Here is a 121,896-nt window from a genome sequence, read left to right as displayed (position 1 = left end):
TACAACGGTATATAGTTCATATCTCCAGGGCAAATAGTCTCTGAGCTAAAGTAATTTCAAGGTACCGCTGCATTTTGAAGCTTGAATCAGTGGCGTGCCGACCATTCCTTTTGGGATGTACAACTCAAGTTACATTGGTCATATGATGATAATGCAAATACTTTTGTGTTCCTTACATGTCGGCGATCATTTTCATGTGCATGTCGACACTGTCATGTACTTTTTTCGAGGGGGCGGGAGGGGGGCGAAACATCATTTTTTTAAAAGTATTTTCAGGGGATTTCTCCCCTTTCCCCCTCCATATATACACCGAATTTGCATAAATTCCATATAGTCTGAATCTCTGGTTCATTCCGCGTACAACGGTATATCACTCATTTCTCTAGGGCAATTAGTCTCCGATCTACACTCATTTAATTGAAACTGCATTTTGCTCAAAATCGGCTCGGGACCGTGAGGCTTACTTGTGAAAATGACCTTGGGACTCAAAAGGTTAAAGCAAGAAAATTAAATTACAAAGCCTTTTCTTGTCTTTTGCAGATTATTTCTATTGCTTATTTTAATATAATAATAAATGGCCATTTCATGAACATTTTGTGTGTGCATTGGCTCAGCTTTAGAGGTAAACCTAAAAGATTTGGTTGCAAATCATTCTGTGGGTGCTCATTCATTTTGACACCTATAAAGGCAAGAGTAGAACAAGATTCCACTGACATTGAAAGCAAATTTAGAAAAGCTGCAGCCCCTGTTATCCATATGATACATGAATTCAAGCAAAAATTCTCCCAGCCAGAATTTAAATGGGAAATCACTCTATACTAGATGACATTTTTCGTGTTCCACGTAAGGGAGCTTGGTCACCCATTACAAGAGACAGACAGGTTTTGAAAGACATCAGGTAAGCTGGTGGTCCACCAGTAGTGTTCACCTTGGACATTTCAAATATGGTGTTGGACTTCACATGTCCATGACAAGTGAATGTTCAGGAGTGATAAAGATGTGAATATAGAGTAATCATAATGCACTAAATAGTTACCTGAGCATGTTTAGCTCGGAGGATGGGATTAATGTACTATATGTGCAGATAGTAAATGCTATGGTGGCGTTGCAAGCAAAACTTAAATATGGAACATTTCAAGGTCAAATGTGTGAACACACCATTCCCACCTAAAGTTTTTTGAAACCGCTATTCTCTTTTCTGGGAGTTGCATCCCAATAATGTATTCCATAAGGATCTGCATGCAATCCAAAAACTTATATAAATACATAATCGGCTACCAGTAGAAGCTGTAGGTGAGTGGTTAGTATTGCAGCTTCACGCTCTGGAGGATGAGGTTTTTTTCTGTGCCAATTAGGCTCAAACATCTGCATGTTCAAATCTGCATTGACACTTTTTTTTTTAAAACTGTGTAACCACAGATTCTTGAATACATGGGATGTGGGAAAGTGCATACCACATGCATTTTTAATCCATTATTTTACCTGCTGATTTCAAAAAGCACCTTAGATTTTTACACTTGCGGACCAAACAGTTGTCAGATCATACCTACTTACACTGTGACTAGTTAAAAATATAGAGGCATGTAATTTATAAAGACTAGAGTTTGTTGACAAGTTTGCATTGCCAGATACAAATATCTTTAATTTAATCTGTATCTAAAGAGAGATTGTTCTGGAATCCTAGAATATGGATGGGATGAGTCAAGATGTTTATACTTTTACACAGCATATGGATACTACAAATGTAAATACTGATTGGCCAAAAAAAAAAAAACAATATGCTAAAGGATTTTTTTTAACTATTCTTATATATAGCTACAGATTTTGCAACAATTATAATCCTAAGATCTGGACTACTTCAGTCGACTTAATATAATATGTTCATTGCTACTATATTTTCTCCATAATTAAAATTTAATCAATCAATTAATGGAGCAGAGAAGAAACTTTTCATCAGAACACTTTCATTCCTTTAAAACACCATGCAACCAAAAGTGACTAAAATTGTAATAAGCCATTTGCTTACACTACAATCTTTACCTTATACAATCAGTTTTTTTTGTTTTTTCACCCAGGGGACATACCAGATGTTCATTACAATACAAGAAAAGAGAGAACGAAATACTATTAAATCCAAATCTTGTTTAATTTCAAATTACATTTTTAGCAAATCTTATCTGGTCATACAAAGCCAATTTCAGTTTCAGGTACTCTTCTACATTTTTGTACTCTACAACTTCCTCCATGCTTATGCAAGGCAAGAGCTTGAGTTTATTCAAAGCAGATGCATCTGCATCATCTTTCATGATCGACCTCACAAGAGCCAGAGTTAAAACAAAGGACTCTTCGGCCGTTTGGCACACTGGAAACAATCTAGCGGACCATAACGAGTGAGTGCTAGAACTGAACATGTCTGTTAAGGACTTGACAGAATAGGTTGACTTTAGCTCTTCCAGAGGCTTTCCACAGTATGCTATTGAATCTTGCGATTTTCCAGCAGTTTTCTTCAAATCGTCCTTAATCCCAAATGCTACAGTGACAAATCCACCTTGAGCATTGTACTTAATAGGTATGCTATGATACAGAGTTTGCCCCGGAACTGAAACGGTCCCAGCCCTCCTATCCATTAAAACACAGTGACTTATAATTGTTTCATTCTCCAAGATTATTGGGTTTGTAATGCAGCAGTTTTCAACGACGCATCTGTCAGGTATAACGGAATCACTGTGAATAACACAATTAACACAGACGCCTGCAATAGCAGGATTGGCATTTTCTTCATTATCGTTATTACTTGGAATGCCTTCAAGTTTGCAGAAAGCCATTTTTGAAAGAGCCAAGTGATCTTCAAATTCCACATTCGAACAGAACATTTCTAGGTACTCGCTCATTGTGCCAAGGTGATAGAATTTTGATTCGTTTAAAACTAGAACCTTGAATGGTACATCACAAACACTGTCAAAGATGCTCTTTTTCAGAGCTGAACACCCGCCGTCACCTTCTGCCAACAATTTCTTCAGTTCATCACTGTAATGTTTGCTTGAACTCTTTCCCAAACAGTGCAAAAAATCTGAAAATATGCATGTCTCATACTTTATAGGCTTCTGACTTTGGTAAAAGTCAATCAGTTTCTTAGTGACTGGTGAAGAAAACCAGAAGGCACTGTCAGTGTACACTTTATCTGTTGAACCTTGAAAAAAAAAAAAAAAAAAAAAAGCACAAATCAATACTATGTGAATTTATAAATTCAATACTGTAAATATTCAATATATTTTAATTAATATTTACTTTATTGGGGTGCTTTAATATAACATGAAATTAATAGAACCTTTAAATGTAAGTCTCTCAGAGAGAGTTAGTAATTTGTTTATGTTATTTATTATAAAAACTACATCTTTTATTTCCCAAACATGAAAGAATGGTTCATTAGCCTCCTTAAGTAATATATGATAGACATATTAGTACCACTATATTAGATTTTTAAAAATTTCAAAAACATATATGGCTAAAAAGTTGCACTAGATGATGAAACTTGCATTTTAAATCAGTTATCATAACTTTTTTTACTCCTTTCAATCATAACTAAAAAAAAGTTTCATATTTTTAGGTTTACTGTACTGAACAATGAACAAAAAATTGAAGGATAGCACAATTTGTCTGTTGGTCATGAATAGTGAGATGGTGCCAAACAATGATAGTGGAGTATTTGGGAAGATGATACTATATATTGGTTGAAGTTGACATTATTCTGAGGTAGCCACTTCCCATAGCTGTCCTGTTATGATCATGACATCAAGTTTTTATACACTTTAAACTATTTTATCCATGTTTAAACCATTTCAGATCTAATTTTTCTCCCATTCCTGAAGAACAGGAGCCACAGTGGTCCAATACGTAGCGCATCTGACTGCCACGTGGAATACCGAGGTTCAATTCCAAGGATATATGATCTAAGATTGGAATTTTTCCCAGTGGCATGTACTCTCGGTGATCTAGGTAATCGGAGATGACCTAGCTATAATTTTTAAAAAAATAGTTTTGCATTTGTTCACAATATGCTTTCCAACCAACCTTTCATTCATACATTTCTTTCCTTCCAGTCCCTAATTTCATATCACTTGTCGTGATTAGCCAAAAGTGGCAGAAAAGTGATGAAAAATAACAATTTAATCAATCGATCAATGAAGTAATTAAACTATTTACAGTATATGCTTACTTTTTTTTATTTTTATATTTTAAAATGCATGATTACTTTCTCTTTGTAACCTTCAAAACCAGTGAGAGTACTTCTTTCAGGGAAATGAATAATATTTGAAAGGGAAAGCTACCAGAAAAATATATATATATTACTTAATTTACGTGGCTTTTCTCCCCTCTTTAGATTAATAGTTATCATAAAGATGAAAGATGTATGAATATAAAATATATAAAGAAAAAATGATTCCAACTTGGAGAACCTCTCGAACCTCTCTCAGGGAATTTAAAGCTGGGAAAGGGGAATTTTCAGCATCCATAGGGAATTTCATTCTGAGAACAGAACACTGACGCGAGGAATTGAATGCATGTGGAAGGTGGCTTTGTGTTCGAAAATGTATTATTTGTTTAGGTGTTAGTGGTTTAGCACTCGTGCTAGTGCTGTGTTTACTGAAGTTAAAGGCAATGGATATAATTGAGCATTTGCGTGTGAAAATATTTGGAACGAGATCTTTTCCGCAGAATTTGCAAATCGTTAATGCAGGTAGGCCAGTATAGCATCTCTTGTACCACAGCCACAGGTCTTGAACTTATACTTCCGTGTATACAAATCAAAATCGGGAATGCACAAATAACTGGGTACTGGGGTAACTTGAATTTTACACTTAAATTAATATTGAGGGTTTTTTATTTCACTAGCACATTCCTTTCGTGTTGTATGTTACAGGTTGTTTTTTATTAGGTTTATTATACTTTCTTGTTTTATTACTTGAAATTCTAAATGTAGATTAAGTGCAATCAGAACAATTAATTGATAGTAGTCGCAACAATAAGGTAAAATTTTCCACACACATATTCCTACATTCTGTATGGATGCTGAGGTAAATTTGCAGGGAAACTTCAGGAGTGGGTGGATGAATCAAGGGTCGGAGATTACCTACTCGTTAAAACCAGCATACGCCACTGATTTTCCCCCAATTTGTCCCTGCAAAAAGCAGCTCAGGGGTTCACCTGGCCTAAAATAAATGGGTACCTAGTTCAATCCAGGAGGGCTGCCAGAGGATAATGCTGATCACTAGGGCCCAGATAGTTATGCATTTTGCATATGCAAATGCATATTTTAAACATTTTTCGATAAATGCATAATTTAATTGTTTTTTGATAAATGCATATTGCATGTGCAAATGCAGATATGAATCATATGTTTAAACTTCTTGCATATTTTAGAGCCAACATCCTAGATTAAAATTGTATTTTATGTCTTAATAAAATAACTTCCTATTTCCTTTCATCACTGCTGTTCATTCTCCACTTTATCTTGCAAAACAAGGAGATAGGGCTCCTTTCACCGTTCTCGCAAGAACACTCACTCTTTTTGAGAAAGAGAAACAACAATTCAATGGACAGTCTATTGATGATCTTGAATTTGACGTGTCGGATACTGTTGCATTAAAATATTGTCCAATTTTATCCTGTGAAGTAGTGCGAGTTTTTTTCTCAGTATAAAAAATATTCTTGCCAAAAAAAGCAGTTTCAAGGTTGAAAATTTGAGATGTTGTACTTAAGAGCAATCAAGATCAGTAAGGAATATAAATTTTCTTTCATTTATAAAACAGCAGTGTAAAGTAAACAACAGTGTGTGGAAGAATTCAGAACTGCAACTTTTACATTTATTACATGCTATGTTGTATGAGCTGTAAAATTACAAACATCTGCTTACATGTAGGGTTGTTGCAGTAACTGAAAAGGGTAAGGTGTTTTCTGAACGTGTATATTTATTTGTTTATTTTGCACCTTTTAATGCATATTTTAGGTATTTTAAGTGCATAACAAGAAAGAAGTGGAGGAAGCTCTAAAGAGAATGAAGAGAGGTAGAGCACCTGGAGTAGATGAAGTGCCAGTGGAAATGATACTAGGAGCAGGAGTGATTGTTGTGCAGTGGCTGTACAGTATGTTGAAAACAGTGTGGCAAGAGAGAGAAGTGCCAAGAGATTGGACAAAGGAACTAATAGTTCCCATATTCAAGAAGTGTGACAAAAAGGAATGTAAAAACTATTGAGGAATAACACTTAATTTGCCACTTAGCAAAGGTGTATAAGAAAATATTAGAGAAAAGAATAAGGGAAGTAACAGAGCTGAACATGAGAAAAGACACTACGAGTATGGTTATGATTTGATTATGGCATTCCTAGATGTAGGAAAGGCATACGATAGCATGGACAGAAAAATATTTCGAAGGCTCTAACAGAGAGAGAGAAAGAGTCGAGGAAGAGACAGTGTGTAAAGTGCAGAGCACATACATAAAAAGCAACCAGAGCTGTGTGAAGACACCAGTGGGAAGAACAGAGTGGTTCAGTTTAAGTAATGGACTAAAGCAGGGAAGTGCTCTATCCCTACTGCTCTTCATAATTACAATGGAACGAAGAGGTGGGGAAGAAGATAGGAAAGGAAGAGATGAAGGCCCTGTTGTTCGCTGATGACCTAGTAATATGGGGAAACAATGAAGAAGTAGTACAGAGACAGCTTGATAGTTGGAATGAGGAAATCAGAAGAGCAGGAATGAAATTCAGTGCAGAAAAGAGCGAGGTGCTAATAACAAGAAACAGAGCCAGAAATAACCAAGAATAAGGATGGACACGGAAGAGTTGAGGGTAGTGGAGAGATTGAAATATCTAGGAAGCATAATTGAGAGAAGTGGAAGAATAGACGAGGAGGTAAACAGAAGGGAACAAATGGGTGGTAGACTATATCAAAGTGTCCAAAGATTAATATGGAACCTATGAAATGCAAGAAGGTAATATACAACACATACTATGTGCCAATAATTACATATGGAGCAGAGACTTGGACAAAAGAAAGATGCAGGCAGTGGAGATGAAATTTTAAGGAGTGTATTGGAGAAGACTAGAAGGGATAGAATAAGGAATAAGGAGATCCGAGAGACAAGAATAAGGCCAAGGGGGAGACCAAGATGTCGGTGGAAAGAGCAGATAGTGGGAAAAGATTGGAACACCGTGGAAAGAGAGAAGTGGTAAAAATGGAGAGGCAGGAAACGGCAAAGGATGAACTATCTGGGCTCTACTGATCACATTACATGCAAAAACAGCAGAGATTGAGAATGTGTGGGGCTGTAGCTCCCCCCCCCCCCCCGCTTCTTCATGGCATAGTGCAATTCACATACGAAATTTACCTTTTTTTACCATCCCCGAAAAAGATCAAGACCAGTCTCAAAATTCGGACAACAAAACAAGGTAAGTGTCGTGATTTTACTGCAGTTTTTAACATGTTGATGACACAAAGCATGAAATACCACCTGTTTTTATAATGACCTTTTCTGCTTCTCAAAGTTCATCATCATCCACGCGATTAAACAAAGTGGCAAAAATGCAATGTAAAAATAGGCATACAAAAAAACCAACATAATTCAAATTTCGTATTTTAAAAGTTAATAAAAGATAATTTACAATTCTTGGCTGATTTAATTACACTTTGCAAGTATTTGTATTTTAGATTTGTGTTAATATGAAATTTTACTGACATCAATATAAAATCTAGCTATCAATTAATATAACAGGGTATGTAATTAGTGCAGAACCTAATATATTCATGTCCTTGATAACTGCATGTAATCAGATTTCTTGAATGTTTTTGAAGTAACTTATTCAAAAAAAAAAATCATATTAGTGTGAATGTTGCTTTATATCCCATAAGAAAAAATAAAAGCACACTTTTATCGATATACCAGATTGGTACATTTATCAGGAATGTTACCAATTTGCTAATAATCACTTACATCTTTAATAAATGTATGTAACAGATGTCTTTGTAAGATTATCACTAAAAATAATGGTAAATTCAATTTTTGAAACTACTTGTTACATTTATTTTCTTATTTTTTAAATTTTGTGAAACTTACGCTATATCATTATGTCTAATGTAATCTAATCATGATTTTTTATGTAGTTATCCTTAAAACTAGGCAAAGAACTAGTACTGGCATTGATGTGATTACAAAAAAATCATGAATTCTTGGGTTGCTGTAATATTCTCTTCAGAATTTTACATCGAAATCTTTGCATAAAATTAAGATCCGCGCTTACCTACAAGTGCACCTCTCTCCTTCATAACTTTTTCTGTAGGTTTTTGTAATACTTCAATGCATGGTGACAGGATTACATTTTTTGTTGATTCCAACGTCTCTTTGGGAAGAACATAAACACCGTGAGTAGTTCCTGCAAAAAAATATACAACAATTGTCACAATATAAATACAGAAGTTCATATTTCCTTAAATTGCACAAAGTAAGCTCTTTAAGAAACTAGTGAATTATTAATTGCATCTAAAATTTTTTCTAAGTTTCTAAAACAAACCTATTAAAAATAAACTAATTAATTTTTAAATGGAAAACATTCAAACTGTTCTAATTATCAGGTCTTAAGAGCATGACTTTGTATGAATGTTCTACAATTGACTATAAATTAATACAAACTTAATTATTTAAGGGGAGCACACAAATGTTCAAATCAGAAAATTGATTTTTTTCCAACATTTTAAAATAATTCTTCATTAAGACTAATTTTAAACCCTCCATTCATTTGGTAAAAATTCCAGGCAATATGCAATTGTGTAGTTTTGGAGCAAAATGTTACAGTGCGGAGCAAGATTCACATTTTACACATGAATTATAATGAACACCTAAATGCATCATACATTATATTATTAAAAACTCTACTGTTATTTTTCTCTGTTTCGAATAAAATAAAATTTTGTGATATTTCCATCACTACTTTCAGTCTGTTTCTCCCTGTTTTATAAAGTTCAAAAAGTTTGTTTACCTCACTCTTAATGTTTTCTGCTTGTGTGTCTAACTTTCAGACTGAGCTATACACTGCATCTGCTCAACCTTGAAAAACCTCCAGAAAGTCAAAAGCTTAAACTTTATGCATATTACTTACCAATAAAAACATCTGAAGGATGTGCTAGGGCTGTAAAACCTTCATGGTCCCCCATGTATACAGCATCTACAAAATAAAATTACCCTTTCCAATATTACAAGAACATCTAAGAATAATGCAAATTACAAGGGTTGGATAAAAAGTAATGGCAACACTGCTGTCCCGTGAAAGGGGTGAGTCACAGCGCCACAACCGTTTCGTGGCTGATAAAGGAATGTCAGACGAGGAAGTATAGTGAGTGGGAGCGATTGTATGTTATTCAGTCAAAAACAGCAGTGCTCTGAAGCAGAGGACGAGAGTGCAAGCGCCCTAACAATATGTTTAGGCAAGAAGAACAACGTCTCTCAGGCAGACGGTCCACGCAGCCTACTTCTGCACCTTCTTGCAACACCACCTTCGTCTCGCATTAAGAAGGGAGCGACGGCACGGTGTCCCATCATCCTGCTTGACAATGCAAGGTGTCACACTGCGAACAATGTGACGGCGCTCCTGCATAACTGGTAGTGGGAGGTACTGGAACATCCACCGTATTCACCGGTATGAGACCGTGTGATTATGACTGTTTTGTCAAAATGAAGGAACCACTGGGCAGGAAGCACTACAACACGTGCGAAGCCATCATACGTGCTATAGGGCGGTCACTGCGGGACATCGACAGAGATGGACGCGCTGAAGGTGTACGACGCCTTCCATACGTGTGACAGAAGGTCGTAGAGATGAGGGGCGATTACTTTGAAGGAATGTAACACGTGCTCCTCTGCCAATACAGTCAAGTACCAATTATACCAGTGTTGCCATTACTTTTTATCCAACCCTTGTATTACATATATGGATAAATATTTCACTTTGATTTCTGGAAAAATTTTACCTATCTAGTGTAAATGACAAGCTGTCACCAAATCCGAAGTAGAATGGTTGACAATGAACAACTAAAACTGATAAGCAGAAAAAAATGTTTTCACAAAACAAAGTGAGTGAGCCTCTGTTGCAGAACATTTTTTAAAACTACTGACTTGATATCAATTTTCAGTAAACGTTTATCACTGGGATTATTATTTCACTACGTTACAGTTTGCGAGGAAGATACACACAAAGTATGTGGAAGACAGAATAATTCATTTCTATTTGTGTTATTTAGCATAAACTTCGGCCAACCACAAAAATTATTTTACTCTGCTTCAAATGAAATTCTACTTCAGTGCACCTTTCTCAAGCTATCCTATGTATGAAACACATTTTGATTTAAAAATATCATCTGATTTTTATTTATTACTCTTCTCTAATACATTTAACACAAAACACAACAGAATAATCCACTTTTGCAAAGAGATACAATTAAGTGAAACAGCACTAGTAAAACCATTTACCTATGCCATCTAAATTGTACACCTCAATATCATCTGAAGCAGTAACAAAAACTCCTCCACCATTCATCAGCTTGAGAAACGGCTGGTACAGGGCCAGCTTCACCTCCAGCAATTCATACATCTCGCCCTGGACAGGAACTGGGGAAAATATTTTCCCAATGCACGAATAACTTGGCAAACGCTTGCTACAACCACCTACAAGAAATGATGTATATTTTAGAGATTTTACAATATACAATACAATGATATAAAATGTTTACAAACACCAATAGCATTTAGATATAACATTTGTATAAACTTTTATTTGGAGATAGCTCAACAGCGGTTATGCAAATATATAAAAATCATCGCAGTACTATTATACACAAATATGTTTTTATAAATATCAGTGCATATATTTTTAAATTTTTCTTCAGCTAGCCTTTTCCTCTGTACATGTGAAATGTACAAACAGACCCAGATATCTGAATCTAACTGAAATTGGTATTCACTATGTGTGTATTTTATGTACTAATGGAACTGTCTTCTAAGTAAAAGTTGTTGCAAAGACAGATGGGGGACTCTAGTGTTGTCTCACGGATAAATGAAAACTGATGCCTGAGACTTTCTGTTGCCCTCCTCAACATGAAAATAGATAATTCTGTAGAAAATTTTGTTTGTTATATTCACTTTTTTTGTTTTATGGCTCATGCAGAATATGTTGTAGTGAAGCAGTATGAGTGTGTGTGTGATTGAATAGTTTGGTTTATTTTACTTCGCCACTTCTGGCTAATCACGAAGATAAGGATGAATTGTGACAAGATGAAATTGACTAAGGGACAATCACAAGCACATGCGGGGTGCGCTGAAAAGTTCATAGCCCAACCCAGAAGGAGTGCACGTGGAATGATGAAACTTTACAGTTTTAAAGAACATATCTTGGTATGTACACATGCAAATTTTCATATTAATAACGGAATTGTTATTGTGCTTTTCAGGCCCCTGAAGTGATCATGTGCGCCTAGCCAGCAAATTTCACAAACATCGAGATCAGAACTGTCATCAAATTTTTGTTCCACCAAGGAAAGTCGCTAAAGCAAATTCATGAGGAAATCAATGGAACATTACGGGACTCTCCTCCATCATATGCAGTGGTGAAGAAGTGGGTGGCACAGTTTAAGCGTGGCGATTTTTCAACAGATGCTCCATGTGCAGGAAGACCAAAAACAGTGACTGTCCCCAAAATCGTGGATGAAATTAATTACCTTATTCTTGAAAATCGCAGAATATCAGCAAAACGTGTGGCAGAGATTATGGGCATTTCTCGGGAACGTGTTGCTACCATAATTCATAATGACTTGGACATGTGCAAGCTCTCGGCAAAATGGGTTCCCAAAAATCTGTCAGCAGATCAAAAGCGTGAAAGAGTGAGGACATCAAGGGAAGTCATTGCCCATTTTGAACGCAATGCCGACCAATTTCTGTCACGAATATTAACCATGGATGAAACATGGTTGTACCACTACGATCCTGAAACGAAACAACAGTCAATGGCGTGGCGGCACTCAGGTTCCCCTCGCCCCAAGAAGTTCAAGAGGCAGAAGTTGGCTGGGAAAGTGTTTGCAACATTCTTCTGGGATAAGGATGGAGTCATACTCATAGACTACCTGCCCAAGGGTCAGACATTTGATGCAGAGTATTACTCTGCATTACTCACAAAATTGAAGACAAATTGAAAGTGCAAAGCTGCGGAAAAATGAAAAAAAGGAATTCTGTTCCTGCAGGACTGCAAACACAACGGACATTGCATGATCTAGGGTTTCAATGTCTAGATCATCCCCCTTATTCCCCAGATCTAGCTCCGCCAGACTATTTCCTATTCCCCAAACTCAAACAACACTTGAAAGGATGCCATTTTGGATCTGATAAGGAGGTGATTAGTGCTACGGAACAGTGGTGTGTGGAACAGCCTTCAGAATTATTTTTCACTGGTCTGCAAAAATTGGAGCACCGTGCAAGGAAGTGTATTGAACTTCGGGGGGAGTATGTAGAATAACTGTAAAATTCCACGTGCACTCCTTCTGGGTTGGGCTACGAACTTTTCAGCACCCCCTCGTATGGACAGCACAGAATGCAAGCCTCACAAAGGTTTATTATACTGGCTGTGAATCAAGATGCCAGAGCCTTGCTAGTCTGCTGCGTGCAATCCAGGGTGTACTATGGAAGACAGGTTGACATTTGGGTATCTCCAGAAAGGGTTTGTGTGTGGTAGTATTCTATTCTATATAAGGAAGCAGTGTTTCCAATTTTTGGATTTGGGAACCATAGGCGTGTGCACGGGGTGGGGGGGGAGAAGAATCTTATGACCATTATTAAACAATATTATACTCTTTAAAAAAAAAAAGTATTTAGAACCCGATGAAAGTTCCAAGTAACTACTTAGGAGAAGGAAACTGCATTATTTCGTGTGAAATTGAAATATTTTTTGTTACTGACACTCGCACACACTTTATTCGTTGGTTGTAATTAATCTATATGGTTGCAGAATAAATTGCCCACACAATGGAAATCAGTAGTGGCTATTGGGTGACAAAAGTGGGGAGGGGGCCAAGGTCAGTTTATCTTTATCTTTGTAGACAAGGCTTAGCGTTAAGAGGCCATAGTGCAGGGACAAAAAAGTGCCAAAAATTGGGGGCAACTACCCCCCACTCTCACACTAATCGCCATCATTGTTGGAAATTAATAAAATATGTGTATTTGCTTTTAATCTGCTGTATGAAACCATGTGTATATGTAAATTAAATTTAACTATTTATGTGTATTATGAATTACTGTATTACATATAATGTATTATATGTGTAAAAAGGAGGGGGCAAAGAAAATTGGCACCACAGTAGTTTGATTCTTCTAATTCGGCAAGTTTGGACACACGGTATGTGCTCCCCTGTTCCATACACATCAATACAATAAAACAGTGAGATGAAATTAGGTTTTTCTTTATATGATTGAACTTTCATCAAGGCTTTTGCCCCCCCCCCCCCCCATAATCAGAGGGTATGTGCATGCCTATGTTGGGAACTTATGTATTACAGAGTATTAGTACACTTAAAATGTATTTTTTATATATGTTAGGCATCTTGAGTTCATGATGCGAAAGAATACGAAATTGATGATGAATCAAGTTGAATGTGATTATATTTTACTGTATCTACACAGTATATAGTGCTACTGTATCTTACATTAAGCCAACAGCACTACTTCTTTACAACAGTGTCTGATAATGTTTCTGCTATGGGTGAAGCTGGTTGGTTCCCATTGAACATGTATGTTTTGAGTCGTACAACATTAGAAGTGTAATTGCACAAGTAATTAAACATACATCAAGACATTACAAGAGAAATGAAGTTATGGTGTCAGACTATTGCAAAATATTCAAGATATTGTTTCAACAGAGAACAAACTTTCTGTATATTTTTATGAGCTACAGGTAGAAGGGTAAGTGCTTCAGATCAAGAAATTTGCCTGCCAGTTGTCATATTTCACTCCTGTGACTATGTAGAAAAATCTTACCACTTCAGTTACTTAACCAACATTAAATTAATGACATAATACACAATGAACACTTGTTCGAATCACGTCGCCATGAAAGCTACAATTCCAATGAACACATTATTTACCTGCATGTATTATTAAAATTTTCCAAGAATGGATTTTATCTCCATATTCTTTGTTCAGCTCATTCAGAATGTGCAGAGTGGAATTTCCAGAACCACAGGGGGTACCACCAGGATCTGCAAGTATCTTAAAAGGCACTCCAACAGGCAATTCCTTTTTATCCAATTTCCATTTTATCTGTTCCTCATACCACTTAGCTTGAGCTTCATCTGAAGCTGAAAGTGCAACAAGGTCCCAAAATAACACATCACAGGACTTGGGAGTTTTCCCTAAAAATAAAAATTATATCAATTAAAAGAAAATTGTGTATTTTAAATTTTTAATAGGATTAAACACAATTCAACGTTTATTGCTTCTAAAGTCAATATGTTTTTGTAATTACTATGTGTGACGTCCAGGTAGGTTCTGGCATTTCTGTAATACCCGAAGTTAAAGAGGAAGCAAGTGTGGGGGCCAAAAGATGTTAAGTACACCCAAACCCAACCGGGGAGTCGCAAATTATGAATCTTCCTTGAGTACCAATGAGACCGTAATCGAGCCAAGTTACAAAAGGATACCGAACAATGATTAACTATACAATATTTGATAGGAATTTTATGTGGATCTCTTGCATTTTTGTCATTTTTGCGATTGTCTTTGCAATGGGAGAAAAACTACCGTTTTGACAAATATATCTCGTTTTCATGCACAAACTGAAGTTCCAGAATCAAGTGCGCATGGACATGGTGCCATCTAAAAATGCACTGGTTTTCAACCAGAAAATTGTGTTTCAAAAGCACCTTAATTCTATAACACATGCGCTATCAAAAGTGACGCAAGCACCACACAATGTTTGGCCACTCATGCAAAGAACAAAAGTGGGAGGGGAGCGTTCCTTTTAATTGCGCAGTAAGAGTTTTATCAAGTAAACACTCAATCTAAACTCATGCATATTACTACCACCACAATCTACTAATTGGGAATTTGCCTTTTGTTCAATGATTAACGAATTATTTCAACAATAAGATGCAACGTTTATTTTTAAGCATTCAATATTGGTACAATTGCTCATTCACTACACAACCGTGTGTCAGTTAACAGAACAATCAAAAACATGCCTTTTGGCGATGCAACAACAAGTGCAATAGGTGTTTTCGTAAACAATCTGGCTTATATTTGGTTTTCAACATTCACTTACACACAAATATGCACATATGTGCTTAGCGGACAAAATTTATATACAACGTCTGGAAAGCTTAAATAAGTTATGTTATCTTTGTATCACGTAAGAATTTCTCAATCGACTAGAATTTTCAATTGTCAATGTAACTTCTCATTTACAACAATTTTTATAACCTTAAAGCTATTTAGGCTCGTCTTGAAATATTAGATTTTTGACATATATATATTAATAATTTTGAACAGATACACAAATAGGATGACCCTGTATATACAGAAGTAATGGGCGAGGTTCAACTTAGCAGCCGAAGTAAACAGGCTTAAACAACGAGTGCTAATAAACGAGGATGCTATACAAAGACTGGAAAGCCAATCGAAAAGAAATAACATAAGGGAGAAACGTGAGGAGACATGGGCCAGAACAGAGGACTTGGTAAGGGAGTTTTTATCGAGGGAGATAGGGACTGATGATTTCAATATTGACCAAGCGCATCGTCTCGGTAGACCAAACGCACGAACCAGGCTAATCAATGTGAAATTGGCATTTTATACAAAGAGGGAGGAAATTTTAATGAACAACTATAGAGCTAAGAATATACCAGTCTTTATCCAAGAGGACTTCATGCACCGAATGCGATGGTACGTCTGGAACCGAAACCATACCTTCTAGAAGCAAAGGCTCATGGGTAACATGCTAAATTGCAGTACAAGAAGTTACTCATAAATGGAAAACCATATACTTTAGAAGAACTGAAATCACATAACAATGTCTCATCAAAACCACCTTCAGCAAGTTCCCAAAACAGACATGTAAATTTGGCAACAACATCTTCAAACAAAGGACCCCACTCGTCTCCAGGAAAAAGGAAGTCGTCGACCTCAGCGGAAATAGCCAGACTCCCCCCACCCCTTCACATACTGGACAATCGCCAGCATCTGGAACTAAAGCTGATAGAATGTGGACATCCAAAAACCCCAGAGCATGAGGTTTCTGAAGGTGCATGCAGCTTCTAGGGAAGGATGAAGATGGTGACCAAATCTCGGAAGCAGGTTGGAAATCCCCACCCCCTCTCACACCCCGCCCCCAAGTGACGCAGTGACAGCAACGGAGGAAGAATGTCAGAAGAAATTTATAAAGAATATGGCAGACAGAATTAAGAAAATATGCACAAAAGAAGAGGAAAAAGAAAGCAAAATAAGATAAAGAAACAGGAGAGGGGAAGAGAAGAAAAAATATAGGTGGTTTGGCATAAGGAGTATGGGGAAGGCCACAGAGAGGTTATGCAAAGTACTTACAAAAGCAGGAATAAGAATATACAGAAGGGATACATATTTAAGGATAGCAAACAAAAAGGAAGAGGAAGGGATTATCTATGTGGTTCAGTGCAAATAATGTGATAGTGTGAACATAGGGGAAACAAAAAAGAGACTGAAAGACAGGTTGAAGCAACATAAAGATGACATAAGATTAAAGAGAGAGAAAAATGCGATATTCAAGCACAGGAGAGAAATAGGACACGACATAGAATGGGAGAAGGCTAGGAGGGAGAAGAGAGGACTAGTGAGGAAGTGGAAAGAGGCCAAGGAAATAGAGAAAAAAAGAGAAGACATAATGAACTGGAATGGGGGACTGAAGATTAACAAATATTGGAAAGGAGTGTTAGAAAGAGTGGAAAGGATGAGAGAAAGGAAGGAGGAAAGAAGAAAAATGAAAAGAGGAGGGAAGAAGTCCAGGAGATAAGGACTATGTCCACATCCAGATGTGGAGGAATTTGAGTTGGTGTTTAAGTCCACTTTATGCACATTAAGGCTAATCGTGACTGGACCTAGTTTAAAGTGGGATCTGACCCACTTGTGCCTCTGCCGGGTGTCGAACCCGGGACAGATGTGGAGGAATTGATAAGGCACAGACTCTCATCAGGTACCTGTCAGGTAGAGTGTCAATTACCTGTCAGTAGACTGCACACCAGTGGCTTCCCCAGGATTTTCGAAAGGGAGAGATTATGTACACTTTTTCTAGTAGTCAGCCCTCATTTCGCAGTCTTTTCCTACCTTTGAAGTTCATTTTTAAGGAATACTGGGCCTAAGGGGAGGGTTATTATACCCCCCCCCCTTGGGCATGCCACGGAAACAAGGCATAAGAGTGTTACTCATAAATACATTTTCCACATGTTCACACCTTGTCAGTATTAAGAAATACACCAATTTTCATAGAATTCAGAATTGGTGGGCACCATTCTGAAATTTTGCTTGGTAATTTGATGTGGAATAAGTCTACTGGTTCGCCTAACCTAACCACAAAAGCATTTAGGGACGTTATTTGATTGATTGATTGAGTTGGTGTTTTAAGTCCACTTTATGCACAGTAAGGCTAATCGGGACTTGACCTACAGTTTAAAGTGGGATCCGAACCACTTGTGCCTCCACCGGGTATCGAACCTGGGACCCCTTGATTACAAGGCGACGACGCTACCACTGTGCTATAGGGGAGGCCCTGGGACATTATTTGAATACTAAGAGCTCCAAACCTGACCCTACTAACTTAACTACAAACCCCATTTTGTACCACACACGTTATGTAGGTGGCAGCAGCAGTCCATAACACTACAGTAAATGAATAGCTGGTTGCAAGATAAACATGTAGGAGTAAACAGAAGAGAAAAAACATTCTCAAGAAAATATGCAGTAAGTAATCGGTAAAACGGTAACTGTTCCATATATCGGAAACACATTTAAATCGGATATTTTGTGTATTGCGGAACATAGTTCAAGGTGCCAATATGCTTTTTACACGAAAACAAACACCTTTTCTACTAAAATAAGCCATTTTTGTAAGTGCTACCAAATGCACATAACGGTGCGATATCGCTTGCTTTGCGAATGATATACCTTCTTTTGTAAAAAACTAAATATGCTGACCAAGGCAGAAATTTATTTTATTATAAAACATAAACTAAACGTAACGTTTCAACCTTCTAGCAAGGTCTTCTTCAGACTCTGTACCAAGTACAAATGTAATCAGGTACATAATTTGAGTCAAAAAGAAAGGGAAGGGATGAAGAAAATCAAGACAAGAAGTGATGTGGTGATAGAGCAGGCAGATAAAGGAGGAGGAACTGTGGTGATGGAAAGAGAATGGTACGAGAGGAAGTATGAAGACCTAAAAGAGAACAGATATGAGGAGATTTGTGGAACAGAAGAAGAACAAACTATAAGAGAAAGGATCATACAAGACTGTAGGAGGAGAGGATTCAAGAAATGCATAAAGGAGACAGGAAGACTACCAAGTTTGAAAGGCTTTCCAAAGATACACAAAGAGGAGATAAAGTTGAGACCACTAATGGACTGCAGAAACAATATTTTGGAACCCTTCGAAAAGAAATTACATAAAATTATTGAAGTGTTAGTAACACAGCAAGAAAGCAGAGCAGTTAAGAACAGTGAACAAGTGGTGGACCTCATAAAAGGTCTTAAGTTGAATGAGATGAAGACAACAATGTTTGGCTTAGACGTGAAAAGTATGTTCCCGAGCATCAAGAGGGAACACGTTTTGGACATTATTAAAAAGAAAATGGGAAAAGAAATTATAGGAGAATGGGATAGTGAAGGTGCCGGTAACCATTTGGAATAACGGTTACAGTATGATGGGAGATAAAATAATGTTAATGAGTGAAGGACTGAATATAGGTTCTAGCCTAAGCCCAGTATTGGCTGAATTGGTTATGAATGAATGGGAAAATAAAGTGATAGAAAAAGGAGGTGACAAAATGATTCTGTTTTGCAGATAAGTGGACGATTGTTTTGGCATATGGAAGGGAACAAAGAGGCAGCTCGACATATTTGCCAAAGAAATACAAGATGAAGGAAAAGGGATATTATTGGAACTTGAAATAGAAGAAGAAGACAAGATTAGCTACCTAGATATATTGATGCAAAGGAAGAGAGGAGAAGAAATTGAAACCGCTTGGCATCAGAAAAAGTGTGCAGTTCTGCCACAAAAGAAGTGATGTAAGTGAGGGGACAAAAATACATTTTATAAAGAATATGGAGGACAGAATCAAGAAAATATGCACAAAAGAATGTGAAAAAGAAGGCAAAATAAATAGTCTATGGAAACAGCTGGAAAAGAATGGCTATGAGAAGGAGGATAGACTGGACATAAACAGAAGGAAGAAAAGTGGCAGGGGACAATTGGAAGGGAAAGAAAAAGAGGAAAAGAAAGGAGGTTTGGAATAAGGAGTATGGGGAAGACCACAGAAAAGATATACAAAGTGCTTAGAAAAGCGGGCATTAAAACTTACAGGAAGGGAGGGAGAAGCATCTTAAGAATAGCGAAGAATGCAAACAAGAAAAAGGAAAACAGAGAAGAGGAAGGGATTATCTACGAAGTGAAATGTAAAGAATGTCAGAGTGTGTACATAGGAGAAACTAAAAAGAGGCTGAAAGACAGGTTGAAACAACATAGGGATGATGTACGACTTAAGAGAGAGATAAATGAGATATTTAAATACATTAGAGAAACAGGACATGACATAGAGTGGGATGAGGCTAAGCAGCTAGGAAGGGAAAAGAGAATACTAGTGAGAAAATGGAAGGAGGCCAAGGAAATAGAGAAGAAAGGTGAAGAAGACACAATGAACTGGAATGAAGTTAAACAAAGAATGGAAGAAGGTGTTAGAAAGAGTGGAAAGGACAAGAGAGAAAGAGGAGAGAAGAAGGAAGAAGAATGAAGGAAATAGAGGGTGAGATAAAGAGTCCAGCGACATTCTCTTTCAGCTGAAAGTACAGTTGACAAGGGAAAGCCACCTGCCAGATTGTTCCAGAACTACTTTCTAATAGTCTGGAAGGGAGTATTTTTGTGTATATATATTTCCTCCTGTTGTGTACCTTGTTACATTTGTACTTGGTACAGAGTCTGAAGAAGACCTTGCTAGAAGGTTGAAACGTTACGTTTAGTTTATGCTTTATAATAAAATAAATTTCTGCCTTGGTCAGCATATTTAGTTTTTATATCATGGAATCAAGACTTAATGGTGTTATAACCTTCTTTTGTTTCCGAAACTCTATTATGCAAAAAAAATACCTACTATCGTGTTCGTCACATGTGGAAATTGTACATTATGCATAGGTAGCTGACTCATAGCCCCACGAACCATTCACGGATAGCTCCATGAACCATTTCTGATAAGGTTAGGTTAGGTTTGGTTACGTTAGGCAAGCATAGTTAAAGAAAAAAGGGTTGGAAACACTGACAAGGGGTTGCATCATTGAACGTATGTAGCATCCGGTTCACATAGTGAAAGCAATGGCATTTGTGCGTCAGTGAGATATTTCTCTTGAAAAATACATGATTTCCCGGTCAAATAGATTCCACAATGAAAGAAAACGGAACTACTTATGATGACCGGACCCTTCTCAGATTTTCTTCATATTTGGCATACTCACTAATTGAGGCCTCCTAATAACGAATCTGAAGTTAAAAGTTGACGGAAACATCTAGAAATTGCAAAATAAGCGAAAATAAGGCGTTAGTTTTCGGAACGCAAACTGTAGATTTTCGCGATTTTTTTTTTTTCACAAGGAAATATATATATTCCTGATACTACGACGACACCAAATTTTAACTATGTTTACCTAACCTAACCACACATCAATGGTTCGTGGGGCTGGCATCAATGGTTCTCAATTATTTTGCAATTTCTAGACTTTTCCGACAAATTTTAACTTCAGATTCGGGCTAGACTCTACTTTACATCCTTATTGCCATTTGGTGGTAACCGATGGGAGTTAACAACACTGCAGGCTTGTCTTTGTGTCCGCGTTGTGAATGCGTGTGCTTTGCCCGTGCGTTCTGTGTGGTGATTGCTTCTTTGCGTTCGCGGTGCGTTGTGCGTGTGTATGATCACAGATCACAATGGCGTATGTCTGGTTGGATTTTTTCTGAAACAGGAAACGCTTGGAAATTACTATCGGGACTAGAGACAAGTGTTTGACATGGTGCGAGGAAAATGGATTGTTGAAGAAGGAAAAGATTTGTAGGATACATAGGTGCGAGATGATTCTGGAAGTAAATTATGGAGTTGTAGGAAGGTTTCGATGTCAAAAATCAGGCCATGGTACGGGATATGTTATCAAAAGATGTGGCGGAACTTGGTTCGAAAGGACTCATTTGGATTTGCCAACTATTTTCAGTCTAATGTACAGCTTCGCATACGATGAAACATACAACAATGCTGCTAGGGAAGCTTCCGATTTCAATGGTTGCGGACCGGCGATACAAAGAATATGTGTTTTGTAGGGAAACAATAGTAATTCATTACGTGGAACATGAGAAGACAAGAGGAAAGATAGGAGGGCCCGGTAAAATCGTACAGATTGATGAATCAAAATTTAAAAAAAGAAAATATTACCGAGGGTGGCATATTGAAGGACATTGGGTAATTGGAATGTTAGAGAATGATTCTACCGACTTACGACTTGAGGTGTGTTCCGAAAATGTACGTAGCGTTGGCGTACTTTTGAATTTAATTCAACATCATGTGGCACCTGGTACAGAAATACACACAGACATATGGAAGGCTTATCTTGGATTGTCTTCCCTTGGATATATTCACAAGACAGTAAATCAAAGCGTTTCGTTGCACCAGACTCGACACATACACAACGGATTGAATCCATTTGGCGAGTGGCTAAAGTTTTCTTCCAAAACAAAAAAATTCCTTCGGATTCTTTTGCGGACCATTTAGTGGAGTTTCAATGGAAAAGGAGGGTGGATTTGGCAAAGAAGAACAGGTTCCAAAAACTTCTAGATAGTGTAAAATACGTTTATCCCCAGTAATAATTTAGTGCATTGTTCAAAACCTTTTTCTTTTTACACTATCTGTTCATGATAGCCCCACGAACCATTCACGGAGACGATGTATGCCTACGAGGTTAGGTTAGGTTCCATTAGCACTCATTTCACCCCTAAATATATGCTTCATCATCGAAAAATTTCCTCAGTACGTTCAATTACACATATCCGGACAACATCTGTTTTTATCGATTTCCTCTTCCGGGTAAATTTTCCTCGCCTTGGGATTTATGTTGTTGAATTCCTTATACAATAAGCTTTCCAACGAAATATGACACGTAATCCTTGGGAAAAGGACGTAAAGTAGAGTCTTACCCAGATTCGTCATTAGCAGGCCTCAATTAGTAAGTCTGTCAAATATGAAGAAAATCGGAGAGGGGTTCGGTCATGTTAAGTCATACCAAGAAAATACTTCCACGAACGTTGGAAACCTTAGGGAAACTCATTTCCGTAAGTGAAGAAATGTTTTTCCGATATACGGAACTGTTACCGCTAAAACTACGAAGTATGTGTCAATAGACAAATAGAAAACGAGCCATGGAAATTATGCCTCTGTACCATGATGAAATCTGAATTAAACAATCGAAACTTGAGCCCCAACAGACTATTGTAGATCTTTTGACAAAAAAAATGTTCAAACTCGGCGTGTTAGAAAATTATCCTTCCCTTCGTTTGTCTGTAGATTCCCATTCCATATCTATTTATCACGACAGACTGTTAATCAAAATTAACTTTAAAATCTGCCACACCCTCTTTTCAAATTGAACAGATACAATTTGTTCAATCATGAAATTCTTCCTGATTTTTGCATTTCTAATGCGCTGTATTATACTACTAGAAAAGGATTTCGCCTTCCCCACATTAAAGCTGTAGGTAATAAGAAATGTTTTCCTGTCATTGCATTTATCAGGAACCTTCCTTCATTTCATAATATAGCTGATTCTTGTTTTGCACAGACATTTAATTTCTATTAATTTTCTAAATTCTAATTGTAGTCAGATAACATACCTCTGATACTTTCATACTTTCGAAAAACATTAGTTACATACTTTTTGATGGAACCATTCTTATCGCAACTTTTACTATCCATTTTAATATTAGCGCAATATCAAAGTGCACTTTTACTTTTCCACGATTAATGTCGTGGCGCGTACTATGAAACCTTACCCTCGCGAATGTATTATCATACCTATAATTTCAATAGTTGTGACTTTGTTACTTTATTTGGGTTAGGCAAGGTTATTTATTTATTTGTATTAGCATATTTGCAAAGTGCAAACTGCTAAATACTCTTCTGTTTTGTTTGTTTAAGTTTCAGAAACAAACATGGCCTTTGTTTCATAATGAAAAACAAATTATTTTTATACTACTTGTATTATGATTACTTGGCAATTTCCTACGAGCTACGACCATGAAAAGTTAGTTAACGCAACGGTATCAACATTAAATTTAATATGATTGAACTACAAGTTGTTTTTTAAAAATTTGTATAGTGCATAAACATAAACAAAACGTGTTTGAAACTGTGCAAAGCACTGGAATCCCTCAGCAGGCTCACCCGTGTGCCCGGGACCGAGCAGAAGGAAGCGGAAAAGGAAGAAAAATGACATTATCACTGACACTATCATTCCTGATGCTGAAGCGTTTCGTCGAAAATCGTGGGCGCGAGTTAGTTTGCTAAACTTTTAAGTGTTATATGTGTAAATTAGAAGAGTAGCCGTAGGTTGATTCTGGTAACATTTCACAGTATTTAAAATGAGCACCGACAGTATTGAGAAACTTTACAAGAATTTCGGCGTGTTGGCTGACGCGAAAGAGAAAATAAATCAGGTAAGTTCCGTATACCACTCACTCGGTACTGTTTGTACATCACGTTAAATAAGTGTATTGCGTTTTAGATCCTTTTCTAATATTTCGATCCTATTACTCATTAGGAAGTAAGCGTGGTGATGGTTTACGCATATAATTAATGAAAATTAACTTGGCAATCCACTATTAAATGTTCACTAGTACGACCGGAACTACGATGTCGTTTACAATTCCATTACATGAAGTTCCTTTAATTTTTGGGCGTTAAGTTTAAAATATGTACCGGGGTAGCTGTTCCGAATGCTTAATAACTTTTCGCAAGTTTTAGAATTATTAGGAAGTATGGAGAATCTAATTAGTACAGTTAAAACGTTCACCAAGTATTATTTCCCGGAGAAAATATAACTTGGAAAGTAGCTAACTGGAACGCCTCTAGCAACCGTTCTTGGTTTCCGGTCGTCTCGTACTCCGAATTTTTGACGGATTTTCATGCGAAGTTAGAAGAGGGATTCGTACTGAGACCAGATGTTACTTGATCAGGGGAGTTGGAAGTATTTATGGGGTACTTATGCTTTATCGCCCGAACACCTCTCGCTCGTTTATTTCGTTAATTTTAGCATTGATACTGCATTGCGGAAGATTCTTTAAGGTGAAGTTATGCCTTTTTCCATAAAATAGTGTCAACTTTTCATATTACGAATCATTATTTTCTTCCTTGTTCCACTTGGGTAACAGACAATATGGCGTGCACTCGTCATGGATCATCGCGTGTCGTGCTTGTGTTTCACGATAGCCCCCAAAACCATTCTTGATAGCCCCACGGACCATTTCTGGCAAGGTTAGGTTAGGTAAGCATAGTTAAAAAAAAATTCTCGTAAAAGAAAAGGCGAGACTACGTGGCTTTCGACGCTCACGCCATTTGCAGGTACATAATGGAAACAACGGCATTATGTTGTCGCTTTACAGAAAATGCAATTTCCTTACATAGAAAGTGATTATTTCTTGTTCTGCAGCATTCTGTGGTGAAGTTTTCAGTTTCCGCGAAAGAAAATACCTTGGTAGAGCTTCTACAATGCTACAGAGGTAAACATTTACTATCCTTTGGACACCTCTAATTTTTTCGTTTCGTCAATTTTTGTCATTCGTACTTACGTATCTGCTTCGCGGAACATTCCTGAAGGTGTATCAACGTTTTTTTGATGAAATTAATTGCAATTTTTCACATTACCAGTACGTCTTTTCGCTTGCCTGAGACACAATATGGCGAGTACACCTTCCTACATAATCGCGCGTCGTGTTTGTCTTTAGTCAAATTTTTGACATTCATACTTATGTATGTGCTTTGCGGAACATTCCTGAAGGTGTATTGACGTTGTTTTGATGAAAGTAAGAGCAATTTTTTCACATTCAGTAATTCTTTCTCCTAGCCTTTCCGCTTGCCTCACACACAATATGGCGCGTACACCTTCCTACATAATGACGCGTCGGTCTTGTCTTTTTTCGATTTTCAATTGTTATGCAGTGTTTCAACATTCGGTACCCAAGAAATGCCTGTGAACAAAGTTCATCAGATCTATTTCTTTTTCATTTTTTTTCGCGTTGTTTTACGAAGAAAATTGTAATCTTTTGTGGCGCTATTCGTGAATGGTTTTTGGGGCTATCCGTCGTGGAATAAGTGGGAAACATCTAGAAATTGCAAAATAAGCTAAACTAAGACGTTAGTTTTCGGAATGGAAACTGTTGATTTTCGCGATTTTTTTGTTTCACAACCAAATATATATATTCCTGATATTACCACGACACCAAATTTTAACTGTTTGCCTAACCTAACTGAACTAACCTAACCACGTGCCAATGGTTCGTGGGGCTAGCGTCAATGGTTCGCAATTATTTCCAATTTCTAGATCCTGATACAGTAAAAATTTACTATCCTTCGGACACCTCTATTTTTTCGTTTTGTCAATTTTTGACATTCGTACTTACGTATCTGCTTCGCGGAACATTCCTGAAGGTGTATCAATGTTGTTTTGATGAAATTAATTGCAATTTTTCACATTACCAGTATGTCTTTCTGATAGGCCTTTTTGCTTGCCTGAGATGAACTAACCTAACCACGTGCCAATGGTTCGTGGGGCTAGCGCCAATGGTTCGCAATTATTTCCAATTTCTAGATCCTGATACTAACACGACACCAAATTTTAACTATGTTTCCTAACCTAACAGAACTAACCTATCCACGTGCCAATGGTTCGTGGGGCTAGCTATTCTCCGTCGGAGAATTAATTTTCAACGAACAACATGAATTTCAGCTATGAAACATTCCCACATCACACAAAACACCTACCCGATGTTCGACAATGCTACAGGAACTTATTACGGTAAGTAGTTTCTTCTGTAAAAATAAATAAATGTGTCCAAAGGATAGTAAACAAGTACCCCTGATACACTATGACACCAAATTTTAACTATGTTTGCCTAACCTAACCGAACTAACCTATCCACGTGCCAATGGTTCGTGGGGCTAGTGACACGCCATCCTTCTAACTCTCGTTGCAAAAGCAGACAGTTTGAAACACTGGATACCCAATGAACATGAACAAAACATAATCACGACGCATCATGTTGCAGTCACGACATGTGATGGTGTACGAAGGTGTACGCACCAAACGCGATTCTCCGTCGGAGAGTTCATTTTCAACGAACAACATGAATTTCAGCTATGAAACATTCCCACATCACACAAAACACCTTCCCGATGTTCAACAATGCTACAGGAACTTATTACGGTAAGTAGTTTCTTGTGTAAAAATAAATAAATGTATCCGAAGGATAGTAAACTAGTAACAAATTTTTTTCACAAGGAAATATTTATATATTCCTGATAGTACGACGACACCAAATTTTAACTATGTTTGCCTAACCTAACCGAAACTCACCTAACCACACGTCAATGGTTCGTAAGGCTAGCATCAATGGTTCGCAATTATTTTGCAATTTCTAGATCCTGATACTACCATGTCACGAACTTTTAACTATGTTTGCCTAACCTAACCACACGTCGATTGTTCGTGGGGCTAGCGCCAATGGTTCGCAATTATTTTGCAATTTCTAGACATTTCCGACAAATTTTAACTTCAGATTCATCATTAGCAGGCCTCAATTAGTAAGTATGCCAAATATGAAAAAAAAATCGGAGAGGGGTCCGGTCATCTTCAGTCATGCCCACGGGTGAAAATGTTGTTACGTGGCTGGACGGGTTGTGCTTGTCAGGCACCAAAAATTTTAATTAAATTAAAAACTTGGTAAAACTGTCAAAGCCATGAATCGGATTTCCTCAAATTTACAGGAGAAATTAACTGCGGAATTGAGTTTCTGTGTAATTTGGGAAGGTCGTAGAAGTGTTTTCTCGCATTTTTCAATGTATTTGGCCGCTAATTCATGTATTTTTCTGTAATAATGTACGTCCGATGCACGAAATCTGTTTTACTTGAACAACTGATAACGTAATCCCCGGTAGAGGAGAAGAAAGAAAGAGGGGAGGAATAGAGAGGGTGAGAAAAGTGTTTCCAAACACACTGTTTTTTCACTATATTGCCCAACCTAAAGCAACCTAACCTTATCGTGATGGTGCGTGGGGCTATCGTGGATGGTTTTTGGGGCTATGCGGGAATGGATTTTGGAGCTATTCGTGGATGGTCATACTATCCCGAATGGTTTTTGAGGCTATGCATGAATGGTTTTTGGGGCTATGCGGGAATGGTTTTCAGAGCTATGCGGGAATTTTTCTGTTAAGAAGGTTGAAACACTGCTTTTACCATTTGAAACACAATGCTAGTCAAGATTTGCCTGCCATTTTGAGTGTTCAGGAAGCGAGAAAAGAACTAACAATAATTACTCGATATGTCGACAATAGATAACAATTTTGTTAAAAAAAAGCGAAATCCCTTGTTAAACATTCTTTCGCAATGCAGAATAAGCAAGTACGAATGTCAACAATTACAGAATAAACGAGTTACAGCTGATTCCCGGCTTTGACAGTTTTACCAAAATCTTTTGTAAATAAAATAGCTATTTGTTTGAACAAATACGTGTATTATTAATTGATACATAATTATGGAAAATCATGATTTTTAAGTTCTTTGTTGATGTATATAAAATATGCTTGTTTTACCTAATGAATAATGCATACTACCATATTTTGCATCATAAAACTATGACTTTTAAGAAATAACATGATTATGCACAAGACATATTATGTCAAAACACCTATAACTTATATATTTCATCCTTTTTAACAGTGCTACTTACTTATTGCGGAACATTGTATAAGGTGTAATTATGAATTTCTTACGAAAATAATTCCATTTTTTCATATTACGAGTAATTATTGTTGTTCCTTTTTTTCGCTTGCGTGTCACTCAATATGGCTCGAGCGTTGTGGATCATCGTGCGTCGTGCTTGTGTTTTGTCGATTTGGAGGGCTCGACATTCTGAGGTTATCTGGGTCTTCCTCCAGTCACTCCCGATGGACCGTGGGGTGATACATTTGATGAACGCCGCTTACCACTTTCTAGGGCTTTCCTGCATTCTGTCATAAGGTCCAGATAAATGACGTTAATCAATTCGATCAGCTTAGGTTTTTGTAGCCTTGTTTAAAACTTTGTAAACAGTGATATGTTTTTGCGAGTATTGACACAGAATAGTTGATAGTTGTTGGTAGTGTAAACTTGAAAAGTTTCAGTAATTGCTAAATTAAGAGAAAGACTCTCAGTGATAAATCATAAGCAACAAAATCTAAAATTTCTAAAATTTGATACAGGAAAGTTTACTGATGAAAGAATTAAGAAAGATTACCAAATTAAACTGTCAAATAGATTTGATGTTTTGCAGGATTTAAATTATGATGAAAATATAATTGAAACAGACGTAAATAAGAATTGGGAGCACATACGTAATGCAATAGAATCAGCAGCTAAAGAAAGTATAGGATACCATAAACCAAGAAAAAGTAAGCCATGGTTTGATAATGAATGTCATAATCTAATAGAAATAAGAAATCAGGCTAGACTTAGGTGGTTAAATAACTATGATGATACAAATCTAAACAATTATAATAGAATAAAGTGAGAAGTTAACCGCACGTTTAGAAGTAAAAAAAGAGATTACTTGAAAAGCAAAATTAACGAAATTGAAAAAACAGCAAAAATAAAAATATCAGAGATTTATATAAAGGTGTAAATGAGTTTAGAAAGGGGTGGCAACCTAAAGTAAACTTGATAAAAGATAAAGACTGTGATTTTCTAGCTAACCCAAGCAATATTACAAATAGATGGAAGAACTACTTTAATGACCTTTTAAATGTCCATGTAGGAGATAAATCAGAAGTAAATGAAGTCCACACAGCAGAACCTTTAGTTCCAGAACCTAACTTGACTGAAGTTAAAGATGCTATTAAAAGGCTAAAGAATAACAAAGCACCTGGCATTGATTTAATACCAGCTGAGTTAATTAAATATGGTGGAAATTCATTAATATGTCAAATTCATAAATTAATTTCTTTAATATGGAATAAAGAAGAAATCCCTCAACAGTGGAAAGAATCCATAATTGTTCCTGTGTTTAAGAAAGGTGATAAAATGAACTGCAATAATTACCGTGGAATTTCTCTACTCTCAACAACATATAAAATATTATCTAACATTCTACAGATCAAATTTTTCACATCAGACAGACACTTGAAAAAAAGTGGGAATATAATCAAAATGTCCATCAGCTATTCATTGATTTCAAAAAACATATGATTCGGTCAAAAGAGATAAATTATATAATATATTAGTAGAGTTTGGAATACCTAAGAAGCTTGTTAGTATGATAAAAATATGCACCAGTGAAACAGAAAGTAAAATTCGTGTGGGTATTAATATGTCTGACAAATTTACAATTCATGATAAGTTTAAACAAGGAGATGCATTATCTCCATTGCTCTTTAATTTTGCCTTAGAATATGCTGTTAGGAAGGTAAAAGAAACTAAAGAAGGACTAAAATTAAATGGTGTGACTCAGTTGTTAGCATATGCAGATGATGTAGACTTACTGGGGGATGATGTGAATACAATTAAGAATAATGCTAAAATATTTTTCAAAACTGCTAAAGAGATAGGTTTGGAAGTTAACAAAGATAAAACTAAATATATGCTTACAGGCCGAAACCAAGTGTTAGGTAATAATCAAAATCTAATTATTGATAACAACTCGTTTGAACCAGTTTCCAAATTCAAATACTTAGGAGTAATATTAACAAATGAAAATTATATTAAAGAGGAAATAAAAAGTAGGCTTAATTCAGGAAATGCATGTTACTTCTCTCTTCATAAACTTTTGTCTTCTCGTTTAATATCTAAGAAACTAAAAGTTAAAATATACAAAAGAGTAATTTTGCCTGTAGTATTATATGGAGGTGAAACTTGGTCCCTTACATTGAAAGAGGAACATAAATTGAGAGTATTTGAAAATAAGATCCTTAGAAAAATCTTTGGACCTAAAAGGGATGAGGAGACAGGTGAGTGGAGAAGGTTACATAATTTGTATTCATGTCCAGATATTATTAGAATAATTAAATCATGAAGACTTAGGTGGGCAGGCCATGTGGCACGAATGGGAGAGGAAAGAGGAGTTTACAGGATTCTTGTTGGGAATCCTGATGGTAAGAGACCTGTAGGAAGGCAAGTTGAAGATGGAGGGACAACGTTGAGATGGATTTAAAGGAAATCGGTAGGGATGTAAAAGAATATATAGATCTTGCTCAAGATAGGGACAGATGGAAGGCCTGTGTTGCTGCAGCCATGAACCTTCGGGTTTAAGAAGGCTAGGGAGTTAGTTAATTAGTCAGCTATTAAATTTGCTTACTATTTTTGTCCTCTGAAACTCTAGACAAATAACAAGATAATCAGGGGCGGCGCCAGAAATTTTCGACCAGGTGGGCAGAAGCTGTAAATTTATAGATTAGGGTGGGCAGGTATAAATGTAAGACCATATTATATATATACAGGGTGATTCTAAAGGTAGGGTACAAACGAAAACCACAGATACATCCCATGAAATAGAGACGAAAGTGCACCTTCCACTTTGCCGAGAGATGCCTCCGTGAGGAGCTAGACAATGCCGAAAATGTGTGAAAATTAACTTCACACCTCTATACAGCCAGCACCAGTGAAGATAGAAAGGCTGAACAAAAGAAGTCAAAAGGAACAGCAAAGTCACCCATCCGAAAAACAGCAGGCAGCAGCTGCGCAACACATGTGCATGGGGTTCCACAAAGGTAATAGGAGTGTCCCGCAAGACAAGTGAAGGGAAAGGGTAGCAATCGACAATGGTAATGAAGAAATGAAGCATGAAGTAACAATTGCACAGCGGGAAAGAAACACCGTGACTGAAGCAGTGCAGTCGAGAAAAGTAGTGCGTGGTTGCAGAACCACGGAAGGACGACGTAGGACGAAGAAACACACCGAGAATGCCAGCAAAGTGGTCCGTGACACTCGACAGGCAAGAGACGCGTACATGGTTCGGGGCAGAAATGGTGGTGCTGGGGGTGCAGTGCATGGGGAGTCCCCAAACACAGTGGGGAGACACTGCAGCAAGAACAAAGCACGGTTCAACAAGAAAGGTACCTGCCAAGGAGACAACAAATGCAGGATGAGGGATGTCACACAGAGGTCATGCACCAGCAGGACAACCACAGCAACTACGGGCACAGGAGGTTTATTGCCAATGAAAGCTGCACATACAGATAGGACCACATACCCCGTACAGACGTTGTTACAAACGTCGTGATGGGGCCCAATCAGCCTCTTAGAAATGAAGCCAGAGGCACATCGCTGGGTGGGAAGGGGGCAAAAGGCTGCTGGAGTGTCGTATGGACCCCACCACTCCATCCGGTGGACGACACCAATGGATGAGGTCGGAAAGTGTCCAGTTCGATCACCAGGTCCACCGTCCCCAGATCTGACGCATCTGCTTGCTTCCGAGCCCAAACCAAACCGAACAACTCGAGTCCCTCCTCGGCCGCAGCCTTCTGCTCCGAAACCAACTGTGGCCTCACACCACCCACCGCAGCCGCTCACTGCCGCGTGGGTGTGAGACCGGGCCAAGCGAGTCTGGACAGACAAACTGCATGGGACAGCCGTGGAATGAAGCTACGTATGGATTTGCACGTCTGTTCAACTGCTGGGTCACTCCACATTGTTGTACACAAACACCACACGATCGTACGTAGTGCTCCCCTTCGGCTCGAGCAAGACGGATGAAGTACATGTTGTGGGTGAATTGGGCAAGAATGAAGAACCCTACATGTGTTCCACGATGACAAGCCCCCAGAGTACATGGCCCCACCTGACAGCAGTGGTCAGGTAGTGAAGAGCACAAGCACGGGTGCCTCGGGAACGTCAGCTGATTGTACCACAGCGCCGTGCAGACGTGTGGGCTGCAGGCGTCTGTTCTGTGTACACAGTGCCAGATTGGAAGAAGTGCAGCGTCAGGGAGCGTGTCAGTGAAAGAGCCGGTGTAGTGGTGGTGTGCTTGACGTACGACAGTTGAGAACGTTGTTTCAAAACTGTTGTGACCAGTGTGTGTGTGGGTGTGCCACCTGTGCACTGGAGTACTGTATTCCATAATAGGCACTGTCCTCACCGTACCATGGAACGCTACACATTTGTAGAACTGAGGGACATGCATTTTGTCTACGGCCTTCAGATGGCAGTGGTCGAGCAGCTGCATGCCTATACCGCGAACAGTATCCGGACACCCCGACAGCAGGTTGTTTTCGAACGTGCACCGTACCCTTGGTGAATCGGATGTGTTACGTGCAGGCCATCATGTCGGTCACCTAAGACATTGAGCATCGCGGCGGTCGAGGAGGACATACTTGCTCGCGTGGATGACACACCGTCCACTAGCACCCGTAGCATTGCACGTGCAGTTTGAGTATCACGGTCGACAGTGTGGCGTGTCCTTCATATCTGCTGTATCCCAATCATCCACAGCGAGTCCAAGCGTTGCTGGCTGGGGATTACCCACGACGTGTGGAATTCTGTCAACGACTGTTGCAGTTTTGATGATCTCCGTTTTTTGTGCCATGTGCTTTTCACGGACGAGGCATCATTCACCCGTGAGGCCATCTTCAACTGCCGAAACAGCCATGTGCGGGATTATGAAAATCCACATGCAGCAGTAGAGGTGCGCCATCAGACCCAGTTTGCAGTGAATATCTGGGCAGGTATCGTCTATGAACAGATTATTGGTCCATACCTGTTGCCACCACGTTTAAATGGCCACTTCTATCGCACCTTTCTTGCATCAGTCCTTCCAGAGCTGCTAGAAGATGTACCCCTCAATGTGTGACATCGCATGTGGTTTCAATTGGATGGAGCGCTGTACATTTTGATGGCACAGTGCAAACCCTTTTCCACCGTACCTACCCACAGCGCTGGATCGGCAGAGCGGGCCCCGTCTCCTGGCCCTCTACATCTCTCCCTGTTTCTCACTCTCTTTTTCTCGGGCCCGATTGTATAAAGCAGTTGATACTCAATTAGCCAATAAAATTGATCTGCAGTCACGCTGAAACTCTGATTTTGTGTTGTATAAAAGTTGAACTGAGATTAAGTCCATGCGATCTGCGGTCAAAGTTGACCCGTGATTTTTCTCCGATCAGCAGACCTTGACCGTAGTTCAGCTGTTGTAACATGGCTGAACTAACGAATATTTGCTTGTAAAATGTATTGCAAGTGAACGTATGTGGCAAGACTGGAGAATCAATTCATAAAATCCTGCTCCCATAATAATGATGCATGCACAGCGAGGTGAACAATGATAAATATTTCTTCCATTTTTCTTTCTTTCCATATATTGTGTGTCATTGTTATTTACTGTTTGAAATACCATGTATTTTTTTCTTGAAATTTGCCTTAAATGACTGCAAGAGCATATTGTAGCATTGTTTGATTTCACGATCAGAGAATGGTAACTTGAGAACAATCAAGTGTTGATTCATACAAACAGAAAATATGACTTGCGTTGGGATGAAGAGGGGGCCAGCTTCACTGACGTTAAAAATATTACAATTTCGTTTTAGCCAAGTGTCATCGCAATTCAATTTTGTCCGCAGAATGGAACAGAGCATGTAACTTTGGCTGTAGTGTATATATATCTACTGCTTTATGAACCGAGCACGTTGCATGTTAGTTGGTAAAGCTTTCTCTCCTACTGGTATATAAATAACACATCTTATTTTATTTCGAATATTATTTGCTTTGGGCATAATTTACATCCGAGAGGACAAACGCCATTGTTGTTTCAATATTCCTTTCCATTCGGGAAAATGCAAACACATTTTACATTTCACAAGTCACAACGTAGGTTATTCAATTAAGTGCAAGGAAAATTCCATGTACTACTTACAGGAACTAATGATCCCCCTGTAATATGTTATCGTGTAATCACAAAATAAATATAATAGACATCTCCTCACATGAACAGTAGCTCCAAATCAGAGTATAAGAAAGTTATATCTTTTTTGCATTAAAGAGAAATACAGATTTTTTAAAAAAAAATCCATTTATGAAAGCACATTTTCTCTCCTTCGCAACTGAGAACCGATAGTTGCTTTCGTTGTCAATGACAAATCATCCACGTGAAACTCACACAAGTAATAAATGCCCGTCTAGTATCTAATTTACGTGATTTTACTAAATTTGCAACATGTACGAATATTTAGTACGTCCTGCACCTCAGATTTATTCTTTATTCAAATATTAAATACATGCATTTTCCGAAACCAACTTTAAAATGTTTGCTGTTCAGGCACACTAGCGACATGTCTGGATTTGCCACGTTGCCAAACTTATTTCTTTGACCCAAGATCAGGATTTGATCTAAGATCGACAGTTAGCTTTATACAACATGATAGAAGCTTGAACTTAGTTCATTCCCGGATCGTAGGTCAGATCTGATCTCCAGTTAGTGATGTTTGTACAACCAGCCCTCGGTATCTCTTTCTCTCGGTTGCTGCCCCTCCCCGTCTGTCTCAGTCTCTGTATCTCTCTCTCTCTGTATCTCTCTCTCTCTCTCTCTCTCTCTCTCTCTCTCTCTCTCTCTCTCTCTCTCTCTCTCTCTCTCTCTCTCTCTCTCTCTCTCTCTCTCTCTCTCTCTCTCTCTGTCTATGTTTCTCCATACGTCTCTATATATGTCTGTATCTATCGCATTCTCCCTGTGTCTCTCTCGTACACTCTACGTCTGTTTCTGCATCTCCCACTATTCCTCTCTCTCTCTCTACCTACCTATCTATATATTATCTATCTATCTATCTCACACACACACACACACACACACACACACACTTATGCGAATGTGTGTAATCCTTTCATAAATTCTAATCATATTTCTCATCTGAATTCTCTCTATTCACTCCATTCTAGAAAAATTTGGCGAAGGGACTTGCTCGATGTTGTCACCTATTGAAAAAATGCTTGGCAGGTCTTGGTCCAGGCTTGTAACCATGATTTTATTTCGGGGGGGAGGGGCTCATAGAATTTCTCAGTGTATGTCAACTTATTGTACTAGATGTTTAATCCTGCTAAAGAAGTAAACTAAACTTCTTATAGGATAATATGTGACACTTTCTAATATCGACAGTATTCATAAGAAAAATGTGCACGAAGTCAAGTCAAGAATATACTTTTTCTTATTGAAGCTTTCATATATTCCTAATCACTTACATCATGAATTTGTTCTTGCCGTCCCTGGCAATACACCAGAATCAGTTCATCACTTTGTTTCACACTTGATTTATTCCTTAAATGACAGGAGCAATAGTTGTATCGCAGACAACAGTCTGCTGATTACTTGCTGGGTAACACCATATGGGACAACTATGCACAAAAGGTGAAGTAGTATGTACTCTGCAAACCTGTTCAATGTGCTTATAGGTAAGCATGAAGGTATATTCACATAGAAGAGACGTGTGTAGATAACATTGGAATTATGCAATTGGAACTTTGACTAAGTGGAAGGAAATCCATATTGTAGCCGCTAATGTCACACACTTATCTGAAAGATTCTATTCAGTTTTGGTAAATGCATCTATAGCCAGTAGCTATAGAAACTAATAAGATTGCTTTTTCTATTTCAGCATGAAAAGGAGTACATGGAAATTCTCACAGCAGTAAAAGGAACTGCAAAGGAAAAGAGGTTGGCATCTCAATTTATTGCAAGGTTTTTTAAACATTTCCCTAAACTTGCAGATCAAGCAATAGAAGCACAACTTGACCTTTGTGAAGATGACGACCTTTCAGTAAGTTGTTTTTGTTTTGTCCCAATATTAGCTTCTGGAAAATTGTCTGTATTGATTGATTTATTGTAATGATTAAATGTGCCCATCGTGCAGCGAGTCAAATGAAATTATTATGTTGATTGAAACTTATCTGGTGAAGATCAACTGATTTACCTGATGTCACTTGAACTGATGGCTGGAAAGCAACAAATACGAGATTCAGCTATTGCCATTTACTTCTGTTTCTCAGAGTACTGATCATCACTCATGATATGAAACAATCTCAAAGTCAGCCACACCTCATGTTGCCAATCCTAGTTTCTTCCCTTATGTGGTTTGTTAAATAGTCCTGTTAGAAGTGCCCCCCCCCCCATGAAGGACCTTCTACTTCCTTTATGTGCACAAACAGCAACAAGCAACTCTTGGCACTGTTTCCTGAAGTAAGGAGTGGGGGGATCTTGTTCTTACAACACTCACTGCAACTGACCTTGACGTTCGCCCTAGTCAACACCCACTTGACAAAGATTGGAAGAAAGGAATAGCATGCAAGGTCATCCACCAGAAGTTCTGGCTTTCAGTATATCACGGTACTTCAGATGTGAGGAAGAGTCTCACACAATGTCGTAACAAAAGCCCCGGCACTTAGACACAACTTTCCAAAATATAAACATTTATTGGCAAATCCAATCATAATGATGTGTATAGTTCAGATCTGAACATAATTATGCTTCAAAGTACTGACTTAATGAATGAGCAAAAGTGGATTAAGGATGTTTCACAATTTCCCTTTATCCTCAAGTTGCCTGACAACCTTGTTTCAAAACAATACCTTGTTAGGGTGCATGACCAGAGCACACACAAATTCCCCCTCTTGAAAGGAAAGTACAGTAATTAATACATAGATGCATGCAACAATTTAACGTGCAACCTTGGTGTATATTCATAGGACAAATGGTACTCTGAAATATTATGGATTACATTTATTCTAATAAACAAGGTACAATTCGGCCATCATTATGCAAGGTAGACTCATTTGTAATACTAAAAAAATAAAAATAAAACATCTATCTGTCCACGCAAGAAACAGCTGGTTTTGAGCTTTAAAAGTACCAACTTATTTATTTACACCAGTAGGAATATTTAGTAACAACACTCTGTTTCAACCTATGCTATATTCCTTGTTTCCAAAACAATAGAAATGTTAACCACATTGATCATATATTGCCACCATAATATAACATTAGACAGGATGCACAAACCCAATAAGCTTCTAATATGACGAGATGGTTTTGCAACTCGATCAAATCAACAAAAGTCAGTTTCTTTTGAGCGTAACTGCGATACCGGAGAAACACATCAGCTCATATTATCCCTACCAGGTACGAACATACCATATATGGGCATGTGACCTTGACTTAAGAATGAACTCAGAAATGCACTATTCCACGTATTAAAGCTGGTAAATGAGCAATGTTCGTTAACATATACGTTATCTGTCAAACCTACTAAGTATTTTAGATTGATTTCAAATTCTTCTTATATACCAAATCAGATTTTCTCTGCCATTTCGCATAAGCCACGTTGATCAAAACGAGCGTTTCCCGGTATCCCGCGCAACACACGGCGCACTTGCAAGCATGCTTTACATACTTATTTTTGCGAAGAAAGGTAGATCTACCTAACAAGTGTATGGACATGAGCTTGAGGAAAAATGCAGCTTACCTCCGTGGCGAGATGGGGAGTTCAGGGACTGTCACTTTCATACCTTGTGCAACGTATACCGGTCAACCAGCTGGCGAACCAAGTCTGACGCTTGCATTAAACTATTCACGATAGCTTCCCATTTGTAGGACAATCCACTATGAACCATCATAATTCACACAACCACCAAAACCAAAGCTTTTCTCCCTCCGTGCATTGATCTCACATTCCGCTTCTCATCCATCTTTCTCCCGGGAACCACGTTTTTTTTCACTCCTTTGTACTCCACAATTGTCCGCTGCCTATCTGGCAGACCACTGAATGCACTTTCTTAACAATTGACATTTGTGAGTGTGTCAAGGATCTCAATGTATACCTTGAACCCTAGTATCCCTTAACAACTATATTTTGTAAAACATAAAAGTGTAATATGTTGTATACAATTTTGCACTATTATTCATGTGCAGATTGCGGAACCTGATCAAATCAATTTTTATCAGAAATGTCCCGTTGCATACCCCCATACAAAACTTAATGCATATAAGTTAAGGAACTTAATGTCTGTTCAATTTAAGATTGTAATAGGTAACAATGAAGCTTATTTAACCCTGAATTTAATTTTGACATTTAAATAATCTACAATATTAGACACAGCTTTGGTATTTTTGGTTTTACGTGTATAAAAGCCAATGCCATCTAGCGACTTTTACACATAATATCAGATGCGGAGATGACTACAATGAGCATTCCAGCTCCACCTATCGTTAATACTTTCTGTATAGACGCTTATACATGCAGGACAAGAAATTCTTATCTTAAGTTTTCCGCATGCAGGTAAACACATCAAAACTGATAGCCCTTATGACAATATTTGTCATAAGAATAGTACATGTATTGAAGACTAAAATTAATTATATACAGGGTTTTCCTCAAGTTCTTCCCACCTTTAAATTCACTATGACTTTGTAACAAACAGAGATATTTCAGTGAAATAAAGTTTGTTCTGCACAACAGTGTTTAAAGTTTTACCTGGGAAAACTGCACGTTGAGAGAATCACGTGACTGCGAGCGATCAGGTGATTCCACGATGGCATCTATTCAGGATGATTCAGTAGAAGGCAGTGTGTTCTGTTGTATCCAGAACTAAAATTGTGCATTCTGGTGCGCGAATTACAAATCCACGAGAGGGATAGCTCAGAGTTGAATGTGTGGAGCGCTGTGTTGATGGATCACCTAATCAGTCCTTTCTTCTTCGAGGAAGATATCGTGATGGGTGCTACCTACCTCAACATGCTGCAGACATTCCTCCTTCCCCAGCTGGTTGCACTTGGTAACAAGAATGATGTGCACTTCCTGGATCAGAAATTCGAAAGCATGTGGATTGGCAGCAAAGAACCCACTTCATGGCCCTGGAGGTCTCCAGACCTGTCTCCGTGTGACTTTTGACTGAGGATATGTCAAGATTGAAGTGTACGCGGAGAAGCCAAGAGATCTGGATGAAGTTAAAACAAAGATTTCTTCAGTCATCATGGGCATTTTAGATGACCAGTGCCGGAATGCCATTCTGGGTTTCAGTATGAGATTGCAGGAATGCATCGACATGCATGGTTCCCTGTTGGAGTTGTGGAGATGAGGACGACAGTGTGCAGTGTTGGCAGGCAAAACTTTAAAGACTGCTGTGAAGTACAAACTTTATTTCACTGAAATATCTCTTGTTCGTTACAAAGTTGTAGCGAATTTAAAATGTGGGAAGAACTTTAGGAAACCCCTGTATATTGTTTGAGCGAAACAGGTTTTTATGTAGAAAGAAAATTTGTTTTAATTATCTAGTATAAATTATGTAAAATATAAATCAGTGATAGAAAGGTATTTTCGTGCTAAGCATGTGTGGGCTTAGATACATTATGTAACAACTTGGAACTTGCTTTTTAAGTGCATAGTTTAATTCTGTAAGTTAATTGGTGCTCTAATTGCATCTTTCCTTATTTATTTTCAGATAAGAAAGCAAGCAATAAAGGATCTACCAAATCTCTGCAAGGACAACAAGGAACATACGTGCAAGATAGCAGATGTTCTGTCACAGTTGTTACAGACCCAGGACCAAACTGAACTCAGCGTTGTTCATAATTCTTTAATGACAATTTTCAAGTCTGACCCTAAAGGTGAGTTTGTTAGTGCCACTAGCAATTCAGAAATATAGATACTAGTGATATGCATAGTTACTCATGGCATCTACAATCACAAAGCATACTTTGTTGTAGTTAATCTTCAGGAATTCCCACTTTCCCTACTTCAGATCTTATGAAAATTGAAGTTTGTCAAAGTACAGTGAAATAATTAATTAACCATTACAAGTAATGTGTTTTGAAGAGATTGAAATGTTTACATAGCACTGCAATAAAGTCAAAGATTTGTATTTTCTTTTTTCTGGGAATAATTTTACTTCAGACATACCATATTTAGCTTGTGCTACTGTCAAATTGTTTGTAATAAAAATATAAGTATTTCATAACTCTTGTTCTCCCCACCCCTATCCTATAATACAAATGCATAAATCACAGATTTATTCTCATACTTTTTTGTAGGATCATTATCTGGGCTCTTTGCTCAAATCCAGTCAGGAGAGGAGGTTGTGCGAGAACGTGGAATAAAATTCTTGACTACCAAATTCCGTACTCTTGGTCAAGACATTGTCACCAAAGATGTAGAAGATTACCTGATAGCAGAATGCAAGAAAGTATTACAGGTCAGAACTCACATTATTATTCATTGCTGTTGGAAGTGTGGTTCGTTTCATGTGAAATTAGTGACTATTTCTTGAGGAATGGAAAGTTTTCACCTGTTCTGTTTTATATATATTGTTGCTGGTCATATCATTATTGATATTTCTGTGGAATTTTATAAAACCACTCATGCAATAAATAAAATATTCACAACACTAAAAATGCAATAAAGTCCATTCCAAGCTTTCATAGTAACAAAGGTTCTGTAAACACTGACTGCCTGTGGTGACATCTGCAGAGAGAGCTAGCTAGCAGTGATGAATGACTTACTTGGATGTCTGACTCCCAGATAAATTTACTTAAACTTTACCACCGTAGAATTGATATCTTCATTTTGTGTTGGTCTGTTTCTCTTTTACTGAGAGACCAACAAAGTTTCCATGTATCATCTGATAGTCTTGCCTGTATTAAAATTATAACACAAGTACAGTGCAGCACGAAAATAAAAATAATTAAAAAAAAAAGGGCTATCAACATTTTGGAATATTTTAGTCCATCAGGATTAAAGGTAAAAACTCTTAAAGAAAAGTTCCTGCTGGGTTTTAGTGAGCTTTACCGGTTAGTGTTGATAATTAAATGTGGACTGTAGATACAGAATTTGATGTGAGTTTCAGTAAAATGATGTTCTATGTACGATCTAAGCCTGAGACATTTTGATGATAAATGTTTTCTGATTGGAGTGTGTAGTAAATTGTAGTGATATATTGTACTTGTATAATGTGCTAACATGTGGTGTACAAATATTTGTTTGCCAGGATGTCACAGCAGATGAATTCCATCAGCTGATGGTGTTGCTGGGTGCAACAAGGCTTGGTCTCACAGTGAGCGGACAGCAGGAACTGGTCGATCTGGTTGCAGAACAGGCAGAACTCGACCAAGCATTCGATCCAACTGATCCAGAAAGTGACAATGTTGATAGGCTTATTCAGTGCGTGAGGCATGCATTGCCTTACTTTTCAGTAAGTGTGCATTCACATTTCTCCATTTGTTACATCTTCAGCAGTGCTTGTTTTGTCTGATGTCAATTGATTTATAAATTCAGATTGACTATAATAGTATGTGCATGCTTCTCGCTGATCTGAAAATCTTGAAAATATCAGGAGAATTGATGTATATCCTAAAACAAAAAGTATTGAAAAACCTGGAAAAGTCAGTTATTAGATATGTTTATAGACTTGGAGTCAGAATGCATTAAAATTGATCACTCTTCAGAACCTTACATAGAACAGTGAGTACGTTAAGAATAAATTGTCTTCTCTGTACCCATCAAACTGATTTTTTAATTTTTTTTTACAGTTAATGGATGGTAAAAGTATTTAAAGAGGTAATATTTCATGGCACAAGTGATCAGCTACATGAAAAACAAGACAAAGTTGGAACACAAACAATACTTTTTTCAGTAGTCCTAATTTTTGCCCACCTTTGTCATTGATTATGTTTAAAGATTTATTAATGTAAAAAGTTTCCTTTATATGCAGGCTGTTCAACAAAGAAAGATCATTATTTTTTTATTCACATAATTTCTAGTGCTAAAATTTAATTTAATGTTATATTGTTAGCTTAACACTTTCCCTGGCGTGTTTTCACAAACTAGTCCATCTTCCACAGAGTGAGAAGAAAAAGGGTGCAGCTATGAGAAAATGTAGTGTGTGCTCGAAACATTAGAAGAGAGACAAGTGTTATGTGTTCAAGTTGTGGTGTAGCACTTTATAAAATTTCATGTTTCCGTGATTATCATACAAAGCAAAATTACTAACTACTAAAATTGCTAAAATGCTAAAACTATTACATTATAAAGATATGCTTTCATTGATCCTGTACTGATATTTACACTTTGTATAACAAAATATTTCATCTTTGTTGCTGTTGCCAAACAAAAAGAATAAATGTGTCTTTTAGGTTAATTTTGTTTAAATTGCTTGCCAGGATAGATACAACAATTTCGTAATATTGCCACCAGGGAAAGAGTTAATGTGTAATGTACACGTGCTACTACTTTCATTGGTTTGACTACAGTTGTATGCCTGTGACAGCTGTTCAGTTCGGCCTATGTTGAAATTTCCCTTTCGCCTGAACAAAAATTGTGAGGTGAAACCTATGAAATGCTACAGGAGGCTGCAGGTAGAAAGTGGTTAAAAATGTTTAAAGAGGGGTGACATTCAATTTCAAAGGAAGGTGGAAATTCAAAAGAGCTCTTATGGAAGAAAACATGAAACTGCTGCTTTGATTGCAAGAGAAGATTGTCGAATAACCTTTAGAGTACTATCAGAAAAACTGGAAATTTCATTGGATGCCACCAACATGTTGGTAACAGAAAAATTGCACGTGAGTTTCGAGGGTGTGTGTGTGGGGTTCCAAGATTGTTCATACCAGAACAACAGGTTTGTTCAGGTGCAAGTTTGCTCACAGTTGAAGATGATGTAGGAAGATCAGGAGTTTCTTTCAAAGGTAATCACTGCAGATGAAACTTGGCTATATAATTTTGATCCCGAGAGCAAACAACAAGGTTTTCGCAGGAAACATTTTCCATCATCATTAGCAGTTGTGAAGGCTGCGGAGGCGATTCTGAAGGACTCATGAAAAACAGCCTCTAGCATATCGTTCAAGACTGGCAAAGACACTGGGACAAGTGCATTACATCCAATGGGGACTATTTTGAGATGAAAACATCAAAATTGTGGGGATGAGTAAAGTTATTTTGCCAAAAAAAAAAATAATGATAATTCTTTATTGAACAGCCCTTATTTCCTTTGATAAATGAGTTGATGTTGCCTTTTTTTACTTCCTTTATTTTATGACAATTCCTGGTTGAGCCTCTGCCCTCGGAGACCTGGATTTGATTTCAGGTGGCATTTTTTCCTGCAATGTTCTTACACTGCAGCTTGCAGGTGTACCCAGCCTAATAAATAGGTGCCTGGGAGGTAAAGGCAGACAAAGTGTGGTGCTGATCACATTGCCTCCACAAATTGACTTGTATGTAAGGAACCCAGCTGCACACCTCTTATGTCTCCAATGTGTAAGGGGTACATTTTTTTCAACGTAATATAACCGATGTAATTGTTGGTTTGTCCAATGTAAACTTGATCACAACTTCATTAAATTTGATAAATTCCTGATCCTCCTGGTTTTTCCCCCCAAAAAATCTTTGATGATTCTAATTGCAGTACATCGTAAGTTAGCAAATTATTTTTTTTATCAACGTTGTGAACATTCTATAGAGTCAATAACAATTTCTTACCCTTTGTCCCCCAACACCCCATTTCCTTCTTTCTCAAATAATTTAGCGATGTTTTGAATACCGTGATGCTCAGCATCTTGTACAGTGTGTTTCAAAAGTTTCAGAACCCAAATTTTGGACATGTAACCGTAAGAAATATTTACACTGGGTTTTCTGCATTATAGAGCCTCGTGCACTGAGATATTTTTCAATGCCTAAAATTATCAGTTCACTCCGTACAGAAAATTATATAAATTAATAACTGACTGAAAGCAACATTCAAATTTTTCCAGAAATGAACTTCTAGTAAGAAAAATATGTAAGAAATTATCGAAGAGTCATAATTAGACATTTGATGACTGATGCCATGTCAGTCTGTCATTTGCGACCAATATTGGTCATGTGCAACATATGATGAATTTTTGACTGGCGATTTTATGGGTAAGTGAAAAGTGCCATTTTTGGGACATATCTCTGGATATGGCAATACTAGCAGGTCGAAATATTGTCAACAGTCGCATGCAACATGTGTCCAAGTATTGGCTATACATTTATGTGAAAAATCGTAAATCAAGATATTATGCCGAAATTGAACTCTTGAGAGAATCCTAGACTGCCCCTGGTTACATTGAATTCTCTTCGCTCATTTTTGCCGCTACTTTGCCTGTTTTTTTTAATTGATACAGCATGGCGTATTCATTGGAGCAGTGCGTGTGCATTGCTGAAGAGTATTTTACTACTCATTCTTACACTCATGTGCAAGAGGTTTTCCAATAAAAATGCCCTGCTTCTGCTGTACCTCACAAAGCAATTGCTTGAAAACTAGTCAAATACCAACATATGATCACACAAATTGTGTAAGAGTTGGTATTTTTTGTTGAAAATTAGTTCTCAGATGTTTTCAGCAAATTAACAATGTTTTTTTAAAATAATGTAATTGTTTTTATTTAGTTAAAGGCTAACATAAATTTTGAACCCAGTGATAGCCTACATTATTAGTTTAGTGCAGAAATCGCAGTGTAAATATCTCTTAAGATTTTCATGATATACATTTTCAAAGTTTAGATTGCACGACTTTTGAAACACACTGTAGTATGCACAATTGCTAATAGGTGGTTTCTTGGCAACTGATTTTCAGATCTGGCACCTAGCTTTGAAGAAAATTTTTCGAGCACTGGTTATAGGTACAAGCACAACTTTCACGTAGTTCCTTCCCTAGTATTCAGTGAATTGTAATTCTCACCTTGTATTTGTTGATGTTAATGCCATTCTTTGATCTCTCCAGTCACAGGTGAACTCATCTCGTTTTGTTACGTACATTTGTGAGCAAGTCCTTCCAGCATTTTCCAAAATATCTGCTGGTGAAGAAGGATCCGATCCTCAGTTGGAAATCTTGAAGCTGCTGGCAGAACTCTCCACTCATTGTGGCACTCTTGAAAATCCAGAACAAAAAGTAGAGAAAGTGTTTGACATTCTTGTTGTAAGTATATATTTTATACTTCTGATGCTCTTGCCTCCATATATATGTGAAAGACTTAAAATTTATTATTGGAAGCCATGGATCTGATCAGCTAACGTAACATGACCTAACAAACTAAAGTACGAACCATTAAAAATGCTAATATTCATGAACATCTCATTCATATAATGGAGTAACATGGAGGAACAGGGGAGACTCCAGCTCACTCAACCATATTCGTCATGGAAGAGTGTTGATGTAATCTTCCAGCTGGGTCTAATTATTCTCCTTTCCTAATTCTTTTCAGCTTTGATCCATAGTTTAATTTAAATTTAATGTATGCCTATGTGATGTGTAGGTTCTGAAAAATCTGTTTTGAATGAGAGTAAAATTCCTGTAGTCACCAGAGTTTTGTTCCCTCAAAATTTTATACACCTCCAAGCTTCATTTTTCCTACTTCTTGACATTGAAAATTGGAGGAAATAAAACTCAAATCCAGAGTCTCTCTCTTGTATATTGATAATTTTGTGATATAAATTAGGAATGGGTCGATATGAAATTTTGGCCAATACTTATAAAGTACCAATATAAAATTTACTGATAACCGATATTCTACCTATTCGATATAAAATTCCAAATGGTCCTTTAAAAATCTAAATGGTTCATTCTCCTCAATAAATGTGTGTTAGAAGATTCCTGCAATGCGAAAGAAGCTGCATATTTAGAGACTGACTTTCAAGAAAATTAGCACATGGGGATTACATGTTTACATTCATAAAAATTGACAGCATGCACTAAATTATAAGATATTTTAGATATGTGGGATTGGTAAAATTATCATTAATTTCACCGATACACCAATATTCATATTTCTGCCAATACCGATAGAGTACCGATTAATCTCCCCAAAGCCAGACCCTGTGGCCGAGTGGTTAGCACATCATGCTGCGATGCCAACGGTCCCAGGTTCGAATCCTGCTCGGGCTTGGTTGTTTGTGAATGTCCATTCATCAATTTCATCACTCATCCCCATCTTCGGAAATTAGCCAAGAGGCACAAAATGCGAAGTAAAATAAACTAAATCAATCAATCAATAATCTCCCCCAACTCTAATATAAATAAATACGAATTCCTAACCTGTGCTGCTTTGGGAATTTTTTTTTCCTTCATTAAATGGAATGGGCGGGCCTGTAATTTCTACTGTGTGAAACTTATAAGATGTTTTTTTTTCCTCGTAGGAGTACATGCCACTGCCACCTGCTGAGGATTCTGAGAATGCTAGTAAGAAGGAAGAACCTAGGTTGGAGTTCTCTTACGTGGAATGTCTCATGTATTCTTTCCATAGACTTGGCAGGCAATGTTCTGATTTTCTTGCCGGAAATCAAGACCGATTGAAGGACTTCAGGTTAAGGTAAGAGCCCATTACACCTATGGAGACATACTAGCTGAGGTAGAATAGAATTTATTTGAGGTTTCACTTTTGTCCATTACTGCCTGTAATTCTCTATTAACTTTAAAACTAGCACATTGATTGGGGAGTTCAAGTCCCGGCATGGTGTTTGTTTCAAAGTATCCATTCGTCAATTTAATCATTCTCATCACAAGTAACTAAAACTGGGAGAATAGTGCTTAATTATTGTATTCATATGTAATGTTTTAGGTCTTCAGTAGTTGGTTTGTGAGTACTCACTAATTCAAATATCAACACATAGAAATAAAATCTGCAACTAGACAACATCCACTGTTGCAAAATATCCCATCTACATTCTCTGTAATGTGCACTTAAAACAACAATTCAATGTAATTTATTTCAATCACTAGTACTTGTTAAGTTTGTTTTTTTCCTGCAGGTTGCAGTATTTTGCCAGAGGGACACAAGGCTACATAAAAAAGTTACGGGAAGCATTGCAGGGCAAAGCAGGAGACGAACTGAAATCAGAAGAGAACAAGATAAAAGTTGTTGCCTTGAAAACCACTTCGAATATCAACACACTCATCAAGGATCTGTTCCACAGCCCACCTAGTTACAAAAGCACTATTAGTCTTTCCTGGAAGCCTACAACTGCTGCTACTGTAAGTGTAAGGACATTTTATTTTTCTTTTGTATTCATAGTAAATGCATATTTGTGAAATGCATGTTAGATTGTATAAAATATGGTTATATTGAGCTGGTATACTTTGAATCAGTAGTAAACGTCAATGTTATATTCTATAACAAAGGTTATAATTTTAAGCTGTTAGGAATAGTTATTGTGTTACAATGCAAGGAAAGCTACAGTGTCCCAGTTGGTAGGGCATCTGGTGCTGTGATAAGAGACCTGGGCTCAATTCCTGGTTAAGTGATCTCGAGACTGAACTTTTGAGACTTTGTCCCTTCATAAAATGGCTTTTGTTCGAATGTATGAATGTGAAAGTGTTAAAGTTAGCATAACCATTGTATATTATAAAATAATAAAAATAAATTAGGATTGAGCAGATACCACTTTGGACTGATATCGATGATCTTTATCAGTTGCCACTGATACTTGAATATTGTAACAGTTGAAAAGTAGTTCAGAATATTTAAAATTTTTCATATATGTTTCCTTTCCATTGAAACTATATTCAAAATTTGACATAAGATAATCAGAAAATCAATTTCTTCTTCGCAAAAATAAAAAAATAAAAGTTATGCACAGTTTGCATAATTCCCATAGAATTTAATCTCCATGAGAGCATCGTACGGCATTTTTTGCAGACCCCACAATATAATCAGACCATGGAAAAGTATTCATCCAACACCACTATACATTTTTTTTAAAGAAGTTAATTTTTGAAAATTTTAAATGAAATCAAAGTTTGGAACTTTGGATAAATCATTTGGTTATCAAAACTCTCAAATGAAGTGTGAATTTCTTATGTAAGTGCATATTATGCATGATTTGCTGTCAAAAAACTATAAAAAAAAGTCACATTTCACATGTTTTTTTTTCACCAGACTAAATATTCTTCTCCCTACTAATTCTGTAATCTGCATGTTCTATTGCAGTCGGGAGGAAACACTACGCAAGCTCAGAAGAGGCACACCCCGATCACTTTCAGTGATTCATCACCTTCACCAAAACAGCAGAAAGGCGAGAGGGAGATCTACCAACCACCAAGTGGAAAATTCAGCAACAAAGTTTCGAGCTATGGTAAGGGAATGACACTTGGTTGTATTGAGAAAGATGTTGCCGATGTTAGGAGCTTGTTAAAAAATGCACTGCAATTCATTAACCTTGCAGCCTCTTCTGAAAAACAAACTTACATTTCATATTGCTTCTTGACTACTATTACTTACCTTGTGTGTCGAAAAGAAATGTATAAATTACAGGAATTTTGCAATTTGGTTTAACAGTGGTAATTTGCTGCTGACCACAACTTTTCATTATTTTTTTCTTCTTGAATTAATTATTTTCTATGTTTTGAAATTTAGACAAAAAAGTGATTTTGGAAAGTTTAATTTTTTTTTCACCTTTATTATTTAAAGCTGTAGTAGGTCATGAGAAATGAATACTGTGCAATTTTGAGACCCTGAAAAAAATCCCCCTTCCCTGTAGAAAATGTCAAAGTTCAAGTTGATGCCCTCTGTAATTCACTCTTAATAAGTTCACATTTTATTTTTCCGTGCAGTTTTTGTTCGTGATTGATTTCACTACCTGTCCGGAAGCTTCACCAGGCATGTACTCCTGAGTGGCATGTGGTGAAATCGATCACAAACAAAAACTCATGGAAAAATGAAACTTGAACTTATTAATGAGAGTGAATTAAGCTCTCCGCGTAACTGCCAAACAGATATCTTTCAATCAGTGTTGCCACAATATGTAAGCACAATTTCCCTTTGCAAGGGGTAAAATTTCCCTTTTTTGCACATTTCTTCCCTTCATCTAAAGAATTATTATTATTATTAATAATAATAATAATAATAATTAAATATTATCGTTGACCCATGTTCGTATGTATAAAATGTTTAACTTTTAAATGCTAGGGGTCCCGGGTTCTAATCCCTGCCTGGGCATGGCTGTTTGTGAGTGTCCATTCATAAATTTCATAATATCGTCACTTATCCCCATCTTCGCAATTAGCCAAAAGTGGCATAAAAGCGAAGTGAAATAAACCAAAATCAATAAACAATAAAATCTATAACTTTTAAATGTTTCTTTCGGAAGATTTAGATTTTATTACTAAACCAAGCCAATTTTTTCGTTTTGAGATGAAAGCTAAAACTATGTTAAAGTTGGCAACTGAAGATTTTCATCAGTAAAAAGCAAAACACACAAACAGAGATTGAATTTAGGGAGATTGAATTTAGGGAGGCAGGCCAATGCCTCTTGTCTTCATCACACCATCAGAAGAAAATGAAAAATATTCTATACAAAATGCTGTTCTAATAGCACAGACAAATTTGTCTGTGGTTCTAGTAAGGCGCAGATATAAAGAGTGTGAGTGGAAAATCACATTTTTGCCTCCCCATCAAAATGTTTAAGTTCGGGACGTGGGTATACACGTTTTATTAATATATATATAGTACATACCTGAGCAAATGTTCCATTGTGGTAAATTTCACATATTAGGTGGAAACTTCTAAAACACATCAAGTGTTTTATTAAAATTTAATCCATTGAGTCTGAGAAGTATTGTTGGTCACTTCTTGCCACTCCGCACTGAATTTTTAAACTTGTTTCCGCGGTGTTTTTTTTTTATCTTCCGATAATTCTCCACGACGTTTTCTAATATATTCTCGAGTTGCAGATCGTTTCCTTTGATTCCCTTGTTCTTCCATCGTCCAAGACGGGCAGGCACAGCCTTCCACCAAACACTCGCACACAACGAATAACCCAGTGTCCATTGAGGACTGAAGTAAAAATAATTTGCGACAAAGAGAACTTTATTGTTTGCACGTGTAGTGGTTGAGGCAAAATTAAGAGAACGGCGGAAAGCATAAGTAATACCCTCGGTCTCCCACTCCCAAAGGGTGAATGGTCATTGACCTCCGGCCCCAAACAGTAGCCAGATGCGAATCAACCCAAATTCCACCCTTCCTCTCAGAACAAAGTATACGACAAAATAAAAATAAGTTCTCACTTTCAAAACTGGAATCTCTTACAATGTTTAGTATAATTAATGTTGAGTTTGTCTTAAAATTTCCCTGAAAATTCGCTATTTTTAATCGAATTTCCCTTTTCACTTAAAATTTGCTCCAAATTTCCCTTCAAAAAGGGAAATTTCCCTTCATGTGGCAACACTGCTTTCGATACCATGTCCTCTGTTTTCATGAAAAATGAAATATGAATAGGTTTGGAGTGTCGTATTTTTGGAAAGCAACAATACCCCAAATTCTGTTTTCATGTACTGTTAGTATAACAGCTTACTTATAAACATTCACTTGTTTTCATGGGGCATTATGCTGCAACAAAGTGTCCAAAATCCTATTGTTGTTTTTTTTTATTATTTTTTTTTACCTGTTTCCATGCCCTTATTATCTTGGTTAAGCAACAGTACCAAATGTTTATTCAGCATGGAAACTCGCTATTACTCAACAAGCATAAAAGCTTGTCCTGTTCATATTGCTGAAGCAGTCGTCAGTGATGTTCCCACTGCATTTGCCTCAAATGTGTGTTTTAAAACACTTAGGGCATAAGAGTACGAAGTATATTATCTCTGACATGGGAGCTGTGGTGGTGTAGTCTGTAGGGTATGTGACTACCATACTTATGTTCAATTCCTGGGGTAGGTGATTTTATGCTGGAATTTTACAGCTTTGTCCCTGCATAAACTGCATAACTCTGTGGTTCACTCAGCCTCAATAAATTGGTATATTTGGGTAACCCTGAGGGGAAGGAGTAAAGGTGGGTGGAGCATGATGCTGATCACATCACCTCGAAAAAAATGGCTGAGATGTAGAGTGTTTGGAGGTTTACCTCTCCACATTCCTCTATGTGCCTTCATGGCTCTGTGCAATGTGTGCAGGGGAACTTCACCTTTAATGGCTAGCATTCATCCTGGATGTGCCAGAGCTTCTTCTTTAAAAAGCAATTAACAAATTAAAAGTAAATAAAATGCTAATATTCATTTTCAAGTATAAGTAGTTAAGTGGTATTTAATTACCTTCATATGTTTCAAAATTCATCAGTATGTGATTTATTGCCCTATCGAGTGTTAAGTGGTAGACTTGATCCCACCATCAAAGTTCCCATGTTCGAATTCCACTCTGTCCGTGGCTGTTTCCTTTGCTAGTGTTGGTTTATCAATTTCATCCAGTCACCACTCATCTTCATCGATTAGCTAAAAGTGACAGAAAAGCAACACAAAAATACAAATACATAGGAGATTAATTATAATTTCATGAAAATTAATGTTAATTTTTTTGTCAACAGTGAAAAAAGAAACAGATTTCAATGCATGCAAGTACCATATTACACATGTTATATCTTGTACTGTATCTGTAACTCTAAGCAATGTGTATATATTGGATATTTGTGAATATCAACCAGGAGTCTGAGTACAACAGTTTTGTAACCTTTTTCTTTTTTCCAGTTCCACCTCGCCGTGGAAGAGGTCGTGGAATAGGATTAGGTGGAGGTGGAAGAAGCTCCAATTTCCGTGGCAACAGAAGATGGCGAAGATTCTGAAAACAGTTTTGAGAGTGTGTTTTAGTAGTTGACTGTCTTTGGAAGTGATGGAATGACCGTGTTTTTGACGCCTTGCTTGAGTAAAAGAAGGAAGCTAATTTCAGTTGATAACACTAGAATGTAATTGACAAGAATTTTTAAGTAGCTAGTGTGTTGTGGAAGAGACCTCGGAGACCTTCAAAATGAACTCGACTACGTGTGTGTGTGACCAGATTAGTGAAGACTTTTATACTGCCGCATTTCTTCTCCAAGTATGAACAAGTTGCTTCAGTAGGAAATTTGCCTTGTAATGATTAATGTGCAATGGGAAGCAAACAGCAAGTTAATATTGTTGCATATGTTAAAAAAAAAAAATAATCCCTCTGGTTTACTCCAATTCCTTCTTCCTCTCCTTACTTTCCAGTGCAATTACCCTTCCTCTTATATCATGTGTTCTCCCACGTTACAAGTTTATCTTTCAATTCTCAATTAATTTCATCTTGTGTAATCTGCCACAATTTTGCAGCTTTATGCAGTGTTAAGTGATTTCATGTGTTTAATTATATTTCTTGCAGCATTTAGGAGAAGAACATTGAAATAATGGTTTTATTTTTCACATTTGCAGGTAACAACATTCAATGCCATTGTTGCACTGGAGTAAGAGGGATTGAAATTTTGGTACTGAAATCTTCAAGTAGTAACTGTATATAAAAGATACTGAGCCCTGTTTGATTACTCCACAGATGGGCGTTGGTTGCATTTTGGACCGAGGATTTGTGAAGAAACCTCTTTTCAATGTGGGTAGCACATTTGCCCAGCATTCCATGTTCACAATTGGGATAACTGGTCAGAACATAATAGAGAGTGACAAAATTATTGAAAATGAGCCACAACTTTCTACAAATGAAAGAGAAATTCATGCAAATTTTCATTGAAATAAAATGTGGATATTTTATAATTTAATGGGGGGGGGGGGTATTTTACTTCCAATAAGTTTAAATTAGACATGATTGGGTGTCCATGGGAATAGAAATCTCTTGTTTCATACCGTGATTGAAACCAATATGATGCTATGTAAACTCGTGGGAAATAATGAGATATACATGCATATCTGAAACATATATATGCTGGGCAAATGTTAGCACAATTTTTGACATTACTGTTAGTTAATATTTTTCCTAAACTAAGTATCTTATTTTTCAGGAAGTAGTAATTTCATTTTTTCCCCCAACTGCATTGTTGACAGCAGAAAAATTAAGAAATGTTCCTCACTTGTGGAAACAGCTGTATTGTTAAGCCATCAGCTTTAAGTTGTTATTTTTTGTTCATCCTTTGCATGCATTGTATCTAAAATATTACTAATTCTAAAATGAAATTGCATATAAAATGCACATGAAAAAAAAAGTCCCTCTGATTTACTAGAAAGATTCTATGTATCAATCAACAATGCCTTTGCAGCAACCAGTGTGCCAAAAATGGCAGTTTCCACATTGAGGTAACAGTTCAAATGTTTTTTTTTTTTTCCTTTGTACTTGAAGGTGCAGCTTATGTGGATTTAGGCAAAGGAAAGATCTGGCCTCTGTAGAGTAGCATTTGGGGAACTATTTGGAAAATAACAAAATATAAGTATTATTCGGAAAACCTGTGCAATGCTTCTAGTTACAAATGGGTCACACATACGTTGGTCATAGGATGAGAACCTAAATGTTAGCTGCTGTGTAGGAAAGTTTTTCATATATTTTGATAGTTCTCTCTTTTATCAAAGATGTTCAAGAGCTAGGAAGAATGAATTTCAACAAAATGAACCACACAACAATCAATTTATAAGGCACACAAATTGTCAGTAATTCAGTTTTTTTACTGTCTTGAAGTGTTTCAAATTGCATGATTGTAGCGGATAAAATTAATTGCACAACCGTGTGCAGATTTAGTTTCAATCAACTTTTTTCTTCACGTACTATACACAAAATCTTGTATCTTTCACTTAGCACCACTGTTGCAGTTGGTTCCACAATAATGTGACATGGGACAAAAACTAATAGTTTTGTTCTTAACTGCCCAGGTTTTGAAATTAATGTGTCTAGTGTGACGATGATCTTGTTCTCCTCCAATTGCACTGTGGCTGCTTAATTCATTATTTCATGGGTTATGGTGCCCTATGTTGCGATTATAAAAAGTATGGTCCCATAGTGTAGAATGTCAAGGTGATAATACCTTAAGTTGAAATTTTGAGACAGGTATTTTGTTGGTCTCATGAGACTACATATGATGACTCCCTCCCCCCTTTTTTTTTTCCAATTGCAGCATGTTCTGATACTTGATTTTCTAAGGCATATTGCACAATTATAATGCGCTACTTTTCGCAATAAAATATAGTATTGTGTGGGTATTTTAAAGACTACTGATTTTTATTATGCACTTTTAGAATTTAGGTTTTGATAAGTACTAAGGACATATGCAGATAAGTAGAGCACTAGAAAGTGAATAGGTATTGAATGAAAAGTCTGCATCAATGAAATTATTCAATGCAGGTGTAGCAGGAAACAAATTTATCAAATATAAATCAACCATTAGAAATTATAATAAATATGGGTGAAAATAGAAGGTTTCGACTTTGCCTAACTCCCAATACATTGCCAGTCATTAATTCTATTTTTCTTTTAGGTATGCAACTGAGTTTGACAAATGTAGCAGCTTCAAATTAAACTTGGGCAGGTTATGTTATTTTTCTTTTCTATTCCAGCATATCATGACAGCAATTAGTTGTTTTCACTTCTGTGCATGTACATTATATGAGTGTATTGAATATTGTATATTGATGGCTGCAATGGATACCTGTTTTACCCTACCTTTATATGTTGAACTGGTAAGTTCATATCCTTGTATATTGTGAGAATCAGATGTATGTTTGTGAAAGGTTAAATTTTGAAATAAACTTTCCTTACAGAACTTTTAGTTAATGTAACCCATGCTAAAGATGATACGTGTTTGAAGATATTCCAAGGGAAAAGTATGATCTTCATTTGAATCCCGAGTTAAAAACTTTTTCCACATTTATAACTTTCATTTTATTTTTAACCTGGCCTGGAAAAGTACAACAAAACAAAAAATTGCAGGGCAATGGTTTTCTGTGCTGCTACATTCTACCTTGGTTTTTTCAATTGTGCCATTTCATGTCAAATCAACCAATGAAGAGGTACTTTTCAACCTCATATTTTAATTCATTTGAAATTTGGCATACTGAAAGGCCACCTGAGGTAGGAAAATATGAAAAAAAAAAAAAAAAAATAAAAATGCAAAGTTATAGATCCATATCTTTTGTATTTCTGAAATTACAGGGGTGCAAAATGTGTGATTTTCACCATTTGTTTCAACATTTTGTTAACTTTAAACTGCAATATTTTGGCAGTCAGGGCACCTATAGAAATGATTCAGACTTCGTTGGAAACGCCTTGAAGATATTACATGCCTATGTCAGACTATATAAATATGTTGTACAAGAAATTAATAATAATTACCTATGTTGCAAAATTAAAGTAGTCTTGTGTTCATTTTCCATTACAACCAAAATAATTTGCCAAAAATATTATGTCCATTGTCAATATTATTTTATATAAAGTCTGCAAAACTTGTTGATTATTAGTAGCCTGTGTGGAAAATCTGATATTTGTCGTTCTGGCTAACTACATAATTATGTGCAATAGACATGCACACTAAACACTATTATGCTTATCTGCGAATGCTAAAAAGATGAGTTATATTGACCTGGGTGGAAAATCAGATATTCGTTGTTTTGGCTGACTATGTACTAGAGGCAGAAATAAATTATGGTGATTCCCTTGCCTCAACCACGGTTTTGACTGGTACTCAAGTCGTGGTAACGATATATATCAACAACACGATTTATATCATTGGCTCGATAAATGTTGTGCAGACATAATTTCCTCATGTGGCAATACTTCACAAGATATGAATAAATATCATACATATGAAAGTTTGCATTACTTTTTCATGATGACCATAATCCTTTTTAGCTTGGGTGTGTTTAATCACATGTATTTAAGGGAAGTAATACAGAATCTAAGTTAAGTACCCTACAGTCCCATTTAACCGAATTTCCAGGTTAACCAAATCGCTAAAAAAAAGCTGTTACTCATGTGCGACCATGTTTTACGCGGTAGCACCGACGAAGCACTTTTGTCTTTGTTTTGGTCTAACAGTTAGTTATCAAAGAGTAAGTTCATTGTTACAATGCGTTCGCTGTACTCACCCACTCCCCCATCCCCATCTATTTTTAGCACACGTACTGTGATGTACTGTATATCAAAAAACCTTTATTCCGGTTTAACCAAATTTTCATTCAACCGAAGCACCATCGGTCCCATCAAATTCAGTTAAAGGGGACTGGAGGGTATCAAAACTTATTAATGTCATCATGAAAAGAGAGAACTCCATTCTTGAAATAAGAAAAGGAATTATTTATGGCATGTTAAGGAAATGAAAATGGAAGCTAAGTTTTTTCTTTTTCTTTTCAATCAAGGGTTCAAGTTTCAAATAGGCCAGTCCTCGTGGCAGAGTGGTTAACACATTGTGCTGCGATGCCAGGGGACCTGGGTTCAAACCACATCCTGTGCATGGATGTTTGTGAGTGTCATTCATCAATTTCATCATATCGTCACTCATCCCAATCTTCGCAAATTAGCCAAAAAGTGGCACAAAAAGCAAAGTAAAATAAAGCAAATCAATCACGTTTCAAATAGGGTGAAGAGAGACATTTTTCCTCTTAAACTTATACACAAGTCCTGATTAGCTTCTGTGCCCGAAGTTCACCGTAAAAATACAAAGTATATATGTTTTTGTCTTTTCTTCACAAAGAAAGCAGATTATATCAAGTGAACAAAATTTTAATTCACAACTTTCTTCTATATACCTTTAAGTTTCTGCATTTTGATTACCTTTCCAACATACTTTTCAACTTGCAAAAATGTGCTCTCACAAAACTGATAATTTGCAATTACAGGTTTTCAGTACCATTACTTTGTTTTTATCGTAAAACAATTATTTAACAATTTTGAAATGTCAAATGACTTGAATGCCACTACCTTGAATGGAAATATGCAAACATTTGGTTGTTTGCAGGCACATCGACTCCCCATTTAACTAAAGCATGGTGCCATCTACTTTTCAGATGCATCAAATTTCCATCCTCTGTGAAGGGTATGTCACAGTGAATATGAGTCTTGTGTGCTCGTTGTCTCTAGTTTATCAACATGGATAATCGCAAAAGTTGGTTGGACAAAGAGTAAAAAGCTTTCACCTCTATGCGGGTAGTATGAATATTTGGATTGCACACACACAAACATTTCATTAATTACTAATAAATTCATTCAGAAAATGCAGGATAAACTGAAAATTAATCCAACAGACTGTAATCAAAATGCTCTTGAACCTAGAAGGAAAAAGTGAGATGTAATTTTCTTCATTATAAGCACTCCTATTTTATCAGGACAATAGCAGACATTTTGTACCCCTTTACAGCATAGCTATGATTTTGCAGTTCTCCATTTTGGCGTTTATTCTATTGTAAATTTATTCCCTGCATGCAGCCATAGTAGCCACCTGAAAATTGTATTATTCCACATTTTCATCATAAAGATGCAGCCTATTATGCACTATAACTATTGATAGTTCACCCTCAGTCGTTCAGTGGACACACGATAATACAATAAATATCGTGAAACGAAATATCAATGCTACGAATAATGTCACAGAGTTGATATCGTAAGAATATCATCACTGTATATCATCAACTCTCAATACATTATTCAAAGCATTACCTGATGCACTACCTATATAAATATGTGATCATTTCATGACCGAAGAATCAGTATTGTAAGATTCGATTTCAGAGAGAATATTTCAAGAGCTTTCTTGTGGAAAACAGAGAAATAATGAGTTATGTTTATTTTTGTAAATAGATTTAAAATGATAGGCACAGATCAAAAGAGACTTATTGCAGTAAGCTGGACACAACCTTAAAATTTGCCATCCTGGGCAGTCTGTGCTAGATATGCACCCACCATCAGCTGCATCATGATCATTTTCGAATATCAAAAAATCAATATAGTGAGCTGCACAATTCATTCTTCTTGACAACTAATGTTTTCCATGCACCACAAGTGCTGCCAGACTAATTTATCTGTAACAAATACAGTATTCCTGGATTCGTCTAACATTGTTAATGATGCTTGTCTAAACCTAATAGTATTTTTTATTTGAGCCTTTTTAGTGCTTATATTTAACCCTAACACGGTTTGCGATGCATTCCGAACATTAATAGTTAATCAGATGGAAGAAGTTTCATTTTTTTTTGTGCAGCTCACTGTAATGAGTTTTTTTTTGTCCCTAATTGTGTCTTACATTACTTACGGCATATGTTTTTATATCATCAATAGCATGACGAATTTTTATATGTACCCAGTTCACCATGATGAGTGTTTTTAGTTTTCTTATTTGTCAAACTGCTTGGAGCAACAAAAAAGAAGGCTTACTGTCTGGCTAGGTTAGCTGAGACCATGGACGGAAGTGCGCATGCACCAACTGGACGTGTTCAATGGCAAAATAGGGGTGACGGCAGCAAGTATGTTTGACGCAAGAAGCGGGCTGCTGGAAAATCGTCTGCTGCGGAAACAACAATGAAGTTTCAAGCACAATAATATTGTCTGCACAATAAGTACAGAGACGTTCACGTATACTGGAAGGGTTCAGAATGAAATAAAAGCTATCCGTATAGTACACCAGCAAACGGAATATATCTGGGAAGTATTCATCGCTTCACATTAGAAGTTTACATTGTATGTAAACCAGTAACTTTATTTGAGATAATTCAACTAAACTGGTCTCCTTGACAAATATTAGGCTATAATAGAACAACCTAATGTATCAATGATCATTATCATTAATCAGGATAGTATTCACTAATAATATCTAAGCATTATAAATATCGCAAATTAAAGAAAATGTAGTAAAATATCTAAAGAATTTGGCCTACCTCTAAAAAGTGTCCTCATCAATGTTAGAATCACTGCAGTCACTTTCACTGCCATTCAATAAAATGTGGATTGGTTCACACACTTCTTCTATAATTTACGTCCTTTTCGCGGTACCTGGTTTCCAGTTTCATTACATGTTCGCAGCATTTGCACCAGTTTTCAACTAATAAGTTGCTTATAGCATCTTCTGTCACCTTAAAAAGTTTTTCCATATTTATGTCACCTGTGGGGTTAATATTGCGGACCCCCACATATTCTATAGCGTTTATATCACAGTGGTATGGTGGAAGCCGAAGTGTAGTAAATCCATGCTCTGTTAACATGGTTTCAAATCAATATGTTTTCACTTTCGGAGCGTGTAATTTCACGAGTTCCATCAGCTCAACTTCAAGGGAATCAGGTGAATGGGGGATGTCATTCTTAGGAAGCCAGTCTGTGATTGTTTTTTTGGTGCTACTTGAATTTGGCGTCTTGTTAATCTGAACAGAATGATATGGAGCATTGTCTATTATAACGACGGTATTTTGTGGTAAATTTGGGATGAGTTTTTCTGTTGCCCATTTTTCATAAATATTAGCGTTCATCTGCCCATGATAATCTCCTGTGGTCGTGTTTGCCTTGTACACGAGATTGGTGTTAGGTATAAATCCCATCAGCCCGTCCGCACACAAAACAATGACTCTGCGTGAAGCGTTTCCAGTTTGTAGAATTGCATCAGTTTCATCTGATTGCCAGCATTTACCAAAAGTGAGGTTACTGTAAACCCAAGTTTCATCGATGTAGACAAGAGGTCTTCTTTCTTCTCGGGATCGTTTTATGTTTCTCAGAAATTGGATCCTCTTTAAAACTATATCATCCTGCTCAATCAAGACTTTCCTCTTATTTTGGCATCGTTTCCATTTAAAACCGATTTTATGCAGAATTTTTCTTAGCATCTCCTTTTTCCAGGTAAAGTTGATTTTGTCCTTTAAAACTGGCAGCAATTTGTTTAAGGATGAACCTTTCTTTCTCGGACGTAGAAGTCATGCACCATACGCCTAATTATGTCACAATCGAATTCATCTATTCCTGTTGTCTCCAGAATATCCTTCTTTCGTCGTTTTTTGGGAGAACTAAATTCGGGAACCTCTTGCTTGCCTGCTTCACGACGAATCTTCTTTATTCCCGACAATGACACACCAGCAATCTGACTTGCTCGTTTCGAAGAGTGAGTAACAGGAACCAAAACTTCACAGTTTTCTGCTTCTCGGTCACAAAAATCAATTACGTTCTGCAGAATTGTTTTAGTTCCACCTCGAAACGGTTTGTTATCAGGTGAAAGAGCCATCACAAATCACAAGCACAACACAACACAGCAAGTGAATATGAACTAAACAAGCAAACGCATTCAAACGAAATACCGCAGCATTGTTTACAGCGTGCTTCTACCTGCTTCCCTTCTCGCATTTGGAATAGTCCATCCCAGAGGGTTTCGTCTCCCTTGGCTGGACTGTATCTTCATCTGAGTGATACGCGACACATACAGATTGTTGTGTTGCTTCGGTTCGAAAAGTTGCATTTTTACTAAAGTGCTCCCCTGTGCTTAGCACTACACCATGAAGGCGTATAGCGGGTGTGGGGGTAACGTACCACACTTTCTTGATCCGGTCATGAGTGGGGGTGATGTGATCAGCATCATGCCCCTGACTGCCTTTACCCCCCAGGGTTTCCCCCAGGTACCCATGTCATTCGATGCTGGGTGGGTGCCGGAGCCGCTTCCTACGTTAGAAAAGTTCCCGGATTTGAACAGGCCAGGGATCGAACCCGGGACTTTGAGCATGGTAGTCAGATGCGTTACCGACTGAGCCACCGCGCTGATGGTTTATTTCCAAGAGAGACATGTTACTTGTCACTTCGGTCTGAAAGTGCCCTTAGGGAGAGTCAACTGTCCTTGCCCCCTTCCCAGTTTTGGCACCCAATCGCAGCTACTACAAGCAAGCATTCACCGTGCATATGCAAGCAACGGACCGAGGCAACAGGATGCATGGTATTAAGACAACTGCTCAGTCCAGGCGACATGAGCAGCTTATCTTGTCGGTTTGAAAGGGAGCTTTCAGATTGAAGCAATAAGCGTCACGTCTCTTGAAAACCAACCTTAAAAAAGAAATGAAACCTTCCGAACCAAATCAACATGCTCACCTCTGTCTGTTGTTAGCGCATGTGTGAATAGTTTGCTTTAGAAATTGAATAAGCCTGTGTTGCTATGGTGTGAAATCCCCACATCGCCTGTCGTTTTGGTCTGAAAGCTTCTTTAGTGTTTTAAGTAACTTACTGTCCCCAAATCTCTCAGGCTGAAAATTTTGCCTACTGTTTTCAGTAGCTGTATAGGTGTTTTGAAACATCTACTGTGTTCAGATTTTCAAACAGATATAAATAAAAATTGTTAATATGGAATAATAAATTGTAATATTTACAGCCACCATCTTAAGCTAAACACACTACAGACATATTAAATGAAGAATATATTATCACTTCTAGTTTCTCTACTGTACTGTTTTGGTTTTCAGTAGATCAAAGGTGTGTTGAAACATCAACTGTGTTTAGATTTTCAAATAGATATAAAAGCAGATTGAGAGTCGGTAGCAATGAAAAGTTATATTCACAGCCAACATGTTGAGCTAGACACACTATATCCAGTATTACATGTAATGCTGAAGAGAATTATTTCATTTGTAGTTCTAATGCACATTTACAGTAGGCCTACTGAAGGTGTTCAGTAGGAAACCAATAGATTTCTGTAGATTTCCAAGACATTCAGTAGAATACAATTAATAACAGCAGATTTGTCTACTAAAAACAGTAGAAATTTCCAGCAGGGAAGGCGAAGCTCACATATTTTGCCAGCATTTGTATCTGCCATTACTTCTCCTCCAGATTTGTTGGCAAAGATTCACTTCAGCAAGCATTAGCACCAGTTTTATGGCTTTCTATTTCCCTCATGTTCCCATTTACAAAATATTTTGTACCTTTGAAGACAAACTTTTTAAATTTTTATTTTCTTTGATCATGCAGTCACGGACACTTCATATAGCATATAGCACCGTGCCATGAAGGCACATTTAGGGGTTGTGGGGTTAGGGCACCACACTGTCTCGCATTCTCGATTGAGGCCATTTTGGAGGTGATGTGATTAGTACCACACTCCGACCACATTTACCTGCCAGGGACCCATTGATTCGAGGCTGGGTGAGACCCAGAACAGCTTTTATGCGGGAACCAACCCCGGGTCTCCCATGTGGAAGTCAGCCACCCTACCAATGATATATAAATAGATAGATAGCTGACTCGCTGTGGAGGAGTGAAGCCACACAGGAGGTCCCCGTGTACGGCAAGAACCCGTTGTCTGTATGCACGGTAGCCGTAATTATGGCTATGTCTTTCAGCGCATATAACTGCATAACCCTGGAAGAGCCAGGGTTGGATGTTTCTTTTCATAGATGTATTTTTTAATTGTGTACCTACATTTCTACTGTCAAATATGTAACTACTTTATGTATATGTAAGTTACTAGAAATGTGAGAATACGTATGAAGGAAGCCAGTTTGTGTTTCGCTCTACATATATTTTAAATTTTATATTTGTGAGACAAGCATAGGTGCTGACTTAGGAGGGTGAGGCACTTTCTTCCCCCTCTCAATTCCTCAAGAAGTACAGTATGTAACATTGTTATTCGTATACATAGAATTTCCAAGGAAAAAATGTATCTACTAGTAAATATAATCATTTTCATATGTACCTGGAAATTAATGTTAATGAAGGTTTCACCAACAAATATCAATAAAAATGTATGTTCAAAGTGTATAAACAGAGAATATAATTTGTGTGAAAAGAGAAAAAAATGCTGTTTCATGCAACATTGTTATTCATACAGGCAAGAGTTTAAATCTTCCTCGCATACAGCGCCACCGCTATTCAGGCGATTTTGTGCAGTTTGCAACTTCGTAACAAGTTTGAACATGCAGGCGCGCTCCCCGTCAAGCGGAATGCTGGCGTAGGTATTGTTGTTGGCCTATCATCTATCTATCAACGTGTTCGAAATGGGCTAGGTGAAGGAACTTAGTTCCGATCTGAAGGATGTTATAAATTTGGCCCTTAGAGGTTATTCGTTAAGAAAAATTGGACAAACAGTCAATAAATCACACTCCACAGTTCAATACATAGTAAACAAATATAGAGAGGAAGGTTCAACACAGAATGTCCCGAGAAAACCAAAACACAGACGGTTGAATAAACGTGATGAACGCTTATTTTAAAAAGAGTGCGAGAAAATCCTCGATTAATTGTTCCTCAGTTACGACCGTTAGTGTAAAATGTTGCTGGCAAGATGATGTCCGATCAAACTGTCCGACGTTTCTTGTGGAAGCATGGATATCATGGCAGAATGCCACGAAAGAGGCCGTATGTAAATAAGGTGAATCGCAGGAATAGACTTTCATTCGCGAAAGAGCACATCCACAAGGACCACGAATTTTGGGATAGTGTCATATGGTCAGACGAGTCCAAGATTAATATATACTGGTCAGGTGGGATAAATAGGGTCTGGAGAAAATCAAATAAAGACAAGTATCACATTAACACAGTTCAAACAGTTAAACATGGTGGTGGGTCATTGATGATTTGGGGCTGTATGTCATCCAAAGGTGTTGGTACCATCCAGTTTATTGATGGTATCATGGATGCATATGTTTATTTGGATATATTGAAGAACAATGTAAAGCCGAGTGCCCAAAAATGGACATGCTGCCTATCTACAGATTCCAACAAGACAATGAGAGTAAGCATAAGGCGCGAGTTAACATGAATTGGCTAATATGGAATGTGTCCAAACTACTAGAAACACCAGCTGAAAGTCCAGACTTAAATCCCATTGAGTATTTATGGGCAATTTTGAAGAGGCGAGTCAATAAAGCAGGCGTCAAGTTCAAACAAGAGTTGAAAACTGTTATGGAAGCAGAGTGGAATAAAATAAGCTCTGAAACATGTCGGATACTGGTTAATTCTATGAAGAACAGGTGTCAAGCAGTAATTAAAGCCAAAGGATACACATCAAAGTATTAGAACTGTCAGTCAATTTGCTCTGAATATATTTTTTTCTTTTATATTATTAAGTGTAGGAATAGAAAAGTTGTACAAAAATGGCATGTTTGTCTTTCAGTTTAATTTCATTTATTATTGTCATGGGTTATACAGAATTTGGGTAAAGATTTTATGTTCCTAATGATATTAGTTATTGAATTGTAAAGAAACAATTTCAAAAGCGTGTATTTCCTTTCAGATATTAAAGCATTGTCTTTGAAAATCCGTGTGTACGAATAAGAATGTTACATACTGTATATACACTATGCATAAAAAAATATCGTCAACCTTGCTCCCACCCCACCCCTCCCGCTTTTCCCAAATACCAAACTATGTATATGTTATTAATATTTCCCAACACACCCCTGGAATTATCTGTTAACTTCTTATAAAAAAAAGGTAAGGAAGACAAGCATTTCTTTTTCAATCATAGCACGGAATTTTTTCATGGCGACATATTTCTTTCATAACTGCTACGCAGTTTGATAGCCCCTGGAATAGTCGGTTAACTTGTCAAACAAAATGCAACTTTGGTGATTATTTCTCTTTTAAGAGGAATAAATGTGGTAACGTTTTTCATAGCTGCTGCGCAGTTTAAAAAAACCCTGGAATTGTCTGTTAAAACTTCTTTAAAAAAGGCAAGGGAGGTTTTTTTCCTTTGGGAAATGTCAAATTAACATGTATTTTGTGTAATTTCAAAGAATATTTGGATGTACAAAACCCGTTAACATTACAAACGTTTCTATTATTATTTATTAATAAATTAAAAGTTATGTTCGGTACGCAAAGTATTTTTGCCTGACTTTCCATTAATTTAATATAGTGCAGGAGGCCTCAGAAAGATCGCTTCGCGGGCTTACAGCAGACGACAATATGGGGGTGTTTCTGCGAGAACCAATCAGGTCCGCGAATGAGCGAACCCGGTGGCCACAGCCACAGATCATATCCACAGCTAGCTCGCTGCCCCTTCTGGAAGGGTGAGTGACCTCTGCCTCTTGCTACCTCGGCCTGTTTGTTCGGCTGAGGAGCAGACGATACGAGAGCAGGGGGTGCTATTCCGGCTTCCTGCGCTGCGCCGGCACGTGAAGGTCTTCTGCTAGAGTGACGTCAAAAAGGGGACCCCTCAGCTGCGGGCCGCTAAATAACACGTAAAATCATACAAGTTTATCGCCTCATGGAGACGATTATAACTCTTGGGAAGCAATGTTTATAACATGTAGTTCTTCTTCACTGCTTTCCCGTACCTTCTCAAGTTAACTGAGGATGGCAAACGAACAAATTCATGCTGAATTCAGCAAAAAGGGAATCCATGTCTTTGGTTCTTTAACACTATTTGTCTACACTTCTACACGCAGCAATAGAGTTGGTTGGTTGGTTGATTTGGTGTTTTAAGTCCACTTTATGCACAGTAAGTCTAATCGGGACTGGACCTACAGGTTAAAGTGGAATCCGAACCACCATGTACCTTCACCGGGTATCGACCCCGGGACCCCTTGATTACGAGACACAGCAATGAAGTTAAATGATTATTAGATGAGAGTCTCATCTTGAGACGAGCACAATCAATAGAACACCCGATAAATCGTAAAGTGAAACAATTTTAAATGCCTGTGTGTGCTGGAGGGGGGTGGGAGTAGAGTCTCGTGCGCATATTTTCATGCAAATAGTTTACTAACTTAATTAATTATAGCATGGACATAACTGCAACAGGATCGAGAGAGTAAGATTGAACGGAAAGGTTTAAGCAAGTCCCTCTATATGTATATAACCGGTCTCCATGACAGCATAACGCTTTAGGAAGCCAGAGGCCCCAGTTTGAACAATAGTAAGGCATATAGCAATGATTGTCTCATTCTCCACTCATTAGTTCATCATTCATCCTCAAAGTAGCGATCAACCCAGTAGAAATTCGTATTTAAATGAACGACACAAACACACATATTGATTTGTTATTATTTCTTTTTTCTGCTACTTCTGGCTAATCGCGAAGATGAGGATGAATCGTGATAAGATGAGGTGGTTGAAGGGACAATCATAAACATGTAAGGACAACACAATACGAGCCCCACCAAGGATTATAATGGCCACGAGCCCAGATGCCAGAGCCTCGCTAGTCACTAGTATGTAAAATACAGTCCAGGGTGTACTACGTGGAAATTAATACAATTGGGCACTCAAGATATAAGTATATATATATATATATATATATTGTGTGTGTGTGTATCGACCCTATATTTAGGCTTTTTTGTAGTCTTTGGGTCCTGTCGAGTTGCATCCACGGGAAGCTCCAAAATGTCAGTGTTGTGTGTGTGTGAGTAAAACTATTATTATTATGAAGTTACAGTTACGCAATAATAAACTTCTAAGCCGTATGAATGCAAATATTGCCATCAGTTTCAATAATACGAATGTCTATAACAGTATCCTTCTTATATAATTTTTATTTAACACGTAGTGTTTTTTTTTTTTTTGATACGGAAGAAACATGCATCAAATTATGTCAATATATTGTACATATATTCAGGTAGTGTTGTATTTTAAAAATTTCCAGCAGTAGAATTTCAGCAACTTCTTTGCAGGGCGACTTATTGTTCACAAGAATTAATTGAAGTTACTGCTGCATAACATAATAAGTATATTGCAAAATCATAGAGAAAATGCAGTGGGCGGAGGATGTCTATGCAATTTATCCTAGTGGGGAATTTTCTTTAAGTGGATTTTCTTAACTAGAGAGATAGCATTCCAAAACCTTTCCCTTTTTGAGCACTGCTGCCTCTCCTGTGAAAAAAATCTTGCGGGCGTCCTTGTGAAATTGCGTCATTACGAGGCAAATATTTTTTTCTTACTTTTGGGTTCCTTTCCTGTAACTTTTACCTAATTGGAAGGCGAGGATGAGTAATGAATAGATGAAATAGATGGACACCCGCAAAGGGACACAATGTCCAGGCGGGACTCGAGCCTTAAACCTTCGCTGGGTAGCGAGATCGTTACTGAACCAATTAACGTTCTCATCTATTTCTATTTTGAGGGCTTCCCGGTTGGCGTAGTGGTGGCGTCATCGACTTATAATCGAGGGATCCCGGGTTCGGTACCCGGTGGAGGCACGTAGTGGTTCGGATCCCACTTTAAACTGTAGGTACAGTCCCAATTATCCTCAATGTGCATAAACTGGACTTAAAACGCCAATTCAATCAATCTGTTTTATTATTTCACGTCGCTTTTTGACATATAGAGCAAACTAAGGCAATGAAATGAAAATGAAAGATGAACTAGATAAGACACACAATGATACACACCCATGCCTCAACCAGGGTTCGCTTCTGAGTTCATAGAGCGTTACGCTAGCGATTTCTCCAGGTAAGGGATATACGATAGACGATTTGACGTACGCCGAGGGGATTCATACCTGCAGATAGGAACATTCAAATGGAAAGTAATTGCTTCCAGTTTCCGAAAGCGACATGGCTTTCATTGTTCGGTATAAGCCAACTTCGAGGCACAGATTTCTCCCAGATGTCAGAAAAAACTGCAGGTCCAGTAGTAGCGATCAGGTATTCGTTTACAGAAGTGCTTGTGCTGTTTGTCTTGAATATTAAAGCGAGTAATTTTAGGTCGTATTACGTGTACCATGAATAAGCGTGCCAAAGGTAAACATTCTTGTGCTGTTGCAGAGTTTACCAATTGGGGCTTTAAATAGTGTTGCCCACGGGACGAGACGGGACAGGCTTTTAAAAATTCGAGACGAGACGAGATTGATCATGTGTCCCGAGACAAACATATATTTTCGAGACGAGACAGCATGTCACAGCATTTCCACGAGACGAGACAGGCCAAAGTCTCGTCTCGTGGGCAACACTAGCTTTAAGGAATCTGGCACCACATCTATTTCTATTTTGAGGGACTCCCCAATGGCGTAGTGGTGGCGTCATCGCCTTATAATCGAGGGATTCCGGGTTCGGTACCCGGTGGAGGCACGTAGTGGTTCGGATATGGAAAAAGTTATTCAATTTGAGATTGTCATGGGTCAACTGTTTCCAAGCAACATAAAGTTATGGACACTCTAAAGACAGTACTTCAGTCAAAAATTCCTGAAGTTAACGAAAAGATTATTTCCCTGTATGTCAGAACAAGAACTTTTATTAGAATTCGACATTTGAATAAACTAATGAAACTCAAGTCCATGGAAGCAAGTGCAGCGAGAAAAAGACGACAGTGGGTAGCATCGTCTTCAAAATCATAAGTCTCAGGAAGGGTAAGTTGTAATGAATTTTTATTCTTACTGATATTTATTTCCGCCTCGGCCTCCACCGTATAGTGATTAACAAATCACATTGCTAAACCAAGTCAGAGGCCAGGCCTATTTTTCATGTATTTGTTATTTGACGTCGCTTTTTTACCACTTTTGGTTAATCGCGGCGATGAGTGTTGATCACATAAAATTGATGAAAGGGCAGGCACAAAGAACATCAATGCCCACGACGTGACTCCAAGTCGGGAACTTCAGTGATGGGATTCAAAGTCGAACACGCGGTTGACCAGATTCGCCATCGAGCTGGCACGAGATTCTTTGAATTTATTAAGGGATTACGCTTTCCCACGACACTGCATTTTATCCATTTATTATTTATTTATTAATTTCTAAAAAACATATTTTGATGTTACGGTATTTTAAACACAAATCAGTTTAGGTAGAATATTTCTGCAATTTTACCATAGTGTAAACTTTAATGTAAGCGAAAGCATGTGTGCATCACTAGTTAAAGATTTTCACATCTACAAAAAGAAAATATCCAAAACCCATTTCCACCTCACTCAAGGATTATGTTAATTCAATTCAAATTGTACACGGGTTCAGTGCCATGTCTGAACAAAATGAGATTGGTTCATAGAATGTATCGCCGGAAATCAATTTGGCTGATATCCCGTTGTGTTCTATTTTCATTAGATACGAGCTCCAATTACCATTTTAATCCTTCGTTTTAAAAGCTATTCAAACACAAAAATAGTTATCGGGGGTCATTTTAAAGTTTTTTTTTACTTCATTACTGTCTTCATATGATTTTTTTTTATTTTCTAAGAATTTCGGGGTCTGCAGCCCCTTAAGCCCCCCCCCCTGCGTACACCAGTGCTTGCCACACTCATCTAGCCTACGCTCCCATCAAATTTATCATTTCATCATTCATTTTTATTGTTGCGGTTACCCTAAATACGTAGAAAAGCGACGTCATATAGCGACAGCGACATCCTATGTATACTAGATATATAAATTATAATGAACAAATTATTAATAACAAACATCTGTGAAAATTTGAAGGTGTGAAGGATAATAAGTATTGGTAAGTAAAGTAAAGTGTTCCCCTGTGCTTAGCACCACGCCATGAAGGCGTATAGGGGGTGTGGGGGTAACGCCCCACACTTTCTTGATCCGGTCGTGAGTGGGGATGATGTGATCAGCACCACGCCCCTGACCGCCTTTACCCCCCAGGTTTCCCCAGGTACCCATGTTATTCGACGCTGGGTGGGCGCCGGGGCCGCTTCCATCGTTAGAAAAGTTCCCGGATTTGAACCGGCCGGGGATCGAACCCGGGACCTTTAGCATGGTAGTCAGACGCGTTACCGACTGAGCCACCGCGGTGTGGTAGCGAAATATTTAATACGTAAAATTGTATTTATTTACCCATACGCAACTTCAGATTTCAATGTAGGGGCGATATAAGAGGATAGTCGTGATTACTTTTTGTTTGATTTGTATAACGCCATTTATTGTAATTGCGTGCTGTAAACTTCTTCATATTATTGCCTAGGTCTTATTCCTTGCGTTTTGCTTATTATTCTGCTGCAAATGGTTAATAGAACCAAGATATGGACAATTAAAACTGAAAATATTTCCCGTAAGCTTCCATTGCTACGCGAGCCTCGCCACTTGACAGATCCCCTTGGTCACGTCAGAGCTCGTTGCGGCTTCTGGCCAATGGGAGAGCTCCGTGTCTCGGAATGCTCTTCCTAAAATACTTCTATATTCCTTGATACGAGAGTATCGTGTGCGAGCGACGTCTGCTGTTAGCCCGCGAAATGCTCTTTCTAAGGCCTCTTGCACTATAGCAGTGAATGAATTTTATTGCATAGAAGCAACTCACAATGTGTTACGAATTCATTTTTCATCGTTACAACATTTCTCCCAAAACAAAAACTAAAATACTCGAAATTAACATTCGTAAGCATAGCTGCCAATGGAGGGTCCCGCTCTTCCTGCCGTACAGTGGAATCCATGAGTATTACCGTGCAAATTGTCCATGACTATTTTCATTAATTTTTCTCTAACGTCCTATGTGCTTTTAAGCGATGGATTTTTACGTATGCTGATGCAGAAGTTGTCAACAGCTTGTTTTGAGTTTTCTTTTAATTCTTGAAGCTCTTATAGACGGTGTTAAAGGCGGAGCTACTGCGGAGCATGCACACTCTTCTGGCACCCCTGGAACATCTGGTTACGCTTACGGTGCTATGGACGATAATATGAAACGGCAAAGTCGAGATTCTTTTACAAGGAAATAGCGTGTCAGCTGCATAGCATATGGCTGCACAGTTCGATCGGGAACAAATTTATTGTCAAGTATCACTTCGTAGATTTCCGAAGGACGTAGAGAGATGAAACCTGTGGATACAAGCAGAACGAAAAAAGGATTGGTACCCGTGCAAATTTGTACGACTTGCATTTGTTACAAGCATGTTGAACGGCTCTTAGTAAGGTTTCAAACTGAAGCGACACGCGACAGCAGTGGTTCACACCGAAGTGACAAGCGACACAGGCCCATTTAGTCTATAAATAAGCATTTACCGCGCATGGGAAATCAAGTCTCAGGCGGCACAATACACGCCATTGGGAATCTGACCGACACGTGCAGCTCGTCGCGTCCCTTCGGTTTGATACATTTCGTTGATCATGAGGATTCACTTTCAAGTGGCACGGAGATTACACACCAAAGTGACAAGCAACGGCCCCTTAAACAATCCACCTTGCATACGAGTACAACAGACCGAGGCGACACGATACATAGTATTGAGAAAACAGACCAGTCCAAGCGACACGTGCATTTTCTCGTGGTGAATTGGTTCGAGAGGAAGCTTTCAGACTGAAGCGATACGTCTCTCTTGGAAAACAACATTAAAAAATAAACACCACCTTCCGAATTAAAGCGACACGACAAATTGCAGGTGTCGCTTCTCGCTTTCATGTCGCTCGGACTGGGCCGTTTTATCAGTACTGTGCATTGTGTTGCCCCGGTTTGTTATTTGGCAAGCGTGGTGAATGGTTTGCTTTAGATCGAATGCTTCTGTGCGAAATCTCGATATCGCTTGTCGCTTCAGTCTGAAAACTCCCTTGTTGTTTGAAGTAAATTCGTGCAGGTGAAAGTCAAGGTACATAGAGATTAGGTAAAGCCATCCGAAGATTGACGATCTTGCACGAACGCGTGACGTCACCGGAGAAGCAGTGAGCTCGGCTGAAGCAGACGGCTCCTAGCATTTATATGGGAGCAGGGTTGGCAAAATTTAGTTTTTTTTAAAAAAAGAACAAAACAAACTGTTTTTTTTATTTAAAACATGTTTTTTTTGTTTTAAACATAGTTTTAAACATGAGTTTAAAAAACATGTTTTAAACATGTGTTTTAAACAAAAGAAAGTCAACTTTTCCCAGTAAATTATAGTTAAAGTCCTTAAAGAAAAAAATAGGGGTGTGCGGAATCCCGAAGAGTCGGGGCCGGGATCTGGAAAAAAAATCCCGACTTTTCGGGTTCCCGAGCAGTTAGTTTTGTACTAGAAGTGCAAAACAAGTACTTAAGATGAAAATTACGTGTAGAATTCGAGATTTTTAGAGCTTCGGGAAATTTCGATCATTTCCCGTCCCGAAAATTTCCTGACTTTGTCGGGAAATGGCGAATATCGGGATTTTAAAAAAATTCCTGTCCCGATCCCGTCCCGACCAAAAATATTCCGTCTCGCACACCTATAAAAAATATACTTATTTTTATGAAACTATATTACTGAAGTACAGTGGCTGCAAGGATTTATATCCCTTAGGAGATAAGGTTTACCATACTGCAGGGAAAAGGTGTGCGGGACAGAATTTTTTGGGTCGGGACGGGAAATTTTTTAAATCCCGACATTCGGGACGGGATATGATCGAAATTTCCCGAAGCTCTTGTAATCTCGAATTCTACACGTAATTTTCATCTTAAGTGTTTGTTTTTGCACTTCTGGTACAAAAACTAACAATTTCCGATATGTTCCAGACATACATTTACATTGAAGAAAATGTCCAGAATTGACGACTTTTTAAAATGACCATTCTGTATTTCCCTACTGCTTGGGACTCCGAAAAGTGGGGATTGGGACGGGAATTTTTTTCCCGATCCCGGTGCCGACTCTTCAGGATCCCGCACACCTCTACTGAGGGACAAAAGTAGGGGTATTAGCCCCCATTTTCCGCCACTGCTGAACTAGATTAGGATTCATATTCATCTAAATTTCAAGAAACTAAATATTATAGAATTACTATCTTCGTCTGGAAAAATCAGTGTGAAATATTTCCTGCTGCCTGAACAGTTTATATAGGAGAAAACAACCTGCAGTTTCATAATAGATTCTCCAGATCAATTTATCTATCCAAAGTACAAAATTGTGTTACCAAAAGTAAGCGTCTGCGCTATATTCAGTTAAACAAACGAATGAATCCTATCGCAACAGAAAAAAAATCATATCATCATCAAAATCACGCATTGTGTATTCAGATACTTCCACCAGTCTCAAACTTACAGGACGGTACGAAACAAAGAACTGAGAAGTTTCCATTTCTACAGTAAAGTACGGGCCCTTCTTGTCGCAAAACAGTTTTTCTACCCGTGATGTCAGAACATAAGGTTGGTCAAGTGTTCTGCGATAAGTGAGACCCGTAAAGCCCGGATTAATTGACACTGATTCAATGAAAAGACAGTGTTGCCAAACAAAAAAAAAATATCACAGACTATAAAATATCAAGTACCAAAATGTGTTTTAAACACTTCTAAAAAAACATGTTTTAAACACATTGTTTTAAACGTTTAAAACATTTGTAAAAAACAAAGCCGTGTGTTTTAAACGTTTAAAACAAAGTGTTTTAAACACTTTTGTTTTAAACATGCCAACCCTGTATGGGAGATTCAGAGAGCGAAAGTATATTATTACTTTTAGGAGGGGAAAAATAATAATTGTCATCCTCCAATATGGTATTGAGGCATCCTTTTAATGATTAGTAACATAATTGAAAACGCGCTACTTTTAAAAGGGGGCAAAGTACATGTGAAAAAATGTATTTTGAAAATCTATATTCCTGAAACTTTCTGACCGATCCGCTACAAAGAAAGTTGCGTGTTCTCCTTTAGAATTTCGTCATTTTACAAATTGTAATATAATTTTAACAAAAACGTTGAATGCTAAAGAAGAATTAAAGAGTTTAAAAAAATAATTGATTAATAGACTTAGTTTATTTCACTTCGCTTATCTGTCACATATGGCTAATCGCAAAGATGAGGATGCGTGATGATATGATGAAATTGAAGCAAGGAAAGTAGACCCATGCCCGGGCGGGGATTCGAACCTGGGTGCCCTTGGCATCGTAAAGCGTTGTGCTAACCACTTCGCCACGGAGGTCAGCATTACAAGGAAATAAACAGAAAATGGCATATATGTTTTAATATGCGAGAAACATTTGCGAGGAGGTTATTGAAGTAACAAATAATTATACAAGAAGTTGTGATGAAAATTATTAATATATCTGAAATGTAGAGAGTTGACCTTGCAGTCTCTAAATGTACTTTTGGGGTTACGCAAAACCTTTACTCAAGATTGCTAGTGTAAATTTATAAGCTATTAAAATTTAAAACTTATTCCTGTTCGAAAAAAGAAACTGACAAGTCAAATTAATATTTCGTAGAAATACATATATTTTTCTTTCATGAAGCCAAGAGAGTATTTGTAGGGGACGGTAGCTTGGGAAGGCTATAGCCCCGGATCTCGATCTGCAAAGGGGCTTCCAGTGGGAAAACATTGCTATGAAATAGTCCAGAAGAAGGGGCGAAATGATTTTTTAAAAATGGATCAAGAATACAAAGATATAAAGATATAAGTGGACATTTGGCAAGCTTAGTCTAAAACTTACAACTGATATCGTACGTGAGTGTGTGTGTGTGTGTGTGGGGGGGGGGCTACGTGAGGTAACACAGTGGAATATGATTCACAATACTAAAATTAAAATAAATATGTGGGAACAATAGAAAGCAAAATATGTTGTAGCTAGTGACGGCGCAATAGTAAAGATGGAGGGGTAAATCATATTTTCCCGGGGCAATCATGTTTATTATTCCGTTACATACGACACAAAATGCATATTTTGGCAAAAAGAGCATTAATTCATTTATTTATATTTGTCGTTTTACTGGGGGCAGATAAGAGAGAGAGAGAGAGAAATTGTCGAACGAGAATAGGGGGGCGTTCCTGCCCCCGCCTCCCCTGTAGTGTGGTCACTGCCTATAGCTATGCTGGAGAAGAATGCACCAATTAATACACTATTAAAAAAAACAGATACTTTTAAAACTTTAATCAAATTATTTGTGAACTATGATTTAAATTTAGAGAGAGCACATTTAATTTGGATGAGTTAACTTCTGAAGCCTGCCATTTCCGAGCCTTCTTCCGGTGTAACTGCACTGCCCTTTGAGCCCTAGCTGCTGCGTTCAGGTGGCGGAACGAGCAGAATACTAATTAAAACAAATATGTGACAAATATATAAAAAAAGAACAACGTGTTGAAGCTATTGACGGCGCCAAAGAAAAGACAGAAGAGAAACGTGGAGAGTGCAGTGATATTTTACGGGAAGCAGCAGGCACGTATCCAGGGATTTCTTTCGGGGGAAGGCTGAACACCATTTTTTAAAGGGGTATCACAATTGTATGTTTAAGGCCAGTGGTGGCAATTGGGTTCCAAAATGTGTGTGTGTGTGGGGGGGGGGGGCGGGGGTGGACAAGGAGACAAGCCTTAAGAGGCCATAGTGTGATAGTGTGGAGGCAAAAGAATGGGGAGCAACTATCTCCTAAATCGTCGCCACTGTTTAAGGCTGTCATTTTAATCAGAACGTGAAATCGGGACATTTTCTACCACTCAACTCCTCTGTTTCCATGCATTAACATTGTGTGCCGGAACCATCTCAGTATGTGTGTTTGTCCATTTCTTCTCATCAGGCATCAAAACATCTATGTACCAGAAGTATTTTTACGAAGGTGTTACACATGCACGGAATGCACAATCTACTCGACAACGCGAGATTCAAACTGTGTGCTGGGAACTGGACGCAGACAGTTCACGAATATTTCTCTCTCATTCGAGCCTGAAGACCACTAATGTGTCTTGTCCTCCCATGTTTGCAGCTGTTATAAAAGCCGAAATCCACCAAATTGTTCATATTCAGGCCTAAGCACTCGCAAGTGTTCAAAATTGTCTGTTGAGTGTGTGTCGAACCCAGTAGCCTTAAACAAAAGTATTTTTTATGCCTTGAAATTCTCGGACTTCATACACAAAATTTGGTCCTGGCACAACCAAATCATCACTCAAAACTTTGATTTTCAGTTGATCTGTGCAGCTTATTTCTTTTTTAATAAATTGCTCCAATTCCCAGCCCGATACTGCCGAATATTCACTTTAGAGAGAGAGAGACCTTCGATCTCTTCGTCTTTCGACCCGAACTATTCGTAGCACTACTCGAAGTTCCGCTGTCGTCAATGTCTTTAGCTTTGGGCCCGAACTGGAACTAGTAGTAGACTTAGTTACTTTACGGTATTTAGTCCATTTCATTTTCGAATCACTAGAACTTATAAAGCAACCAATGGACACTGACTGATCACTAATCGACTGTATGAATTGTCATACTTACCTCTGAAGTCTCCACCTATTCTGTTGTACAGATCAACCGGGAAATTGAAGCCGCGTATTAATATCCTCATTATATTCTAGAACGTTCCGCAGATAAAACGATTCGTAAATATTGCAAGTAGTTCGACTCCTTCTCTTTTTCAAGAACGTTCCCCCTTGCGCTTTGCAGAGATTAAAAAAATTACAATGAATCCGAATCGCCCTACGTGTGGCGGGCGCTACCTTTGTTGTGCAGCTTGCAAATGCTGACAAGTCTCTACATAGAGTTCACGTTTGCTACGTCAACACCGAAAGCGTAAGAAAAGTTTACGTGCAATATTATCAACAGCAGGGTTATAGAACATTCTCCGTCTAGCCTTGATAAGTATTTCTCTCCTAAAATTATAGTCACATTATTCAAGAAGACAACAACCTAATTTTGTCTAGTGTAAACTGAAAAAAATCGTGGTGCGGGGAGGGGGAGGGGGCACGAGTCACTATCCCCACCTTGGATACGCGCTATAAACAATAACAGGGTTATATAACATTCTCCGTCTTGCCTCGATAATTATTTATCTCCTTAAATTATCGTCGCATTGTTGAAGAAGACAAAAACCTAATTTTATCTCGTGTAAACTGAAAAATTTCCTGGGGCAGGGGACTCGAGACAGCTGATGCCCACCTTGGATACGCACTATTAACAATAACAGGGTTATAGAACATTCTCAGTCTCGCGTCGATAATTATATATCTCAAATTATTATCACATTATTCAAGAAGCCAAAAACCTACGTAATTTTATCTAGTGGAAACAAAACAATTTCCTAAAGCGGGGGAGGGCTCGAACCCCTGATCCCCACCTTGGATACGTGCCATTAACAATAATAGGGTTATAGAACATGTTCCGTCTTGTCTCGATAATTATGCCTCTCCTTAAATTATCGTCACATTATTCAAGAAGTCAAAAAGCTAATTTTATCAGTGTAAACTGTAAAATTTCCTTGGGGAGCGGGGGGCCCCGAGCCACCTGATCCCTACCTTGGATACGCGTTATTAACAATAACAGGCTTATAGAACATTCCCCGTCTTGCTTAGATAATTATCTCTCAAATTATCACCATATTATTCAAGAAGCCAAAAACTAATTTTATCTAGCGTAAACTGAAAATTTTCTAAAGGGGGGTTTGAGCCCCCTGATTCTCAGCTTGGATACGAGCTGTTACCAATAACAGGGTTATGGAATATTCTCCGTCTTGCCTCGATAATTATTTCTCTCCTTAAATTAACGTCACATTATTTTATTTGACACCACAAGAAACAAAAAAAAACTCATTTTATCTAGTGTAAACCGAAAACGTTTGGGAAGGCTCGAGCCCCCTAAGCCCCCCTTGGATACGTGTCTGGGAAGCAGTCACGTTTATTACACCCTTACATTTATATACAATATTAAAAAGTTCTGCTTTTAGATCTCGCACAATGCCTTTTTCACAAAAATGGGCAATACCGCATTTTTTATATCAGTCAAGCTGTGATATTTTAGATTTATTCCGTTAGTTTTCTGATAATAGTTTTCACAGCTTTCCATAGCATTTAGGCATGCTTTCAGTTGACAAGAACAAAATAATCTTATTTAAAAACATAGAGCAAAAAGAAATCCAACGCGCTTAAGTTAAAACTCCCTTACATTGAAAGCCTGGAGAGAACAAAACAGGAGTTCCTTCATAACACGATTTCTTGAAAACCATTTTACACATTTGAATCAACTTTGTGATAAATTTATTAGAAAGGATGAATCTTAACAGTAAAAGTTGTAACTTTTCCCCTGCTACTATATTTTAGAAGATATTCGTTGTCAAATATCTCAATATTTGCATAAGGAACCAGCCTTTTCCGTTCCGAGCGTTTCGATGATGACGTCATGCATCCACGGACAACTGCGCATACGATCTGCGCTGCCGAACGAGCACCCCCTGGGTGAAAGTGGCATGCCATATCATAGATATATGATATATCTAAACTTTCGTACGTTTTGAGTTCGTCATGCGTGTACATGAGATACGTAGTGGTAGTATGGCGGCCACAAAGACACGTCATGTTTTAATAATGTGCTCTGAAGTTGATCCCCCGACGGATTCTTGACGTCCACTCCTTCATAGTAGAACTTTAACAAATACCTTTCTTGACTATCGTCGCACAATTGATGAAAACAAGCGCTCATTTCTTACTTCGTATGCCGGCGAATCTGTACTGGAAACAACGGGAACTGGCTTAAACCGAAAGTTCCGGGGGACCGGGCAAGACCTCACTAATGTTTATGTTTACAATTTTTAACACTGTCCATTGAGTCAAATAAGTGCACGAACATGGTGATTGACAATTTGCACGGTAAAACTCATGGATCCCACTGTACATGCATGCACGCACGAGTGGCTTTGCCCGCGAACGTTGCGGAGAGGCGGAGTTAGCTATCTAGCTAACGAGACCACTGCTTTAGTGAGGATGAAATAGTTTGTAGAATTCGAGGTTTTCCCGAACATTTTTTCTGTACCGAATGTCGGCATAATTTGCCATCCCGACAGGGGCGGCGCCAGAAATTTTCGACCGGGTGGGCAGAAGCTGTATATTGATAGATTAGGGTGGGCAGGTATAAATGTAAGACCATATGTATAAACCTAGGTATGTACATATATACGTATGTACGACATACATAGGGTTACCAGATCGCTGTAAGGGAAATGTAGGACATGCTGTCCCAAAATGTAGGACATTAAGTCAAAATGTAGGACACAAAACATTCTCAATAAATAATAAATATAACACGTTAGAAAGTAGTTTAAAAATGACACTTTTCAGTTTTAAAGAAATTAATTCTTCATGAATTTTTAAGTGCAAAATTTCAAAACTTGCAATCATACTACATGATTTAAGTGGTACTTCTCAGAGGAGACAATTTTTATCAAAATTTCATTTATAGTCAAACTATATTTATGTTAGAGTGGACAGTCAAAGTCTTTGAAATTATGCCATACATTTTACAGACTTTATGAAAAATAATTTCTCTCGTGAGTCTGTTGTGCTGATGGTAATGAGAGTACTCCTTCAACAATTGAATTGTAACCTGTAATGGCAAAGAAATATTCAGCAATTACCGTAATTTAAAATGGTTCCAGAAGTTTCATCTTGGGTAGTTTACCAAAATAACACATCCAGAATTCTTGACTTTTTCTGGACTTTTCTAGGCCTTTTTTCCGTTTTTTTTAACGTTTATTTATTCGACCCCTACTTAGGTAAAGTTGGAAATTAGTAATTAAGAAAATAATTATTTATTTAATGAAAACCCCTTCCAAAGGGCCAGTTACGATAAAAACTGAAGTTGAATTTAAGAGAATTATATCTGCTTTCTCGTATTAATGCATCCTGAACTGTGTTTGGAAGACAAGCGAGGCTTTTGCGTCTGGATTCTCACCCTCTCAGCCAGTATAATCTCATGTGGGGCTTGTGTCGGTTGTCCCTATATGTTTGTGACTCTCCCTTCATCTTACCACCATTCATCTTCATCTTCGCGATTAGCCAAAGGGACAGAAAAAGTGAAGTAAAATAATCTAAATCAATCAAATAATAGCAAGAATTCTTGACCACAAGAATAATTTATTGCCTTTCTTTTACTTCTTGACCTGCTTGTTGATTTCTTTACTTTTTCTTGACTTTCATGACTTTCTTGACTGGCAGACACCCTGAATAACTTTGTTCTCTATACCCCTGCTTTACAATCAAATTATATTGAATATTGAATAAGAATGGGCAACACTTTGTTCCATCAGTATAAACCCTAAGGCAAGAAATTTTGCTCAGACAATGAACAGTGCTGTTATCAGAAAGTGGTCCCAAAACTTTATTCATTAATTGCTTTCGTTTTCCCGTTTGTTTAATAGCGGGACAAACTTTTCTTCTTTTTGTGCAATGACTGAATCAAAATAAATTTCACTATTGAGTTAGGAAGCGCAGTCCATAGACTTGTAACTTGTATGATTTTTTTCTGTTACGTATATTCCTAATTAATATTATCTGATGCTCAAAATCCTCCCGGACGCCTGACATAACGCTAAAATGTAGGACATGTCCGGGAAAAACCGGACGTCTGGTAACCTTAGACATACATGTATATGCATTCCCTTCTCTATTACACTCACGATTTTCCTTCACTTCTTTTCCCTTTCCTTTTAATCTTTTTGTTTTTTACTCGTTAATGCCTTCTTATATATTTCTTTCTCAGCTTTTACCTCTTTCTTCGTTCACTCGTCCCATTCTTCAAATCTTTCTTTTAACTGGCACACACACGCACACCACAAAACGTCGCCTTGTAATCAAGGGGTACCGGGCTCGATACCCGGTAGAGATTCATAGTGGTTCGGATCCCACTATAAATTGTAGGTCCAGTCCCAATTAGCCTTACTGTGCATAAAGTGGACTTCAAACACCAAATAAATCAATCAAAGCACACACAAAAAATCACATCACATGTGAGTGTGTGTCTCTGTGTGTGTATGTTTGGTGTCTTTCCTCTTCCTTTACTAATCTATTCTCGCATCTTGTTGCACTACCTTTTGTTTTGTCTCCGATGGAAATGCGAAGCCATAAATTCTAATCACATTCTTTTATTCATGTCAATGTATTGAAATAAATGTGAATTGGTTGCATCAGATTTTGTCCTTCAAGTGCAAAAAATACAAGGCACATACTCACTCCATTTTATATATTTGACGACAGTGATAGAAAGTGTGATGGTAGACAATGGTGAAGAATTTAATTACTTTTCCGTAATTTAAATGCATGTTCCTGATCATAGTATTTTCATCATTTCAGTTTTTGACTGAAACTTGGGGGTTGATGATTAAGTCTTACAAGGTTATTACAACTGAAAACTGTGTCTGAATGTTTGCAGTAACTGCGATCGGGTGCCAAAACTTGGGAGCAAGGACAGTTTACTTCATTCGGTAGAAAGGTATTTAGCATTAAGAGGCCATAGTGCGGGTGCAACAAGTGGCAAAATGTGGTGACGGTATTTGGATTAAAATTAATGTCTTATTGGGAATGTGAACACGCACATGGATAAACCAATTATTTATTCATTCTACATAAAGTATTTCCAAACTTATGAAATGCTATTTTGACAAAACATCGCCCAAAAGTAATAATGAAGTAACATTGAGAAATCTGAATTGTAGCTTTCCTGGCGACGTGATTCGAACAGGTGTTCTCGGATTACCAACCAGGTTAGATTGGAGTTAGCTTCCAACGTTTCCAAGGATTCCCTGATAATGAGAGCAATGTATGCGCTCGAAACGTTGGAAGCTAACTCCAATCTAGCATGGTTGGTAATCCGAGAATACCTGTTCGAATCGAAAAATCTGTTAAGATTTGAAGAGATTATTTGTTAAGTTCCTGTTCGTTTTCTGAAGTAAGCCTTCGTTACTCATGCGGGAGAAGTAACGCACGTATGGTTAGAATGACACATGCACTGAGGTAAGAAATAGTTTACATTTTGTAGAATGTGATTTTGGACACAAGGAATTAATCGAAATTGACCTCTTTTTCACAGATGACTTGGATTGTATGGCGTGACCTTTTCGAACACACTCAAATGTCAACCTCTATCCTGTTCAGTATACCCTGTAAACTATAATCGTGCAGGCAAACGAGCCTCTGGCGCCTGGAATTACAGTCAAAATAATTATTTGTGGGGGGGGGGGGTACTTTCAGTGTGTGCGTGTAGCTATTTGCTTTTGAACCTCATCGCCGCCATTAGCCAAAATTAGGAGAAAAGTGACTTTACATAGAACAAATCAGTCGAGTCAGCACTAACTTACTCTTTCAAAAATGAAGTTTCATTAGTTCATACCACTTAGAAAGTTGAGGTGGTAGTTTCAATTTCAGTGTTTCATTGTTGGATCAAAGCAGCTAATTCCGTGAACAATGAAGTTGTTTTCCGAAAGTCTCAAATATTTGTATCTGGCAATACACCCTCTTAAATGAACGCATCTTATGTGGTGATAAAATGACATGAATCGCGTGAATTCTTTCTGTATATATTTTTTTCTCCAATGATGTAATGCTGTCGCATGTCGTAATAAAGAGGTTCTGAGTTCTACTGCCCCCTCTCCTGATGGAAGCACAATGCACACCAGTGGCGTAGCATGGACATTTCGGGTGGGAACGCCAAGTCCGAAGGAAGGATCGGCCCTTTCTTGCTTAATAATTTACTTATGGTATTAGTCGCCACAGGTATTGTTTATTTGCCTCAAGTCAGCTGGTTTTTTCAATCCATGCATGTTTTAGCTAGAAAATGAGATGCCTCACTATGCCACAAATGTTTTGAACTCTGGTGTTTTATATTTTTTTATACCTTTCTGCATGACACAAGTCATTAACCTACCTGAATCACAAACGCCTCTGCACAACAGTAGACGTCATTGTTGTGGATGATCCAACTACTGATTGATTTGGTTTATTTTATTCGCTTTTCTACCACTTTTGGTTAATTGCGAATGTGAATATGAGTGATGATATTGATGAAGGGACACTGACACTGCTCACGCCGGGATTCGAACCAGGGACCTCTGTCGTCTTGGCGCACTGTGCAAAGCACTCTGACACGGAGGTGGGTGGATGATCCAAATATCGTACACTCTACTGACGTAACAGTGCCGATTAGTAATTCAGACCACTGTTTATTACATCTTGAGAATGCTGATAAACATTTTAAAATAATTTTGTCCAGAGACAATTCGATGTTAAGAGTTTTCAAATGAATGGTAAACATTTCCATTGACACAATATTAAGCAGTTAGATAATAACGAAAAAATAATAACTAGAGCCCGGAAGTTCAGGCATTTATTTTCGTTAAAATAGGCAGGCAAAAAGGCATTTATAATGTGGAAAATAGGCACTAAAAATGAAAAAAAGGCAAAATAAACCGAAAAAAAGACACATTTGGAAGTTGCTTACTTTTATCTATAATTTCTGGCAACATGTTAAAATCTACATTGGGAAGAGCATTTCAATTTTCTCCGTCTTGATTGCACATAACTACAAGGTGTTTTTTTAAGTTCTCAACATTCATTGATAGTCGTCTGTCAGAGAGAATGTTTTTCATAATAGAAAATAATCTTTCTACTTCGACAGAAGTTATTGGAGCATACATAAAACAAGCTAATGTAGCTGGACTCATTTTGGTAACAGCATTTTCACCTTTTAGAATATCACAAATTGTTTAAATTGTTTCAAGTCCTCATTTGCACTCACTACCCGTTTGCACTTTTCCACAACAGCTGACCCCTTTTCTCCTGGCACTTCCATCATCTGCTGCATAGATTCCTCGTAGATTTTCATGCATGCTATAATTGTAATTGTCTCTGGCAATGCACCATAATGTGCAAAAATAACCTTGAATAGCACAGGAGTTTTTTCACTTCACGAATTGAAGCCACTTCATTTTCTGGAAGACCATCTATCACCTCACTGATTTTTTCAAGGTTGTTAGCATAATATATAACTGCTGATATCCAGGTTCCCCATCTGGTCAAGGCTGGTTGCGGAGGTAAACTAAGCTCAGATGCAACTTCTTAAATGTTCGGGTTCGAGAGGGAGATTTCAGAAATATCTTCTTTGTGTTCGAAATCAACCTGTCCACTTCAGCAGTCAATCATACACAAGGAAATGTTAACCGAAAGGCAATTTCCTAACTGAGCATGAAATACATTTTTCTCACACTTTATTCCTTCAGCAATGTTGAAACATGCATGAGTGCAATATTACTTAAATAAGGCGAAAATTATTCACATAATAAACGGAAGAAAAATAAATGGCAACGACGTTTTTTGGGAGAAAAATAATTTATATACACATTTTTTTTAAAAAAATGGTCAAATTTCATTGAAAAAGGCAAAAAAAGGCATTATAATTAAAAATAGGCAGTGGGGTCCCAAATAGGCAAAATAGGCAAAATGAAAAGGCTTCTAAAACATTCGAAACAACATAAAAAACGTACACCCGGAAAAATTTTATGAATATATACAGTAGATAAAAAGAGGCATTTTGCCAAACTTCCGGGCTCTAATAATAACAATAAAAAATAATAGTTTTGCGGGTTAAGTGGTAGAGCAGCCACAGGCTGAATTTCTACCACGAGGACTTCACCAACTTATTTGACAAAAACTGTGTTGATCTTTCAGTTTCTAATGCACATCGCTGTTCGTGCGATAAATTATACAATACAGTGCTCATTAAGAAGCGGTATATTTGAGATTGGTCAAGTTACGTCACTCAATATTGCGTATTGTAGCATCAAATAACACGAGTTGCATGAGCGCGAAGAACCAGGTAGGAATTCTACCGCTGTTGCTGTTGTCTGCTTCAGAAGGCAGGAAGGCTCACATGAACCAATCACGGTAGACCTCTGCTGCTCCGTACGCTGGCGTATGAGAGAGCATATACGCGCGTGCTGTAGACATCGAAGCTTTCCCTCCAGAAAGGCAGCAAGGAATATAGTCTTTTACGCCGAACCTGCTCGGCGTCCGGCCAGGAAAGGCATTGAAAAAAGATGCTAGAACGAGTGGTGAGAGTGGAGCGTTGCAAGCGGATCGCGAAAAATAGCTATTATAATGCCATGAAGGTCAAACATATATGAAATTAGTCAAGTTTTACTTTATATTCACAGCATTTACGCATTTTTCAAATTTTAAATCTGGGAACGCCGGGCGTTCGGGCGTACTATAACGCTACGCCACTGATGCACACTGGTTCTGACTCCATATTAAACTGTAGGTTTAGTCCCGATTAGCCTATCTGAGCATAAAAGTGGACTTAAAACAACAACAATTTCTTATGGATACTTCGCGACATACCTTTCTTTTTTTTTATTTCATCTGCATCTACAGATTTTGTTGGCCTTTTCGGCTGAACCTATGATGTCTCTAAAGTTTAAACCATTCTCATCGTGATTGATTGGTTCTCTGACGCCCAAGAAAGAAAGCTTTCCTTCCCACACCTTCTTTTTTTAATTTTACGTAAGTTAATCACAAGAAAAATCGCATGATTTCGTAACTGAGGCAAAACGTATAATAGCATTAGCCATCTATTATCAATTCAATAATTCTGTAGCTTTTTCCAAACCCACATAACTGTTACATCACAATTTATACATCTCGGTATTTTAATGATTATTTTGATTGCTTCTTATTAGTATTAATTAGTAGAACGAATACAAAGTTGTTACTTTGAATACCATGTAGATATTTGAAGATGAAAAAAATGAAATGAATTAAAGAAAGATACACTTCTGCAATTTCAATGTAGAACTAATTAAAAAGTCGAAATATTTTATTGCGTTGCTGGAGGAAGCAACGCTAAGTTGTGGTTTTTATTTATTTATTTAGATAATTTTTTAACCATATGCAGGCCGGGATTTATACATGTGAAGGCCCTGAGCTTACAACACCAAGACTCCATCCCAATCCCCTCTACACAGTTTCAGTTATAATTTTTCGCCAAGTTAGATGAGGTTGTTAGTTATACGTATTTCTGTAATTTTTTCATCACATCCGAAGTACCTAATGTTTTTCATTATGTGGAACTTTTCAATGCAATTTTACCCCAGTGAAGGCCCGGAGCTGTTGCCCTCTAGCTTCCCCTAAATCCTGATCTAATCTTGATCATAATATAATAATAATAATAATAATAATAACCCATGCGACCACGGCCGTAGGCAGGAAAAATTTTCGGGGGGGGTTCATTCATAATTGTTCCCATGGGCGTCGCCAGAAATTTGAATAATAGAAATAATAACAATAATTTTACAATAATTATTAAAATTTCATAATAATAAAACAAAATTTATTCCATAATAATACTAATAATAATAATTATTATATTATTGTTATATCCTTGAGGGGGGTTTACTCATTCCAGCAGATGAGGGAATATCCAGCACAAGTTTATTTTTGTTTTTTTACGTTTCATACAGTGTGTACTGAAATGCACAATTATTATACTTCGTCATTAAACTTTAGACACCTTCAATAAAAAGCTTTAAAAGTTAGATGGAAATTTTAGTCATAAAGTTTTTGTTGTTTAACTTTAAAATTACATTTTTGGAATTTTTAAAAGTGTGGAATCAGTTATTATTTTTAAAAACTTAGCCTGGTGCATAGATTGTAACCTCAATCGCGAACGTAATGCGCTACGAAACTGGAGATCCTAGGTTTGAACTCCTATCAAGGGAGATTTTCGACTTTATCGGACAGGAAATTTAAAAGCTGGAAAGCGAATTTTGAGACAATCATAAGGGAATCTTCAGTCTATATTCCTTGTGATGCACGAACAACACTGGAAAATGACAGCAGAAGTGAAAATGGAGGGGTCGCGGGTTGGCTACGATTCTGAGAATAAATCCTGTTTCACTCAACTTTCAGAATTCCAAATGTATGAAAATTCTAGCTCGATCTTTTAAAATTGTCTCCTTGTATTTTTGTGATGCTTCGAAAAAAAAAAAATGAAAATTTGTTACAGATTTTGATTTCTGAACTTCCATTAATCCAACATGTCAGAAGTTTCGGGGGGGGGGGTTTGAACCCTAGAAACCCCCCCTCTAAATACGGCCATGCATGCGACAGCCCTCGAAGGGCCTTGACCTATCTCCCGACTGCTAGTCTCCCTCCCACAATCCTAACATACCCTGCATAATTTTGTGCATCCTAAGCCTACTACCTGCTTCTATGATCACAGTTTTTTTGTTTGAAGAGCACTTGTAATTCCTTTTGCTTTCTAAAGACAAAGTCAGCTTTTTTATGGGATGATGATTAAATTGATTGATTGAGTTGATGTTTTAAGTCCACTTCATGCACAGTAAGGATAATCGGGACTGGATTTACAGTTTAAAGTGGGATCCGAACCACTATATGCCTCCACTGGGAATCGAACCCGGGACCCCTTGATTACAAGGTGGCGACACTACCACTCCATCACTGGGGAGGCCTTGGATGATGTAAAGAACATTTCTAGTATAGATAATATTCAGGAGGAAAATATACATATAATGAACACCAGAATACAGCATTCACATATCCCCAAGTATATTCATTCATTCATTGTTTTCTGCCTAATTGGCAGGTTTTTCACTGCAATCTCCAGCTTTCCCTGTTCTCTGCCTTACGCTTCGTAATAGCATACGACCCAGTTAATTTAATATCATCCATAAGCTGATATCTCTTTCTTCCACGAACTTTTCCTCCTTCAACCATTCCCTCCAAGGCATCTCTTAGCAGGCAGTTTCTTCTTAGACAGTGTCCTAACCAGTTTCTTTTCCTCTTCTTGATGGTCTCCAGTATAGATCTTTTTTCACCAACTCTATTCAGAACGGCTTCGTTTCTTACCTTGTCCGTCCATTTCACACGCTCCATTTTTCGCCATGTCCACATTTCAAAAGCTTCGAGTCGTTTCTCTTCATTTCTTCTCAACGTCCATGTTTCTGCACCATATAGTGCTACACTCCACACAAAACATTTCACTAATCTCTTCCTTAGACCTATGTCCATGGGTCCACAAAAAACATTTTTTCTTCTATTGAAAGCTTCTTTTGCTATTGCGATTCTCATTTTCACTTCTTGGTTGCAGCTCATGTCACTGCTTATAGTGCATCCGAGGTACTTGTATATGTACTTAGTGTACTTAGTGAATTTGATTGGGTGGGCAATCGGGTGGGCACAGGATTTTTTGGGTGGGCGCTTGCCCACCCGTGCCCACCCCTGTCGCCGTCCCTGCATCCCGATCCCGTTTCGACCGAAATTTTTCCGTCCCTCGACTCCCCTTTTTTGGGTGATCAATCACATCAAACTGATCATGTTAACAGGAAAGAAAAGAAGTATAGTCCACAAAACCATTATCACTATTACTGTCGTCGCTCGTGGAGGAAGCGGCAATGCACGAAGAATGTAAACATTATAAGGAAAGCAGCTGATAACGTTCAAGAAGGCAAGAAAATTTCGAAGACTTATAAGAGAGTAAATGTTAATTCTATCCATTTAATTTATTGTATCCAGATGAAGCTACAGAACACTCATTTTCTAATCACTGGTAGGTAAATGAAATACAAAGCCATAAGTTGTTTTTTGAGACTTCAATGATAAATAAGTGTTGGAACGAGTTGGAATCATATCTTTGTCTATGGCATGGTCCTGTAATTTCATCAGTTAATATATTTGAATGGCCAATAAATACACCTATCTACAAGCTCCAAATGAGAACTGAAATTTGTAATATTTGCACTTTATTGCAATTGATATCTTACCTATAATCCTATAAACTTACCAAACCTGTTCACTACGCGATGAAATTGTCAACGGCATAGTTAAGTAGACGGCAGTTGCGTACGCGGTTTTTTCATGTTAGTAGTTTAGTAGGTTATGCAAGAAATACTTTAATTGAAAATTTGTGTTTATCGTTTGTGATGTACTATATTTTACTTCAGTACAATGATTCACATTTAAGCACATTGTTTTCGGATGTACCTGCATTTGAAAACTTTTTCTTCATAAAGCAGGTTTATAGTTGTATGCTTTTCATCCCCCTGCAGTCTGAGCTTTCTATGTAATATAATTTCAGCAAGTATGGAATAAAGGAAGAAGAAAGTTTCATTTAAGACAATTAGGGTAACGGTTCCGGTTTTTTAAAAGTTTCATTGGAGATAAACGAAGTATCGCGTAATTGTAGAAATGATTATTACACTAAATTTGAATCTTCGTGAAAGTATTCGGTACAATTTATCGGCGAAAGGTAAATATCGATTAAACTGCCAAGTATCTTTCACCACTAGGGTGTGGATTTTTGCTTATTTGCCTTTTTTTTTTTGGAACAACTTGAGATGACCGGACCCCCCTCCGATTTTCTTCATATTTGTCATACTCACTAATTGAGGCCTCCTAATCTCGAATCTGAAGTTAAAATTTGTCGGAAACGTCTAGAAATTGCAAAATAAGCAAAAATAAGGCGTTAGTTTTCGGAATGGAAACTATCGATTTTCGTGAAATTTTTTGTTTTGCAACCAAATATATATATATTCCGGATACTAGTACGACACTAAATTTTAACTATGTTTGCCTAACCTAACCGAACTGACAACCACGTGCCAATGGTTCGTGGGGCTAGCGTCAATGGTTTGGAATTATTTCCAATTTCCAGATCCTGATACTACCAAGACACCAAATTTTAACTATGCCTAACCTAACTGAAACTAACCTAACCACGTGGCAATGGATCGTGGGGCTAGTGTCAATGGTTCGTGAGGCTAGCGTCAATGGTTCGCAATTTCTAGACGTGACCGACAAATTTTAACTTCAGATTCGTGATTAGGAGGCCTCAGTTAGTGAGTATGTCAAATAAGAAGAAAATCGGAGAGGGGTCCGGTCATCTCAAGTCATACCTTTTTTTTTGTTCCTTTGTAGAAAAACATAGGCTTTAATGTTTTAAGTTCGTTTTGTGGTGTTTCTAGTACGAGAACGCATTTTTAAGTAACAGCTTCATACATCGGAGACACATTTCTTCAATTTTACACAAGAAACTACTGAAAAACTGAATATGCTGACCAAGACAGATATTTATTTTATTATAAAACATAAACTAAACGTAACGTTTCAACCTTCTAGCAAGGTCTTCTTCAGACTCTGCACCAAGTACAAATGTACTTGGTTTATGTTTATGTTTTGTAATAAAATAAATATCTGCCTTGGTCAGCATATTGAGTTTTTCATATCATGGAAACAAGGTTTAGTGGTGTTATAAGAAACTACTTACGGAAATTAGTTTCTCCAAGGTTTACAACGTTCGTCGAGGTATTTTCTTTCATCGTGGAATATATTTGACCGGGAAATCACGTATTTGGTACTACTTTACTATACCGGAGACACCTATCAATGATTTATTTCGCAATTTTTTACATTGCTAACGTACTATTCTGCATTGCAGAACATTTCTTTAGGTGAAATAATGAATTTCTAACGAAAATAATGTCTATTTCTTACATTAACGAGTACTTACTGTTGTTCCTTATTTCCACACACAATGTGGCGATAGCTTACCCGTTCATCATGCGTTGTGCCAGCGTTTTGTCGATTTGGAGTGGGCATGTAGTGTTGCAACCTTGTTCACCGAAAAATACCTAAATTTTTTAAAAAAATTAAAAACATTTCACGAAATTTTTTCACCAAAAAAGTTGAATTTTTGACATAAAGAGTAATTATTATACCATTGACGTTAGCCCCAAAAAACATTGACGTTAGCCCCATGAACCATCACGGGAACGAGGTATGCCTACTAGGTTAGGCTAGGCCTGTTAGGTTCCATTAGCACTCCTTTTGTTCAATTTAGCATATACGGACAACATCGGTTTTTCTCGATGAAAGAAAATACACGGAATTCTTTAATTTTAACCTTCCACGTCCTGCATCCCACTTCTTTCTTCAAGATTCCGTGTTGAATTACAAATTCCACGGCATCTTCCACACCCGGCAACAACTTCACGACACATCCTCGACATGTCATCTTGTAGCGATAACATGGCGTGGTTTGAAACACTGACTACGGGGTTTACGCATTGTGCTCTCATGCAGAAAGCAAATGGCGGCAGCAGCAATAGCATGTCGGAAATAGATTTTCGTAGAAAACCACATGCATTCACATTAAAATGGGTCAAAACTTCATTCCCGAACATCAACAACGCTACAGAAAATGATTTGCGTAAGTACTTTCTCCTGTAAATTTGAAGAAATTTGTCTCTGGTATAGTAAAGTGTTACCATGTATTTTTCAAGAGAATATCTCACTGATGCACAATTGCCATTGCTTCCATTTGCTTGCCCTACGACCACCGGATGCTGCGTACGTTTGATGACGTAAGCCCCTGTCAGTGTTTCAACCCCCCCTTTTTTTTACTATGCTTGCCTAACGTAAACAAACCTAACCTAACCGTATCGGAAGTGGTTCGTGGGGCTATCGGTCAGCTACCATGCATAATGGGTCGTGGGGGTGTAAGAGGTGCTCCTTCCACGTAGTGCACCCAATAGTCAACCTCATTTCCACGTAGTACACCCTGGACTGCAGACTAACGAGGCTCTGGTGACTGGCCCCATGGCCAATATCATTTTGTTTGTGTTGTCCTTATTTGATTAACAGTTTCATACATCGGAGACACATTTAAATCTGATATTTTTTTTCTTTCTCGTGGTTAGTACTTACCAATTATGTATTGCTGAACATAGTGGAAGGTGCCATTATGCTTTTTGCACGAAAACAAACACTTTTTCTGCTAAAATAAACCATTTTCCTTAATGCTACTAAAGCACGTCACGGTGCGATATCTCTTGCTTTGCGAATGGTAACCCTTCCTTTGTTTTCGAATATCAATATTTCCAACTCTATTGTGCATGAAAGTTGTAAAAAACCAGCGATCACGTCTGGAAATTGTACATTTTGATGAAACATTGTTCGTTAGCCCCAAAAACCATTGACGTTAGCCCCAAAAACCATCCACGGGTATCCCCACGAACCATTCACACGAGGTTAGGTTAGGCCTGTAGGAGATAAATCAGAAGTAAATTAAGTCCACACAGCAGAACCTTTAGTTCCAGAACCTAACTTGACTGAAGTTAAAGATGCTATTAAAAGGCTAAAGAATAACAAAGCACCTGGCATTGATTTAATACCAGCTGAGTTAATTAAATATGGTGGAAATTCATTAATATGTCAAATTCATAAATTAATTTGTTTAATATGGAATAAAGAAGAAATCCCTCAACAGTGGAAAGAATCCATAATTGTTCCTGTGTTTAAAAAAAGGTGATAAAATGAACTGCAATAATTACCGTGGAATTTCTCTACTCTCAACAACATATAAAATATTATCTAACATTCTTTTAACAAGACTAACCCCATATGCTAATGAAATTATAGGTGTTGTTATATAGAGTTGTATGTGTAACGATAAGGGGCTGTACCCCGTATAATGTGACGGGTGCAAAATAGCCTTAGTGCTGACACACCCAAAATTTTAAATTCAAATCAAATCAAATAATGGGCCTTGGGGCTATCCATCAGCTACCCGGGCTATATGTCAGCTATGTGTGCATAATGTATAATTTCCACCGGTGACGAACATGATAGTAGGATTTTTCGGTGAAGAAGTTTGAAACACCATACCCACAACGTGAGTCAAGATGTACAAGATGCCCGCCATATTGTGTGTTTCGGAAGCGAAGAAAGGAATAAACGAAAGCACTCAGAATGTGAAAAATTGAGTTTGTTTTCATGTAAAAGCATAATGGCACCTTGAACTACGTTCCACAATACACAATTGGTAAGTACGAACCATGCGAAACACAAAATATCCGATTTTAATGTGTGTCTGATCTATGAAACTGGTACCCATTTTTATAATGCCTATTTTGGCAGTTATCACCTATGTTGCTTAATTGTACCTAAGAATGCCTATTCTGCAATTTTTGCTTGCTTCAGCTTTCTTTATGCACCTTTGGCTTTCCCTACATTGAAAACGTTTATGTTGAACTGACTGAAATCTGGTATTCGCCAGATTTGAGGGTCGCCAGGGATGTTTGGTCTTTGGAAATACCATATATCCCTTAAATCAGGCTAAGCAAACTGGACAACTGACTCATACTTGGACAAAACGACGCCAACCCACCCTTTCTTATTTCCCACCTGAAAGCTTGTAGGAATTAATCAGTACTCATGTGCTTGGTTTTGTGTGTGAATGGAAGTAGATAGTTATCTGTGGAGATATCGTGTTCATGTGTTTAAAAATGTCAAACAAGGCTGCCAGAAGTGTATTAATTAAAAAATTGATTGCTGCAGAGGCTTGTGTTACCACTGACGGAAAATTTGTTTTTTGTTATTTAGCATCGCTTTTCTGGCACTATTGGCTAATCGCAAAGATCAGGATGGGTGATGATATTATAATTAATTTTATGAAGGGACACTAACAAAGAACACCCATGCCCAGACCAGCATTCAAACCTGGGACCCCTAATGCATAGTGGAGGATGTAGTTCATATTTGGCACAACTTGCATGTGTGTTTCTACCTGTCCTTTTTTTTTCGCCCATCGTGGGATGTTGCATTTGTTTTTGCATTACTTGTGGACATTGTGCACACACCTGGGGAATTTGTTCAAATTGGCACACTTGTTAACATAAGCTCTTTATGTGAGAATTACTTTAACTGATGATATCCAGCAAATGTGAATTTCAATCAAAATGGTATTAAAAGTTTGTGAATCGTTAGCGCACTTTTACAAGGGTCACTATTTATATTTTGAGCCTTGGCAACACTGATTGAAGTTAGGCACGATTTGACGTTTGCACGGAATCGTCTGGCATTATTGACCATAACGTACTTCAAATGTTTTGTCAATAGCTTCATTTGTGTTGTTTATGTTGCCTTGGAGATTGCGCGACAACAATAAAATGGGATTAACTCGTGAACATTTTTGTGCGATGATTTTTTAAGATTTTCGACGTGGATTATCAAGGCAAGAGTGCATCGATCAACTTACTTCCACATTTGGCGATGAAGCCCCATCCTTTGCCACTGTGAAACGCTGGTATAACGAATTTAATTGTGGCCGCCATTCGCTCACCGACGAGATTCGCGAAGGTCGTCCAAAATCAGTTGTTGTTCAAGAAAACATTGATGCTGTGCAAAACCTAATACTGCAAGATCGTCATGTGACATACTGTGAGATTGAGGCAACCACAGGCATTAGTTCCACCAGCATATATAAAATATTACATGATCATTTAGCTGTGAAAAAGGTATGTTCTCGTTGGATCCCACACAATTTGACAAAAACTCAAAAAGACGCTCGCGTCAATTGGTGCAAAAAATGCTCAATAAATACAATCGCGGTGCTTCAAAAGACGTATATAAGATTGTAACAGGTGACGAATCACGGATATATGCATATGAGCCGGAACGTAAACAGGAGTCGACTGTATGGATGTTTCAAGATGAACCCAATCCAACAAAAGTTGTTCGCGCTCGAAGCACATCGAAACAAATGGTCGCCTGTTTTTTCGGGAAAAGCTGATCATGTGGCAACTGTGCCTTTAGAGGAACGTAGAACGGTCAACTCTGAATGGTACACAACAATTTGTTTGCCAGAGGTCGTCGATCAAATACGGAAAACAAACAAACGCCGTCAGATCATTCTGCATCAAGACAATGCCAGCTGTCACACATCTCGTCTAACAACCGACTTTATGAACAGTCAAAAAATCGAATTGATGGATCATCCGCCGTACAGTCCTGATTTGGCACCCAATGACTTCTTCTTGTTCCCGAATGTCAAGAATAAATTGCGTGGACAACGATTTTCGTCGGTGGAAGACGCCGTTGATGCGTTCAAAAACCATATTATGGAGGTGTCTCAAGAAGATTGGAGAAACTGCTTTGACAAATGGTTCGAACAAATGCAAAAGTGTATTGACCATAAAGGAGAATACTTCGAAAAACAATAAAGCAGTTTTCAATGCCAAATTCCTGTTTTTTCATTGTTAGGCTCAAAATATAAATAGTGACCCTCGTATGTATAAACTGTAATGTTAATATAGTATAACAACTGGCGTCCTCAGGATTTTCGAAAGGGAGGGTTACATATACTTTTTTAGTAGCAAGTCTTCATTTTACAATGTTTTCCTGCCTATGACATTATTTTTTTTTGGAAATACTTTCCCACTAACTCCCCCCCCCCCTTGGACACAGCAATGAGTATAACTGTGCATTGGAAAATTGAAATAAGTTCATCTTCAATGCCTATTTTAATGTCTTTTTTTATTTTGCAGTGTTTCTTCTTATTTTATAGTGCTTTTTGAAGTGCCTATTTCACAGGTTTTTAGTGTGTATAAATCTGCACCCTAGTTATCACTTAACAGACATAAATAGAAATTGAAGGAATTGAAAAATTGAATTGAAAAAACTATGAAATCTGAATTAAACAATCAGAACTTGGGCCAAAAATTAGTTTTTCTTTTCAATATATATATATATGTTCTTGGTAATTATTTGTGACCATTTAAAGATCTGATGAACATGACATGTCAAAAGATGAAGCTATCCCCTGTGCATTTCACTGTGTCATATTGTTGTAGAGGTATGGCCCATAATTTTCTGGACTTTGCTTATATTGGAGCTCACGTGATCAGCACCACACCTGGGTGCAACCCCCATCCCTACTGACAGATTAAAAAATTATAGATACTAGAGTTTGGACTCCAATGAAAAATTAACCAGTAGACCTACATTAAAACGAGTTACATCAAAATTTAGTTTATTCAATTCTGCGTTAATCTATGCTAATAATTTTTTTTTTGGAGTATTCCTTCTATTTTTTATCACTGTGAGAACAAAGAGAAGGCCAGGCTTTTTAAGTTTTGCAAACGATTCGAGTATCCCTTATATTTTTTATCACCATGAGAACAAAGAGAGGGCCGGGCTTTTTGAGTTTTGCAAACGATCGCCATCTTTGAAATTCTGTAAATCAAAAACGGGTTGTCCGAACGTTATGAAATTTTAGTAGGATGCAGGCAGAAAGGTTTTAAACACAATTATTAATTTTCAGGTTTTCAAAATTGGTAAAAACTTTTTTTCTTTTGAGAAATTTTGAAAACCTGAAAATTGTGTTTAAAACCTTTCTGCCTGCATCCTACTAAAATTTCATAATGATCGGACAACCCATTTTTGATTTACAGAATTTCAGAGATGGCGATCGTTAGCAAAATTCAAAAAGGCCGGCCCTCTTTTTGTTCTCACGGTGATAAAAAATAGAAATGCATACTTAAAAGAAAAATGGTGAGCATTGATTAACACAGAATTGAATAAGCTAAAGTTTGATGTAACTTGTTTTTATGTTTGTCTACTGGTTAATTTTAAATTGGAGTTCAAACTCTAGTATCTATAATGTTTAATCCGATAGTAGGGTTGCCCCCAAAAAGGTAAAAAAAAAAGGTAAAGTGCTCCCCTGTGCTTAGCACCATGCCATGAAGGCATATAGGGGGTGTGGAGGTAACGCACCACACTTTCTTCAGGTAAGTAATTTTATTTTTTTATCATTAATTATTTAATTCTGATATTTTAATTGTATTCACAGGTTGACTAGAAGTTATTTCTAAGGGAAGAGAGATAGTGGACTCGGCCACTACAGCAATCACTGCATGTGCCAGGACTAGGTAAGGAAAGACTTCTTATTTGTATGTTAGTATTCTTGTGCCACAATTAGTAATAGCATATTAGTAACAATAGTGTATTTTGTAAAACAAAACAAAAAGAAAACAATTGAGCTAAAACAACTATGCGTACCTAAAGGTTATTCCTTTACATAAGATGGTATCCAAACTTAAAAAAAAATAGATACATATTGTCAAACTGTATTGTAAGTGTTGCCCAAAAAGTGTTAAAAGTCTTTTTTCTTAATCTCTAAAAATGTAGTTTAGACAGAGATTTGATAGTATCATTAGAATTTGGAACTTCGTCTGCATAAAAAATCCATCCATCTTCCACCATTCTGAATGTTTTGAGCGATTTCACTTAGTGTTAGACCTAATCACTCTCTTAATTTGTGGCAGTTATCGTGGTCACAAAATTGGTGACTTACCCCACCTTTCCTAAATCAGACTCTATATTAATTAAAAACTTATAGCTCAAGTGATAACCTAACATTGCTCAGATTTTTTTATCTTGAGGTATGAAAATGTAGCATACTATCTGTGACAAAAATATTGAGCCCTCGGTTTACGTGCTTGTAAAATTGTACTGCGTAGTAGAAGAAAAAATTAAATATACATCATTGGAAAGCTTCAAGTATCTACTTTTTAATAAGCGTTATCTGAAAATTAATCTTAACTTTGTTGTCTTACTATAATGAAAAATTCACTGAAAAGTGAAGTTTTTCTTCCAACTTTCACGAACGGGGAACTTTCCACCATACAGTTCATAATCGACTGTACATATAATCTTGAGATTTTGTGTACTTGAGGTTTGATTATTTTTGCACCTCTGTAGAAGAAATCAAATGTATATTTTTAGTAGATACTTCAAAAATTGACATTTTAGGGAAACATGCAAACTTGAAATTCATAATTACAAGTCAGTGAAATTGCAAAAAACTGTTGATATAATGCATTTGATTAAATTCAAGAAGTTTGCCATGTATACCTCAAATATGGTTCCAGATATTAATTCTTCTTTCGCACTCCTAATATGGTCAATGGGTGCATGGCGGAGTGCGGTCAATCTCAGACTCCGTGGGCTGCAGGTGACATGACAGCATTGCTGCTTCGCTGCACTTCAGTGCGAGAATTGCGCAAGTGCGTTCTGTCAAGCCTATCCAAAGTACTGTCGCAGCATAAAATAATGAATGAAATATTTATCATATTGCAAATGGAGTACTGCTGTACTGCAGTTTTTTTCTAGCTTTTATATTCAAGGGAAACTGAGAGGTGCGTACCAGCAATAGAACACATAAAAAATATATTTAAAAAATTGTGCATTTGAAGCCTTCACACCAATTAACATTTTAAAATATATTTCGAGCCAAAACACATGTAAATTGTGTTTATCTCGCAAAATTCACTTAATCATCGTGTTGAGTAGTAGTGGTGGTTTCAGCATTTAACGTGTTGCTATACATTATATCTGAAATATTGGTTTTATATTTTGGTCTGTTTCACAGCTGCAATTTTTGTAATAAGGAAGGAGTTGTTGGTTCATTATGAGAGACAGAAGGACTAAAAACTAATAAATTTTCAATAAATATAATGAGTGAAAGGTAAAAGTATAAAATGCTGTTCATAATGGATTCTGTTGAATTGGATAATTAAAATAAAAGTCATGTCTCTTTCTTCTCACCACACGATGCAAAGTTTTGTTGTTCCCTTTTTCTTTACATACCTTTTTCACTGTGCTGACGTAACCCCCAAACACTCCACCGTGCACTTGACACCTTGGTTTATGTCGTGAGATGCACCCATTTGTTTCTTCTGGTTGAAATATCTCTTGGCACTGACTATCATTTCTTTTGCACCACTATGATATTACCGTCTTGCCATTTTAATGCAACAAAAAATCACTTCACAGAACCGCCATCACTCAATACTGTGCGTACGAACAAACATGCAAACTTGTGAGACACCCGACTGCCTGGATAGAATGCACGTAAGAATTATTATGGCTATGTGGGAGTTCAGGCAATAATTCATGGAAGGAATGTAAACACAGAAGTGACAAAGAAAATTTCATCATCTCTACAATGCTTTCCTTTGTGCAAAACATTGTTTCGGCTCATTTCCCGTGTTGAAGCTGCGTGGACGCGGAGTTTAAAGGGCATTCATAAACAGTGCCAAAATGTTAACATTTTCGTACACTTTAAATTTTTTTACCTGTTAGGTGTGAAAAACGGTCAGTAAAGTCTGTATTTTATTTTATTTTGATGACTGCAAATGGTGATGAGTAGACCCCGTATTTATGTAATATCATAGTACAAAATATGTACATCAGAGGTGAAGATATAGTACAAGCACTGCTTGCGTCATTCGAATATCATTTAATGTAGGCTTACTTAAATGTTTTAGCCTTATTTAGTTTCCATCGCACTCGATTTCGCAAAAAATATTACGGCCTCAAAATCCCTCAGCAGCTCTGTAGCAAGCACCAGGCTTAATGCTTGCGGCTGCTCTTCGGGAGAATAACGCACCCGAAGGAGTCACATGGCGAAGTGTGAAATTCTGGTGGAAACCGTCCACAATGCTTCTACAAAAAGCTCTGCTTCCTGAGCTTGCGTGATTCCCAAAAATAGCTGAGCTCAACCGAAAGTAGAAGGATACATCTGTGGATACTTTGTCAGCAAAAACTAGTAACGAATATTTGACTTCATGAACACTTAAACAATATCACGAATATAATAATAATTCTTAGTCATAAAATAATTAAAAGAAGTTATTGTCACTGTTCTAAATTACATATATATCATATTACATTACAAATTATTTTAGATTTCGCGAAATGTAAAATGCGTAAAAAAATTGACATTGGGAGTTGGGGCGAGATGGCAAAGGACAAGCATTTGTGTTTCCAGGATGTGGAAGAATTTCCCCAGGGAGGGGGAAGATTCAACGAACCTGGTCTACACCCTGCGTTCAGCTCGGTCCAGCCCAAATTACTTCAGAAGTGTTGACCGCTACCAGTGTTTGCAACTGCCAAATTATTTACACAGTAATTCAAGTGAGCTGTTTCTCAAATTTTACAACTACATTCAATAAATTGATGGCTTTTGAATAGAACTTGGGGGTCAAAATAAAGCTATCTGAAAAAGAACCATCTACTGATATTTGTACACAGCACAGAAGTAAATCGTATACATTCTGCTCATTGTGAACAGAAGAACATGTTTTAAGTTTTATTGCTGCTGTTGAATACGTGTTTTAAGTCCACTTTATGCATAACAAGGCTAATCGGGACTGGACCTACAACTTAAAGTGGATACTAATATTAAATAAGAAATTCCGTACACCTTTAGTCGTGTGCAGAAATTTTACATATGCAAGACGTTTACTACCATATGAATAACGTTACCTGGAAGTTTGAAAGTAAATGTGACGTTTGTGGATCATATGGTTTATTTTTAGTAACGTCACTTTACTACAATATTTTGTCAAATCCAGCAAACGGCCAATGAGGCTATCAACCTCGAACACCCCCCCTTGCAGCATGTCATTGTACTACTTGTTTTGTTGCACTGAAACATCGCTTGCCTCCTTCATAAGACTATGCTTCGCTACTGATGTATATAAATATGTAACAATAATTGATTAAATATGTAGGAGCGATTTTACAATACCGGGAATTTCTCCATTTTGTTTGAAATTCGGCATACTCACTAATTTTGGCACACTCATTGATTAGCAAATATGACATCACATGAGCTACAAATTTTCTTCATGTTTCAGAGATCGAAAATATAGGATAAAGAATCAATATAGGAAAAAATACTGAAATATGTTGTTTTATGTACAGTAAATTAGCAATTATGTAAAATATGTAATATCCTGGCAAATATGTAACATAAAACTTATATTGTGAGGAGTGAAAAATACAAGCTCATTTATATTGTTATTTTGACTTTCGAATCACCCTATTCAAGGTAAACTGGCCATGCTTATATGATGAACTTTATGTACTGAATTTTCACTTGCAGTTTTGTGTTCAGCACATATTGCCCCTCCCCTGAGAAATTTGGAAAAGTTAATGTAATTTAAATGATGAAATTCTAGCAATAATTTATTTCAAATAACATTGTTTTCTGTGATACACAGGCTGTAATTAATTGCCATGCCCAAGAAAAGAATGAATGAACGTTTTCACCACAGCCGTTAGAATTATGTAGACTGCCATAAATAGGGGTGCAGGGATGGAAAATTTTTGGTTGGGACCGGATTGAAGAGGGAAATTTTCAAAATTTCCAGATGCTATGAAATTATCAAATTCTACAGACTCTTTTCTCATGAAGTTATTGTTTTCGCACTTCTGGAATAAGAACTATAAATTTCATGATATTTCAGGCACTTATACTACAGAAAATGCCAAGAATTAATCACTTAACGACTGTTTGGGATCCCAAAATGTCAAGAAGTAATTTCCTGAAGTTGGAATCTGATCTTGACAATTCGTGCACCATCATTTTGAATTACTTTTTTCTTACAGAACCCTTGGCACGAAAACACATGGATCAGAGATACCCTGAAGGAGAGCAAGTAGTAAGGTTACATAACACAATAGTAATAATAACTTTGTTTTGCAGCTTCTTCTTTTGTATTTATCAATCCTACATTGACCACTGAATTTTTTTACTACAAATGTTGGTGTGTCTTGTAATGTAAGTGATACTTCGTATAAGTATTTTGGATTTGATTAAACAACACTATAATGAATTTTCACTTTGTTCTCATTGCAGATAAATGAAGATGGCACCCCTCTGTCAGCCCCAGACTTTATTTCACATTACGGTGAAAGTGATAGCAAAATGGCTACATAAATTTGTTAAAACAAATTCTGATCACAATGCTATTCTTGAAGCTCATGATCAACTGGTACAACACTTGCCGGCAATAGCCCGCACACGTCTACTATTTCAGTTGTTGAAGGAAAATGGTGAATCAAACATTGCAAATATTTTGAGAATGGGCCTCTACACCGATACTCATTCATTAGTTCTTGGTCAGTATGGAGAGTTGGCAGATCTTACTGCAACACAAATCCAGGATATGTTTTTGGTCTTGTTAGAAGGTGTGTCAGGAGTGAGAGTGTTTCACATGATAGCAGTTTCTCGTGATTTGTCATTTGCGTGGAAAATATGGGTAAATAAATTGTGTTCCAAATTGACTGTTGTGTGCGACTTGACTTTGCCATTGTGCTCAAACAATATTCTACGCTTGTTAAGTAGGTTGCCCACCCTCAAGACCTTTCATTGTCTCCATGGCCCCCGCGAGTGCAAAATTACGGGAGCAGGCATCTACAGCTTGTGTAATGGAGAAATTAAAAATTCTTTGACCCATATTATCATGGATGCACCCAACGTGAGTGTGAGATCTATTCGTTGTCTTCTACGAGAGCTTCCTCAGCTTACGTGGTGCCATTTTGGTGCTGATAACACTTCAGTAATGCGAGCTGTGGAGCAGATGTACAAGCACGATCCACAACTTTCTTTGAATCTTAAGAACATTGTGCTTCATGGAACCGTGACCAAAGAAAGGACCAAGGTTTTGGAGTACTGCTTTCCAAACCTGAAAGAGATGACCCTTCTTTTTAACAAGTCTGACAATTATGAGAATCTAGAAAACAATATCTCGTGGAGCATTGTATTGAATCGTGTTCAAAGTCTGAGTATCGGAGGCATATGCAGGCATCAAACAAACGAGGAAGACCATGTGGAAATGCTGACGATAAGCAACCTTGCAAGCATTTTGCAACAAACCACTAACTTGAGGCACTTCCATCTGTCAGGAGGATGCGTTACAGTCCAGCTAAACATTCCAGCACTGTTGAAGATATGTCCATTGCTAGAGAGCTTGGAACTGGAAGAAGTAAGCGTTGTGTATACAGAGAGCTACCCGCCACAAAGGTTGCACTATCAGTTAAGCAAACTGAAACTGTGGCATTGTGATAACCTAGATTCAGAAACTGTTAATGCAATAATGAAATTGCCATATCTCTCTTCCTTCATCATGGACCAAACGAACTGTAACATTGGGGACAGAATAAATTTGAGAAACTTATATAGCTCAAAGGAACTGAGAGAACTAATGCTGGGACGTTCCAATATTACAGTGGAGGATGTGGAAGATCTCATACTAAATTGTCCAGCTCTCACCGATCTAACTATTTCATCATGGGATAGTTTGGATGAGCACAAGGTCACTGAAATGATGCAGAGGATTAGAAAGAAGAATCAAGATATCACTTTGAAAGTAGAGGTAGATAAGTTACATGAATTGGTATATGAACAATAGTCCTGATATTTGTTCTGTAATGAAAGTGAGAGTACAGACTGCACTTGATGTGACATTAATTTACAATGTTGGTTCCACCAGTACATTTTCTAATATTTGAATATTTTATTAGCTGTATACAGTGTATTGTTATTCTTTTGGTAGTGCAAAAATAATGATTTTCAATTTAAAGTTAATTGTTTTCAAGAGTCTATTATGTTGATACAGGAGAGATCTTACCTAATTATACTTCCAATATGTGTACATTGCAAATATGAAGAATATAGATAATTTAATAATTGTTTGCAAAATACAATCAAGGAGAATATTGTTAGTAGCATTTAAAATTTAATTTTGTTATTTTTTTTAGTTAAATTACTGTATGGAAATGTAAAATATTGTTGGAGTTGTTCAAATTATGCTTTATCTCTTCCCTTTGTCTCTCTCTCTTTCTGCCTGTGATTAAAATAATTGTCAAAACTTTTTATAGTATAGGTACTAAGGTAAATGGTTACAAAGGCAGGGCAAAATAATATGAACATTTTTTCAGTTCCTATAATACAAGGTGAAAAAAATGAATTAATAATTATTTGTTTACTTAAGTGTGGAGATGCAAGCTCTGAGTTGGTTTGCAAGAAAAGTGTGAATCATACTTGTGTATTATTGAAACCAGTAGAGTTTTTTCTTCTGTTTGTGGAGTAATGTGGAACTCATGCATTCACATGTAAATAATTGGAAAGTATATTTTTCTGCCCTCTCTTGGGCATTTGTGTACTTGATGCTGACTGAAAACCATACATCCTGATTCCTACAATTTTTACTGCAGCGTACAGAAAATATTTAATTTATTAGTAATCTAAACCTTGAATTTTATTTGTTTTTCTGAGGACTTGTTGTGATCTAAAGTTTGATTACTGATACTTTCTTTTATGGGCTTATCGATGTGGGTATGTGTATTATACTAATACTTGAAGAGCAAATTATATATTAATACTGGAAAAAAATTTACCATCAACTTCAAACTAATATATTGGCAAATATAAGAATCTGGAAAGATATGTCTTGAACTAGATGTCAAATGTTAGCATTTGAAGAAATCCAGGGAACAAACCAAACCAGATAGACTATTGAGAAATGCCGACTAGAAACTACATTGCAAGCATTTTGCAACTGTGCATTAACTGGAGAAATTTCCATCTCTCAGAGATGTCTCAAGATGTGTTGTTTCTGCAAAATGCTTGCAAGGTTATTTGTTATGAGGACTAGATGAGATTTCTTTGCTTGTGGGTTACATTGTCTATGAAGGCATTGGATCATGTTTCTTAGCAGTTATTCTGCTCGACATCCCAGTATCCTTTCATGTTTCGTGGTGGTATGTGGTATAGTCCAAAGAGCTTGCTATCTTATCTGTTTCAATAGTTTGTCTTGCACTGAAAGTAATACGTATTTGTTTGTTCATCACTGTGAGTGTAATGTGTACTCTGTTTTAATGTGGAATTACTTTGTATAGTTAGCATGATCAACACACAGTTCAACAACCTAAGGTACACTATAAGTAGGACCAAGCAAATAGTGATGGAAAAGTGCTTATATGTTATTCTGGTTTGTCCATTCTATTATATTTATAGACAAATCAATGTATCTGTAAAATTGTCAATCCAGTATATCTACAAATAGCCTGTAATATATTTAAAAATTTTGCCATTTTGTTATAATTTGTTATGTATGTATAATGTATAATTCATATGCTCAGCATTTGTAAATACTAAGTTAAAAACAAAACAAAAAAAAAAATGTAGAACCCAATGCAGTCATCCAGTTATAAACATAAATTGAGGAGGTTATTGTACTGTAGATTTCTCCAAGAAACATTTGCAATTTTATATTGATACGTTATTGGTATTGGCAAAAAATTCCTATCATCGATCCTTTACATACGTATAATCTATGTGCAGTTTGGTCGTAGTTTGAGAGTCTCCTTTTTTTTTAAAGGCTACTCTCATTCAACTCTCCTAATCTGAAGGTCTTATTATATTCCATCTTCCGTGATCTATCTTATAGTTTCTTTCCTTGAACTTTATTGTTATCGTGATGATGGCACTCTATGAAACATGGTACAATTCCAGGTTAGTAGTATTTCAAGGGAAGACATGTTCTCGTGTATGAGCTTCATTACAAAGCAAAGCATTATCTCTTCAGGTTGTTTACTTTCATTAAAGGCTATCTCTGGTTTTCAGCTGAAGAAATTGGAATAACATGAAATGCAAATGTAATTAAACAATAAAGATTTTACCTATGAGATAAGATGTTTATAAGTAGAGATCTCCACTTGTACCTGCCACTTCAATTTGTTTTTGATCTTTGATCTCCCAACTTTTTCCTCCAACATGCCATGTAACTAGCTGCTCTTGCTCAGTTCCTAATAAGGGTGGAAAGATATACGTGCCACATTTTCTATATCTGCATAACAACTGTTCTACAATACTTTGCCCAAAATGCCAACATTTCAGACCCTAAAACATAAAAATAGGAAGATTGGCAAGCACACTGAAGTATTTTTACCTTTCTCTCTATTTTTGAACCTGGGACAAGAACCACATGTAAATTCCTTTCTTATTCTTCTGGATATGGTCTGACCACCTGTTTTGTGTGGTCTCCTTAGAGGCCTTCCTCCTAATGTACATAATATCTGATTCCCCCTCACCAGGGGCAAGAATCTTTCAGAGGATCGTAGGCCCAATGGAGTCAATTTTCATGCTTCACATCCATTTACTCAGTGCTACAAAGTGTTTTATATCATGCTACTCAAACTTGATAACACATTTGAAAAAAGTAAGCCCTCTTTGTAGTGTTTCAATATGAGCTTTTATTTCTTCATCCTTGATATTAGATGAGTAGCAATGTTCTGTGTATTGCTTGCAGATTTATGAAAATTCACAATCATTCCACAACATTACATTTTAAAAAAGTGACCCTTTTTATTTTTGTTTGCCAGTATTTCAACATTACCTACAAAGGTTTCATCAGATTTTTTTTTTTCCTTCACAGTAACATTTTCCTTGAAAGATATATAATGTAAACAGAAAGTGTGACAAAAGCTTCCTGAACAAAGTTTAAATATTACCTATCAAAATAGAGAACAGGTTAAAATAAAATATATACGGTTATTTTTTTGCTTTCTTGTTAAGAAGCTTGTACTTTGGAATCCTAATATCACTGCAGAGGGAGGGAGAGGAGGTGGAAATACTTGAATAAACCTATGTAGGATATAAGCACAAGTTATGTTATCATGGTTGATTTACTGAACTTGTTTTTCTTCTGTATTGTAATAGAAGCTTACAGTAAAAATTTGCAAAATATTGATCAGGTAACAAGCAAAGATGTATTATTCAGAAATTCTTAGAGATATCAGATATTTTCAAGACAGTTCATTCTAACTGAATTTGTTTTCAATTGTGCATATCTTGCTTAATGTAGAAGTATTTTCTTTAATTTAATTACAAGTTCAAATATTAAAATATTCCTCTTAACCTTTTTGATCGTAAATAGATGTGTTTGTAAGAAGGTATTGATTCCTAGTTTTTAAAGATTTTTGTTTTGTCAAATATTTCTTGTAGGCATTTAGTTTTAAAATCAGTTTTTCAACAGTGCTTTTGTTTGTGATTGACTGATTATATTACAGGATGTTTTATAGGTTAAAACAGTTGTCTTTTCCTCTGTATATGAATTTAATACAGCAGATTGTGCTAGTCTTAGGTAAAGTAGAATCTTGATAAATATGTAATTTAGGATACTACACATGGTTGACTGAATGTGAATTTCTGTTACATAGAACTTCCATGATCTATGCAAATTCTGTGATCTATTTTGCTATATGTCCATAGTTGTAAAGGAACATTAATTGTGTATGTACATATATTACTGATATCACATTTATGAAAAGTGCTTATATGATTAGTGTAAGAAAATAAAAGTATTATTATTGTTATCCTTTCTATGAACATCCATTATAAATTACACCAACCCTGATTTCACTGCATCACATATTTTAATGATTCTGAACCATATCCAGGTTCAGAAAATTCCTGTCACGTCATGCTGTTTTTTTTCTTCTTCAGAAATTATGATTTTACATTATATACAATTTCACCCATCCCCCATTATGTTCCTTTGAATCTAATATATTGTGTCACAGACTTCAGACGTCTTGGCCATAGTGGAGTTGTTATGATCACTACCACTATTGCTCTCTCCACGAAAATAGTCCAGTAAATGTCTGAACTTCCCCTTGCCTCCTCCCCACCTCTGGCCCTCCAGGGTTGCCACACTTATTCTAAGCTGTTCAGTTGACACTCACGCTTTGTACGTTTGTGGTTGATTTAGTCTTCGCTGGTGTATTGTGTAAGGATTATTTGGTTTTGTATTCATTATGAATGACATTGAGGAACAGTATCCTACGTGTGGTATATTAGCAGGTGGAAGTAATGGTGTACGTGCCTGCAGAATGGACATTAAAAATAAAGTTAGATCATCAGTGGAAATGTTTACAAGTTTTTCAGAAATCTCACCTACAACGAAGAAGCGAGGAAGAACATCTTTAACTTCGGCAGAGGCTTTGATGTAGTATCGACGGTCTCTACAAAAATCAGCGGCTGCTGTCTCTCTTACCACCATTGTTGTTAAGAATTGTTTCCTCTCTTGTTTATCATTTTCAGTTTACATATTATAATCACTTTCTTGGAATGTCACACATAATACAGTATGCCATTGTCCTTCCTTGAACAAGCCTTTTTCATTTCAAATTAAAAAAACGTGTGTTTGTTGGCTATGGTAAAATCTTGCAAAAATGAAACACCACCTCAGTGGTGAATTTTGCTCTCGCCACTGAAGTTCACTTGTTAAAGAGTCCCGGCCTTGTGTTCTTTGTGAATGTCCATTCGTCACAGACATCCAAATATTTATCCTCATTGTCGCGATTGGTCAAAAGTGACAGAAAAGCGATATTAAGCCAATTGCTATACTAGTCTTCACTTTCATTGAAATCTATTAAAAATTGATTGGTATTAACATACATATATGTATCTAAATATATCAGTTTGGCGGATAGGTAATTAACTCTGATAAACTTACTATTAATTTTTCCTCGTAAGTTTTCAGCGATGTACTTCGCCACTTGTCTGGTGGCTTCTTCAGGCGTGAACTGTCTTTCTGCATCTGGTGTGGTTCCTTCTTCCATTTGCACTTGTGGCAGCGCTAGTTGACGCAGCCCTTTCACTTTTTGTCCTCATGTGGGTGTAGAGTTTCCTTCTGTTGCTGCACCTCTGGGTTTTGGTGCTGCACAAGGCGGTTCCAGATCTTGTCGTATGCATTTGTGTGCGCAAGCAGGCTTTTTTGCGAACGTTTGGGGTGTGTGTTTGGTTTCTTGTTGCAGGGGAGGAGCAGGTTGGGTGGGTGCCCGTATGAAACAACTAATCATTTCTGTCCTGGAAACCTCTGCCCTTCAGTTCGAAGGCAAATTCTTCTATCAAGAGGAAGGCCTAGCCATGGGAAACCCTCTATCTGCTATCCTCTCCAACATAGTTATGAATGCAATAGAATTCAATGTCTTGTCCTCACCCATTCTCTCCGGAATTGGCTACAGGTGGTATGCTGAAGACTCCATCCTCCTCTACAAAAACCCTGAGCAGTTACAAGAAGCCATACGATTGTTTAATTCGGCCCACCCAAGCATTCACTTCATAATCAGAGGAATAAAAAGACAACACACTAAACTACCTAGATATCTTCATAAGCAGGAAAAATGGCGAATTCAAGACCAATATATACAAAAAAAAAAAAAAAATCTGGATCAACTTCTTCCAAAGGGACATCAACCTCACCTTGGAACCCGAAGACCTACAATCTGAATTTGAGCATATCATCTCCATTGGCATCATCAATGGGTGCAGCCAAGAGGAACTCCTGGACACTACCAAAATAAGAAAAATGAACCAGCCACGCTCCCACAGGGTGGCTACTCACCAGGAATTCCTTGCATTCTGGGAATTATGTGTGAATTCTGCTTAAATTTTTCTCTGTAGACGTGAAAAATTACCAAGGTTGAAATAGAGAAAACATCTACTTGTACCCTTGAATTTTTGGAAAGTTTGCCTTGAAAACTGGGAATTATACTAGAATTTTATCATGGTGCTAGAGTGGCCACCCTGTCCCAGCAAGAAAAGATGGAAGGAAATGGATCAGCCTCCCATGATATCCTGACCTAACCAAAAAAATCCAAAAAGTCCTTTCCAGACAGTTTCAAGATAGCAGACCAGCCCTTCCTTCCATAGCCTCCCACCTAACCCATTTCAAAGGTTATTACACCCACCCAATGCACCATGGTCACCTGCGCATGTGGAGACAAGTATGTAGGGATGACAAAGCGCTGGCTTGATGAAAGGCTCAAGGAACATGATGCTGACCACAAACTTGGGAGGAAAAGAACAGGCCTTTCTTGCCACCTCATAGGCTCTTCAAAAATAATCATGCAAGCAAAATCCGCACTAGAAAGGTTTTCAAAAGAAACCTACACAATAGTGACAGCACCTGCCTACCTCAACACCAATACCGGGGCCCTCAATAAAACCTGGATTCCTGCCATATGCACACCCAACCAACCTGCTCCCCTGCAACAAGCACCCACCCAACCTGCTCCTCCCCTGCGACAAGAAACCAAACACAGACCCCAAATGTTCACAAAAAAGGCTGCCTGCGCACACTAACAAACACCGCTCCGCGAAAGCAGACGACAAGATCTGGAACCGCTTTGTGCAGTGCCAAAACCCCGAGGCACGGCAACAGAAGAAAACTCTACATCCGCACAAAAACTACAAGTGAAAGGGCTGCGTCAACTAGCGCTGCCACAAACGCAAGCGGAAGAAGAAGGAACCACGCCAGCTGCAGAAAGACAGTTCACGCCTGACGAAGCCACCACACGAGTGGCGAAATTGATCGCTGAAAAAAACTTACGTGGAAAAATGAATAGTAAGTTTATCAGAGTTAAATACATACAGGTAATGGACAAAATAATATGAACACCTTGGTTTGCAAAGGCCTATATACGCCGTCGTGGAAAAGGAACAACACTCAGCAGAGATTTCAACCATCTAGTGGCGATGAAAGCAAACATATCAGTCTATCAGAAGCTGGCGAGAGAGTTGCATGCGAGCAGTCAGCTATCCGTTTAAATGCAGGTATGTCCGACCTTTCAGACTTCAAAAGAGGCATGATCATAGGAGCCCGCCTGGCTGGAGCATCTGTGACAAAAAACAGCTACACTTGTTGGTGTAGCATGGAGCACAGTGTCAACTGTTCTGACAGCCTACAGACAACATGGAAAGACGTCTGCAAAGGAGAATAGTGGGTGAAAAACAAAGTTATCCAACAGGGATCGACGTGTGTTGAAGCGAATAGTGACTCGAAAGCACAAGACAACACTGTCCCAGATAACCGCAGAGATGAACAATCACCTCCAGGACCCTGTATCAACGAAAACCATTCAAAGGGAGCTGCATTCTGTGAACATTCATGGCAGAGTTGCCATCCCCAAACCGTTGGTGACTCCACGTAATGCAGTGACACGAAGAAGGTGGTGCCAAGAGCTCAAGAATTGGACACAGCAGCAATGGGAACATGTGATATGGTCAGACGAATCGTCTTTCACATTATTTTAAACCACAGGACGTGTTTATGTGTGGAGAAATCCTGCTGAAGCATTTGATATTGACTGCTTAGTGCCTACCGTGAAACATGGTGGGGGGTCTGCGATGGTTTGGGGGGCTATATCTTGGAATGGTGTTGGCCCACTTGTCATCCTGCGTGGGAGAATCAACGCAGAGAAGTACTGCACCATCCTGGGTGACCACCTCCATCCCATGGTTCAGACTTTGTTTCCCGATGCATGCCCCATCTTCCAAGATGATAATGCCCCTATTCACACTGCTAGGTGCGTTGATGCATGGTTTGATGAGCACAGTGATGAGGTAGAACATCTCATCTGGTGGCCACAGTCCTAACATCATTGAGCCTTTGTGGGGTATTTTGGAGGCCAAAGTGCGTAATCGGTTTCCACCTCCAATGACACTTTTGGAACTTTAGACTGTTTTGTGCGAGGAGTGGCTACGTATTCCAGTTCACACTGTACAGGACCTTTATTTGTCTATCCCACGTAGGATACAAGCTGTCATTCAGGCAAGGGGGGGCCCAACCCCCTACTAATACACGTTATCTGCAATTGCATTGGTGTTCATATTATTTTGTCCATTACCTGTATATGTGTTTCATGTTTTCTTTATTTTCAACATAGCACCCCTTAATTTCATTCCGCATTCCCCCAGCACCCATAGATGATTAATCCTTGGTGCCGCCACTGTTATAGAGAGAGAATGATTCTTACTGTGGATGAATTACAAATACATGGACATAAGGGAAATATTTTGTTTCCCCAGTAAGTAAATGTAGCCGGGCAGTGCTTGATCGACCGATGTGCTGCAAAATTCATTCAGACATGTCACTAAAGATGGTGTATGTGTTTTTAAAATTAATTTCAATGTTTTATTATAAATTTTCTCACAAAGTTTTTACGTCATCAAATAGAACACAAGTTAGCCAGCAACAATATTTTACATTACATAACCTGAAATTTTTTGTGAATCTTGGAACATTTTACTTTTTTTTAAGTACTATTTCCTAACATTTTTTTTTAATTATTGCAAGTTGAAATTGTTGCTTATTGGCAACACTGTAGGGGAGTGGACCTTGACTGGACTAGTTTCATGGGTTTAGCACTCAAGGGAGGCCAAAAGCCACTTCTGCAGGAAAGCTGGGAATAACCCTGGGTCTCCTGCATGGCAGTCCAGTGACTATCAAATGCTCACTGTGGCTTCCAAACATTTGCAAAAAGATATATTAAATTGTAGAATCAAATTACTTTCTTTTACTGTTAAGAATCTGGTGAGGATGCAAATATCTTCAGTGTGCCAAAATGGAATCATTCGTCCCAGAAAATTTCCTTGGGACATGGCAATGTCCCAGAATAGGGCAGGAAAGTAGAAATGCCAAAGACTATACTTTCAAGAATTTCATTATTTATTAATTACATTTCTATACCCAAATCTATTATGTAAAATACATTTTCTGGGAAATGCTTTTTAATTCTTGAATTTTTGTGACTTGCAAAAATGTGTCTTATAAAATTATGCTACAATCTTTTCATCTGTGTCCTTGAAAATATTTGCTCAAAAACCTTAGAATCTTCGGAACGTGAAAACAGTTTCAGTGTGTATCATAATTATGACATACATACTACTTTGTCCAGGTTCCCTCCACCCTCTCCAACAGGCTTACGGTCAGCTGTGTAGCAGATTTTCACTAATGAAATATAGCAATCTAAGTTTGTGAATGAGTCATTGCACCAGGTTTTCTAAAGGTTTATATGCTTTTTCCTTGCACTTCAACAGGAATTCCTCGCAATTATAGCCTTAAAACATGTTCAGTGGTATTCTATAAATGAAGTACTCTCATTTTACAACAAATTTATTAGGGATGTTATTTACGTGACATGAGAACATCACAAATTGTCCACGATATCACACATCAGCCTATCCAGTCCATTGCAGGCCTCGTTTCCTGATTCATCCTGATTTGAGCTGTCCATATTTTCAAAAGCTTCTGTTGGAATAAGCAGTTTTGAATCCAATTCAGCACTTTCAGGTAACATTTTTATGGCTTCTTGTAAAATCTCCATCACCTAAAAGTGAAAAAAAATATAAAAAATAGAATACTTGCAAATTTTATTATAATACTTTTCCAAAAGAATTAAAACATTTATTTTTATGTCTGCACTGTGTTTACATCTTTTTTTATTACTCAATAGTTTCACAAGCACTCATGTTGTTCTTAAACTGAAATTATTTTTTGTGTATTTTTAGTGCTGAAGTGATACCAAACCAATTCCTGTTGATACTTATACTTATGCATGAAAATTGTAACAATTAAAAAGTTTTTAAAAATATTGATTAATATCAGCGGGTGAGTTGACGTGACATGAAAATTCAAATTGTATCTTAAATTCTCTGGTGAAAGCACATAAGGGACATTCCACGCATAGTGGTCATACTCCATGTAAATAACAAAATGAATTAATCTGGAAATTATTAGTGTTTTTAATTGCATTAAGGTTTAAATGCATATTTCACCAACAAAATGTATCATCTGTACCCTATGTGCTTCTCAGACAAATGAAGTCAAATTTTGCTACATTTTTAAGCGTCCACATCTAGCACATTTTTCTTAATGCTTTTCATGCATTCAGGCCTTGTCATACTCAGTTTATTTGTTCTTATTTATTAGCAGACGCCAGAAAGTACTTCATAATTCTATGAAATTAGTTCATTGTGGATATTTTAATCCAATTTCATATCTAGAGCCTTACATGCCCCATAAGTAGGGACGTGAAGTTTTAGTTTTCTTTTTCCCTAAATTTCGGTGTTATTTTTACATGCTTAAGATTTTCACATTGTTTTAGTTCTGAAAAATTAAGACAAATTTTAGTTTTAAGGACAAACAAAATTATAGTGTGAGAAATTACCAAATTGCTTCCATTTGGAAAACTATTTCATCTCATCAGCCACTAAATATGAAATGTTTATTGAATGATAACACCCAAATCTTTGAACATAATCATACACATCACATTTCACTAACAATGCCATAAAATCCTTCTGCGACCACAAAATAACATTTTTTGTACATACATGCTCTCCCCTCTGCCCCCAACCCTGCCTCCGAAACACAACATGTGCTTGCTTCTCCCTGAAAATTTTCCGGTTCCTACGAAATTTTCCTTCTGGGAAGATGCCCTGAGCGAGTGCTATTTCAGGACGAGGTTAAACACAGTCAGTCTGTGTCGAACCGAAATAAATGAAATGTGATAATCTCTTTTGAATCGAACTATCGCCAGCTAGACTACAAATAACAGAATAGCCCTTTAGGTAGTTCTTTTTTTAACAAAAGAAGCGTTATCCCCAGTTTATATTGCATATTTCGTGGCGTTTTTTGCATTAAAGTGTAAAATTTGGTGTTACTCTGAAAAATGGCAGAATTTGCATCATTTCAATATTCCGAAACACCGAAAACTTGCCTCCTTTACCTTCCCAAATACATTTTAAACACTTTATTTTGCTTTCCTCAACCTTTTGATGTTAACGTTAAAATGAAAACTTCGCGTCCCGACCCATAAGTAGAAATACAGCAGCCTGAGCTGAGCTCCATTTTTTATTATTGGGTCTGCTTCCTGCTGACCTGGATTTGCAAGATCGGCAAATGTGTATGTGAGTCAGACACCAAAAGTCTACCTTTTATTTGACCTATCATCTTGATTAGACTCCTCGATCTCTGGACTTTAATTGATGTTTTGCAACAATGTTATTGTTTGGATGACTGATCATTAAGTTAAATAAACATGCACTGCACTTAAAATAAATACAGTGCCTCTCTATTTCCCTGTCAAAATATCATAAACCAGTACCTTATCCAGATGTTTCTGAAATCTTTGTGCTGTTTCAATTCTTTGCCTTTTCTGCAATTCCATCATGACTCGAAGTGTCTCCCTGGCTTGGTGGGGCCGGAATTCATTCAATAAGTGGTGGATATGAATGAACAATAAACTCAAATCTTCAACTTTTTCTCCTCTTCTGGGTGAATCTGGACAACGAACCAACAAGTCCAATAAATCCAAAAAGTTCACCAATAGAGAATGATTAAGTTTCCGTAGTTCTCTACGGTGATCAAAATTTTGTGGGTAGAGTCTCTTAATGCCCTGAAATGTAACAATATGCATTTGTAAGAAGCAGTATACTCCCAAGTACAATTTATGTAGTTATCCACATGAAAACTTGTGTGTAATTTTTTACAAAAGAAGACAATTATTGATGCAAAATAAATAACTTTCGTTCCCACCCAAGTAAATTTGACTCCTATTTAGATAAGGTATAACTTACACCACATGCAATCATTACAGTTGCCCTGCATTGTCTTTTATCTTTTCATCTTCTTGTTAGGCTTTTTTAACTTCAACTTACCTTCTCCATGTTTCAAACCTTGACTAGTCTTGTCCATCTCCTGAGAAGCCACATGATGTGATGAAAGCTAGAGCAAAGTAAGTACAAGGTAACCAAAAAAGTTCTTGCCGTTCTAGAGCAGAGATAAACAAACAGCAATACAGTAGATGGTATGTACCTTTAGGTTTCGAAGTAATCTCCATCAGCATCCAACACCTTTTGCCAAAGTTCCTGCAGCTGCACAATACCCTGGTGATAAAACTCGGTGGGCTTGGATGCAAAGAAGTCCGTGAGTGCGTTCAGCAGGTCTCCCTCAATTGCGAAGGATCTCCAGGGAGGTGGTTGTCGAGGGAATGAAACAGGTAGTAATCTGTTGGTGCAAGGTCCAGTGAATATGGTGGATGGCACAGTGTCTCCCAGCCAAGTTGATGAAGGGTCTCCCGGGTCCTATTTGCCACATGTGGCTTGGCATAGTTGTGCAGGAACAGCACATCCTTGCGATTCACCAATGCCGGCTTCTGCCGCAATGCACCCTTTGCAACTGCTGAGAGTAGAGATCAGCAATGATGGTCTTACCAGGTGGAAGTAGCTCATAATGCACCACTTGCCGACAATTCCACCATACAGAGAGCAAACCTTTCGTGGGTGCAGAGGTAGTCTTGAGGTGTGAGGAACAGGGTCACGTGGCGACAACCAATGTCTGGTACGCTTGGGAGTGTCATAGAGGACCCATTTTTCATCACCAGTGAGCAAGCGATCAAATATGGGTGTGTTCAGGTGCCGAGTGAGCAAGGACAAACAGGCTGTCACTCGTTGTTCCTTGTTGGCTGTGGTGTACCCACTTGCTTAACGTGTATGACTTCCCTATCCCATGCAGGTGCAGTCTGACTGTTTCAGCGGAAACATGGAACCTTTCTACAAGTTCATCACACGTTGGACCACTGTCCTCCTCGATGGCTGCTTTCAGGGCCTCGTCATCCAACACATGTGATCGTCCACTGCGAGGTTCATCCGAAAGGCTCACATCTCCCGAACGGAATTTCTGGAACCAATGCCTGGCAGTGCGTTCGTTCATGGCATTCTCCCCAAATGCCTGGCAAATGCGGCGACTTGATGCAGCAGCTGACAGGCCCACTTTAAAGTCATACAAGAAACACACGCGAACAAGCTGATTCGATACCTCCATTTCTCTTCGACACTGGACGAGCTATGACTGCTGTGTGCGCGCAAAGTGCCTGTATTACTGACAACCGATGGTCAGACTAACTCCCGATCGCTTGGCAGGCACGTGCATCATTTCGTTCCTTTCTGTGAGCGCATGATTTATGGGACATTAAAAACGGCAAGAACTTTTTTTGGTTACCTTGTACATGCCAAAAACGACTTTATTACTTAGTAATATTTATTTATTTACTTAAAGTTTCAGACTACTTTATACTGAACCTGTAGCAACAAAAAAACAACAAAACAAGACAATACAAGGTTGCAGAGAAAAAAATGTACACGTACATTCTTAGTGATTGTCAGAAACTGCTTTGTGACACGAAAATATCAATATTTACAGGGAAGTTATTAATAATACAATACTATTGCTAATAGAACTACATCATCAAAATTATGCACTTGCTTTAAATTAAGCAGTATACCAACACTAAGCATTAGAGTTTAAGAACTGATATTGTTAATCAATTTCAAGAATATTATTTATGTCTTTGTAATGCAGCTATGGTATAATCCTTTACAATCATGCATCTTTGTAATCATTATTCCAAGCAAAGGGAGCAAGAAATGTTTTACATCCATTTCCTTGCAGGCTTTCAAGAAGATAATTTAATGGGGTGTCAATACTTTCATAGGATCCTGTGATATTTACTCTTTTCCAGCTCCACTTAGTGGTGATATTAAATAGTGGATATTGCCCCCTCCAAAAACAATAATTCTCAGTTCGAACACCAGAATTTATGCAAGTCTTAAGATGTAATAGTAATACACAATAGTTGTTTATCCCTCAAAATTTAATGCTGCATCCCACCTAATCAAAATTCCAGTCATAATCTAAGACTTAACACTGACATTTAAAAGTTGGATATTGCCCCCCCCCCCCCCCCCTGATAAACATACAAAAACCTGCATGCAGGCAGCCCTGCCCTAAATACTTTCTTTTTCTTCATCTAATGGAGTGACTATCTTCACCAGATTTTAAACTGTGCATGTGCATGATCTACAAAGTGGCCCAGCACGATACACGGATGTGTGTACTATTCTTTAGTTGTTGTATGTGTATGAAGCTTACATCGGTGTGCATTTATTTTTGTGCAGGAGACTGGTACTTATTTTTTGCATGCCATGGAGTTGGGAAAATACTACAAGGTATTCTGATATGTTCTGCTAATATTGGTTTGATTGGTTTGAGTTGGTGTTTTAAGTCCACTTTATGCACAGTAAGGCTAATCGGGACTGGACCTACAGTTTAAAGTGGGATCCGAACCACTAGTACCTCCACCGGGTATCGAACCCGGGACCCCTTGATTACAAGGCAATGACGCTACCACTGTGCCATGGGGGAGGCCCATTCTGCTAATATGTCACATGACACAAGTATGAAGGGGTATTACGTTCCTAAATGCCTTCCTTGTTAGGTTAGGCAGGTAAGGTTTAGCATTAAAATTACTTCTGTAAATACTTCCCAACACTTGATCATGTAGTTTCTGGTCTTCAGCACTTTCTGCTATTCTCACTACCTGGTTACAGTAGTACTCGCACACACTCTTAATTTAAAATAACTTCTTAGCAGTAAGTTCAGCAACACTGCCAATTAATACAATAAAGTAAGATAAAACACAATGTTATGGTATGGGTATGATTCTGGTAATTACTTTGTTGGTGAAAATAGCACTATATGCAATTCGCACCACCTAGTGAAAATAGTCTGAACCATTAAATACTACTGCATCTAAGTTGTAAACTTTTTCACATATATTTCAGAAAAACACATTAATGTTGAAATTTATATTAATTATTGTAAGGAAAAAAATCAACCCAAATCCACCCCCCTTCCCCCACATAAACATAACAACAAACTACATGTAGTGTTTTAATTGCTTATGATGACAATTAAGGGAAAATATCTGGTAAAAATTTGCTATCGCACAAACAGATTTCTTTTTTGAAATTTAATTCTCCGACGCACAATAGGCTATATTGTATATATTGTAACTATGATAACCGATTGTTCAACGAATTTTAACTATGTTTGCCTAACCTAACTAAACCTAACCTAACCTTACTTAATGTTTCTTGGGGGATGGAACGAATATTAACTATGTTTGCCTAACCTAACGTTACGTAATGTTTCTTGGGGCTATCGTCAATGGTTAACTATGTTTGTATTTTTTAACTAGGTTTGCCTAACCTAACCTTACGTAATGTTTCTTGGAGAAGGAATGAATTTTAACTACGTTTGCTTAACCTAACTAAATCTAACCTAACGTTACGTAATGTTTCTTGGGGCTATCGTCAATGGTCAACTATGTTCGTATTTTTTGGGTGAAGAAGGTTGGAAACACTGCATACTCAATGAAAATCGACAAAACACAAACACGATGATCTACGAAGGTGTACATGCCATATTGTGTCTTATGCAAGCGAAAAAACGAAAAGAAAGAAGTACTTGTAATGTCAAAAATTCAAATTACTTTCATGTAAAAAATGTAAGGACACCTTAAAGAATGTTCCGCGAAGCAGATACATAAGTAGGAATGTTAAAAATGATGAAACGAAGAAGTGAGATGTGTTTGCGTGATAGTAAATATTTAACAAATATCTTAATGAATTTTGAAAATCATAATAAAAACACAACAAACTTGGTTTTCAAGAGCTCGTCATTTTTTACATTCGTACTTACCTATTCTGCATTGCAAAAGATTCTTTAAGGTGCAACTTTGCTTTTTTCACAAATAACTTCAATTTTTCACATTAAGAGTAATTATTGTTCTTCCTTAATTCGCTTGCGTAAAACAATATGGCGGGCGCAGCTTGAATTGCGAGGTGGATCATGTGGGTATGCAGTGTTTCCAACCTTCATAACCGAAAAATACCTGAAAAGCCCCACGAACCATGCCTCCAGTTCCTTTTGTTTTATTGCAATTTCATCACGCTACGAATGCAATTTTTACATGGTTCTATTTCGATGTATGTCTGTTAACACATACTGTGGAGTTTTAGTGATTATTTAAGATTTTGTTCAATATATGGTTTCGTGGTTAGGTTAGGCAGGTTAGGTTTGGTTCCCTTAGCATTGACATAAAGTCCCTAAGTGCATTATACTAAAGTTGCAATTTAAGTGCATTATACTAAAGTTGCAATTTACTTCTACATTCATTCCCATGCTTCTACGATATTTACTGTCGCTTGTCGACTGAGAATATTTTGTTCATGAAAAGTGCGTAAGGTAATTTTCAAGTTGTTTCTTTCAACATAAATAACTTTTTTTCGAGTCCAAACAGTGCTCATTACTTTACGGAAGGTTCAAATTTCGTGTGGCAATGATTTCCAAAATTCTACAATAATTAGTCTTTGTGCTAGGAGAAATCATAAAACAATTGGAACCGCTACCCAAACCATTTACGGATAGCCCCACGAACCATTTCCAGCAAGGTTAGGTTAGGCAAACATAGTTAAAAAAAATTTTGTTATATCACAATTCTTCATTTTTACAGAAGAAACTACTTACGGAAATGAGTTTCTGCAGTATGTTGAAAGTTCGTGGAGGTATTTTCTCACCGTAGAATGCTGCACGAGAAATATGCACTTTTGACATAATAAACTTGCATTTCGTGCAAAGCTACAACATTATGCCATTGTTTCCATTATGTACCTGCAGATAGCGCGAGCATCAAAAGTCACGCGGTCTCGCCAGTGTTTGCAAACTTGCCTTTTTTTTTACCAGAATTTTATTATTTTTAATTATGCTTACCTAACCTAATCTACCCTTGCCAGAAATGGTTCGTGGAGCTATAGCGAATGGTTTTTGGGGCTATCGTGAATGGTTTTTGGGGTTATCCGTCAATGGTTTGTGATGACATAATTAACACGAAAGTAGGTATTTTTCGGTTAAGAAGGTTGAAACACTGCATACCCACTCCAAATCGACAAAACACAAGCACGACGCGGGATGATCCTCAGCTGTGCATGCCATATTGTATGTTCCGCAACGGAAGAAAGGACCCAAAAGAATTACTCGTAATGTGAAAAATCGAAGTTATTTTCATGTAAAAAGCATAATGGCACCTTCAACTATGTTTCGCAATACACAATTGGTAAGTACGAACCATTTAAAACTGAAAATATCCGATAGAAATGTGTCTCCGATATAACAGACATTTACCAAATTTTGTTCGTTAAACAATGCGATACAGCTTTAAAAAAAACAAAAAAAAATCACCTTCACTTCTTGCAAAACAATGGCGTGGTTGGAAACAGTGACATGGGGTTACGTCATGAAACGTACGGAACATCGGGCTCAGATACAAGAAACGGTAATTGTGCGTCGGAGAGATATTTTTCTTCAAAAATACACGAATTCCAGGTCGAATAGATTACCCGATGGAAGAAAATACGTCCACGAACTTCCAGAATGTTACAGAAACTTATTTCCGTAAGCAGTTTCTTCTGTAAAAATGAAGAAATCCGTTCTGTCGAGATCGAACTGTTACCAAATATTTAATAAGTATATCGAACTGTTACCAAATATTTAATAAGTATCTTAATGAATTTTCAGAATCATAATAAAAACACAACAAACCTGGTTTTCAAGAGGCCTAATTATAGCGTCATCCGCGTTGAAGGAGTTTCCGAACATCGAATATGTATCATGAATTGGGGGTGGAGGCCGTGGAGCTCTTCCTCGTCTGACATTTTCATCAGTATACTGGCTGATGTATTGGGCTGGGGGTAATGGAAGTGAACTAACTTGACTTGTTTCTGACGAAGCCATGAAGAAACAAACATTGTCTAATATCTTAATTCTTCAATATTAACTTAGATACATCATGAGAGTTTACGAATTTCATCCAAACATTCACTGTACTACCCACAGATTACTACCTCACCCATATGTAGAATACAGCAAGAACACATTAACGACGATAACATCTACTGTTGTTATATAAACCACACAAAATTAACCTTTACATTTTAAAATGTACCCTCTTTGTAGATTTTTCTCGGCAAATGCAAAAAGTTTGTTTCCTCACTACACAGGGCACAGATTACTTCTGTTTGTAATGCGTTGGCAGCGGGTTGGCAGTTCGTAAATACACAGTGGTTTAGACACAAATCGAATCTAGTTGCGTAATGTAATTTATACATGGCAATATTATTCACATATTTATCATGTTTACAAACATGATTAGAAAGCGTTAATATTTAAGAACAACGAAAGACAGATTGCAAGTGAAAATAAATAGATAATGCTGCTTAATACAGTCAAATATTATTGTTTGGTAGCAAATATGCTGTATAAAAGAAATAAACTCCTGCATAGTTATTGTGATACAAACGAACATTTTCATTTCCTTTTTAAAATCAAGCTATTCTTTACATGATAGATTAACATATGAATGACAGATTATATACAGAAACTAAATTAAACTGTGCAGCTCAACTTTCAAGTTCAATAAATCACATCTGCTGACAAGGAGGTCAATTTAATGACATTTATTAGTATAACAATAACCATTTCTAGAAGATAATAATAATATACAAATTAAATATTAAAATAATATTTAATCTTTAAGCTTATTCTTCTTAATGTGAAAAATATTCATGTAACATATTTTTGACTATCTTCCTCTGAAGTTTATCCTGTAGTTCCGAAACAGTTGACGAACTGTATCCTACCATCCAGTACCAGGAAATCTGAGGTAGAAAGGCATCCCGCAAAGTGATATTCGGAAGGTTTTTTTTATTATTATTTTAAACGAATTCTTTCAT

At 37.4% G+C, this 121,896-nt stretch overlaps 5 protein-coding genes across 8 annotated transcripts in view; 3 read left to right on the top strand and 2 right to left on the bottom strand.

The window, feature by feature from the left end:
- Window positions 1–2,138: 2,138 nt before the first annotated feature.
- Window positions 2,139–23,461, bottom strand: LOC145989289 (fucose-1-phosphate guanylyltransferase-like). Of its 2 annotated transcripts, none has more exons than XM_083124619.1 (6): window positions 23,231–23,461; window positions 14,173–14,439; window positions 10,517–10,711; window positions 9,150–9,215; window positions 8,295–8,426; window positions 2,139–3,190 (listed from the first exon to the last, which is right to left on the bottom strand). In XM_083124619.1, exons 1-6 carry the CDS (start codon window positions 23,244–23,246, stop codon window positions 2,151–2,153), a joined length of 1,716 nt encoding a protein of 571 aa, XP_082980745.1. In that variant the 5' UTR covers window positions 23,247–23,461; the 3' UTR covers window positions 2,139–2,150. The 2 variants fall into 2 exon arrangements, with proteins under 2 accessions (XP_082980745.1, XP_082980744.1); XM_083124618.1 differs by having other exon boundaries at window positions 23,190–23,460.
- A 293-nt stretch (window positions 23,462–23,754) lies between these two features.
- Window positions 23,755–55,050, top strand: cass (apoptosis inhibitor cassowary). Of its 2 annotated transcripts, none has more exons than XM_083123706.1 (10): window positions 23,755–24,011; window positions 36,172–36,333; window positions 40,010–40,175; window positions 40,599–40,759; window positions 41,552–41,755; window positions 45,299–45,493; window positions 46,711–46,883; window positions 47,323–47,545; window positions 48,501–48,645; window positions 52,028–55,050. In XM_083123706.1, the coding sequence occupies exons 1-10, from the start codon at window positions 23,937–23,939 to the stop codon at window positions 52,120–52,122; spliced, it is 1,599 nt and encodes a 532-aa protein (XP_082979832.1). In that variant the 5' UTR covers window positions 23,755–23,936; the 3' UTR covers window positions 52,123–55,050. The 2 variants fall into 2 exon arrangements, with proteins under 2 accessions (XP_082979832.1, XP_082979831.1); XM_083123705.1 differs by having other exon boundaries at window positions 47,323–47,551.
- A 33,130-nt stretch (window positions 55,051–88,180) lies between these two features.
- Window positions 88,181–106,773, top strand: LOC145988650 (uncharacterized). Of its 2 annotated transcripts, none has more exons than XM_083123703.1 (3): window positions 88,181–88,335; window positions 96,415–96,493; window positions 101,272–106,773. In XM_083123703.1, exon 3 carries the CDS (start codon window positions 101,276–101,278, stop codon window positions 102,824–102,826), a length of 1,551 nt encoding a protein of 516 aa, XP_082979829.1. In that variant the 5' UTR covers window positions 88,181–88,335; window positions 96,415–96,493; window positions 101,272–101,275; the 3' UTR covers window positions 102,827–106,773. The 2 variants fall into 2 exon arrangements, with proteins under 2 accessions (XP_082979829.1, XP_082979830.1); XM_083123704.1 differs by having other exon boundaries at window positions 88,181–88,339.
- A 5,589-nt stretch (window positions 106,774–112,362) lies between these two features.
- On the bottom strand, window positions 112,363–121,198 carry MED7 (mediator complex subunit 7). The gene is made up of 3 exons (XM_083124616.1): window positions 120,707–121,198; window positions 114,372–114,662; window positions 112,363–112,592 (listed from the first exon to the last, which is right to left on the bottom strand). The coding sequence occupies exons 1-3, from the start codon at window positions 120,896–120,898 to the stop codon at window positions 112,413–112,415; spliced, it is 663 nt and encodes a 220-aa protein (XP_082980742.1). The 5' UTR covers window positions 120,899–121,198; the 3' UTR covers window positions 112,363–112,412.
- A 596-nt stretch (window positions 121,199–121,794) lies between these two features.
- Window positions 121,795–121,896, top strand: part of Btk (tyrosine-protein kinase Btk29A) — a 442,185-nt gene continuing 442,083 nt past the window's right edge. The window contains exon 1 of the mRNA XM_083123700.1: window positions 121,795–121,896. This exon is cut by the window's right edge and continues 70 nt beyond it. The gene's annotated coding sequence lies outside the window, so the exon portion shown is untranslated.

Source organism: Lepisma saccharinum, chromosome 6 (genome assembly GCF_977018435.1).
Source record: "Lepisma saccharinum chromosome 6, izLepSacc3.1, whole genome shotgun sequence".
Classification (NCBI taxonomy): domain Eukaryota; kingdom Metazoa; phylum Arthropoda; class Insecta; order Zygentoma; family Lepismatidae; genus Lepisma; species Lepisma saccharinum.
Note: the sequence above shows the minus strand (reverse complement) of the source record. Positions and strands in the feature narration are given on the sequence as shown.

Bases quoted from the DNA above. Each gene is read 5' to 3' on its own strand.
- LOC145989289 (XM_083124618.1), bottom strand. From the start codon at position 23,271: ATGGATAGTAAAAGTTGCGATAAGAATGGTTCCATCAAAAAGTATGTA. The intron at 10,712-14,172 runs GTAAATAATGTG...CATTTCTTGTAG, and splicing joins AATTTTAATAATACATGCAG to GTGGTTGTAGCAAGCGTTTG. The intron at 8,427-9,149 runs GTAAGTAATATG...ATTTTTTTGCAG, and splicing joins TCCTTCAGATGTTTTTATTG to GAACTACTCACGGTGTTTAT.
- cass (XM_083123705.1), top strand. From the start codon at position 23,937: ATGAGCACCGACAGTATTGAGAAACTTTACAAGAATTTCGGCGTGTTG. The intron at 36,334-40,009 runs GTAAGTTGTTTT...ATTTATTTTCAG, and splicing joins GTGAAGATGACGACCTTTCA to ATAAGAAAGCAAGCAATAAA. The intron at 40,760-41,551 runs GTCAGAACTCAC...TTTGTTTGCCAG, and splicing joins AATGCAAGAAAGTATTACAG to GATGTCACAGCAGATGAATT.
- LOC145988650 (XM_083123703.1), top strand. From the start codon at position 101,276: ATGAAGATGGCACCCCTCTGTCAGCCCCAGACTTTATTTCACATTACG.
- MED7 (XM_083124616.1), bottom strand. From the start codon at position 120,898: ATGGCTTCGTCAGAAACAAGTCAAGTTAGTTCACTTCCATTACCCCCA. The intron at 114,663-120,706 runs GTTTGTTGTGTT...GTTACATTTCAG, and splicing joins TTAGGCCTCTTGAAAACCAG to GGCATTAAGAGACTCTACCC. The intron at 112,593-114,371 runs GTACTGGTTTAT...TTTCACTTTTAG, and splicing joins TTCAGAAACATCTGGATAAG to GTGATGGAGATTTTACAAGA.